Source organism: Coregonus lavaretus (assembly GCF_964263955.1).
Source record: "Coregonus lavaretus genome assembly, chromosome: 27".
Taxonomy (NCBI): domain Eukaryota; kingdom Metazoa; phylum Chordata; class Actinopteri; order Salmoniformes; family Salmonidae; genus Coregonus; species Coregonus lavaretus.
Window position 1 is genome coordinate 24,442,454 of NC_140014.1, and position 143,562 is coordinate 24,586,015.

Here is a 143,562-nt window from a genome sequence, read left to right on the forward strand (position 1 = left end):
TCTTCTTCCACTTTTTGGTAACATTATTATGACGTTGGATTGGAGTGTACTTGATCATAAACGATAGCTGCTGGAAGCATCTTATATAAACAAGTGTGTAATTTTTAAAGTGATGTATGTATTCGTTACTTTTTGGAAAAATAAAATATGCAATACGTCTATCAAGGTTGCCTTGTAGGCTACTGTAATTAAAATAAAATAGCAATATTACAAACATATGTAGAAATGTTCTTCAAAATAATGTTTAGTCTTCCGTAAAAAAGGACTGAATGTGCTGTTCATTTCTTTCCATTCTACAGGCACAATAAAAATGTGGAATTTGGAGCTTTCAGGGGCCCCACCCCGTGAGACCAACAGAACATGGGCTCCAGTTGCCAATGGGACATTGTTCAGGGCTTCAACAAAGCCTTTTTCACCCTCTTCAATATTACAGGAGGCCTTACCTGATACCTAACAATCAGCTAATCCAATGCCTGTGGCAAGGTCACCTGTGCACAGGTAACCATACACCAGTGTAACCTGGCTCTCCAGCTCCTTTTCTCCCCCCTCTCTCCCCCTCTCTCCCCCGTCTCTGTCCGGGCCTCATCACCATTCAGTGAGCGGAGACAAACACCTTCTGTTTATTTGGGTCATCTGCATAGAACCCATAAAAATGATCTACAAAGAGGATAAGGCCTATAGTCCAGTCTCAAAACCACTACAATTTCTCCATCTACCTATCCACGACCCCCCCATCTTACTTAGCCTTATTTGGGATCCAGCGGAGTGAATCAGAATTGGGTGGAAGATAATGTAAAATCCCCCAAAGCCATGTGAGCAGTTCAGGCTTTCTCTGTACAGACACACAGTGCCTGTGAGTGACAGCACTTCAGACTCATTCGTCCACTTGTGGGTTGGCTGAGTGAGCCAGGCAGGGCTTGCTCTGGGTTAGCCCAGGGAGAGGGCCCTTGGACAGGGTGTTTTGGAGCTGTAGACCCCCCACCCCTAAGAGCAGTACCTCTGGAAATCTCATTGCTGTTTATTTGAATTACGGGGGCTGAGATGAGAAAAGGAGGGCTAATGAACTCCAGGTTGCCAGGCATGTGCAAATGATCACTGCAGGTTTGCAGAGCACAGTTCTAGGCTTGTTGGATTAGGGCACGGCTGTTACACCCCCATCATCACAGAGTTTGGCTTTTTAAGTATTTTAAATATATAGAAGATATATGCTTCCTGTCTCGAGAATGTAGGTCCCCTGTAGACATAACATTAAACACAAACCCAACTCAAATGTTTAATAAAAAATTAATCTAGAAATTATTGGTAAAGGAGCCAAGGTAAAACTTTGTTAATGACAAAAAAGTGTAACAGTTTTATATTTTTATAAATATAAACTTTTAATGAAGTATGGAGATTTAGAAAAATACATTCACATCATTTCAGATTACAAACATACAGTTCAAGATCAAATAAAAAACAATCTGTTTTACCATATGCCTATGGCTAATTTTTGGTATATGACATCAGAGCAAGTAGACAAAGTTGTTCTATAATGTCTTCTTTATGTCCGTTTTCAGTCTGTTCATAGCACTACTCTGAATGGGGGTTTAGGTCATGGAACCTGACAAAGAAAAATGTACTGGCCACTCTATGTCTTACTGTCTGTCTTACTGTTATGTGTAAATGACATCTGCTGGTCATGCGGTTGAGATGGCGTATAATGGTTTTGTGTTGTGTGTCTGTGTGCTCCAGATACATTTGTTGACTGATGAGGTCCACTTACTCTCAACATTAACATAACAGGCCTTATGCCCCTATCTGACAAAACCAGGAAATGACCCAAAGTGAAATAGCTAAACTTTATCAGAAACCCATGAATGCATTGCATGTGTCACACTCTGCACCTACACATCAATCATTTAGTGTAGAGAACTTGTTAGCCACACTCAATCTTATTTACAATTAACAATTAAAAGTAAAAGGCACTAGTAACAAGACATTCTAATATTGTTAACTCAGTTTGCCATGCAAAGGGACACAATAGAAATCCCTCTCCATATAAAACACATCAGCCTGCATGTGGTTCTCCTCCATCAAACACAATGCTCCCCTCCCAGTTTCTCATACAAACACACAAACAGGCACACCAGTCAATGTGCGTGCATCTTTGTAGAAAAATATCATTGATGTATTTTTTCACAAAGACAGTTTGTGAGACATTTAGAAATGAATGATGGGACATACTGTTGCCAAACGTAACAAACAGCATATAGAGGTCTTACTATGTTCATTTAGACACAGACTGTGTAACAGCCCCTTTATGACCTCACCCTGTCTCCAATAATGGTTGAAGCTTGAAATATATGAAGCTTGAAATATGTTTTACACATTATAACAAATATCACAGTATTGATTTGCTAAGGTTTCCCCCAGAGGGAAAGGTATGTTCTTTGAAGCTACAATCGTATGTTTTGATGCAATAGTGCAAATTGGGAGAGGTCAGTGAATAATAATAATTTGGGGGATGCTTATATTTGTCCATTACATATCCCAACTCCCCCTGAGACACCCACAGGGAGTGGACTCACCATTGTCCAGTGACCCTGGAGCAATTGGGGTTAAGTGCCTTGCTCAAACGCATAGCAACAGATTTTTCACCTTGTCAGCCCCAGGATTTGAACCAGCAACCTTTCAGTTACTAGCCCAACACTCTAACCTTGAGGCTACCTGCGCCCATTTTAAGTCTGACATTTTACGAGGCAGAATGTACATGAATTTCTTATTGAAGGACTAAATTGCGTAAATCATCAACTGCTGTGCACAATGGGTTTTCCTGTTATTCCTATGTGCTTTTATGTGTGGTTTTCAGTGCAGCAGTAGTAGTGGTTTTAATTAACATTTTCACAGAGACGCTCCCCTGCCCCTACTAAATGACCTTTTTGGTTTCACCCAGATGACACACTTAGTTTGAAGGAACATCCTGGTCACATGACGAGGGCCATTCCAACACCTGTTCTGCAGATCAAGTCCACTCAACCGGAAGTAGCAGGTGTGTTCTTTAAAAAATGCACACTTAAAATGTGGTTCAAATGAATGCAAGGGACAGCCAGTTATGACTTTCTGCGAGGCATAGAGGAAAGATCGGGGGCTTTTAAAATATTTAGTTAGGACGACTTCATGGTGCCAGTCCAAGGGGTTTGTATCTGAATAGAGTTTATTGTAATGTAAAATGAACACAACATTAGCAAATAATTTAACAGTTAGAGGAAATGAATGGTAAAAAAAAACACATAGTAAAAAGATTCACCATATCTGCTTGGGCAGATATGAGTGCTTATGAAAGGTCATAGGTTACAGGTTAAAGGTCAGCCATGTCCTCCTCCATCTGCACTGTCTGTAATTTGGCCAGCTCCTTCTCCTCCCCCGGCTCCATTTCCCCACACATGACCCGCACCATCTCATTCACCCCACCACCACTAGCGTCCACCTTGTTCTCCGAAACAGACATGTAGTTGTTGTTCATGCCAGGGCCCAGCAGGTGTGAGGAGGGGACAGGCTGTGGGTTGTGGCCCCTGAGGTACTCCCCAGGCTGGAGTTGGTGGCCGTTAGGGTCTGTTTGGACCATCAGAGGGGTGCTGACGGTGAGGGTGGTGTAGACCTCAGGCTCTGGACTGGAGGAGCTGACCGTTGTCACGTCAGAGGAGGAGCCCTGGCTGGAGGGGACCTCCTCTGAGGTTAGGGGGGCTGAGAAGTAGCTGAGCTGCCCACTGGGGTCCATGTGAAGGCCATGGTGATAGGAGTACACCCCACCGCCCCCACCTCCCTCCAGGGGCTCCTTTTTGATGGAGGTCTGTCCAGCATCGCCCATGTTGTAGAGCACCGTGCTGGGGTGCATGGGGGCCATGCCCAGCTTGTCCTGATGGTGCTGGTGGTGGTAGGAGTCCTCACTGGAAGAACTGACTGCTACATTGTTCATTTGGATTGTACCTGAGATATTCAAATGACAGATCATTAGCCTAAACACTTCATACTTCATTCGTCTAACAGTACTTTATACTCTTATCTCTGAACCACTATAACCTCCTCTCTTTCTTGACTATAACATAGTTCTGTAAATCTTTGGCTTCACTCTTACTGTTACTCACTCCTACTCTAACTTGCAGCAGAATTCCATCTGAAATCTCTGCTGTGTCTCTCTCACAACTCCATGTTTTTTTAAGATGGCCCTGTGGGACCCAGGATAGTTGTATTGATGTAAAAGCCTGCTATGGGCCAGCAAGAAGGCTTTCTTCTTTCCATTTTACTTTGCTGTTGTCCTGGTATGGGTTCTCTGCTTTGTGTCAAATTAAGTGCTGTAATGACTCTCTCCTCGTTAGTATGTTTTTTTCAGTCCTGTGATTGTCTTAAACAGATTCTCCTCCTCTCTCCCCCTGAGGTCAGGAGTGTGCAGTGATGATGACTGATGATGACTTCAGAACCTGTGTTCCATTCATCTCTATAATTTTCCAGGACCACCTTATATCACCACACAAGAAAATATGGATGTGTGTGTGTGTGTGTGTCTGTGTGTGTCTGTGTGTGGCCTTTGCGTCCAGCCCCAACTCATTGCAGTGTAGTAAAAAGCCTCTGGGCTCAGACCCAAAGTCAAGAAGGCCAAATGCTAAGGCAGCTCAGTCATATTGAATGCATAACAGAGCTGGTGACTACACCCATTTCCATTTCAACCTAGGACTCATACATTTTATTGAAGGGGAGAGGGGTTTAGTTGCTCTAATATTTTAGATGTTTGAAAGGTTAGGGTCATCCACCACCATTTTAATGTAATGCACACTTCTCTTTCTCTATTAGCAGTTGGAAGAGCACCTAAAATGCTATAATACTATATATAGAACAGTCTAGTTGTCACCAATACCTCGGAAACTGCTATCAGCACAACTTAAATGTGGATTTTTTGTTTTCAATGTAGAATAGAATAGAATACAACATTATTGTTCATTGGTTAGAATGGAAATGTATCTTCTGCCTTGCCCAACACCCCCAGATACACACACACACAACCACGTAGATGAGGTAAAGTCAACCCACCTTGTGAGAGTGATGAGGAGCCAGAGGGGAGCTGCAGAGGAGGAAGACCCAAGTTGCTGTTGAGCAGTGACGTCCCTTCGCCGTCGGATACGCCGCTGGGCACGTGGACCAGACTGTAACCGCCCAGCTGGAGCGCCCCTGAGGACGAGCTGAACGTGAGGATGGACGAGTCGCCATTTTGAGCTGCCATGCTGTGAACCCCCTCCAGCTTCACCTCTGCCCCGTTTACACAGCCGGAGTAGGAGGCGTAGTCCACACTGGAGCCGCCCAGCCCCTTCTCCTGGCCTGCCTGCATCTGCATGTCCACGCCAGAGCCCCCCATCAGGACCCCCCCAGAGGGCCGCAGGGGGTTGAAGGCCAGGGGCTGGACACCCAGGTTGAGCCCATTGAACAGGATGTTGCTGGGGGCCTGGAGGTAAGACGAGCCACCGTTATGGAAGACAGTGGAGGGGTTACTTGTCACTAGGTTTCCATTGAAGAGCACCCCGCTGCTGGATCCAGGGGGCATCTTGATGTCCCCAATCTGTTGGATGATTACCCCACAGTCCAGAGACCCTGTCTGCAGGGGGAGGACCCCATGGGTCATCGTCCCGTCAGATGAATTGGAGAGGGGGCGTGGAGAGAGCTCCTCCTGCCCTTTACTAGACTCATCCTCTGTGCTGTGGTTGCCATCAGATTCACTGTGGGAAAAAATGCCGGGGGGAGAAGAGAGTGAGATATTGAAAGCAGCTCAGGGACTCTGAAGAAAATATGTCCTCTTCTTAACTCATGGTAGACTTTATTGATGGAATTGTATGAGGAAGAATTGAGCTCAGCAAAGTAAGTTGTCCTACTGGTTTGACTTATGTTGCTGTCACTGATGAGTGCAGAGGTGGAGTCTTACTACCAACAGATTTAGTGAGACAGACAGATTTTGAAACTGAAATAATCATAGAAATACATTATTTGCATACAAAGAAATATGGCTGATATGTCAAAGCAACTTTATCCATACCTCAACTCTCTTAGCCTATTGAAATAGTGATACAACCACATTACATAGGCTATATAATTTTATAGGATATTTGTGGGCACAACAACAGAGGTGATCCATGGAGATCTCACAAACATGGCTTTAATGAGGAAAGTCTACTACCAAACGTTTTACCACATGGAGAGTAAATTGTATTATAGCCCTCATTTAGTTATACTCCTTCAGGCCTACCATTTGGCGCAATAAATTACGGGGTCACAAATGCAAGTGGTCGCAGCATGACAACACAAATGGTCAAATACCTTTATTTGTAATTTCTTAAGTGGTCATTGGCATATAACGTTTTTTTATTTTTCTGTTGGCGTAGCTTCACTTTTTATGTTAATAATGTTAGTAAAATATTAGGAAATCGAACAATGCCATCTGAATCGTATTTTTCACCATGAGTGAGTGACTGAAACACCTGCATTTCCCTAAAATAAAGAGCCTCATTGACTCTGAGAAACTTCTTCTTCATCGTCCTGAGGCCTGTATGCCAATTATTGAAGAAGCGTAAAACCTATTCCTCTTCTCCATAAATTAACTCAATAACTCCGGCTTATAATCACTTATTTTGTCACTCAAAGCACAATAATGTTTAGTCATTGCCAATATAATTATTGGCCCACACAAACTGGAATGAAGTGGAAATGCCTTTGAGCAATTTATGACATCATCTTTTGGGAAGTTTGTGGTGAGAGCGAGCGAGACAGAGAGAGGAAGAAGAGAGAGAGAGAGAGAGAGAGAGAGAGAGAGAGAGAGAGAGAAAGAGAGCGAGAGAGAGAGAGAGAGAGAGAGAGAGAGAGTACCCACTGGGCACAGACGTCAATTCAAAGTCTATTCCACGCTGGTTCGACGTAATTTCGTTGAAATGACGTGGAAAACAACGTTGATTCAACCAGCGTGTGCCGGGTGGGTAAGAGGTCACCTCCACCAGGTGCGCGCGAGCTTTGCTCACAGAGAAGAAAACATAAAAAGAAGGGAATAATATCTATCTGTCTGGGGGTGGGGGATTTTCTAATGAGGGGGAGGTGTTCCGATTCCCCCCGGCTTAAGAGGAAAAGTAAATTGCCAAAGTGATTTATGTGGTGAGAATTGGATTCAGTTGGTTTTGAACACACACACACAAACACACACAAGAACGGAGACTATTCATATTTATAGGCTACATCTATAAAAACAACTTATTTATAACACCATTATAACACAATTTAGACTATGAAAGTTATATTTGGAATAGAGTAGGCTTATGTTGGACTAGTGTCCATGCTCTTAGTGCCCGAACACGCAAATGAAACCTGATCTGGATGGCAACAGCCTCATATTTCAAAACATTAGCGGCGTGTATGCTACCTGGCACACTATTTTTTGTGCCAATATTATAATGTGAATGATTTACGCTGTCAATTCACACACCAAGCTCTATGAGCGATTACAACGCAATAGTTAGAGGCTACAGTCAGGTGTGCATGTATGATACAAGGCAAGCCTGCTCGACCTTGCCAGCAATAATCTCTCAAAATGACTCCTGGTAATGCATTTATGAGTTTATTGAATTTAGTACGCCATTACGCACACTGTGCCATTTGCGTAAAATCAAGCAATCAACGGATTATTTTCTCACCTTTTTGATTGTGCTTCGGACGGGTTTCTGTCCCTCTGTCTCCTGTTTTTGAACCAGTTGCTGACCTGCGTCAAGGACAGTCCCGTGATTTTAGCGAGGTTTCTTTTCTCGGCTGGAGAGGGGTATCTATTCTGCTTGTATAGATCTTTCAGCGCGTTGCGGGACCGCTCTTTGAAGCAGTATACTGTCTCTTCCCCGTCCCAGATAGTCCGGGGTAGTGGGTACTTTCTCCGCAGGCGATATTTATCCACGGCGCCCAGGGGTCTCCCCCGCGCTTTCTCTGCCTCGGTGTACCGTGCCTTATACCATAGCTCTTGCAGCGAAGAGTGATTGAATGGACTGAAGTTGTGGTTCTCCAAAACACTGTAGAGCTCCTGGTACCGAGCCTGATGAAAAGCGACAAGAGCTTGGGCTTTCAGGATGCTTTCGTTGCCACGTAGCAGGTCACTCTGTGGTAAGGACCATAAAAACCTGGCCAGCCGGTCCACATTGCCTCCCTGCTGCAGAGCCTCGCAGACGCACGCCACTTGCTCGGGGGAGAATGCCAGCGAGGAAGCCGCGCTCACCAGAAGTTCACTGTGGACTGCATCAGTGTTCGAAGTTGCGCGCTCCATAGACAACTCCGCCGTATCCAGCGCTAGAAGCTTGATGCACTCTCGCTTGTCCGTCTTTACATTTTCCTTCTTGATGTTATTTGAAATTGTGACTTCTCCTGAAGAAGAATACATTTTTCAAGCCTTCCTGGTAAGTCACTCCTCCCTGGTTTCGGCAAGCCTTCAGCCGATCAGGTTACCCCCTCGCCATGCGAACGCGATCGAATATCTGGCAGCAGCTGTAAATGGATAGCTCTCCCCTTTAGTTCCAACGTGACTTTTACTCTGCGGGAACTGTAGCAAGAAGGGGGCATTGGGGTCTGTCTGCAGGAGAGCCACCCAATTGGTTACGACGGACTACGCCAGGGAGGAGCGACCGCGATCCAGAGACGAGTGTTTGGTTTGCAGCTGTCACTCAAACATGACGTAACGTATTTCAGAGGCTTACCTGTACAAGGTAAATGTGTTTGGGATTTTGTTATGGGAGCGGAAAATACTATCCATAAAGTCTGCATTATGGCATATTATTTTTTTACTGCACCAACTGAGCTATGTGACAATGGACTGCCCCTTTTAGAGAAATAAATAAATACTCGGTGAGATGAAAGCCTACCCTTGCCATTATGCCTTCAATTCCAACTTCGATTAATGTAAAAAAGCAAACTGATGAAAGTTAGGCTAATGAGTTAGCTTGGCTAATGGAAATGAAATTATAGGCTATTTGATTATCATAATGCAAAAATAATATATAGATGATGCATAAACCTATTATCATTAGGTATTATTTTTAGCCTATTATTATTATTATTAACAATGTTTTTTGCTGATTATTCTAGTGAGTGTCTCATGTTTTCAAATGAATATGCATCATTTCAGTTTACATTTTTGAAATACCGGTAGGACTAAGCATTGTGGAATTCTGAAATGGTCGTGTGTGAGTTTATTCTTGTAATCATTGGACAATAACAATATTTATCACTATAGTGCATTTGTCCTCTTTGTGAGGTGCGCTTTGAGGAAGCATTAACTAGGAACAGTTCTTACCAGCGACGTTCTCATCGGGACTATTTTAAGGTGACACATTTGACCGCTTGAGTGAACTGTCAAGAAAGATTGCTAACTTACTAGCTAGTTCGTTATTGACATCTGTTTTCTCTCATATCTGTGCTTTGTAGAGATGGACGACCAAGGGTGTCCGAGATGCAAGACAACAAAATACAGGAATCCGTCCCTGAAACTGATGGTGAACGTTTGTGGCCACACGCTGTGAGTATCCATTCATGTTAACTAGCTAGCAAGCGCAGCAGTGACCAAACGAGCTAGCCTACCTAGCTAGCTTCATAGATATAGCTGCAGGGTTTCAACCCGTTATATATGTTATTTAGCCAGACAACTACAACAAGGAATAGAAAATAAACTGTAATGTTAGCTAGTGGTACTTCTGCTATGGAGCTAGCCGACTAAACTCAACTCGTGGAGTTGAGTTTAATCTGCTATGTAGCTATCAAAGCTGAAAGTGAAGAACTATGTAGGTGCATGATGTCAACATGTTTGCCGTTTTTCATCTTCCCTTTCTAGCTGTAACATAAACACTTCTGCTTGTCTCAGTGTGTCTCAGTGTGTCTTGTTTACAAGCTGTACAGTATGCACAGGTTTATTTTTCGTCGCGGGCTTAACAACACCCGTGCCAAATATATCCTCCAAACACCGGCTTCTCGGGCATTATCACTTAAATAGACAACGTTGGCTTGTTGTTTATTTTTATTATAAGAACATGTGATACTGAACTGTAACCATATAGATATCAACTCTGGTTGATGTAGTGCCTCAGTCTCTTTGGAAGTAACAGAAAAAGATTGCAAGAAAGCTGTCCCCAATTACTTCCCCTGTTTGTAAGCCCAGACGTCCTCCCAGTCTCCACGATTTTATGGGTGTTGTTATGCAGTGACAGTGGAGCGTGAGGAAAATGCTGGTGTCTGCTGGAGCATATGTAAGACCCTGTATGTTTATTATCCGTACCATCAGGAAGTGGCCGTGCTTCGTCATCAGGTCAGCACACTCATAACTTCTGTTCTATCTGGACGCAGGGTCACCCTTGGAGAATATTTAAATAACTTTGCAATAAAGCAATTTAGAGGATCGCCCTTCCTAGCTCCAGTCACCTTGATGGTGCTCTTAAGAACTGTTTACCAGATTATTTGGGTGCTGCTAGGAAACTGCAACCACACACATTGGTAATTGTTTTTGACTGTCCCGGCTGCTGGTCATTTGATAACTCATGATTTCAAGGTTTGGTGTGCTATTGTTGATGCACAATATTTACACTCAGAACCCAGAACCAAATCTCATCTGTCACAAAAATTAGATTTTTTCATAGACAATGTGTTGATTATGATTTACTATGTTTGAATGAAATTGAAGAAACAAAAATATCCTGTTTTATGCTTGTACAGTGTAATTTATAACATTCCTCTTCCCATTAGTTTTAAGAGCCAATCAAGTGTCCCAGTGTTTTTTGGCTGTGGCTCTGCAGGTGCTTGCCTACGGAGCTGTGAGGGGAACGGCACCTCCGTACCTTCAGGCTCTGATCAGTCCCTACACCCAAACGAGGGCATTGCGTTCATCCACCTCTGGCCTGCTGGCCCCCCTACCTCTGCGGAAGTACAGGTCCCACTCAGCCCAGTCAAAACTGTTCGCTGCTCTGGCACCCCAATGGTGGAACAAGCTCCCTCACGACGCCAGGACAGCGGAGTCACTCACCACCTTCCGGAGACACTTGAAACCCCACCTCTTTAAGGAATACCTGGGATAGGATAAAGTAATCCTTCTACCCCCCCTTACCCCCCCCCCCCAAAAAAAAAAAGAATAAACATATTGTAAAGCGGTTATCCCACTGGCTATAAGGTGAATGCACCAATTTGTAAGTCGCTCTGGATAAGAGCGTCTGCTAAATGACGTAAATGTAAATGTGTTGGGTGTCACAGGCAGGAAAAGGGCGTCACAGCAGGTTAGCAGTGTTTGATGATTACTACAGTTGATTGCTACACAAAGGGATCTCCTGTCTGGGCCTAGGCCCAGTCCAGAGCATAGAGAGGGCTTCATGGGAGAAACGGGTGAACCAGCCCCTATGTGGCTGTGTTGTTCCTACCTTCTCTACCGTAGAGGAGGGAGGCAGGCAGGCAGGCAATGTCACTGGCCCTTGGGTTGTGGTGGAGGGGTGGGTGTGTCTTTGCTGTGCCAGGCCCCTGTTTACCTCCCCCTGACCTGCTGACAGCTGCAGATGGGAGAGATATGAGCCAGGAGCTCTGAACAGGACAGGTGAGGGAGAGCGAGGGCTGGGGGGTGCAGGGCTCACTCACCACTCTGCTGCAGTGAGAGCAGCCTTGGGAGAGAAGGAAACAGAGACAGAAAGAGGGAGAGCGAGCGTATGCTGGAGAAACTGTGTGTATGATGCTAGACATATGGTCTCTCCCAAGCCCTTATGCCCAGCAGCAGGAGAAAGGCACAATCAGAGAGAGGGTCCTATACAGATGGCTCGCTTGAGAGGACCTAGCCTAAAGATGGCAAGTTCACTTTGAAAGTCTCCTCCCTCCAATCTTCTCATAGCTTCACCTCTTCGCTCTAGAATTACACAGGATTTCCCCTGTGGAGGGTCCGTTGTGTGGTCCATTTACGGGGCAGGGGGCAAGCTACGCCCCACTCCTGTCCCTGCTTGATGAATGGGCTCTTTGTGGGCCCGTGGAAACAAGCAGAAACCCCCCTTCTACCTCCATATGGCCAGGCCTATACATCTCCTGTAGCCTGGGGCCACAGTGAACATCTGCCCCTTCTGGGCTGCACTTGATCAGGGGGCTCTCTCATGGTCCTGGGGACCAACCACGTATAGGATAACTTTTGTTTCATCTATGTTTTTGTGGCAAATCCAGCAGTTGTTGAACACTAGGCCTATTTGCAATGTTTTGTGAGCTCTGTTCTATACTAGAGGGTGTTTTGGTGTTAATTATCTTTTGGCAAGTTTGCTTTGATTGACCCATATCTGATATGTAAACAGGTAAAGCCCATAGTGCTGCAGTTTCTCCCATAACTGCTTTTTCATTGAGAATCCTGCTGATGAGGTGAAAAGGCTTTACTGCATCTAGGCCTAAAGGACCCACATTCTAAAGAAGTTTTGAAAGCAATGCGACTTTGGAAACAAACACTTAAAAAAAAAAAAAATGGAGGCCCAAGATGATTTCCCCCAGAATTTCATCACATTGAAAAAGCAACAACAATTTGGGGTTAAAACGGCAGTAGTCACCCCAGATGAGGCCATTTGGAAACCAGATGTTGGGGCTTGCTTCTGAAGGTGGGCAGCTAGGAGCAGGAAGCCTACAGAAGGTGAATTCCAGTGGAATAAAGCTTCTCAGAGACTTAAGAGTGGACTGTGAAAACGTTTATCCAGCCCCCCTGCTCGCCCCTTCAGCCGCCTACTTAGGGAAGACTTAAGGCCTTCTCCATTGTCTTCAGGGTCCACCCCTCACTTGAGTGTGATTGATGGGTAAACGCCTACCTGCTTAAAGATGTGATTGATGAGTAAATGTTGCTCGGCCCAAAGTTGGCTCAGGTCGTTGCTACGGCCGTGTTGTCCTGATTGGTTGTGGAGGAAAGAAGCCCCTGCATTGGAATGCTTTCCTATTGGTGGACATTGACTTACGATGAGATGGGATTTGTGTGTCATGCAACAATAGTAGTCCTGTGGTTAGACTTACTTTATCAATGCAGTTTATAATGCCTTATGACGTATTAATCTCTAGCCTAAATCTACTGTAACTGTTTTGTCATTGTTTTGATCTCATCTCTGCTAAAATGTAAAATGTAATTAATATTAGGCCAATTGCTAGAGCACTTTCAAGGTCATTTAAAAATGATTATGATCCTGATAATGTTGAAAGAACCTAGAGCCTTTCAGGGAACTTCAGGATCAGTGGAATTTGAAATAGTTTAGTGATGAGAGAAGCTGTGGGTGCATTGCTGAACTACATTTTGTTTTCTATGCAACGTGGCACACTGACTATGAGTTCCTTTGAAATGATATTTTAAAAAAAAACAGTTTTTCCAGTGCAGACACACTCAATGGCAGGGGTGTCAGATTAATTTCTGTGAGAGAGAAGGGGGGGAATCAACATTCCATTCATGATTCATACTGTAAAAATATAAGATGGCTATTATCACCTGCTGTGAGGCTGATAACTCACAGACATATTATATCAAATGGAAATATACCACCAGGCCATTGCTAAGGAAAAGTGCATTAGACATGCACATACAGTAGGGAAGAGATTTTGACATGCCTGCTCCATATAATATAGTTTCCTCTACAGCTGTGTGTATGTGTTTACCACAGGGTTTCCCAAACTCGGGACCACAAGGGGTGCACGTTTGTTTTTTGACCTAGCACTACACAAGTGATTCAAATAATCAATGAATCATTAAGCTTTTATCATTTTAATCAGCTGTGTAGTGTTAGGGCAAAAAACAAAACATGCACCACTTGGTGTCCCGAGGACCAAGTTTGGTGAAACACTGGTTTACCATATCTGTGTTACTGTCTCCTCTTCTCAGATGTGAGAGCTGTGTGGACATGCTGTTTGTGCGCGGCTCGGGGAACTGTGTGCAGTGCGACACGCCCCTGAGGAAGAGTAACTTCCGCGTGCAGCTCTTTGAAGACCCCGCTATCGACAAGGAGGTGGAGATCCGCAAGAAGGTGCTCAAGATGTGAGTGAGGGGTACGGGGGAGAAGGGTGTGTCTCTGTGTGTTCAGCCCACTCCTCCCTCTCCTTAAGCTGCCTTTGTCTTTGTCATGATGCTGTTTGTTTTGTAGACAATGGGCCCCCCAGGGTTTGCTCAAATAGGAAAGCTCTTTCCCTGCCATACTTTTGCCTCTCAGCCCCTCCTATTCTATCCATCCCTCATCTTTCTTTATTTAGCTCTGCTGTTTCAATGTAATGTCTTCAAACAAGCATTAGGCTTAATACATATATAAACTCTTAGCTTTTTTCTCCCTCACAGTTACAACAAGAGAGACTTTGACTTCTCCAGCTTGAGAGAATACAATGACTACTTGGAGCGAGTGGAGGAGATCGGTGAGAGGAGGCTGTGGACCCAGTGGTGATAGGGGGGGTTCAGCCTGGTCTTAGTGCATTGATCTGGCCTTGGCTCTGGTTGTTGATGTTTTACAGGCATCAGTGCCAGCCAGGGTCAGAGACCCACTAGTCTCTCTGTGCCAATTCTCAGAGATCCCTGTCAGATGGTGTTTGCACTGTGACAATGTGTTAGACCTCTCCTACGGCCTCCTATGCTTACATCGTCAGAAACATGGCTCAATACTTGTATAGAAATGCACTGGCAAACCCTATATGTTTCAATTGTTTATTTGAATAGGGATAGATACAATTTAAACATTCAACCTTACTTATACAATTAAAATGCATTGAATTATCGAGTCAGATGCTTTGCAACATCATACTTTAGCTTGTGCCGAATCCGATTTCCAGTATCAGTCCTAGATCATTTGAAGTGAAGTCCATGCTAGTGTGTTGATGGAGGGCTGCCCTGCTCTCTCCTTTCCAGTCTATAACCTGACCAACAACCTAGAGGTGGAGGGGACTAAACAGATCATGGAGGCTTACCAGAGAGAGAATAGAGACACCATCCAGAAGAACAAGGCCAAGCTGGTGGGTACCTGTAACCCCACACTGACTCACTCTGCTTTGCCTGATGAAGCGCATCGCTTATGCATTATTCTGTTGTACTAAATGGTCTAGCACCCTCTGTCTCCTCCTCTGCAATACTCTGTCTACTATGATATTGATTATTTTCTCTCCGACTCCTCTCCCTCTCTTCTTTTCTCTCTCTTTATCTCTCATTTTTCACTCACCCCACCCTCTCTCCCTCCGTCAGACTCGAGAGCAGGAGGAGTTGGAGGAGCTGCTGTTGTTGGAGCAGCAGGGGAACGAGCAGCGCAGGCTGGAGACTCTGCAGGAGGAACAGAGACAGTTACAGGCCAAGAGGAAGAGCAAGCAGGCTCTACTGGACGAACTGGTGAGACACATACACACACCACATACAGTCACACTAATAAACACAGATTGCCACATAGCACCACACAGGCAAACTGCAGCAAACAGAGAGTTCTAAAACAATCAGGTGACATACATACTGTCACAATCCAAGAGGAAGAACAACCAGGATATAGATAATTAGACAATGACACATACACACACACACACACACACTCCTGCGGTGGGGCTGCTGAAGCTTTGCTTTCCCCTCAGCATTGTTAGCATTCTGTGTTGCCAAAGCCTCCTGGCTCCATTTTGTTTAGCGGCAGGCTATGGAAGTGATTGGCCCTGTAGAGCTGCCTGGTAAAGAGTTATCACAGATAGCAGTTTGAGCTGTTTGTTTAAACCCTGGGCCTCTGTTGTCTGTTGGGAGATGAGCATTCAGCCCCCGGGGACACGCTCCTGTGTGCCAGCATTTACAGTAGAAATCTCTGAGGCCCGGGGTCACACACACACACACACACACACACGAACACGAGCGATCATTATAGACTGATAGTGTTTGCAATAGATCCTGATAAGGAGCCATCAGTTGATCATTATTCTGCTCCACACTTTCCTTCCTGCCTAGTGATGAAAACACTCACAGTTCTGTCCCCACCGCCTGTCTACCTCGACAATAATGCCCTGCTCCCTCTGTGAACGACATGCCTTGCCTTTTTGTTCTTAGACCTCTACGCTTGGCAACACTCCACCTGTGAAATTACAATGTCCGACCTTCGCTTAATGGAGATGAAGAAGGAGCAGAGTACTTGAAAAGGCAACATAATACCACCACGGTTTTTAACCTGGCCTGCATCAATAATCTAATGACTAGCCTCAGAGCACCTTAGTTTGTTAGTTGTGCAGTTATAGGGAGGTGTGTGTGATTGATGTTGTGAACTCTGAGGTTCACAAGTTACACATCTCATTTACAGGTGCCAGTCTTTGAAGCTCCTCCCATCATTTACTTGGATTAAATACGGGTTTTGCTTGAGGCTAGATCATGATTCAGTGGTTTTTGAAAATGCATACACACACATAAATATGATGACATACCTCATACCTGTATTTGTATGTTCCCCTCCAGGAGCGCTCTCATGTCCCCGCCACTATCCTGCTGGCCCAACACAAGGACCGGGCCGCCCAGCTGGAGACCCAGATTGAGAAGCAGAAACAGGTGGTCAAAACCACCATCTTCTCCACCGGCATCCCTATGGTGAGTACCGCACGCCACATGTAAACACGCTGACTGTCCTGACTGTGCAGGATGCCTTAAGCCTACCGCATAGTAAGCATACAAACAGCACCCACACAGGCTAGCTCACACAGCAATGCTAGTGATTGTCCAGCATGCACCTTGGGTCGGCCTAGTCTAGCTAGTTTTAAAGCACGATGAGCTCATACGAACACTCGGCCTGCATGATTTCACTCAATAGTAAACAGAGCCCAATGCAGGCTGGCTTAATGGGGCACACACTGCCATTTAGGTCAATGCTAATTAATTGTTAGCATATTACATTGGTGTTCAGTTTAGATTTAGCTTCATGCTAATGGTTGGGGAGTCCCTGAAGGAGAGTGTTGCTTCAGTGTACTGTGTCCAAACCCTTAGCGTGGTTCTCTGCCTGGTGTGGGAACAAGACCTCATCTCCTCCATAGTGTCATCACATTCCTACCTGCAGCCCTCAGAGACAGAATGAAGGCTCTGGCTAGGCGTTTTGTTGAGCTGTCAGCTTTGTGTTGTTCAGGGTGGCTGTTAAGGCCTTCTTCCATTTGGCAACGGCTATGTTTTCCTCCACACTAGTTTATTTTCATTATACTGTGATGAGAGAAAGCGATATCACCCCATTCCCCCCACCCCCCCCCACCTCCCTCTCCACAAGCCCCTATGGGAGGTGTGGTTGACTTCCCAGGGTGCAATGGTGCGTGGGAGAAATCTTGTCTTAGTGCTCACCTAGTCCCAACTCAGTGACAGAATGGAGAAGTCTCTCTCTGTCCTACTGTCTTTCTCCACACACACTCACATACAGTGAGTGAAAAAAGTATTTGATCCCCTGCTGATTTTGTACGTTTGCCCACTGACAAAGACATGATCAGTCTATAATTTTAATGGTAGGTTTATTTGAACAGTGAGAGACAGAATAACAACAAAGGAATCCAGATAAACGCATGTCAAAAATGTTATAAATTGATTTGCATTTTAATGAGGGAAATAAGTATTTGACCCCTGCAAAACATGACTTAGTACTTGGTGACAAAACCCTTGTTGGCAATCACAGAGGTCAGATGTTTCTTGTAGTTTGCCACCAGGTTTGCACACATCTCAGGAGGGATTTTGTCCCACTCCTCTTTGCAGATCTTCTCCAAGTCATTAAGGTTTCGAGGCTGACGTTTGGCAACTCAAACCTTCAGCTCCCTCCACAGATTTTCTATGGGATTAAGGTCTGGAGACTGGCTAGGCCACTCCAGGACCTTAATGTGCTTCTTCTTGAGCCACTCCTTTGTTGCCTTGGCCGTGTGTTTTGGGTCATTGTCATGCTGGAATACCCATCCACGACCCATTTTCAATGCCCTGGCTGAGGGAAGGAGGTTCTCACCCAAGATTTGACGGTACATGGCGCCGTCCATCGTCCCTTTGATGCGGTGAAGTTGTCCTGTCCCCTTAACAGAAAAACACCCCCAAAGCATAATGTTTCCACCTCCATGTTTGACGGTGGGGATGGTGTTCTTGGGGTCATAGACAGCATTCCTCCTCCTCCTCCAAACACGGCGAGTTGAGTTGATGCCAAAGAGCTTGATTTTGGTCTCATCTGACCACAACACTTTCACCCAGTTCTCCTCTGAATCATTCAGATGTTCATTGGCAAACTTCAGACGGACCTGTATATGTGTGCTTTCTTGAGCAGGGGGACCTTGCGGGCACTGCAGGATTTCAGTCCTTCACGGCGTAGTGTGTTACCAATTGTTTTCTTGGTGACTATGGTCCCAGCTGCCTTGAGATCATTGACAAGATCCTACCGTGTAGTTCTGGGCTGATTCCTCACCGTTCTCATGATCATTGCAACTCCACGAGGTGCGATCTTGCATGGAGCCCCAGGTCGAGGGAGATTGACAGTTATTTTGTTTTTCTTCCAATTGCGAATAATCGCACCAACTGTTGTCACCTTCTCACCAAGCTGCTTGGCGATGGTCTTGTAGCCCATTCCAGCCTTGTGTAGGTCTACAATCTTGTCCCTGACATCCTTGGAGAGCTCTTTGATCTTGGTCATGGTGGAGAGTTTGGAATCTGATTGATTGATTGCTTCTGTGGACAGGTGTCTTTTATACAGGTAACAAGCTGAGATTAGGAGCACTCCCTTTAAGAGTGTGCTCCTAATCTCAGCTCGTTACCTGTATAAAAGACACCTCGGAGCCCGAAATCTTACTGATTGAGAGGGGGTCAAATACTTATTTCCCTCATTAAAATGCAAATCAATTTATAACATTTTTGACATGTGTTTTTCTGGATATTTTTGTTGTTATTCTGTCTCTCACTGTTCAAATAAACCTACCAATAAAATTATAGACTGATAATTTCTTTGTCAGTGGGCAAACGTACAAAATCAGCAGGGGATCAAATACCGTTTTCCCTCACTACCTATACACTATATTTGCTTGCAAAATCTAGAAACCTTTTATTCTGTCTCATCAGCCCAGCTAGCATGGGTGATCCTCTGGGCAATATAGTTGTACCATGAGTGTATCTGATATCCATTTAAACCCAAATACATGACCACCGCCCATTCTTCCTACACCATTGGAAAAAGTGCTGCTCCAGTATGGCTGGCTTCAGGAGGATGTGGTTCTCTCTAACTGACTGGATATGCAGCATTAAGTGCTACTTACTGATGGAGAGAGGGTTGTAGTATGCTGTTGCTCTTGGCTCGGACTCTGGCTTTTTCCTGTCACTATTACCCCTCTTTCTCCCTCTTTTCTCTTCCTCCCTCTGGCTCGGGGAGTGGTAGAGCAGGCACGTCTGGACGCCGCGAGGCTTCAGCTTGGCTTCAGTTTGATTTTGGTTTCCCCTCACCTCAAACTGCTGTTTGACTTGGTGGCCTTTCAAGATGGCGCGGTTGATTCCTGGAGAACGTCAGCTTATTTATTTATTTATTTATTTATCTCTTAGTTTGTTGAAGTAGGATTCAAATGAGAGAAGATGCAGAGTCGTGTTGCTGTCATTTCAGAGGGAGGGGGGGAGGGAGGGAGGGAGAGAAATTATTAACTGAAGACCAAATATTTTTCTTGCCATTAATCAATTATAGGCACCACATGGTTGTATGAAGGGTGCTTCTCTCTCCTCTTAACTATCATATCCTGGAGATGGAAGCAGACAGAGCGAGAGGAGAGAATGAAGGAGGTGAAAGGTGAAACGACTGCAGCGCCTCCATGGTCAGGTCTTGTCTCCTTTGTGGGTGTGGAAGCAGGGGGTTTGGCCCCACATAGAAGAGTCTCCCCAGGTAGGCAGGCCAAGGTGAGCTGTCAGTGGGGGATGCCACCTCCACCTCCTGGCACTTTGTCTTTATTTAGATAGGAGAGGAACCAGTGTGGTCTTCTCTTGCAATAGCCCATCCGTGACAAGGATCGACGAGTTGTGCATTCCGAGATGCCGTTCTGCACACCACTGTTGTACAGCGCCGTTATTTGTCTGTCTGTGGCCCGCCTGTTAGCTTGCACGATTCTTGACATTCTCCTTCGACCTCTCTCATCAAAGAGCTGTTTTCGCGCACATGACTGCTGCTGACTGGATGTTTTTTGTTTGTTGCACCATTCTCGGTAAACCCTAGACACTGTCGTACGTGAAAAGCCCAGGAGGGCGGCCATTTCTGAGATACTGGATCCGGCGCGCCTGGCACCGACGATCATACCACGCTCAAAGTCGCTTAGGTCACTCGTTTTGCCCATTCTAACGTTAAATCAAACAGTAACTGAATGCCTCGGCCACGTGACTCACTCTGTAGGAGCGATATATTTTCGTGAATGGGGTGGTGTACCTAACAAACTGTCCGGTGAGTGTAGTTCCTCAGAGTAAGCTATTTAATCACCAATCCTCGGTGTGAAAGAGCAATGGTAGTTATAGGCCTACTTCTGCATTGGCCTATAGGCTATGAGTTCCATGCGCTAATTTCTTTAGCTGCCAATGGATCACGGTGTATCAATGTGTCCAAATGGCAGAGGCTGGTGATCTCGCATAGTTTACTTTTAACTTTTAGATTTAGCCTATAGTCTACTTTGAAGCAAGTTAAGACACGCCTCATAATATAAAATAAAACATTAAGGTTTTAAACAATGAAGTATGTTTTCAAAATGCATACTGCCTCCAGTTCACGTTGTAAAGTGCTGATAGCCTGTTGCGTGCACTTGAATGGTGAATCGGAGGCGCGCTTCAATTACCAGTTGAGAAATCGTGCACTAAAACTGTTTTTAACAAGCGATTGCATTTAAAATATTTGCGCAATGAATGGGCTTATAAAATAACCTGTTTTTCTCCAGCAGCAACCAGCTGAGGAGCTGCAGGAGAAATCTTGCACAAAATAGTCTGTGTGTATCTGCTGTGCATGTGTGATAGATAAGGCCAATTTAATTCCACAAAATTATGCAAATGAACCTATAGACCAATAGTCATGACGGTCAAATGTATTTCCATCAATTAATAAAATGCATTATTTTTGCAACAAACCCAAAAGCTTATCCTGGTCGTTTTGGCGGGCAAAAGTTAAAAACATTTTTTTGTCAGCTTACGGAAACCCTGCTCTACACACGCGCACACACATAATCATCAAATACGCTGCTGCTACTCTGTTTATCATACAGTGCATTTGGAAAGTGTTCAGACCCCTTGACTTTTCCCACATTTTGTTACGTTAAAGCCTTATTCTAAAATTGATTTAAAAAATATTTTATCATCAATCTACACACTATACCCCATAATGACAAAGCAAAAACATTTGTGTTAATTTATTAACAATACTAAACTGAAATATCACATTTACATAAGTATTCAGACCATTTACTTGTTGGGTATAAAGCTACAAACTTGGCACACCTGTATTTGGGGAGTTTCTCCCATTCTTCACTGCAGATCTTCTGAAGCTCTGTTAGTTTGGATGGGGAGCATCGCTGCACAGCTATTTTCAGGTCTCTCCAGAGATGTTCGATTGGGTTCAAGTCCGGGCTCTGGCAGGGCCACTCAAGGACATTCAGAGATTTGTCCCGAAGCCACTCCTGCATTATTTTGGCTGTGTGCTTAGGGTCGTTGTCCTGTTGGAAGATTAACCTTTTCCCCAGTCTGAGGTCCTGAGAGCTCTGGAGCAGGTTTTCATCAATGATCTCTCTGTACTTTGCTCCGTTCATCTTTCCCTTGATCCTGACTAGTCTCCCAGTCCCTGCCGCTGAAAAACATCCCCACAGCATGATGCTGTCACCACCATGCTTCACCGTAGGGATAGTGCCAGGTTTCATTCAGACGTGACGCTTGGCATTCAGGCCAAAGAGTTCAATCTTGGTTTCATCAGACCAGAGAATCTTGTTTCTCATGGTCTGAGAGTCCTTTAGGTGCCTTTTGGCAAACTCCAAGCGGGCTGTCATGTGCCTTTTACTGAGGAGTGGCTTCTGTCTGGCCACTCTACCATAAAGGCCTAATTGGTGGAGTGCTACAGAGATGGTTGTCCTTCTGGAAGGTTCTCCCCTCTCCACAGAGGAACTCTGGAGCTCTGTCAGAGTGACCATCGGGTTCTTGGTCACCTCCCTGATCAAGGCCCTTCTCCCCCGATTACTCAGTTTGGCCGGGCAGCCAGCTCTAGGAAGAGTCTTGGTGGTTCCAAACTTCTTCCATTTAAGAATGATGGAGGCCACTGTGTTCTTGGGGACCTTTTAATGCTGCAGAATTGTTTTGGTACCCTTCCCCAGATCTGTTCCTCGACACAATTCCTTCGACCTCATGGCTTGCTTTTTGCTCTGACATGCACTGTCAACTGTGGGACCTTATATACAGTTGAAGTCGAAAGTTTACATACACCTTAGCCAAATACATTTAAACTCAGTTTTTCACAATTCCTGACATTTAATCCTAGTAAAATTCCCTGTCTTAGGTCAGTTAGGATCACCACTTTATTTTAAGAATGTGAAATTTCAGAATAATAGTAGAGAGAATGATTTATTTCAGCTTTTATTTCTTTCATCACATTCCCAGTGGGTCAGAAGTTTACATACACTCAATTAGTATTTGGTAGCATTGCCTTTAAATTGTTTAACTTGGGTCAAACGTTTCGGGTAGCCTTCTACAAGCTTCCCACAATAAGTTGGGTAAATTTTGGCCCATTCCTCCTGACAGAGCTGGTGTAACTGAGTCAGGTTTGTAGGCCTCCTTGCTCGCACACGCCTTTTCAGTTCTGCCCACACATTTTCTATAGGATTGAGGTCAGGGCTTTGTGATGGCAACTCCAATACCTTGACTTTGTTGTCCTTAAGCCATTTTGCCACAACTTTGGAAGAATGCTTTGGGTTACTGACCTGCGTCCGTAACGGGTCCGCGGTCAAACGACCACCCCTCATCACTGTCAAACGCTCCCAAAAACACTTCAGCGAGCAGGCCTTCCTAATTGACCTGGCCCAGGTATCCTGGATGGATATAGATCTCATTCCGTCAGTATAGGATGCCTGGTTGAGAGGAAATTACTTTTAAAGAACAATCTTAAATAAACATGCCCCATTCAAAAAATACAGAACTAAGAACAGATATAGCCCCTGGTTCTCCTCAGACTTGACTGCCCTTGACCAGCACAAAAACATCCTGTGGCGTACTGCATTAGCATCAAATAGCCCCCGCGATATGCAACTTTTCAGGGAAGTTAGGAACCAATATACACAAGCAGTTAGGAAAGCAAAGGCTAACTTTTTCAAACAGAAATTTGCATCCTGTAGTACTAACTCCAAAAAGTTTTGGGACACTGTAAAGTCCATGGAAAATAAGAGCACTTCCTCCCAGCTGCCCACTGCACTGAGGCTAGGAAACACTATCACCACCGATAAATCTACAATAATCGAGAATTTCAACAAGCATTTTGCTACGGCTGGCCATGCTTTCCACCTGGCTACCACTACCCCGGCCACCAGCTCTGCACCCTCCGCTGCAACTTGCCCATGCCCCCCCCGCTTCTCCTTCACACAAATCCAGACAGCTGATGTTCTGAAAGAGCTGCAAAATCTGGACCCCTACAAATCATCTGGGCTAGACAATCTGGACCCTTTCTTTCTAAAACTAGCCGCCGAAATTGTCGCAACCCCTATTACTAGCCTGTTCAACCTCTCTTTCGTAACGTCTGAGATCCCCAGAGATTGGAAAGCTGCCGCGGTCATCCCCCTCTTCAAAGGGGGTGACACTCTAGATCCAAACTGTTACAGACCCATATCCATCCTGCCCTGCCTTTCAAAAGTTTTTGAAAGCCAAGTTAACAAACAGATCACCGACCATTTCGAATCCCACCGTACCTTCTCCGCTATGCAATCCGGTTTCCGAGCTGGTCATGGGTGCACTTCAGCCACGCTCAAGGTCCTAAACGATATTATAACCGCAATCGATAATAGACAGTACTGTGCAGCTGTTTTCATTGACCTGGCCAAGGCTTTCGACTCTGTCAACCACCGCATTCTTATTGGCAGACTAAATAGCCTTGGTTTCTCAAATGACTGCCTCGCCTGGTTCACCAACTACTTCTCTGATAGAGTTCAATGTGTCAAATCGGAGGGCCTGTTGTCTGGCCCTATGGCAGTCTCTATGGGGGTGCCACATGGTTCAATTCTTGGGCCGACTCTTTTCTCTGTGTATATCAATGACGTCGCTCTTGCTGCTGGTGACTCTCAGATCCACCTCTACGCAGACGACACCATTTTGTATACATCTGGCCCTTCGTTGGACACTGTGTTAACAAACCTCCAAACGAGCTTCAATTCCATACAACACTCCTTCAGTATCCTCCAACTGCTCTTAAACACTAGTAAAACTAAATGCATGCTCTTCAACCGAACGCTGCTTGCACCCGCCCACCCGACTAGAATCACTACTCTCGACGGGTCTGACCTAGAGTATGTGGACAACTACAAATATCTAGGTGTCTGGTTAGACTGTAAACTCTCCTTCCAGACTCACATTAAGAATCTCCAATCCAAAGTTAAATCTAGAATCGGTTTCCTATTTCGCAACAAAGCCTCCTTCACTCATGCTGCCAAACATGCCCTCGTAAAACTGACTATCCTACCGATCCTTGACTTCGGCGATGTCATTTACAAAATAGCCTCCAACACTCTACTCAGCAAATTGGATGTAGTCTATCACAGTGCCATCCATTTTGTCTCCAAAGCCCCATATACTACCCACCACTGTGACCTGTATGCTCTTGTTGGCTGGTCCTCACTACATATTCGTCGCCAAACCCACTGGCTCCAGGCCATCTATAAATCACTGCTAGGCAAATCCCCGCCTTATCTTAGCTCATTGGTCACCATAGCAACACCCACCCGTAGTATGCGCTCCAGCAGGTATATCTCACTGGTCATCCCCAAAGCCAACACCTCTTTGGCCGCCATTCCTTCCAGTTCTCTGCTGCCAATGACTGGAACAAATTGCAAAAATCTCTGAAGCTGGAGACACTTATCTCCCTCACTAACTTTAAGCATCAGTTGTCAGAGCACCTTACCGATCACTGCACCTGTACACAGCCCATCTGAAATTAGCCCGCCCAACTACCTCATCCCTATATTGTTATTTATTTTGCTCATTTGTACCCCAGTATCTCTATTTGCACATCATCTCTTGCACATCTATCATTCCAGTGTTAATACTAATTGTAATTATTTTGCACTATAGCCTATTTATTGCCTTACCTCCATAACTTGCTACATTTGCACACACTGTATATATATGTATTTCTGTTGTATTTTTGACTTTGTTTTGTTTTACCCCATATGTAACTCTGTGTTGTTTTTATCGCACTGCTTTGCTTTATCTTGGCCAGGTCGCCGTTGTAAATGAGAACTTGTTCTCAACTGGCTTACCTGGTTAAATAAAGGTGAAATAAATAAATAAAAAAATTGACCATTTGCGACCAAGCGTTAACTTCCTGACTGATGTCTTGAGATGTTGCTTCAATATATCCACATAATTTTCCTTCCTCATGATGCCATCTATTTTGTTAAGTGCACAAGTCCCTCCTGCAGCAAAGCACCCCACAGCATGATGCTTCCACCCCGTGCTTCACGGTTGGGATGGTGTTCTTCGGCTTGCAAGCAACCCCCTTTTTCCTCCAAACATAACGATGGTCATTATGGCCAAACAGTTCTATTTTTGTTTCATCAGACCAGAGGACATTTCTCTAAAAAGTACGATCTTTGTCCCCATGTGCAGTTGCAAACCATAGTCTGGCTTTTTCATGGCGGTTTTGGAGCAGTGGCTTCTTCCTTGCTGAGCGGCCTTTCAGGTTATGTCGATATAGCACTCGTTTTACTGTGGATATAGATATTTTTGTACCTGTTTCCTCCAGCATCTTCACAAGGTCCTTTGCTGTTGTTTTGGGATTGATTTGCAATTTTCGCACCAAAGCACGTTCATCTCTAGGAGACAGAACGCGTCTCCTTCCTGAGCGGGATGACGGCTGCGTGGTCCCATGGTGTTTATACTTGCGTACTATTGTTTGTACAGATGAACGTGGTACCTTCAGGCGTTTGGAAATTGCTCCCAAGGATGAACCAGACTTGTGGAGGTCTACACATTTTTTTCTGAGGTCTTGGCTGATTTCTTTTGATTTTCCCATGATGTGAAGCAAAGAGGCACTGAGTTTGAAGTTAGGCCTTGAAATACATCCACAGGTACACCTCCAATTGACTCAAATGACGTCAATTAGCCTATCAGAAGCTTCTAATGCCATGACATCATTTTCTGGAAATTTCCAAGCTGTTTAAAGGCACAGTCAACTTAGTGTATGTAAACTTCTGACCTACTGGAATTGTGATACAGCGAATTATAAGTGAAATAATCTGTCTGTAAACAATTGTTGGAAAAATTACTTGTGTCATGCACAAAGTAGATGTCCTAATCGACTTGCCAAAACTATAGTTTGTTAACAAGAAATGTGTGGAGTGTTTGAAAAAAACGAGTTTTAATGACTCCAACCTAAGTGTATGTAAACTTCCGACTTCAACTGTAGACAGGCGTGTGCCTTTCCAAATCATGTCCAATCAATTGAATTTATCAGAGGTGGACTCCAATCAAGTTGTAGAAACATCTCAAGGATGGACAATGGAAACAGGATGCATCTGAGATCATTTTCAAATCTCATAGCAAAGGGTCTGAATACTTATGTAAATAAGGTATTTCTGTTTTTTATCTTTTTTAAATTTGCTAAAATATCTGGACTAAGGTTGTAACGTAACAAAATGTGGAAAAATTCAAGCGTTCTAAATACTTTCCGAATGCACTGTATATCCTGATGCCTAGTCACCTTACCCCTATACATATCTACCTCTATCACTCCAGTATCCTTGCACATTGTAAACATGGTATTGGAACTGACCCTGTATATAGCTTACTTCCTCATATATTTTTATTTCTCTTGTGTTTTTGATCTACCATATGTTATTTTTTGTACTATATGGCTATTTCTTACTGCATTGTTGGGGTAAGAGCTTGCAAGAAAAGCATTTCACTGTTCTTGTGAACTTGAATGGTCCAAAGTCAGTCTGGGTAATCCCTGACTTTGTAGCACTCCACTGAACAAAGAGACACTCTCCCTCCCTGCTTTGATATGTCTCAAACACACATCCGTGTACACTGCGCGCACACACACACACACACACACACACACACACACACACACACACACACACACACACACACACACACACACACACATTACCCAGCCTGGGCAAACATCCTTTGAAGACCAAAGTGAAGCGTGTTCTCTTTTTAATGTAGACATCTGCTGAAATCAAAAGAAATTGGATGTGTGGGAGGTAACCCTTCCATGCTGAAACTAGCTATTGGTGATAGACTACAACAAAAAGAGGAAGAGAGCTAACTGATAGCTATAGTCTAACACAGCATTATATCATAGCAAAGCTTCTTTGCAAAACTGAACATTGGTTAAGTTGAATTACTTCCACAGTCTTCCATGCCTGCTTGCTGTTGACCTGTAGAGAATCTCTCCACCTTGGTCCAGCTTTCAGCGCCATCTTAAATAAAACGTCCCACCGCCACAGGGGTGAGATATACCCCTCATGGCCAGCAGAGCAGCTGACATACCTGACGAGGCTGACGTGTGCTCTTAATGAGAGCATGAGAGCGCGAGAGCAAATGAATACATACACTCAGTCAAATGCATTTATAAAGTTTATGCCTAAACACAGATGTGTACCTTGCTGAAATACCCAGGGTCCTCTTTGGCTTGACTCCATAGAATAGATTCTAAGGGCCTTAGTGTCCACGTGAACACACATTCGGTGTGTGTTTGCGCTGGCCTGTTTTCCTTGGTAGTGTGCTGTCCTCTGCAGTGACCTTTGTTAGGTAGTCATGCTCCTAATTCAAGGCCAAGCTCTGTCTGGCAGACTGGCTCAACCTGTTCTACTGTGGAGGCAGTAGACTACAGCTACACCACACAGCTACTTTCCCCTCACTCTTGAGTCTTAATCACTCACTCACTCCATTTCTTCTCTCATTGCTGTGATCTTTTCTTCCTCTTGCTGCTCCACTTAGCCGTTGTTCAGATATCTTATTTCGCTTTTAAACACTTGTCTATTTCTTTGCTTCCAAGTATGTGCAGCAACACAGGTCTCTAAAAGTGTGGTTGTATATGTTAGTAGTATGTTTCCATTTATACCCCACCAACGTGATTGACATTCATTTTGACTGGTGTGTCATTCACAGCTCAAAGCCCGGCCTGTTTTATGTGGGAGAGGGCTCGACCCTTCACCTTTGCTCTTATATTCCATTGTTGGCACGCAGACCCATGGCTGCGGGGCGGGGATATGTGGGCTGGGGGGGTTGGGGAGATGACTCTGGGGGTAAAGGAGAGTCCCTGTCCCCCCCAGTCCCTGATTGGCACCATCTGTGGGCATTCATTCACACTTGTGCCCCTGCCTCTGGTTTGGCCTTGTTGTGCTTGGCCCCAACACCCCACGGGCAGGCCGGCCCAGCCCAGCGGAAAAAGGAGTTGTCAGCTTTAAGGGCTTTGCGCTGGGGCAGCTGCTGCCTGCAGGACAGTTATATTTAACCCTCAGAGGGAAGGGAAGGGGAGGAACTGCGAGGGCACGAGCGTTTACACTTGCTACTTGTGCTCAGTGGGCCAGAGGGGGCCACAAAGCTTTTTATCCACACAGAAGCACCATCCGTAACCGGGTAGAGGTGGCAGAGAGGATGAGGGAGGCAGGAAGATCACACAAGGGAGGATTTGACCCTCTCGCTCGCTGGTGCAGGTGGTCCTAACTCTGGTCATTAGACTTATCCCCAATACAATTCCACACAGTGGCTGTCTTCCTCCCGCTGCCTCACTCTGTTGTGATTGTAGCAATTATCACTGGGCCATTAGTGAATGGAGCCCCCTGTGGCTCTGCCTGGGTTACATAGAGCTCAGCTGAAGTTAGGCTACCCATGGGGGTGGGGGGTTGTCTCCAGCGATCTTGGGACGTCCTACAGAGCTCCAGAGTTGGGGAGATGGAGAGGGGCTGCTAATGGGAGCAAGTGGACTGTGTGTGTGGTAGGTAGTTGCTCCCTGGGGGTAGAGTGTGTGTGATCAGATCTCGTGCCCGGCTGTTAATTAGGCTTGGCCTTGAACACTGACTAAGTAGCTTCCATGTTTGAATTTGGTCTACTTTTCTACGACCATATGCCGGCTACAGTGGATAGTTATTTCTATATTTTGAGAGTTGAATAAAATGTTGTGATCTTAAACCTGATGTAGGCCTGATGTGGATTGTACTGAAGTAGGGAGAACTAGAAGGGAGTAGTGAGGTACACAATGCTTTCCTCAAGTTATCCTCCCCTGCGGTTTTATTAAGATGGATGGTCCCAAGAGTTTTACTTTAGTGTCACAGGGGTCTTTTTGGGAATCTTAAACACACACGCAATTACACCCACACACACACATCTACACACTTTTTCCTTGGGTTTTAAGATTTTTAATGTTGTAAGCAGATGTTTGTCTTGGCCCTGTGGTAGTGGTCCTCGCTCTCTCTCACCCTCTCGCTCGCTGTCTCTCTCTCTCTGGCTCGCTGTCTCTCTCTCGCTCGCTCGCTGTCTCTCTGGCTCGCTGTCTCTCTCTCACTCGCTGTCTCTCTCGCTCTCGGACAGTCACGTGGGCCACAGGAGCCTAGATCTCCGGGTTGTTCTGCTGTGCTGACAGTGAGCGCTCTGAAAACAACCGTATCCACTGATCCACACAGCTTTTAATAGAACGTGATGAGTTCCTTTCACACGTGCGGGAGAGACACAATCATTGAGACTTATTAACTGTTGATGTTTCTTTGTTTACTCATTTGAATATTTGAATGCAGATATGATGCTACATGTCATGTATGTGGTAATCATTCTCCAATGTCTGGCAGTTGTAAACCAGTCAACACTCTCCGTTGTTAGGTATTGTTTTTCAATCCCATTGTACAGTCTGCAGGCTGCTGCAGGCAGCTAGTGAATGAACTGGATGCTGACAGTACTGATACACTGCTCTAAACTAGACTAGAGATGAGTGGTGCTTTGGGTGTCTACATGCATAGGGGGGATGGTATGCTTCCATAAGTTGAGTTTCAGCTGGACCTGCTCCTGTCTTGTCCAGGCTCCTTTTTATGGGGATAACTCAACTTCCTGGTCCTGTCTCAAAGGGGACTGTGTCTGACTCATTAGTCATACTGTATAGTTGCTTTTGGCCCAGATGACAACCAAGACTCAGACTAACATTGTTGGTATGTTACAGTGATGCACAGGGGAGCTCTGTGTGTGGTGTAGGGGTGTGAGATGCAGTACGTGTGTGTGTGTGTGTCCCTGCCAGTTTTCAAGGTGCCCTTGGACAGGAATGCAACAGAAACTTCTCTGGACTGGGGGTTGGCTCTAGTTTGTCTGTCTGTTAAATGAGATTTACTGCCTTTTCACCGTCTGTAACTCACTCTCTCCTCTCGCTCTCTATCTCTCTCACCCGCCATCACTCTAGTCTGTCTGGGTGATTGGTGCAGTGGAGAGTAGGAGTAATACAGTGCTGAAAGAAATACTGAAAGAAGATTGATGGAGAGAGGGGAAACAGAGTGGCTGGTCTGGGTTTGATTAGCTTGTGGTGGGGCTGAAGTGTTGTAGGGATGAATGGGAGGGAAGAGGCTGCCTGGGACACTGGTACCACAGGGTTAAAGGTTGAGTGGCAGCAGCAGAGAAACGTGTGTGTGCGTGGGAGAAGGAGAGTTTTTGTTTCGTTTTTTTGTGTAGTGAATGTTTGACTGTCAATAACCAGGTTTCCATCCAACCATTTCATGTGGATGAATAACCTGACGCATAAAGTCATGACCCGGCTGATGGAAACAGGAAATGATGGTACAATTTCATAAATGTCGATAGACAATTTGTTCGTTCGACATGGTGGGAACTTCGTGTCAGAAAAATATATTATGAGGTGAAAACGCCTTTATGCGCCAATATTGATAGAATCACATCGAAGTAAACGTGGAGTTGCGCGATCATATCTTACGTTGTAGGCATACCACCATGACGAGGAAACGCATTACGTTATTAGGCAGATTTAAATAAGTTCTGAACTTCACATGGTGGTTAAGTGCACGGTGATCATGCACATTTCCAATAAGCTAAATATGGAGGGTATGCTATTATTTGAATGCTGGTGACATGATGATCGGTGCTTGGCTGCCAATTTATAAAATAAAATTACCTTGCTCTTTTCCGTATCTCATCATATAACCCCCTGTGCACTTTATCAGCTAACTAGTTTTGTGACAAACCATCGGTAGAATTGGAAATGCAATGAAAACCCATTTAGGTTTTTTTAGTCGGTACATGGGAACTTGACCGCAAAATTGCTTTTTTTTAATGTACACTACGTCATCACGCACAGGCCGTTTATCCGCAAAACAAGTCTGTTTGATGGAAACACACCTGGTCGGGAAAATGCGCATATTGTTTTTATGCAGATTTGAGAATATTCTCATGAAAACTGTTGCCAATTTGATGGAAACCTTGTTTGTTTGTTAGTGGCAATATCTTGATTTTATTATCACATAATATTCAGATATTTTAGATGGCCCCACACCACTGAATCATTGTTTTGAGCTATGTGTCACCCTCGACTGTATGTTGCTTGTTTCAGACCCAGCTTTGTTCATTCTATTTAATTGTGTGTGTTTGCCTGGCCAGCAGCATGCGTTAGAGCAGCAGTCGGAGGCCAGGGGCCTCAGGTTACTAGTTTAGTTGGTTTTCATCAGCTCCCCTCTCACTGTAATGTTTATACTCTTTGTCTCTCTGTTTCTCTCTCTCTCTCTCTGTCCCCCCCCCCCCCCCTCTGTTTTTGTTTAAACCTGATCTCTGTTCCTTTAATTCTCTTTGTTTCATTGTCATCCAAACTCAACCATTACCCTTCTTCCAGTCTAACTGCTTTAAAGCCAGACTGAGACTCAGTAGAGAACATGGCCGACCGGAAAGTCCCTCTGACAGCTAATGGCACAGGCTGAGATCGAACAATGCTGCAACGTCCTGAAGAAGGATCGTGTTTCTTGCTCAATGGCCACGGTCAAGGGCATGAGAAACTGAAGTCGGTCTTTTGACTGCGAGGCAAGGCAGACAAATTTGAAACCCCTTTCAACCTTCATGGATTGGAAGAGAATATGCAGATATCAAATCTGTTTCACAGCATATTTTCTGATTGGAGGATACTCTGCAGATTAATGTGGGTCGTTTGGCGTGCTGGAGAGCTTACCAAATGGCAGTGATGTCATTCAGGTAATTTGGTTGGCCACCCACTATGCCATGCTGGTGTTTCTGGATAAATCCACTTAAAGCGCCCGTTGATTGGAAACTGATTGGAGTCACACACACGGACGGACACTCACTGCTCTCCTCCATGGCTTTGCCTCCCTCCTGTAAAGTGAATCTATATCATGAATCATTGGGGCCTTCTGGGCAGTCTGTTCTGTATTTTGCATCATTACTTACCTTGTCCTCCACATGATGTATACTGGGTATTTATAGTATTTACTGTGGTTCAGAACAATTTTTGAGTAGCTCTCTCTTGCTTTGTACATTTTGAGCTCTTGCAAAAGCGCAGGGTTTCCCTATCCCAATCGCCTCTAGAGGGTATAACTTAGGGTAGGCTACTTTCAGTATTGAGAAAAATACCTTTGTTCACTGCTTAGCTCTTGCTGTCTGCATAAAATGTCCACTTTGGGGGCAGTTTTGGACTTGGTCAATGCTGTTCGATCTAGCATTCCTTCTTACGACGACACAGGTTGACGACGACAGGTTGTTTCCTCAAGGATTTGAGTAGCATATTTGTTCTACAACTGCTAAATCTCTTAGTGGTGATTATTAGTGATGTTCACACCAGCAAACATGTTTGACTGTAAAGACTGTAATGTGTCCCTTCTCCTGTGCTGCAGGGTCAGACTGTGTCGCTGCTGTCGGTGGCCCGGTTAGAGGAGGATCTGTACCTCTACCAGCCCATCCACATCCACACCTACGGACCCCCCGTGCCTGAGCTGGAGCAGCTGGGACGACTCGGGTAAGAACCCATCCTGTAACACACACACAGCTCTGCACAACTGGCAAGGCTAGCTGCTGCACAATAGAATCTGGAGATGCCAGTGGTTTGATAAATAAGTACAGGGGAAAGCACCACACTATAAGCTATAGCTTATATTGTTCAGTGAACAGTAGTGTAATCAGCACCTCCAAAGGTTGACCAGCCTAGTATAAGGCCTGGCCTAGTTGGCACAGCATATCTGATGGGGTACAGTGAGGTATATAACAGGTAGGAGACTGGGAGTGAAGGGATGGTACGGGCTGCTTTGGAAGTCTGTTTTTTTTCTCTTGAGTTGCCCTTGATTAGCTGTGAGAGGAGAAGTGGGTAGAGTGGGGGGGACGGCAGTGTTTTTAAAGGGGAACAGTCAACCAGTTCCCCTGCCCCAGCCCTCTCACTGCCTCTCCTGGACCTCGCTGTCCGTCAGCACACACAGGAAGTGCTATCTCAACACCAGGCCCACTGGGCCAAACACTCCTCGACGCCATTGGCCCTCTCCTCTCATCACCCAACACAGCCCATCCATCAGACAGTGCCCAGCCCAGCTGTCTGTCTCCACGGGGACAGGCTGGCACTAGTAAGCATTTCACTGTTATTCTACACCTGTTGTTTACGAAGCATGTGACAAAAACAATTTGATTTGAGTTGACAAAGGCCCTCCCATCAGCCAAGAGCCCTGATCTGACTGTCATCATCATACATCATCCCCTACGTATTTATTTGGACTAAGATAAAGATGAAACTTAATTTGGCTCTACTCCAGCATTTTGTATTTGCGATCATATTTGTCATATGAGGCGACAGTACAGAATGTCACCTTTTTTTGATGGTACTTTCGTACATATATTTTAGAAATGAAAGCACGTTGTGTCTAGTCCCCCCATTTCATTGTCATAAGTATTTGGACAAATTCACGTGTCTTAAAGTAGTCAAAAGTTTCGTATTTGGTCCCATATTCCTAGCACGCAGTGACTACAAACTTTTGGATTCATATGCTGTTTGTTTTGGTTGTGTTTCAGATTATGTTGTGTCCAATAGACAAGAATGGTAAATAATGTGTTGTCATTTTCCAGTCACTTTTTTTATTGTAAGTAAGAATAGAATATGTTTCTGAACACGTCTTCTACATTAATTTGGATGCTACCATGATTACAGATAATCATGAACAGTGTTTCCCCATATGTATTTAGCAGCAGCGCCACTGTAATGTTCTGTAAATGATGTGGACATTACTTCAAATTAGTGGATTTGGCTATTTCAGCCACACTCGTTGCTGTCAGGTGTATAAAATTGAGCACACAGCCATGCAATCTCCATAGACAAACATTGGCAGTAGAATGGCCTTACTGAAGAGCTCAGTGACATTCAACGTGGCACCGTCATAGGCTACCTTCCCAACAAGTCAGTTCTTCAGATTTCTGCCCTTCTAGAGCTGCACCGGTCAACTGGAAGTGCTGTTATTGTGAAATGGAAACGTCTAGGAGCAACAACGAGTCAGCCGCAAGGTGGTAGGCCACACAAGCTTACAGAACGTGACCGCTGAGTGCTGAAGCGCGTAGTGTGTAAAAATCGTCTGTCCTCGGTTGCAACACTCACTACCGAGTTCCAAACTGCCTCTGGAAGCAACGTCAGCACAAGAACTGTTCGTCGTGAGCTTCATGAAATGGGTTTCCATGACCGAGCAGCTGCACACAAGCCTAAGATCACCATGCGCAATGCCAAGCGTCGGCTGTAGTGGTGTAAAGCTCGCCACCATTGGACTCTGGAGCAGTGGAAACATGTTGTCGTGGAAATACTACACAGGGACACTCGAAGTCAATATTAAATGAATCATTTATTTTCAGCATGCTGGAGAGTTTCCAACCAACTCAATGCACCACGTACACATGTCGATCAGGAGCTCTTTCGGGGCAGTCCCGTTAGATCACTTTATAATATACAGACAAGTTATATATTTGCATGATTTAGCTTATTCATTCATAATTAATTTATAATTAACATTTGCTTCATGCATGTGACAGACCAGTACCTCACGAGGAGGCTCCTTCTCTCCAAGCTGAGACCTTGAAACTGAGCTATTGTTCTCAAAACCAGGGTCTGGGCATACTGCCAAATTGCAGATACTACAGTGAGGACTTCTCGCAGGCGTTCAATCAGTCACTTGCATGAACACAGAAACTGGTTATTAGAAAAGCACAAACATAAAAATGTCAATCACCGCGTTCTCTGGAGTGATGAATAATGCTTCACCATCTGGCAGTCCGACGGACGAATCTTGGTTTGGCAGATACCTCCCCTGTAATTGGTAATGGTGAGAGGTTAGCATGTCTCGGGGGTAGGATTTTGTGCCTCTTAACTTTTTCGCTCATCATTATTCACAATTAATTCATTATTATCTGTAATCATGGTAGCATCCACATTTAATGTAGAAGTGTTAAGAAACATTTTACATAAATAACAAAAACATAAATGCAACAATTTCAATGGTTTTACTGAGTTACAGTTCATATAAGGAAATCAGTCAATTTAAATAGATTCATTAGACCCTAATCTATGGATTTCACATGACTGGTTTGGGGCGCAGCCATGGGTGGGCCTGGGAGGGCATAGCCCCATCCACTTGGGAGCCAGGCCCAGACGATCAGAATGGCTTTATTACATACAGAAATACTCCTCAGTTTCATCAGCTGTCCGGGGGGCTGGTCTCAGATGATCCCGCAGGTGAAGAAGCCGGATGTGGAGGTCCTGGGCTGGCGTGGATACACGTGGTCTGCGGTTGTGAGGCCGGTTGGACATACTGCCAAATTCTCTAAAACAACGTTGGAGGCGGCTTATGGTAGAGAAATGAACATTAAATGATCTGGCAAAAAGTCTGGTGAACATTAATGCAGTCAGCATGCCAATTGCAAGCTTCCTCAAAACTTCAGACATCTGTGACATTGTGTTGTGTGACACAACTGCAAATTATATTATTTACCATTACATTTTTATTGGGCACAACATAATCTATAATGCAACCAAAAAAACTGTAAATGCATCCAACAAGTTTGTAGAGTCACAAGCTTGATGTAGTCATTGCGTGCTAGGAATATGGGACCAAATACTAAACATTTGACTACTTGAATACACATATACACTGAGTGTAGAAAACATTAAGTACACCTTCCTAATATTGAGTTGCACCCCCTTTTTCCCTTAGAACAGTCTCAATTCGTCAGGTGTCGAAAGCGTTCCACAGGGATGCTGGCCCTTGTTGACTCCAATGCTTCCCACAGTTGTGTTAAGTTGGCTGGATGTCCTTTGGGTGGTGGACCATTCTTGATACACACGGGAAACTGAAAAACCCAGCAGCGTTGCAGTTCTTGACACAAACCGGTGTGCCTGGCACCTACTACCATACCCCGTTCAAAGGTACTTACATTTTTAGCATTTCCCATTCACCCTCTGAATGGCACACATACACAATCCATGTCTCAATTACCTCAAGACTTAAAAATCCTTATTTAACCTGTCTCCTCCCCTTCATATACACTGATTGAAGTGGATTTAACAAGCGACATCAATAAGGGATCATAGCTTTCACATGGATTCACCTGGTCAGTCTGTCATGGAAAGAGCATCTGTTCCTAATGTTTTGTATACTCAGAGTAAGTGAATTTGTCCAAATACTTATGACACCTTCATATGGGTGGACTAGATACATAAAGTGCTTTAATTTATAAATGGTAAAACAGATATGTATGAAAATACCCTCAAATAAAAGGTGACATGTTGTACTGTCGCCTCATATTTAACATTTGATCTCAAATTCAAAATGCTGGAGTATAGAGCCAAATTAAAAGCTTTAGCTTCACTGTCCAAATAAATACATAGCCAAGTGTATCTACCTCATATTACCATAATTCAGCAGAGATTACATTTCGTGTGGCGTCCGGATGATAATCTTGCAAGGAAGAATTTCAGACCCTTGATGATGATGATTTTGCAGTTTCCATTGAGTAATTTTTTTTATATGTAATAAAGAATGCCCTATTGATTTTAGGTTCCTCAAACACATTTCCCTAATGAACTCCTGAGCCACCTAATTGAAGTGAAACCTTCATTAAAGGATTGCAGGAAGCTTTAGTAGAATAACTGGGACTTATTTTACATTATGTATGCAGTGTAATGCTGAGGTTTTGGTTCTTTTGGCCAGGCTGATCAATATGCAGATGAAACACATCTCAAAATGTTTTGCCGCATGCTGGAACTGACCGATGGGAGGGGGACGGAGGAGGAAGTGGAGGGGAGGTCTGGTGTCAGCAGTTCAGGGGTCCTGCAGGACCAGGGCTGGAGGGGAAGGGCTCTGCCACTGAGATAAATGAGGCTCCTCTCAATGAGGAACACCAGTCCCTCTGGCGCAGGCAGCAACACAGACTACTGTAGCCCAGTTTGACAAATAAACCACAACTCCCATGATGCAGTGGGCTCTGTTAGCGCGAGCTGAAATACTGCTGACACTTCTGCGTTGTTGGCAGTTTTGTGATTCAGCTAAGTTCAGAGTTTATGCATACGTGCTAGTGTGTGCACACGCAAGCACACGCACACACGCAAAGTCTCAGAAAGACACACACCAAAAACTTGCATAGTGTCACACACACACACACACGTCCTAGTCTGCATTTCTGGCCACAACAGAAGTGCTGTGATGTGGTGAGAGTTGAAAGGCGTGTGGAGAACAGAGGGAGGTTGTGAAGGGGTTGGAAGGGAGTTCTCCAGTGCAGCGTTGGGCCAGAGCGCCAGTCTTCTGACCTACGGTATGAAGGGGATATGATAAGGAAGGAGGGGCTGTCGGTGGGCTAGGTCTTATTTTAAACAGGGCTGTTCCTCTTGGTCAGGGCCCATGGTAACAGCAGCACTGCTGCTAATTTGTCTTGGAAAGGGGAATCTAGGGGGGACGAGAGAGTTGGGCGAACAGCCACACTCACCCGGCTCTGAACAGGATGTTCTGCACCCACTGGAGGACTGAGTGGTGCCTTGGTTTTTATGCAAGGTACTCCCTCTCACTGTGTGTGTGTGTCTGTGTCTCTCTGTCTCTTTCGCCTTGTCCCTTTGCCCCCCAAAAAACCGCAGGAGCGCTGCGATGCTGCCAGGAAAAAGAAGGGCCACGTCTCTCTCTCTTCGCTGTCTCTGAATCTCTTGCTTGCTGTCTCCCTCTTTCTCTCTCTCTCTCTCGCTCTCTCTCCCTGTCTTGCTCTCGCTCGCTGTCTCGCTCTCTCTCTCTCGCTGTCTCGCTCTCTCTCGCTGTCTCACGCTCTCTCGCTCGCTGTCTCGCTCTCTCTCGCTGTCTCTCTCTCGCTGTCTCTCTCTCACTGTCTCTCTCTCGCTGTCTCTCTCTCTCGCTCTCTCACTCGCTCTCTCACTCTCTCTCTCGCTGTCTCACTCTCTCTCTCTCGCTGTCTCTCTCTCGCTGTCTCTCTCTCGCTGTCTCTCTCTCACTGTCTCTCTCTCGCTGTCTCTCTCTCTCGCTCTCTCACTCGCTCTCTCTCTCTCTCTCTCGCTGTCTCACGCTCTCTCGCTCGCTGTCACGCTCTTGCTTGCTCTCTCTCTCTCGCTGTCTCTCTGTCTCTCTCTCCCTGTCTTGCTCTCGCTCGCTTTCTCACTCGCTCTCACTCTCTCTCTCGCTGTCTCGCTGTCTCACGCTCTCTCGCTCGCTGTCACGCTCTTGCTTGCTCTCTCTCTCTCTCTCTGTCTTGTTCTCTCTCGCTCTCTCTCCCTGTCTCGCTGTCTCTCTCTCTCTCTCGCTCGCTGTCTCGCTGTCTCGCTCTCTCTCGCTCGCTGTCTCGCTCTCTCTCGCTCGCTCTCTGTCTCTCGCTCTGTCTCTCTCACTGTCTCGCTCTCTCTCGCTGTCTCGCTCTCTCTCGCTATCTCACTCTCTCTCGCTGTCTCGCTCTCTCTCGCTGTCTCTCTCGCTGTCTCGCTCTCTCTCGCTGTCTCGCTCTCTCGCTCGCTGTCTCGCTCTCTCTCGCTGTCTCGCTCTCTCTCGCTGTCTCGCTCTCTCTCGCTGTCTCGCTCTCTCTCACTGTCTCGCTCTCTCGCTGGCTCTCTCTCGCTGTCTCGCTCTCTCTCGCTGTCTCGCTCTCTCTCGCTGTCTCGCTCTCTCTCGCTGTCTCGCTCTCTCTCGCTGTCTCGCTCTCTCTCACTGTCTCGCTCTCTCGCTCGCGCTCTCGCTGTCTCGGTCTCGCTGTCTCGCTGTCTCGCAGTCTCGCTCTCTCTCTCGCAGTCTCGCTCTCTCTCGCAGTCTCGCTCTCTCGCTGTCTCTCGCTCTCTCTCGCTCGCTGTCTCGCTCTCTCTCGCTCGCTGTCTCGCTCTCTCTCGCTCGCTGTCTCGCTCTCTCTCGCTCGCTGTCTCGCTCTCTCTCGCTCGCTGTCTCGATCTCGCTGTCTCGCTCTCTCTCTCGCTGTCTCGCTCTCTCTCTCTCTCTCTTTCGCAGTCTCGCTCTCTCTCTCTCGCAGTCTCGCTCTCTCTCTCTCGCAGTCTCGCTCTCTCTCTCTCGCAGTCTCGCTCTCTCTCTCGCTCTCTCTCTCGCAGTCTCGCAGTCTCGCTCTCTCTCTCACTGTCTCTCTTTCGCTGTCTCTCTCTCTCTCTCTCTCGCTGTCTCTCTCTCTCTCTCGCTGTCTCTCTCTCTCTCTCGCTGTCTCTCTCTCTCTCTCGCTGTCGCTGTCGCTGTCTCGCTCTCTCGCCCTCTCTCGCTGTCTCGCTCGCTGTCTCGCTCTCTCTCACTCGCTTGCTGTCTCGCTCGCTGTCTCGCTCCTCTCTCGCTGTCTCGCTCTCTCACTCGCTCTCTCGCTCGCTGTCTCTCGCTCTGTCTCGCTCTCTCTCTTTCTCGCTGTCTTGCTCTCTCTCTCGCTGTCTCTCTCTCTCTCTCTCTCTCGCTGTCTCTCTCTCTCTCTCTCGCTGTCTCTCTCTCTCTCTCTCGCTGCCTATCTCTCTCGCTGTCGCTGTCTCGCTCTCTCGCCCTCTCTCGCTGTCTCTCGCTGTCTTGCTCGCTGTCTCGCTCTCTCTCACTCGCTTGCTGTCTCGCTTGCTGTCTCGCTCGCTGTCTCGCTCCTCTCTCGCTGTCTCGCTCTCTCACTCGCTCTCTCACTCGCTCTCTCCCTCGCTGTCTCTCGCTCTGTCTCGCTCTCTCTCTTTCTCGCTGTCTCGCTCTCTGTTTCTCGCTGTCTCGCTCTCTCTCGCTAGATGTCTCGCTCGCTGTCTCTCGCTCTCTCGCTGTCTCTCTCGCTCTCTTGCTCACTCTGTCGCTCACTCTCTCTCTCTCTTGCTGTCTCTCTCTCACTCGCTCTCTTGCTCGCTCTCTCTCGCTCTCTCTCTCTCGCTGTCTTGCGCTCTCTCGCTGTCTCGCTCTCTCTCTCTCGCTGTCTCGCTGTTTCGCTCTCTCTCTCTCTCGCTGTCTCGCTCTCTCTCTCTCGCTGTCTTGCGCTCTCTCTCTCGCTGTCTCGCTCTCTCTCTCTCTCGCTCTCTCTCTCTCGCTGTCTCGCTCTCTCTCTCTCGCTGTCTCGCTCTCTCTCTCTCGCTGTCTCGCTCGCTCTCTCTCGCTGTCTCGCTCTCTCTCGCGCTATCTCGCTCTCTCTCGCTATCTCGCTCTCTCTCTCTCGCTGTCTCGCTCTCTCTCTCTCGCTGTCTCGCTCTCTCTCGTTGTCTCTCTCTCACTCGCTCTCTCTCACTCTCTCTCTCTCGCTGTCTTGCTCTCTCTCGCTGTCTCGCTCTCTCTCTCTCTCGCTGTCTCGCTCTCTCTCTCTCGCTGTCTCGCTCTCTCTCTCTCGCTGTCTCGCTCTCTCTCTCGCTGTCTCGCTGTCTCGCTCTCTCTCTCTTGCTGTCTCGCTCTCTATCTCTTGCTGTCTCGCTCTCTCTCTCTCGCTGTCTCGCTCTCTCTCTCTCGTTGTCTCTCTCTCTCGCTGTCTTGCTCTCTCGCTGTCTCGCTCTCTCTCTCGCTGTCTCGCTCTCTCTCTCTCTCTCTGTCTCGCGCTCTCTCTCGTTGTCTCGCTCTCTCTCTGTCTCGTTCTCTCTCGCTGTCTCGCTCTCTCTCTCTCGCTCTCTCGCTGTCTCGCTCTCTCTCACTCGCTGTCTGTCTCGCTCTCGCTGTCTCGCACTCTCTCAATGTCTCTCTCTCGCTGTCTCGCTCTCGCACTCTCGCTCTCACTCTCTCTCTCGTTGTCTGTCTCGCTCACGCTGTATCTCTCTCGCTCTCTCTGTCTCTCCTTGTCTCGCTGTCTCCCCCTCTAGCTGTCGCTCTCCCTCACTCCGGCTATCTCTCCTGCTGTGTCTCTCTTTATCTTGCTGTCTTTGTGTGTCTCTCTCTCTCTGCTGTACCTGAATAAATATGGGCTGAGCTCTTATTAAAGACAGCTGCTTCAATAATGGGGGAGAGAGAAGGCTGCATGCTCAGGCAACAGGGGCCTCCGAAAGTGTCCATTCAGCTTCCACCCCACCCACCCCTCCACACATGTACGATCTCAGGAACACACATCCCCTGTTGTGTGCATGTTTTTGTGCGTGTGTCTCTGTGTGCGAGAAACAACAGAAGAGAGGAGGCACCCTATAGTTAGAGACATTTTATGAAAAGGAAGCGTCACGCATTCTGTCTCACTGATTGGCACATGTCAATGCATTAATATAATCCGCACAGAAAATACCTGTTGCTGTGCATTACCATAACAGATTAGAATGTGAATTCTCATAGGCCAGAGGATGAGGCCTTTTCCTCCACTGTGATCTTGACCACTGAAGGTGTAGTTTGACCAGGTGGTTTACTGTAGTCTGAGGGGGTGTTCAGGACAGGTGTGGCTGGGTCAATACTGTCCCCTCCTGGCACGCCACGCCACCTCAGCCCAGCCCAGCTTGACTCCCAGTGACATGGCTGGGAACTGATTACTGAGGTTTCACCACTTGACTCCACACAGCAGCCACACACTACAGAGGGACACCATTTTACTATCTGTGCTTCTGCTGCCTGTGGATGAAAAGAGAACCTGAATGATGGTACATTTGTATATTATGAACATATGTTACTGTTTTGGAAGTCATGTAAGTTTTGTGTGTTTGTTAGAGAAGGTTTGTTTTGGTCTTCAGTGTGTGTATCTTTGAGAAATGAAAAGAGGGAGCATGTTTATGTGCTTGTCTTTGATCTCTCTCTGTTTTCTGGTGCACTTCCTAAGCTCTGACTGTGTAGGCGATGAAAGACCCAAGTTCTCTGCCGCTCCAGAGAGAAGGGGAGTAAATCTTGGACAATGACTAATCGCGTGGGGGTAAAAGAGGGAGAAGGAGGAATTGGCAGCACCACACTCAAAAATTATACTAAAACCTCAAGTGCTGACAATGAAAGCTAGAGAGAGCAGTTGTTTGTGTTGGCACAGGTTGCCCTGAAATTAGTCCATCTCTGTGACAGGCGTTGCTCAACGCGCCACTCTAAATGCCAATGTAGATAATATTTTGAAGGTTTACCCTCCTCCTCTTCCTCTCTTCCCTCCCAGCTCTACTTAATTGGTGGAAAAAGTGAGGTTTCTGTCGTGGAGTGGTTGGTTGTCATGCGGCCGTCTCTCCTCGTCTGGTCGTGGTGAAGGGGAGCAGATGAGCGAGGGGGCAGGGAGGGAGGGCGGGGTGTTTAGTCTGGAGCTCCTATCCAGGGGACCCAGAGCTGAGCTGCAGACCAGGAAGTAGTGCTCCTGAGCCATGGTGGCTCCTGAGACTCACTGGAGTCTGGCTGAAGGGTTCAAGCTCTCTCTGAGGGATGGATGGATAGAGGGGATTGATTGGTACATATAGAGAAAAGGAAGCTTTGTTGTCAAGCTACCATAAGCTATGTTTCCATTCACTTTTTTGTTTTTGTTCTACATTTAGAAAGTATAGAAAATAGATTTGACAATTGCCTGCTATGGTGCGTTTCCATTTGACATTTTTGTGTCGATAAAAACAGCTGGACGTAATGACCTCACACCTAAAAAACACATTTTCGCAAAAACCTACACTGTCAAATAAAAATGTACATGGTTTTCCATTACCCATTCAGGAAAATGTCTCATTAATAAATTGGCAACAGCCTGTATGCCGTCCCACTATCTGTTTCATGTCTCAGGTAGGCCGCAAAAGCCAGCATGGATAGAATGCAAGAATTGACAAATATTTGACATTCTAATAATTCTCATGTGCCAATGTATCGCCATGGTGAAACTTGCACTTAGGGCTGGGCCAAATGGCCTAAAAATCATATCTCTATATTTTTTCAAACGTATTCATTATATGTATCTCAAAATTATCATTTATTTCTTTGTAAATAAGCTTTGTTGCATAATTAAAGGTCAATACACTGCATTTCAAACAGTCAGGAATAATTTGATGAATTCAGGGCTTGTTAAATTATACCTAGGCTTAAATATAAGCCTTCCACAACCATTAGACCCACTAATTCATTTATCAAAAATACTTTAACCTGCTTTTTTGCAATTATCACTGGTCTGGCTTTTAGGTGTGTCTATGAAAATGCCATTTTTTGTTACAAATTTAACCAGAACCATGTACATCCACTAATAATGACCAACTTCTTGTAGCAGGCATTAAATACAATTAACACAGGTCTCATCAACAGTCTCTCAAGCACAAGCCCACGTGCTAGTGAGAAGCCAGCTAATCTATTTGCTTGTGAACAAGGTAGAACAGTTGAACTGTTATGAATACACCCTCCTGTCTGTCTCCAAGTGTTTGAACAACATAGCCTGTTCACTTTTAGATGTTGTACACGGGGCCCCGTGTAGCTCAGTTGGTAGAGCATGGCGCTTGCAACGCCAGGTTTGTGGGTTCGATTCCCACGGGGGGCCAGTATGAAAAAATGTATGCACTCACTAACTGTAAGTCGCTCTGGATAAGAGCGTCTGCTAAATGACAAAAAAAATTAAAAATGTAATCAAGTGGCCTACCTGGATAAGTAGATGCTTATTTCTCAGAATGAGAACGAGTTGCCAATTCCTTATACAAATGCATCTTTTAATGCTCATTGCACATTTTATAAAACACAGACTAGACAGCTAGCACAAGTCTGTGGCTAAAATGCTGCTAGCGGTACTCCGCACCCGACAAACTGAGCATTAATTTTCCACAATCATGTTCATTGATACTCCTGTTTTAGTAGGGTCTGCTCTGTTCTAATTTCTATTTTGGGAGTTGAGTCTCTATTACAGTAAAAATTGTAGAACTTGCATCCAGCCAACCAGAAGAGCAAGGCTAAGCAATTCAGCCATTCTTGAAAGTCAGGACAAGGATCCTGCAAAGAAACATTATTTTTATAGTTGAAAAATGTATTTAGCAAGCAGTAGGCATTTAGAATGAAATGTGGAGTGGAGCTTCATAGTTAGGCTACGTTTTGACATCACGTTCCCTGCGTACCTTCAAAATTATATTCAGCAATCATTTATTAGAAAAACACAGTTTCTATCATTTGTCGCAATAAAGAAAGTTAGACAAAAGAGAACTCTACCCGTCTAAAAGATACAAATGTTGTCCATCTTTAGAACATTTCTCCTATATCTGCCATTTCCATTGCACATGTCGCAATTATATTTTAAACCTGGGTCAATGGAAACCTGCCTACTGTGGCCTCCATAGTCTGTGTTCATAGTCTCTTGTCTCCTTCATAATCTTGTATCTGCGCACACATGCACACACACACACACACACACACACACACTCAGTTGAAGGTGTACTGACTTGATGCCTGCTCCCTGGTCTGGCTGGGAGCCAGGGAGTGATGGGTCTTTGAGTGATGCACTCCTGCCTGTGTTCTCCACCTAGCCGTCTAGCTTAGACAGGTGTGTGTTTATATGCGGATGGGTGTGTGTGTTTGTGAACGTGTGCATAAGTAAAGTATGTGTGTCAGAGGCAGTGTTGGCTGAGGAGCTGTGACAATCATCCTCCTAGCTGTCACTTTCAGGCTGGCCTGTCTCCAGGTCTGACTCCATCTCTCTCCCAGAGCTGGGTCTGTGGGGATCCTAGTCCTGAGTTCCAAGGTCAACCAAACCTGCCTCACTACCCACTATGACCTCTGACCTCTGGCTTCCCAACTGCTCCCCTACATTAAACAAGGTTTAAGTCACATCCAATTCACTCCTTAAAGTTCCGATGCAGCCGTTTTTATCTCAATATCGGTACTACTAAGCTATATGGAATTGTTTTAAGGAGGTCATACCAAGGATCATTTTGAATTTTTTGACCTTTTGAAGTATAAAAATGTATATATTTGGCCTTACTGCTATTAGCTCATACAAACGCTCATTGAATAACAGATTCACTACATGGAACAACAGATAGTCCCCAAAAACAAATCAAATGGAAGTTTGTTCTGAAGTGTCTATCCTATAACCCCTTATTGTTGTCACTAAACAGTCTCCATATACAGTGAGGGGGAAAAAGTATTTGATCCCCTGCTGATTTTGTACGTTTGCCCACTGACAAAGAAATGATCAGTCTATAATTTTAATGGTAGGTTTATTTGAACAGTGAGAGACAGAATAACAACAAAATAATCCAGAAAAACGCATGTCAAAAATGTTATAAATTGATTTGCATTTTAATGAGGGAAATAAGTATTTGACCCCCTCTCAATCAGAAAGATTTCTGGCTCCCAGGTGTCTTTTTATACAGGTAACGAGCTGAGATTAGGAGCACACTCCTGAAAGGGAGTGCTCATAATCTCAGTTTGTTACCTGTATAAAAGACACCTGTCCACAGAAGCAATCAATCAATCAGATTCCAAACTCTCCACCATGGCCAAGACCAAAGAGCTCTCCAAGGATATCAGGGACAAGATTGTAGACCTACACAAGGCTGGAATGGGCTACAAGACCATCGCCAAGCAGCTTGGTGAGAAGGTGACGACAGTTGGTGTGATTATTCGCAAATGGAAGAAACACAAAAGTACTGTCAATCTCCCTCGGCCTGGGGCTCCATGCAAGATCTCACCTCGTGGAGTTGCAATGATCATGAGAACATTGAGGAATCAGCCCAGAACTACACGGGAGGATCTTGTCAATGATCTCCAGACAGCTGGGACCATAGTCACCAAGAAAACAATTGGTAACACACTACGCCGTGAAGGACTGAAATCCTGCAGCGCCCGCAAGGTCCCCCTGCTCAAGAAAGCACATATACAGGCCCATCTGAAGTTTGCCAAAGAACATCTGAATGATTCAGAGGATAACTGGGTGAAAGTGTTGTGGTCAGATGAGACCAAAATCGAGCTCTTTGGCATCAACTCAACTCGCCGTGTTTGGAGGAGGAGGAATGCTGCCTATGACCCCAAGAACACCATCCCCACCGTCAAACATGAAGGTGGAAACATTATGCTTTGGGGGTGTTTTTCTGTTAAGGGGACAGGACAACTTCACCGCATCAAAGGGACGATGGACGGCGCCATGTACCGTCAAATCTTGGGTGAGAACCTCCTTCCCTCAGCCAGGGCATTGAAAATGGGTCGTGGATGGGTATTCCAGCATGACAATGACCCAAACACATGGCCAAGGCAACAAAGGAGTGGCTCAAGAAGAAGCACATTAAGGTCCTGGAGTGGCCTAGCCAGTCTCCAGACCTTAATCCCATAGAAAATCTGTGGAGGGAGCTGAAGGTTCGAGTTGCCAAACGTCAGCCTCAACCTTAATGAAGATTTGCAAAGAGGAGTGGTACAAAATCCCTCCTGAGATGTGTGCAAACCTGGTGGCCAACTACAAGAAACGTCTAACCTCAGTGATTGCCAACAAGGGTTTTGCCACCAAGTACTAAGTCATGTTTTGCAGAGGGGTCAAATACTTATTTCCCTCATTAAAAGGGGTCAAATACTTATTTCCCTCTTTTTTAATTTATATTTTTCTTTCTTTTTTATCCTTTCACTTTTTCATTCTATTTATCCTATTTTATTTATCTTTTTCTCTTTCTTTTTCTCTTTCTTTTTTTCTTTTTCTCATTTTTTATTTTTCTCTTTCTTTCTTTCTTACTTACTTACTTACTTACTTACTAGTAGGAGTCAGTAAATCTCAGTCACTGTGGCTCCCGTGCGTCTTGCTCTCTGAGTGTGTGGAGAGCAGCAGGCGTTTGCTTGGCAGAGGAGGGACTGTTTGCTCTTTCTACACAAAACTGCCTGAAATGGCTTTTCCATACGGCCACGGCTCTCTGATCCCAGCTGAGATCAAATCCACTTGATGGAGAGGGGGTCGGGAGGGGTAGAGGTCTTCACAGGGTCCTGGGGGGCTGTCCTGGGACAGAGGAGAGTGACGGACGGGAGCAGAGTGATGGCACCTCACAGTGAAGGCCTTTCACATACTGGGCCTACACACACACACACACACACACACACACAATATAGCTTTGATGGTTGAGTTATGGGGCTGGATGAAGGCGAGAAAGGCGCTGTCTAGTATGACCTCAGATGAACCCAAGTTCTTTGATCTGGTTTTACTACAATTACATAACCTGTCTTTATTTATTCGTGATTTTTTTTGGCGATTTGAAATGTAAAACGTAAAAGTAATTAATCATAAAGATGCTTTATGATATTTTTGTGTAACAAATATGGTACACTTTCTGTTTCTCAAAAGCTCAGGCTGAAAGTCTCAGAACTTGTGCTAGCAGCTAGCTGGATGAAGTATACCATTGCAAAATACTGCTTCTCTGGATGCTCTATTCACACCCTCAGAGCAGTGAGCATGAATGAAAGCTGTAGCTCACAGATTTGACATTTGCATAGCCAGAAGATACTGCAGGAAGTATACGAGAGAGTGGGAGACAGATCTTTAAAGCAGGGTTGACTTGCAAACCCACAGTATGAGCTATTTCCCAGCATCACACTCAGCTCAGTCAGTCAACTCTCATCTCTGATAATCTATTATAGCTACTCTCGCGTGGCCAGGTGCTGTATTCTCATGGGGGAAGCCTGGAAATAGGGGGGTAGGGGATCAGTGGTTGTTCTCTCCGTTACTGGAGTAGCTGTGCTAATACCAGGGTATTGTGTGAATGTTGTATAGTACAGAATCCACTCCTTATCCTGACCTGCACTCACAGAGAATATTCTCTGTCCTAGGAAACGGAAGCAAAACAAGCATAGCTCTGTATAAACCGGATCTATTGTTGTCTCTTAATGTGATCTGTGCAAATATTGATTGAGTGTGAGTCATTAGGCCAGTGGATTGGAGGAGGCTTCTCTGCTGACAGTAGAAAGCTCTTTAGCTTTATGGGTGTGTCTGAATATAAAAACAGCAGAAAGCAAGGGAGTCGCCAGCCAGTCCTCCACAGGGTTTTCCTGGGATCTGTCTGTGGGTTTGGATGGAGAGAGGGCTGTTTTTTGTTTTTCTTATGAGGGCCCCTTGCCAGCCCCTTCCCCAGGCAGGCGGGCGGTGTTCCACACACACACACACACACACACACACACACACACACACACACACACACACACACACACACACACACACACAACAGGCCAGCCCAAGTGAAGGAGACACCACCAGGGCAGGCCAGGGATAGCTAGCTAGCTGCCTGCCTGCTGCCTCCTTTGTTTATTTGTGGCGCTGGCTGGAGACTGCAGGGTCAACTCCCAGAAGAGAGAGAGAGAGAGAGAGAGGGGCGACGTCTCCTTACTATTTATACATTCCACTAATGTATGCAGAGGTGTGTAAGGCAGGCTCCTCTCACCCTAGCTATAGGCATACACACACACACACACACACACACACACACACACACACATATTGGCACAGTGGAGTCCTGTGTGTCTCCTCCTTCCCTCCCAGGGCCCAGGGCTCAGTGATGTACAAGGGGATTAGCCGGCTCATTTTCCCCTCTTAAGAGCTGGGGAAAGAAAACAAACTCCCGTCATCTGGGGCTGTGCTGTGGGGACTTGCCTCACACAGCTAATTGTAGTAGGTACCTTTCCATTATGATGTATGAATATCCCTCCCACCCTCTCTCTTTGTTTTTCTTTCACCCCATCCCCCCCCCCCCCCCCCCCCTCCCTCTAATTGAAATGATGTTGCCTCTCCCTATAGCTCGAGGGTCTGTGGAAACTGATACCAGTGTTTCAGAACCCACCTGGGAAAAGGCTTTTCTTCCACAGTGTACCAGTGTTCTATTCACAATTTGCTACATGTGATAATCAATACTCCCGTGTGGTGTGTTTTGTGGGTGTGTCCCGTGCTAACAGCCATTCGGTGAAGAGCATATGCCCCTCCATTGTTTACGGGCCCATTTGGTTAACGATGACACTGATGGCATTCTCCCTGCTCTCCAGGGGATAGATAGATGCTCAGTACCTGCCAGGCATCTCACTGCCTTAATGTGGATTCCTGTATCAAGTGGCTAGTTCGTGGTGGGTTTCCATGCCATGGCTGTAAAAGAGATTGGGCACTGTCCTGTTGCTGTCAGGCAGCCTCTACCGCCCCCATCAGGCCAGACAGGGGAAGAACATGTCTGTGATATAGAGACAGTCCTGGAGGAGCAGTGACAGGTGATGCTTTGTGAAGGAAGGATAGTTATGTTTTAGGCGTCTACTTAAGCCTCTGTTCTTTGAAATGCCTTCATGTCACACACATAAATGCCAACGTCATTCATACTCTTGCTGTGATTAATGTAAACCGGCCTTACAAGTTTTGCTTGCTGGTTGTCAATCACTGCAAATGAGTATGGATTTCTATAAGCGTTAATGTCAAGTGTCATACAATGCTTATGTTAACACCCTAAAAGTGGTACCCCCTTCACTAAGTGTTACTGATTCCCCATATGGCTCTCTGAGAGACACCCTCTCTGTCAGTGGAGTTGACCTGCTAGTGATGATAAGATACATGATAAGGAGTCAATGGCCTAGCCTGTGTGTGTGTGTGATGTCACTGAGACCAATTCTTCAGTGTACAATGGGGGGTTTTGGGCCGTGCCGTATCATCCAAATGGTTCAGGATATAATCTCACACTCCCATGTCCTGGAGGAAACTCCATCCCAGGGAAACGAGACTGGCCTCTGGCCCCCGATGATGAAAGACTGCTGTTGACAGATGTAGTATACCTGTAAGAGTGCTCTATGTTTGGCTCCACTGCAGGGGGTTTTGTTCCTGGACGGCTGGCATACCTTCTAGGAAATTCTGCAGAGAGGAAGTGTATTGTTAGGACGGTTTTGGGAAAGATATGCAGGTCACTACCCTGTAACACACAGATACACATACACACACAGCAGTGCTCTTGCTTTTAGGGCAGTTGTGGGATGGGGAGGGGTAGTGGAGCTGTGAGTGTGTAACTGGAGCTGGCTAAGGAATGCAGGAGTGTTTTTGGAGGAGCGGTTGGGGTGGGGAGGGTGATTAGGGGGTGACAGCTGAGTGCTGACCCCTCTATAATGACAAATCATCCGGCAGGTGTGTGGCTCTGCACCCCCACCCCCTCATTCCCAGGCCAGGATTCCCAACCTCTGCTGGATCGGAGCGCTAAAGGAAGACTTCCGGACATGAGGCCTGCTGTCCAAGAGACTCATGACTGGCCTTTCAGAAGTATGAAACAGGTCTCTGTGGAGAGCTCCAGCCAGGACCTCCCAACCACTGACCTTAATAACCCTTTACTCTCACCACACACTTCAGCCCTGATATCTTACAGTAGCTCCACCTTCAACCAGAAGGCCATGGAGTCTCGGATAGGTGAAAGTTAATTGATTGAGTTTTGACATTGCTAAATATTGTTTCTCTCACCATGTACAGAGTAGAATTGTCCAAGTTTTGTCCCGTAGTGCGGTAGTGACAGGAGTTAAGATGCTCCGTCTCTGCCATGGCCATGAGTTATGGGAAGTAACACTTCTCTTTGATCCTTTATGCTGCAAAAGCAACTCCATTCCCAGGATCAGAGAGTGTGGTCTGGGAGCAGACAGGTGCTGAGCTGCAGCCTGGTCTGGGGTCAGTGGCCAGACCGTTGTGAAAGTAAAGTGCAGTAGCAGAGGGAGGGAGACAGAGACGTACTGTAACAGCAGCTGGCTATCGCTACTAGACGGCATTGCTTCAGTGATTCATGGTTTTCTGATAGGAAGGAGCCTCTATTATACACTCACTCACAGTGGAGGTAATTTATACTGATACGCTATTGTATATGAGCACAACCCACTCAGACCTACATACAGGGATGTTTTATTACGGGAATGCAACAAAGCAACCTGCCATAATCCCACAGTGTCGAGCAGCAATGTTTAAAAGGCTGGTCCAAATGAATTAATACATTGTCTCTCGTGTCTGTATGTGGTTTAAGAGAGCACCACCAACTGTTGGCCATCTATAGGCAAGTGTGGGCATGGCAGCATTATATCTGGGCCTCTTTTCTTTACATCATGGCTGGGTTTCCCCACAGCCAGCACGTGGAGTCTAGACTGGGGCCTCGATCCAGCCAGCCTGCCAGTCCCTCACATAATGTAGCTGCTCCAAAGCAGGCTGTTTTCACTCTGCCTCAGTCCTGCAGTTATTTCACTGAAGAAGTCTAACACCCTCCCTGCCTTCCACACACACACTATCACAACACAAAGAGAAGCCACACATTTTCAGATGAAAACCACACAGAACCTTCCGGAACATTTCGGCACTTTTCTTTTCACTTTGAATTAGAGATGGGCCTCTGTGTAGTTTTCCAGGCAACGGGAGCAGGGAATACTTTTGGGGTCCCAACGGGAAATCCAAGATGATTATTAGCGTTAGCAGGAGACATTGCCCAGGTATTCACCGTTCCAAGCCAGAGAGGAAAAATGCTGTTAGCTCCAACAGTTTGGAGGCATTTGGCTCTCGGAAAGGGGTGGATGGTAGCATGAATACTGAGAAACGGATTCTAGAATAATATTGTTATTACTCCATCATTGTGGTAATGCACTGATCCAAGGCGCTCATGTTTTTAGATTCAACAGTAGGGTCATTACAGTTTGCTATTTCCATGCCGTGTAGGACAATGTATACTGAGCAAAAATATAAACGTAACATGCAACAATTTAATAGATTTTACTGAGTTACAGTTCATATGAGGAAATCAGTCAATTGAAATACATGCTGTTGGTCACAGATAATAAAAAGAAAATGGGCCTCAGGATCTCGTCACAGTATTTTTGTGCATTCAAATTGCCATCGATAAAAGGCAATTGGGTTTGTTGTCCGTAGCTTATGCCTGCCCATTCCATAACCCCACCGCCACCATGGGGCACTCTGTTCACACGACGCCATACACGTGGTCTGCGGTTGTGAGGCCGGTTGGACGTACTGGCAAATTCTCTAAAACGATGTTGGAGAAGGCTTATGGTAGAGAAATTAACATTAGATTCTCTAACAACAGCTCTGGTGGACATTCCTGCAGTCAGCATGCCAAATGCATGCTCCCTCAACTTGAGACATCTGTGGCATTGTGTTGTGTGACAAAACTGCACATTTTAGTGGCCTTTTATTGTCCCCAGCACAAGGTGCACCTGTGTGATGATCATGCTGTTAAATCAGCTTGTTGATATGCCACACCTGTCAGGTGGATGGATTATCTTGGCAGTGGTTGTATACAGTATGAAAAATGTATACACTCACTAACTGTAAGTCGCTCTGGATAAGATCGTCTGCTAAATGATGTAAATGTAAACAAATTTGAGAGACAAGCTTTTTGTGCATATGGAATATTTCTGGGATCTTTTATTTCAGCTCATGAAACATGGGACCAACACTTGACATGTTGTGTTTATATATTTTTTTGTGTAGTATAATGAAGAGCTGGACATTCTATAGGATCCATAGGGCCTACACGTTATCATGGGTTTTTGTATGGACTAAAATCACGCTGACAAATGTCATTCAGTCATCTCTCTCGCCTGCATTAGTCTATTCCCGCCCCCCTAAGCGACATAATGGACCAGTCCAAAGTGACCCATATTTACCCAATAACAGGAGGCTTTGAAAAGGCCCAGATCGAGTTGCAGCTAATGCTCCAGTGGGGCCCGGAGAGTGAAAGATGTTACCGGCCGAAACGGCTTGGGTTTCAGGGGCCTGTGAACAAAAGGCAGCCAGTCCTCTGGGAGAAAGAGAATGAGGGGTGAGGGAGGGAGGGGGGAGAGAGTTGTAAGCCTAACTTTGTCTTAGAAGGTACAGTACATACATAGTATAGTGAAATAGTAGCAGCAAAGCTGGCTCAGTGCACCGTGTATACTGTTAAGTGTCTCATTCAGTATGTGTAGTAGTCACTGTCTATTGCTGTGTGTACCAATTACCAAACTTCATTGTCTGTTTGCAAATGTTTTATAAAGCGTCTGTGTAAAATATTTGTCTGTCTGTTTGGAAGCGTCTATGCACGTGTGTGTATAAAGTAGAGCTTTGGGAGGACATGCACTTACAGGAGCAGAGTTAATGGAGCAGAACTGAACTAACGTGTGGCGTTAGGGGGGAGCAGAAAGCAGACCGACTTGGTTAGTTTAACGGCTGTAGACTAGAGGACTGGCTGGTGATGATGATACCCAAAGGTGATTTCACTCTACATCCTCCCGCTCTCTCTCTCCTACCACCATTATTCTCTCTCCCTCCCTCTCTCTTTCTCTCCTCTCCCTCCTTAGGGGCAGGCTGGTATAAAGTTACACAGAGCTCTCAGCTTTCTTGGAAGGAATGACCACACGAGTAGCTTGGGGATTAGATTAGCAGGAAGAACAGACTTAGCCGGGCTGGAAATAGACCACTTTTTCACTGTTAAAAGGGCCCAGTACAATATAATCAATAGTCAGCACTCATCTGCTGTGGGGAGAGGAGCAGGAAGCCATCGGAGAAGGCCTCAAGTGCTCCGTGAAGGACAGGCTACAGGAGCTCAGGCTTAATGAAGTTATTATTAATCACTGGGACGCCTGTTTTGGACTTGTGTGTTGTTTCTCTAGTGGGTGAAGAGTGGTCTTTATGTACAAAACCTGATCCGCCCTCTCTTCTTACGTCTGGAACTTAACCACTGATGGCTAGAATTCATTTTCTGTTCATGTCAATGCATAACACATGAGTAAATGCCATATTAATGACCATGCATACGTTATGCTCAGCAGTTGGTTTTTAGATATTAGTATTTTTTTCATATACTGTGTATATCATGTCAAACATTAAAGACACACTGACACACAGGTACACATGCAAACTGCCAAAAAGAAATGCTCCATAAACACATACTCCAACACAAGTATTCCACACACACACCTCCTCCTCCCTCCCACTCCTAGTCTCTCTCCGAGCCTCCCCACGTGTTGGGTTACTCTGTAAAGCAGACCGAACCGGAGCAGAAATCAGAGGGCTGTCTGTGTGCTCGCTTCCTATTTCACTTTGAAGATTCCCTGGCTCTCAGGGACAGGAGGCATGAAGCCTAACTCGTGTGGGGGCTTTAGCCCTCTGTGCTTGGGCTGTGAGTGTGGGAGAGGAGAGGGGTGAGTGTGTGCTGTCTGTTGCTTTTGGTCTCAGTGGCTTGAGGACTATGTTAGCTTAGTAGTCAGAGACTGTAGAACCCAGTGAGGGAGGCCCAGTAGTGTGGGGGTGGGAGGTCACTCCCCTGGTGCCCACTGAGCTGACTGACAGCCCAGGACTGAATGTGTGAGGAGGAAGGATTAGAGAAGAGGGGAGGTAGTCAGCCCTACACCCCTTCCCTAGTGGAAGAGCACCCATCACCACAGAGACCAGGGTCTAAGATGCAGTAGACAGCTCAGCTGTTTTTTCCATCTATAGCTCAGAGTGAAAATATACAGTGACTCGCCATCTTCTGGTGGGCTAGGGCTACATCTGTAAGCACTTAAATAAAAGACACCTATAATACTAAGGGTGGAGGGGCTCCTAGGCACAAGGTGTTTGTGAGTGTGCACTGTGTGGGGTTGACGGGCGGTTTACTCCTGCCTTCATATGGGGCTGAGGGAATTCTGGAGGGCTAGAAAAACCTTGTCTGAGGAAAAATCAACTGATGCTCAAGAAACGCTTCACATCAACTGCATCAATGCCCTTGCATCCAAGCTTTTGATGTGTAGACTGGGTGATAGTTTTTAAAGGCCTCACCACCTCTAAAGCCTGAGACTGTGTAGATTTGATCTTTACATCACATATACAGTAGTAGCTAGTAGCAGTGATGCTAATATAGGGATGATGGAGAGGGGATAGTAGACTAATATAGGTGCTGACATTATGATACTGTAACTGCTTTGTTACAAAATAATATTTTTAACTGACATCATGGTTCTTCTCTCTTTCTGTTGACAGGTATCTGAACCACGTGCGTACTGCCCAGCCCCAGGACATGGCTGGAGGATACAACTCAGGACTGGCGTGTCATCGAGCCATCCAGGATGCCTTTAGTGGGCTCTTCCCTCCACTGGGCTGACCCCTCTAAAACTGAGAGAGGAGCTCAGAAATATGAGGCTGTCAATATGAACTCTTTTCTCAGGACTCAAATCACCACCCTGCTCTACATTGTGGAGGGAGCCATAGACCGCTATGGATGGTGGACTATAGTCTGAAGTCAGACCAGAATGTATATGTTGCTATTTTTTTAATTATCTTTTCATTTTTATTAAAATAAATATAAAAACACATTAAGCCAGTTGTGGTCTGACCCTTGTCCTGTTTGTTGGATAATAAAACTATTGAAACAATGCCTTATTGTTGGACCTGGATAATGGACCAGTATTTGAAATAGTCAACAACACATACCAGTTTGGATGTTATTTTTAGGTGAAGACGTCACCATGATTTAGATCATGACCGCCTCATTGACACTTTAAAATAAAAACATGAACACAATTCAGAGATAAAAAATAAAATGTACAATTTAATGTCTCAGAATGACGACCTTTGTGAAATATATTCAATCTGTTGTCTCCCCACACTTATGTCTCTTTGGGGCTGGTTCTTCTATGGTTCCTGAGGAGAGGACAAAGGGTATTAGTATTTTATCAGTCTATAGTCTTTCAGAGAGTGAATGAATGAATCATGCATGTGTGTTGAGTACTGTGAATGAAAGCTCACCTGTCTCTGTGCTCTTACTGCTGAAGAGCACCTCTTTGGGGATGGTGAAACTCACACACATCATCTCCTTGTTTGGGGCCACATTCCTCACCAGATGCACAGAGCACCACCCCTCTAGGGATAACCCCAGGCTGGCTGAGGCCCTTTCCACCACGTCTCTCTGAGGGTCGTTCTCCTTAGAGAACCCATAGCAGTGCACCTGCGGCAGGTTCACATCGCAGGAAAGTCCCTGGTCCAGGAGGCCTCTGAAGGCATCCAGGAACTCCAGGGCCAAGGCAGGCAGGTTCATGAAGCAGGGCAGGCAGCTTCTGCTTCAGTGGCCCCTGGATGAAGGCCCTGCCGTCCAGGTTAAAGGTTGTGACCTTACGCTCCACCTTGTTCAGCTTGCAGTTGTGCTGCAGCCAGCGGTGGGACTCAGGGTTGAGGTCATTGGCCAGCACAGTGCAGCCACGCCGGGCAGCGGGGATGGCAAAGGGACCCACACCAGCGAACACATCCAGCACAGTGTCACCGCGTTTCAGAAGAGCCACCACACGCTCATGCTCCGTGCTAAGACGAGGGTTCCAATACACACACGAGAAATCTAACTCGTATGTCACGCCGTTCTCACGCACCTACAGCAGAGGTAGAGAGAAGATAAGGAATGAATGCAATGCCCATGCCTCTGATTTCATGACAAACTATGCTTAATCAAAAATCACAATTTCTAAGTACTTACTTTGGCCACCATATTTTCCTCTCCAGCCATCACCTCCATCTTGAAGAAGCGGTAGGTGGAGTCGATGGTGTTGGTCTTATTGACCACACAGGTCACCCCAGGGTTCTTATCCATTATGACTTGGCCTGGAAATGGATTCGCAACAGCAGACAGCATCATGTCAGTAAAACAAAATGAATCAGCACTATCGTTTTCCTCACACACACACATAATGTATTTCATCTGTAGCTAATTGACCACTCTGGAAACACAATATTGGGAGGGTGGTCAGGGATTGAAGAGAGCATCACATGTAAAATACACAATGACCTGTCAACAGCATCACTGATACCCATGCCTGTGTCTGTCTTCTGACAGATAGTACTACTTACATTGTGATGCAGAACAGTACAGTATGTTTGTAGCACTCTCACCTATGAGGTTTCTGTATGGCAGCTGGTGCTCCCTCAGGTTCATATGTGCAATGTGACCCACTCGACTAAACCCTGAGGTGACATCCTGTCCCTCTGGCAGTACAGCGCGCAGAACCTCCTCACTCTTCAGGTTGTCGTAGGTCAGCCTCAGCTCGTAGTGCTGGAGCTCTTGAGGTACTCCAAATGACCGCAACGCCTTGGCCTCTGCGTCGCTGAATGAGTTGGGTGAGGAGACAATGGCAGGGTCCAGCAGCAAGAGCCTGTCATCATCGCTGCCTTCGACCCCAACAACTCTTCGCATGCCTGGGCGCTGGAGGGCTACTTTTTCAGGCTCTTCACCAATTTATTCAGGACTTCTTTTGGCACACGCAGGGCTGGGACAACAACTGTCTGGGCGAAGGCTTCTTTATCCAAACAAGTCATACCTCGGACCTCTGGAGGAGCTGTGTATAGGCTGGGCTCCATCGCGCTGTATTGTTGCTGCTCAGGCATCTGCTTCAGAACACTCACAGGACAAGTTGATGCTCGGTCCGGCTGCAGGACCGCAGAACACTGGGTCCGGTATCGATTGCAAGCAGTTTTGAATTTGTAGTAGTGAGAAGATTCTTGGAATAATCCTGCAATGACTAATCGTAGAAGAGGTCTCCTTGAAATATTACCCGTCCTAAGCATCAACCTTAGGAAAATGAAAAACTAACAGATAATATATGTCAAATATAAAACGGATTATTGGCACACAACACTGAACGATTACTGTTTGTTATTATTGCATGGAAAGATCGTTACTTTATTCAGTAAAAACATAAACATTGAAACGTATTCCTCACCTCAACATCGCCTCTGCAGAGCGCACACGTTTCTATGTCATCATTAGTGGACTTGTTTGCAGCTACATGATTCGTCAGATGGAACTGTCGATCTCTGATTTGATAGAAATGTTGTGCGACGTATAAAGGCGACGAATACAAGCAGAAGCGTTTTCATGTCATATGACCACCTCAAATCAGCTGTGAGAAGTTGCAAGCACAGCTAGAACGTAGAGTTTCTCATTGTGGAGCAGGTTTGTTGGTTAAAGGAAACGTTTGCCGTCACCAGGCACCACAAACTGTACAGATGAGGTATCTATTGTATTGGTTGTTGTAAGTAACATACTACTAACGCCTTGCTCGTGGGTAAATCACCTGGAGACATGAGTATCAATGGAGAAGGCACCACCGTCCACACTGACCATTGGGCCGCTGAGGAGGACATGGGAAGCGAGACTACCCGTCTCCTGGGAAATGTAAGTAAGCACTTATCTCTAGGCCGGAATTAAGAGGCATAAGTTGAATAACTTTGTGCTCACTCAGAGAATGGCAGTCTGGGTTTCATTAACGTTACTTTTTGCAACAGGTTTAGAATCCCTTATGTATTTCAACTCTCCAATCTTGCCTACTACAACTGGTCTCTAGTAGGCAGTCTATTATATTAGAAATGTGTAATTGCCACCTAGCTATTATGATGAAAGTGAAATGGTCAAAAAGAAGGCAGGACCCAGCTAGTGACATGAATCACATGCTCAATCTGTGCAATTCTATCTCACATGACACTTTAGTTCCACTTGCATTGTCTCTCTCAGCACAAATCATGCACATTCTGATCTCAGGCTGTTTGGCATTGCAAAGTCCACATTTCACAATGATTTGTCCCCAGGGAGGTACTGCAAGCAACCATTATCATTATTTTTAAAAAGTTATTATTCTTGAGTCAGCAGATAGTGACTGGTAGGCTACATATTTCTTTGGCATTTTTTTTGTTAAGTTTGTTGTTTTCACACATCCCACTGTAAAGTGAACCTTAGAGGTCATGACAAGGAAAGATAATGGCCCCTAATAAGGTCAAGCATTGCAACACTAGTCTTTAACATGATTGATGGGCTGGTTACTCATTATGGTGATTGATTGTAGTGAAACAATCAAGGGAATTGGAGCACCTCAGACATTTTAGTACAGCACAGAGGGAGCCTCTGCAAGTTCCCATATCGCCTCTTGTGTAGCCCTCTTGATGTAATTATAGTGCACTTCCTATCCACCACTGCTGGAACCTTGGCTATATCAGATCCAATAACTCATAGGTTAATCCAGACTCTTATACTCCTGTTTGCTGTGACATTGACACCAGGGTTATGGCTGGATCACTCCAGGATATCCCCTATTAGAGAGGCCAAGCCGAGCCAGGCATCACCCTTAATATACCCAGCCCAGGCAGCTGTCCTGCAGGCTATGGCTCAAATCCACTCTCCTCATCGCTCATTCCGTTCCCACATCCTACATTTCATTCTGCTGCAGTGGTCCAAGTGTGTTCCTTTCTTGATTGACAGATTTTCCTTTTCTTGATTATGTTTTGTATATGAAATTGTGCTTTCAAGTGAAAGTAAATGTATTGGATAGTGAGCTGTTTGATTTGTGATTGACTGAGCTCTCCTTATGCAACCCTAACCCCCCCCCCGTTTCTCTCGCTCTTCCTCTATCTCTCCAGAGAGCAGAGGAGCCAAGGGCTAAAGGGGCCTCCTTTACTTCATCTGTCTTCAACCTGATGAATGCCATCATGGGCAGTGGCATCCTGGGACTGGCCTACGCTATGGCCAACACAGGCATAGTGGGCTTTTGGTGAGTAGAACACATCCAAGCATATTATAAAGAAAAAAATATAGAGCTGCCTCTTAAATCCTTTGTTTTGTGCTCAGCTTTCCCATACAAGCTCCATACCAGTCTCTCTATATGTAAAGTGGGGGAAAAAAGTATTTAGTCAGCCACCAATTGTGCAAGTTCTCCCACTTAAAAAGATGAGAGGCCTGTAATTTTCATCATAGGTACACGTCAACTATGACAGACAAATTGAGAATTTTTTTTCCAGAAAATCACATTGTAGGATTTTTTATGAATTTATTTGCAAATTATGGTGGAAAATAAGTATTTGGTCACCTACAAACAAGCAAGATTTCTGGCTCTCACAGACCTGTAACTTCTTCTTTAAGAGGCTCCTCTGTCCTCCACTCGTTACCTGTATTAATGGCACCTGCTTAAGCCAGTACATGTCCAGGCCCGTCTGAAGTTTGCTAGAGTGCATTTGGATGACCCAGAAGAGGATTGGGAGAATGTCATATGGTCAGATGAAACCAAAATAGAACTTTTTGGTAAAAACTCAACTCGTCGTGTTTGGAGGACAAAGAATGCTGAGTTGCATCCAAAGAACACCATACCTACTGTGAAGCATGGGGGTGGAAACATCATGCTTTGGGGCTGTTTTTCTACAAAGGGACCAGGACGATTGATCCGTGTAAAGGAAAGAATGAATGGGGCCATGTATCTTGAGATTTTGAGTGAAAGCCTCCTTCCATCAGCAAGGGCATTGAAGATGAAACGTGGCTAGGTCTTTCAGCATGACAATGATCCCAAACACACCGCCCGGGCAACGAAGGAGTGGCTTCGTAAGAAGCATTTCAAGGTCCTGGAGTGGCCTAGCCAGTCTCCAGATCTCAACCCCATAGAAAATCTTTGGAGGGAGTTGAAAGTCCGTGTTGCCCAGCGACAGCCCCAAAACATCACTGCTATAGAGGAGATCTGCATGGAGGAATGGGCCAAAATACCAGCAACAGTGTGTGAAAACCTTGTGAAGACTTACAGAAAACGTTTGACCTGTGTCATTGCCAACAAAGGGTATATAACAAAGTATTGAGAAACTTTTGTTATTGACCAAATACTTATTTTCCACCATAATTTGCAAATAAATTCATTAAAAATCCTACAATGTGATTTTCTGGATTTTTGGAAAATTAGAGGCCTCTCTCATCTTTTTAAGTGGGAGAACTTGCACAATTGGTGGCTGACTAAATACTTTTTTCCCCCACTGTATGTCACTGTGATGTGAATGTGGCTCCATGTCCACCCTGTCTGCAGTATCCTCTTGCTGCTAGTGTCCAGTCTGGCAGCTTACTCTATACACCTCCTACTGAAGCTGTGTGATCAAACAGGTGAGCTGGCCTTCAGATCTTATCTCAAACATCAGTATCACACAGCATGATTAGGTTGACATAGTGTAATAATGTCAATCTAGCTCATTCCGACATATCTCTTAGTCAAGCTAAAATAAACCCACATGATGAGTCAGGTGATAGCACACTTCTAATTCAATCATCTTGAGTAGGTTACTACCAATATTGTCTCCAGAGAGTTGGTTTAGATAAGATGTCAATGGGAATTAGAATTACAGTACACCTCCGTATAGTTCCTGCCCTCTGTCTGATGATAAAGGTTTCAGATTAGTTGTGAACTGTAGAGAATTTACAGTGTCTGTTCATGGTGGGTTGATGTGTTTATCTGTCTCCCATAGGTATCACCTCATATGAAGACCTAGGAGGCAGAGCCTTGCAGAAGCCAGGCAAGGTGAGTCCAAATAACAAATAATAAGTCATGAATAAATCATATTTGCTGTTTCCATCAAGGAGGAAGGAAGACATAAAGCTTGTGTGCCTAGTACAGTACTACAGTTATGGAACATTATGAACCCTGATGTTTCACTATTTTGTATCTGCGTAGGAAATGATCTATCATACAAGTAACCCCCTTTTCAATTTTTTGTAGGTTCTTGTTGGAGTCACTATTCTCATCCAAAACATTGGCGGTAAGGTCAGCTTTGTTTCTTTGCTCGTATGTTCCTCAATTCTGCATCCTGCTGTTGTAACATTTGAAATGAAGTAGCACCATTGAGAAGTAACATCTCACGATGAGGCGGACCTGACTCTGTTTAGTCTCAATGATGTCACAGCCTCAGAGTATCAGATGTGTCTCGGGCGGGAGTGGGGAGGGGGTAAAGCTGGATATGTTTCCTGTAACTGCTCATTTGACTCTAGTGTTTACTGCAGTCATATACTGGGCCTCCTGCTGGAAACCAAAGGGCCCTGCACCACAACCCTTCCTTGTGTGGCCATTGGCCAGAGTCCCTGATAACCTTTAACCTCAAGGCACTGTCCCCTCTGACCCCTTCCATATGGGGCTGGAACACACTAATTGATCTCAGATGATGACCCTCACAGTGATGAGAGACCTACTGGGAGCCCCCCTCCTCCCTTCCTCAGCCCTACTGATCTCTCTTGCCCAGTCATTAGCAGCAGGGCTGAGTGGATTATTATTGCCGTGCCCTGTGGAATGTTTGTGGTTGTCCCAGCATGGGGCAGTGTGTGAGAGAGGGCCTACGCACTGCCATGCCCCCCTGTGTCAGTCCACACCCCTGTTCCCCTTTTATAAGGGGTGCAATTAGCCCACTCTGGGTAAATACTTATCTACCCTGCCAAAAGCTGATGGGCCAATTAACCTTAATTACTGCATGGCCTAGGGCAGTGGTTCCCAACCAGGGGTACTTGGCCTATCCACAGGGAGTACTTGAAGACTCATGAGACCATAGGCCTACTGGTAAAATGCACATGAGGGGGTACTTCAGGGGTACTCCGGGCAGAGCAAAATTCAGTTGGTGATACAATAACTGAAAAGGGTTGGGAACCACTGGCTTAGGGCTCTCACAGACCCCCGCCCACTCTCTTAATGAAGTGAAAGTGCCTCTGTCTTGTGCTAAATACACCTTCCCACTGTGTCCACAGGGTACATACTGTACATACACAGACAATATACAGTACACCAATTATCCTTTATTATTTTTTGATAATGACCATATTTCAACAGCTTTTGATTTAAACAATATCATTTTTATGCTCAAGGCCTTATGTTTAGAGATGTAAGTATTTTCCCCACTACCAATGTGTCTGGCTTGTGGAAGACGTTGTATACTTACCGTAAATGACTGCATGACTCTAAGCGATTCTGTCATGTGCCCTATGTCAAAGTCTGTATGGACATGTGAATCTATTTTATCCATGGTCGAAAAGGAAGGTCAGGTCTCTGTGGTCCACATGACAGACTTCAGACTAAACTCCAAACTAGGTGTTGTCATGTACTGTATTTACCATAGTGTCTGTGAACTGAACTGAGCTCTGAGAGAATGTGTGAGCCAGGAAAATCACACACTGTAGCCATACCACTAGGCTATTATGTCTGAGGAAGGGAGATTACTGGCACCCCCATAGTAACGGCTCAAAATAAAGCATGCCAAAGCTGTAACTGCACCTCATCAATGCCAGGCCAGAGACAACAGTTGGCATGTGAAACTGGGGTTCCCTCACATCCTGTGAGAAAAGACACTGTTAAAGGCACATTCTTCATTTAATCTGTATGAGTCCATGATGGGGGCCTAATGAGTATCTGTGTGTGTGTGTCTGTCTGTGTGGGCAGTAGTATTGGAAGAATGGAATAATTTTCTAATGAAAACAATTAGTGGATCAGTAGGGAAAAGGGTCCAGGTTAGTTTAAAGGAGACAGGAAGACCAGCCCCAGGGCAGTCTGGTCCAGGCAGCTAGCTCTGGCCCTCCCTCTTTCCCCAACCTAATCCCCATAACACTGCCTCCCTTTACCATAGCAACTGACTCTCTCTTGCACTTACCCTGACCTAAACACTTCTCGCCTCACGTCGTTTGCTCCCTCTGTCCCTTTGCCCCTCTCTCATATTAGGGGTGGGCAGTCTGACCCACAGGAAGTGACCTAAAGCCGGGCCTCTGATTGGCTGTCAGAAGAGTTTGGGTGGGAGGGGGGGCCCACGAGACTCATACGATTTCCTGTTTCCTAGGAAGCGGGTGGGAGGAGGAGAAATACCTGGATTAGTGTCAGGGATCATTATTGTTAGCATTTCTTCCCTCTCCATTCTGGCCGCCCTGACAGGGCTTCTGCAGTGGGAACATCTGCATAGCGTCTGCAATGTAGGCTTAGCTGGGTGATCCCCAGAGTCTGCTGCCCCACCTCTGTCAGCTTGGAAGAGACAGGGACTAATATTCTAAACCTGTGTCTGACCTGTCTGTGTTTGGTTGGAACAGCATATTTGACTATTTGCTCTTGTGTGTGACAATGTGGTTCCAACTCTCTCTTTAATGACAGTCTCTGTTGATATTCCTCCCCAGCCATGTCGTCATACATGTTCATCTTGAAAACAGAGCTTCCTGCAGCTATAGCCAGCTTCCAGAGCCCTGAGACCTCTGGGTATGCATACACTTCCTGCATTTTCAATTCAAATGAGTTGACCTTTATTCAAACAAACAAGAGCCTAGTTACCAAGACATTACTCCTGTGGTTTAGCTGCCTTATCACTAACAGTTATTTCTGTCTATATGGTGCATTAATCACATGAACTGACTGACACAGGTAAAACGCCATTAGAGCAGATTTGACATAAGGCTAAGAGAATTCTACCCACAAGGCAGCAAAACCTGGAATGAACTCCTCATACATAGCCAGGCATCAGATTCAGCTAAGATCACATGAAGAATGTGGAGGACATATGTCACCAAACCACAATACACTGTCTAGCAGGGCTTGGAGGAAAGCCTCAGTGGTGTTGTATCACGTGGAGGAAATGTACCTCTGACTGACTGAGAACCATTCCTCAGACCCCATCAGTGTCCTGTCCTTCATTTGGGCCTGGCTGCCTGGTAGACATACCCCTTCCCCTCCCTACCCCCTGAGAACAGCCCACAGAAGTCCAAGAATGTAACTTCTATCACTTTATTACCAGCCACACTGAGCTGAGCGATAGCTGTGGCTGGTCTCGGCCCAATCCGTCAACATCTGACTCTTCCCCTCACATCTGCTTTGTATTAAAGGCTCTCCCTCGCCCCAAATCTCTCGCACATGTTCCCTGGAATCGGAGCGATACAACGGGATATCAGTTTTGCCATTCTAATTACGGCCCGTGCTGAGGGAAACAAAACAGTGCTGTTGATGAGTGGCTTTGGGATGTTAACACACTCATATTAAAGCCATTAAATGCTAAATAATCCAGTTGATTTATATTAAAAAGCATTACCCCTTTGCAGCCTTATTTATCTTGGTATCCCAGAGTGAAAGGCAGCCAGTTGTAGTCTATTTTGGAGCCTTCGAGCCGTGTCTGTAGTGATTTATGTACTGCCTACAGTAAGTCAATGGGCCCTTGTTAAAGGCCACTGACAGAGCCAGGCAGGGTCATGGACAGCTGGGATAGGTTTCTGCTGCATTGACCAGATTTATGCTAATCTCCAACACTTGGTGGAGATCGACTCATTGGCAGAGCTAGTCAAAACTCAGTCCCATCCTGCAGCTTGTTATACCACATTTCACGGGTATTTCAAGTGTCTTATCTTTTCCCCTCTCCATTGAGTATTCTAACCAGAGTTGATCCATATCCTCGAGATAGCCAGTCCCTTTGTCAGCAGCAGTGTGGGTAGAACCAGAGGAAAGGTTCTGAACTGAACAGTAGTGTAACCTGATTGTCCTAGGTAAGGGAAGGGTTTAGGTTTGAGCTGAGGCAGGCATTTGGGTCAGAGTGGTTGTTTACATGGCATCCTGTTAAGGAATGTGCAGACAGAGACGAGACTTTGGGCCACTATAGTAACCCTGGAGCTGTGAAACTGCCAAACGAGTCACTTGGTGTTGATGTGGTCAGAGCAGGTGCTGCTGATACTGGGAGCCCCATAAACAGCCCTGGAGCCAGACCCCCATGACTCAACACTGCGTCCCTTTCCTCCCAACACACAGCAGCCAGCGCACACTCGCCACCGCTCACCCCCATCCCGACCGACCCCAACGGAGCCCCGCCCCCCCCCCCGAATAAACTGCCAAGGCTATCCCTCAGCAAAGGAAAATATTATTCGCCCTCAGAAAAAAGCCAGCGATTGAAATCTGGCCCCATCTGACAGAGCGACAGAACGTTTGCATGTGAATTACATAATTGTTATGGTTTGTGAGAGCTAAAGCCTTTAATTTATACCACATGATGAGACTGTCTCGCTGTATTTAAGCACGAAATGGAGACACATTTCCAGGGCTAGTCAATTTTTTTAGAGGGGTCCAGGGGAGAGGGCGATTCCCCATCATTGTCTTCATCATCATCAGACTGGGGGGGAGGGTCAAGGGGATCTAAAGATATCAACTTTCATCTATGAAAACAGCAAATATTCTCTCTCTCCCTTCATCCTCTCTGACCATCTCTCTGTAGGGGGGCCTGGTATGAAGATGGAAATACGTTGCTGATTCTGGTGACTGTATGTGTGGTTCTACCTCTGGCTCTGCTGCCCAAGATTGGTGAGTGGCCCAGTTTGGTCCCATCTGGCACTCTTGCCCCTGAATCTTTGATGGATGTCTGTATCACCATCTCTCTCCTTCCACCCTCCAGGTTTCCTGGGCTACACCAGTAGCCTTGCATTCCTCTTCATTCTCTTCTTCACAGTTGTGGTAAGTTCAGTTAAAATCTTATGCTTGTAAAGGACTTGTTTCTTTTCCTCCATAGTCCACCTGACCTGTTGCCTCTTTCCCAGGTTGTGGTCAAGAAGTGGGCCATCCCTTGTCCCCTCCCAAGCAATGTGACCCTGAGCATCAACCAGGTAACAACCACATTACAAACTGCCCTGGTCACACACACTAAATACTGTTGGTCACATTGACCTGAAGGTTATGAGCTTTACTTCAGGCCTGGTTCAGGGCCATAGGATTAGGCAGGAATCCTGGAGATTGAGTTTCTGAATGGGAGGCTTTGGTGGCTGACTGAGCCAGTTATGTATGACGAAGACCAGGGAACGCTGCACTGTGATTGGTACCAGTCCTTGAGGGGAGGAAGTACCTACGACCTCACCAGTGCAAGGGAGTGACCTTTGACCTTGTTGGATATAAGTGCAGCACTATTGCTTCCTTGTACACAGTCACAGCTTTGGGTCCGTTGTTTACGTTCCTCCACAGCCAAGACTGGAATTCAGTCTACCCCAACAACGCTCACATTTTCAGCCACCTTTTACAACTTGTCTCATTTCTGAAAAATTTAAAATTAAGAATAATAATGGAATAGCTTTAACCTTACTGCATTTTCTCTGTTCATACATTTTTCCCAGATATCAAATTCCTCGGAATCGGAATGTACACCCAAACTCTTTGTCATCTCCAGTAAGGTATGTATGCATTGGTTCAAAAGTTGTCTCCATCAACCCTGGATATGTAGTCTGTAAAACAGACAGAAGCTATATAATAATATATGATTTATAATAATTGGTAAGCTGCATTAAGTAGTGCAGTACAGTGATTACAGTTGCAGAAGCAGTCTTATGGATCTTTTGACACTTTAGTAAATAGGCACTGTCTGTCTCTAGTTCTTAGTTGGTCACTGGTGACATTTCCCAATAATTAAGAGTGCAGGATTATGTGGTGTATGGAATAACACTCACGTGTGTGTGAGAGAGAGTGTGTGTGTGTGAGAGAGAGAGAGACACATCACCACACATTTCAGTTTTGCTGGTAATTACTATTATTACTCCAACTACTAGATCCGTACACACACTGCCGCTCCCCCTCCCTGGGTAACCGTATAAACTGCTAAGGCGTAAATGACGGCAGTGTGGTGAATGATTGATGTGTGTTTCAGAGCGCTTACGCCATCCCCACCCTGGCCTTCTCCTTCCTCTGCCACACTGCTGTGTTGCCCATCTACAGTGAGATGGACCGGTCAGTACCCTGCCTGACACAGCCCATACACATCATACTGTACATACCTGTGTATTCTACGTCCTTACTTCAACCCTCGGCCTGCATGGGGTCGCTCTGTCTAGTTGTTAACCAATAACCTTAGCCGCCATTTATCCTCATCCTCCCTCTCTAAATATATATATTTCTGGACCAAGACGATGTGAAAGTGACGGCCACTTCCGCTTTACTTCCGTATCTTCTCTCATGCTTTTTTGAACAGGCTTTACGATTATTCATATTCATGAAAATGCAGGCATTTTAAAATATATATGAAATTATATTTGTTTGTGGATTAATTTATTTCTACAAGATGCATTTTATGAAGTTTTTGCACTTGAAGACCATTGTGCTACATTTCTGTCTATTGAAGAGCATTTCCGAAAAACTACAAGGCTGAGGGGGCAGTCATTTCCTGTTTACTTTCACAGCATATTGCTATGGAAACTATCATGGCCTCTACAGTTATCATGTATGTATTGTGGGGCCTTTTTAAATGTATGTATCCTGAAATAATAAATCCCTCTCCTAACGTGTGTTTAGTCCCAGTAAGAAGAGGATGCAGAATGTGACCAATGTTAGCATCTCTCTGAGCTTCCTGCTCTACCTGATCTCTGCTCTGTTCGGCTACCTCACCTTCTACGGTAAGCGGGCAGTGACACACCTCTCAGAGAGAGAGCTGGTTGAAACTATTAAATCCATGGTGTCTACCCCTCCTTCCAAAATGTTACATTGGACCAGTCCTTCACTCAAATCAAATGTTATTGGTCGCATACACTTATTTAGCAGATGTTATTTCGGGTGTAGCGAAATGCTTGTGTTCCTAACTCCAACAGTGCAGTAATATCTAACAATACACACATCTAAAAAGGAAAATAATGGAATTAAGAAATATATAAATATTAGGACGAGCTCTGCTATATCTCTGACAGGCCACGTGGACTCGCAGCTCTTGCTAGGCTACGACACGTACCTGCCGCATGATGTCTTGGTGATGGCTGTGCGTCTGGCCATCCTGCTGGCTGTGCTGCTCACTGTACCCCTCATCCATTTCCCTGTAAGTACTGGACCCCTCTAAGACTACTGCTCTGTGTCTGCTTGTCTGCACACTCTCATACTTCCATATGAGTAGTTGGGGCTTTCTATCTGCTAAATGACCAAACATTGACATGTTAGTCCCATAGGAAGTTATTTGAGTTGCCTCCTATCACAGTACCATATATGAATGAGTCCAGTTGTATGACTGCTCTAAACCGGTGCTGTCTGTCCTAAAGGCCCGGAAGGCAATGTCAGTGCTGTTTTGTGGAGATAGGCCTTTCTCCTGGGTCTATCACATCTTCTCTACTCTCCTGATCCTGACTGTGGTGATGCTACTGGCCATCCTCGTCCCTGACATCAGGAATTTGTTCGGGGTTGTGGGTAGGTGTTAAGTCATTTAACTAATGGGGTTCCTTTGATCGGGGGAGGGGGGGATTATTTATTGTGCCATTTGCATTCCTACGTGAGGACCTTATCAGCTAAATGGGTTTCAAATGGTTGGTTAATGTTCTCATGTTTAGGGTGACGGGGTCATTCATCTGTAGTTTGATTTAGGTGTTAAGTATAGCATGGGATATTGTGTGTACTGTATACACTGTATGTTCTGAGCTGTTGAGATGTTTTACCGCCTGTGTCTGTGCATCCTCCAGGCTCGACCACATCGACCTGCCTGTTGTTTGTGTTCCCGGGTATCTTCTACCTCCGGCTCAGCAACCAGCCGCTCAAGTCTCTGGAGTCTGTCGGGGTACGTGCACATTTCCCAAATTCATCCTCATACTGGAGTTGTTTAGCCTCATAACTCATATGAATTTGTAATGGCTGAAAACTGAAGAAAACAACACCACTATTGAATTTCTATAGCCAACACTTCATTGTTATTCTACAGTATCATCTGTCAATGTAATGATCATGACTATCTGTGGTTGTATATACTTCAATACTAAGATGATGTCATCTCCCTGTGCCCCACCCCAGGCTGTATGTCTGCTGATCTTCGGCCTGTTTGTGGGACTGCTCAGTCTGTGTGTCATTGTGGTCACCTGGGCACAGAACCCCTGAACAGGACCACAGAACTAGACCACCCACAGCTCGCTCCATAGAGCCTAAAGGGAAAATGATGCCAAAGAAATACTATTAGGCAGCACAACAGAACTCTATGACCACAAAACAGGACTGTATGACCACAAGATCACTGCATCACTTCACACAGACTCTGAAAGCATTCGACTGCCCAATACCCCCATACAATCAATGCTGCTCTTGTGTTTTTATGTGAACTGTACCTTTTAGCTATAGTGCTTCTAAATCTTCAGTTGCCTTTCTTACTTATGGACAATGTGTACACTCATGACAATACATCTTGAATGTGGATGACATATTAGTATCGGAGTCAGTGAATAGATATATTTTTTTTATTCATACTGTTATTTTTAACTGCTTTTAAACTCCCTCATTATTGACATTGATTAAGAAATCGTTCATAATGCTTTAGAGAGCCAAGCTCTTTTATTGGTGCTGACCATGCTGAAGACTGACCAATTACCAAACCCCAACAGAGGGCATGTGCCCCCTCAGATTTGTCCTGTTTAAAAAAAAAAATTCAGATGTTAATTTAATGACAACTTCATTTTTAAGCCCATGTTTGATCATAATTATTAAAAAAAAAAAAGATCTGTCAGCAGTATTTGGCAGAGGGGGCACACTGACTGGACCAGGCAAAGAGCCCCCCCCCCCCCCAATTCTCCCTAGTAAGTGGTTCCTTCCAAGGTGCACCATGGAGCAAAGTATAGAGCGGGTGATGGGTAGGACTTGCAGGCGGTGTGTTTGTAAATTAAGTTAATCAAGCTATGTAGCCTATTGACTCCTTGGTGAATAAATAAAACAAATGTTTTGTTTCTGCTGTAATACTAGCCACCTAACAATTTTATGAAGTTAGCTTTAACTAGCCAGCTAGATAGGTTCCCAACCTCATAACTAGCTACAAAGCCATTTCAGGCTATCAATCAAGTTAGAGTAGCTTATCTAAGTATCTTAGCTGGCATGCCTGCTGGCAAGGTTGGTAGACTTTAGAAAAGCAAGCAATTACTAAATGTACTAAATAATTCACATTCCTTTCAATCTTTTACCCAGATTTTGGCAAAGATGCAGAGAAGCCTATTTAGTTTCTTTTAAAAAAAGAACCACCAGTCAGGAGGATACAGACAGCTCAAGACGTAGAAAAATACTTGGTTTAATGTAATCTGGCACCTTATGATAATATCATGATATTTGTGTATTAATTATGATGCTGTGATATGTGCCTATATGATCCTATGTACTGTGTTGTAATGTGGATGTAATATCCTAGGCATGTTAGTGCAGCATATTGAGGTGTGATTAACAAAAGTCAGAATGACAGTAATTAAAATGAGAATTGAACAGTTAAAGAGGTATACTTAGATAACCCATACAGAAAAATAGGCATATCCTCATGTACTTTGTGCCCCCTCTAAAATGATGGGTGCATGACGCCACTGGCCCTTTTTAACTCTAAATCACTAGTAGCATCACTTCAAGCTGTGGAAGACCATGAACTGCCAGATCCCTAAATTAGTTTTTGCATTCAAAGAGACAGATTCTTGTTTCTAAATGAAAGTGCTATATAAAATACATATATTTGTAGTTTACATGATCTCTCTGACAATCATGTAGTTTTCAGTTACTGAATGTTACTCTGATGTATTGAGTGAATATACTATACAGTCCTAGACCGCACCTCTGGTATCAATCGTATAAAAGTCATAGCCAAAGTTCTCCTACTGTGTCTTACATCGACCTGGTTGTAAAACATTAAAATGCTTATGGTTTATGAGCTATTGTATTACATGATACATTTATTGTACTGTAAAATATGAAATTGTCAATGTTTGAAGTTAAATAAAAGGGAAACATTGTGATTTGTATAACTGACTTTGGGATTTTAATTGAGTACTGCTGTGATCTGCTTTACTGTGGAATGGGAATCACTCTAGCATGTTGTATGTGCATGCATTGTATTGACGTTGGGACAAACTCTGCAGTGTAGAGTATGGGGTCCTGTCTGTAGATAATGAAGGCCAAATGCCCAGTACGTTTCCAATCATGATGCTGTTTTAGATTGTCTCTCGGCACCCTCTGGAACCTCTGGCCGCTGCACTGCTGCTTCTAATCTGAGGATTTAGGTAAACTGGTCCCCATTCCCCTCCCCAGGCCTAGCAGGAGACCGCCCATTCCTCACACCCCCAACCATGGGTTAGGAGGCTCCCTAATCCAGGGAGACAGTTTACTGACTATAAAAATAATAATATGGGAGATCTGCTATTGTCAGGGGAGGGAGGACGTGGTGTCATTGCTGGAGTATTCTGGTAGAGATTTGCTAGTTTAGCTCACATACTGTATGTGGTTTAGTTCTCGTCTACCTCAGCAGTGAGGAGTCCAGTGCTCTTTCCTATGACAGGCTTTAATCCCCAGAGGGAGGATCTCCTAGTTTGGCTTTATAGAACCCAAGGGGAGAATCTCAATTGCATACTCCTCAATCCTCTTTCCTTGCCTCCTTCTCAAAACTCATTGGGTGAGAAGGTCAGAGGGGAGAGATCTTCCCATAGACGCTACACCCTCTCATCTCCTCTAATCTGCCCCATAACTACACAGGTATATTTCCACAGTGAACTGATCAAACAGAAAAGTAATCCTTTGTGTGATTTCCCTCTGATGACTTTGGTTGCAAAGAGAGGCTTTTCTGTAACGCATTGCAGCAGAAACACAGGCTTGTTAAACAGTAACAGATATCATGAGTTGTACAGATCATAGCTATCTGTCACCACTGTTGTCTGTTGGTCAGCACACAGGTTTCCACTGAAATGGTGATAATCAGGAACATCACTACACTGATGGCCATGTCTTATGTTCCCAAAGGAACCCGTATAGAGTAAATTGCCAATATTTCTCAATCACTGAACAAAAGCACCATCTAGTGTTTGACCAAGCTCACAGCAGCCTCAACTCCACTACCTCTCTACCACCACTTGTTGACATGGCGTGCTTCGTTTACGTAAACTTTGGTAGAGAGATGTAACCAAATGCAGCAGTTTTCTCCAAGCTTTTCCCTGAGTTTGAGCTGTATGTTAATGCAGACCAGAGATGTTTTAATGGAGGGTTGGGGCATGTGTCCTTAGAGTGTTTTTGTTTTGCTTAACTGGCTCCCTCCCTGGGCTTGTGTCTAGCAGAATGACAACACCGTCTCCCAGGGAGGAGAGATGGAGTGGGGAGGAGAGGACACTGTTGGCAGCCGCAGCTTGCCCCATAATTCTTAAAGCTGTCAGTTGTATTCTTTAAAAATAGTTTTCTGTTATTGGAGATCAGGACGCGGGGTACCACCACCAGTTCTTATTCCATGTGCCTACTCTAACCCTTCTGTTTGTGTGTACGTGTGTGTGTGCATGTGTGCGTGCACATTTTATAAAAATATGTTCTAAAGTCTAAGAATTCCAGTTCAATGTATTCCTATTCTCAGAACTGAGTAACGATACAGAGTAAACCCACAGGGACACAGTATAATGGCCTGTAGTCCTCCCAGTAGAAAGAGACAGGTCCTGGCCAGACAAATGAATGGTCAGACAGTCCAGGTTTCCTTAGGTGGTCCTGGTGTAACTGGGTGTGTGGTAGTAGCCAGGATGATCAGTGGTTGGCTCTGAGAGCATGGCCATGAGGGAGAGCAGAACCTCTGCTTGAGTGCCACACTTCCTGGTCCTGTCTCAGTGCAACAGATGAGTAGCGGTCACTATAGGCTCACTACAGGCGCCATCTGGCACTGTAAGACATCTGCTTACTGTTTACCTTTGCAACCTATTCAAAGTCAGCACTGAGAAGAAGCTTGTAATATTTTCTGATATTATACTTTCTCCTAGTGGCGGTGTGAGTTTTAATTATTCTAACATTATGGTTGTGGAATGTCACGCAGACATGAGAACAGTCTGAATCTACTTGTAAATACTATAATAGACCTCTACATAATGTAATTTGACAGTGTCACCACAGATAAAGTGTTTTTGTAACCACTGTGTCAGCCTGCTCCCTCTAACCCCTCCTCCTTGCTTCTCTCCATCCCCCAGACCACCTTCAACCCCAATCGATTTACATGGTCTATCACTAACCATGCTTTTCACGTCAAACTAAGAACATTCCTCACTCTGAGGACTCTTTTAAGACCCCAGATGTCCCCTCATTCACACCACTCCAGTCATATTAGGGCATTCTTGAAAGACTGGACAATCTCAAATATTTGTCTTAATATTAACAACATTTTAAATATATATTTTGATAGACCAAAGTATCAGCTATCACACCATGTAAAGGAACAACAGTTGCATTTTATGAAAAATAAGTGGTTTTATGTCAACTCCATCAGACACCATAAAAGGCATTTCATTTGTACAATTATTGTTCATCAAGTGTTTTTAAAGGTCTTGATTGTTTAATTCTAACATTAGATTATTCAAATATGTAATACAAATCTCCAAACTTCTTTTTGTTTTGTTTTATAGCACTATTAAATGGTCCAGGTTGAATTTTGCTAACATTTTGCCATGTTTTTTTTGTTGATTTACAACATTAAACAACATTTATAAAGCAAACATGATCCCTTAGGTCTAGCACAGCATATACTTCAATTGTTTAAGCATATGTTGCAGAACAGTGATTACAATACGTTTTTCTTAAGGGTTAGCCATCAGACGTGGTGTTGACAAGCCACTGACGGAGTTGACAACATACTCAAAACAGACATATTTTTGCCTCCAAAAATCAAAGTTCAATACAAACATTTGTAAAATATGGAGAATGATTCATTTTAAAATCCCCAATAAAAACAACCATTCTGTCAGATCTTTCAGCAATTTGAATTACATTTTTCTTCACAGTAGCAATTTCATTTTTCCTCAGTTGCTTTATGACTCTAAAACCTTATTAAATGTAACATATTTTAACCAAAATTAATATTATATTTTAATCTATCAGGCAGATTGAGTTGACAGTTTAGGCTTGTGACCATGGTGATTCCAATATTGTTTGTTTATATCTATCAAAAGTAGAGAACTTTACAGACCATGATTGGTCTTGTTGCACTGCATGTAATGAGGACATGAATAAGGGGTCCTTATGGTATAGCTGACACTGCTTTTTCCTGATTAATTTAGGATTTTAGACAAAATCGAGTGGAGTTGACCAAATCTCCTGACACATCTTTCAGGAATCAAAGTTTTGAGAGAAATATTCTTGAAAGTATTTAGAAAATTCCAATATTTTCCCTTATAAAATTCCCCTCAATTTAAATTTTAAGCTCAAATAATACAAATTAAGTTTCCCTGCTGGATGAGGATTGTCCCAACTTTTCAAGAATCCCTGAGCTAATTTCCTGCTATTCTACATATATTGCCATGAGGCTGAGAGAACATTTGGCAGTTTTAAGCTAATTTCCTGTCATTCAAAAAAATATTAATTGGTTTATGAGGTGTTCATATGCTAACTGGGGGGCCCGACCTCCAGGGGGACCACAACTTTTGGGAGCGCGTGGGCTGCGGGGGTGCATGCTACGCCAGTGTGTGTCAGCCATACCTTGGTGCTCTCAGCTCTAGGAAGAGTCTTGGTGGTTCCAAACTTCTTCCATTTAAGAATGATGGAGGCCACTGTGTTCTTGGGACCTTCAATGCTGCAGAAATGTTTTGGTACCCTTCCCCAGGTCTGTGCCTCTACACAATCCTGTCTTGGAGTTCTACGGACAATTCCTTCGACCTCATGGCTTAGTTTCTAAAAATCTGTTTTTGCTTTGTCATTATGGGGTATTGTGTGTAGGTTGATAAGGATTTTTGTTTATTTAATCAATTTTAAAATAAGGCTGTAACGTAACAAAATGTGGAAAAAGTAATGGGGTCTGCATACTTTCCGAATGCACTGAAGCCTGCCAGTCAGCTCTTCGCCACCCCATGGTCCTAAAACCAGCGCTAATCCCACTAAACTGCAATTGCCTTTTAAATTGGGATTGGAATGATTTTAGTAGCCTATTTTAAATCGTTAGTGTTGAGCTAGGGTATGGCGACTGCCATACTCTGACATATCCAATTTACACTCCTGGTACTCAGTGATGTATTGTTGTGTTGGATTTACACAAAACATAACACTTTGTAGGCTAATCAGGACAAAAGTTCATTTCTTTGCCACATTTTTTGCATTATTATTTTAGTGCCTTATTGCAAACAGGTTGCATGTTTTTGAATATTTCATTCTGTACATGCTTCCTTTTTTTCACTGTCATTTAGGTTAGTTTTGTGGAGTAACTACAATATGTTGATCCATCCTCAGTTTTATCCTATAACAGCCATTAAGTTTCAAGTTTTATTAGTCATATGTACGGGATACACATGGTATACACCGAAATGCTTAATTGCAGGTTCCTTCTCAACAATGCAACAACAATAATAAATATGAAAAGATAAGAATATGACATAAAGTAAATGGCTCTGTAGAATAAACATTTGAGCATAAGTATAATACAGGAAGGAACAACTTATAGTCCAATATTTACACGTGTTTTGGGGAATAGGGAATTGGGCGACAAGTGTTTAAATTGTGCAGTATTTAGCAATCACAATAAAAGTCTGGTAGCAGCAATTGTGCATGTGTGTGTGAGTGAGTGCATGTGTGCTAAGGTGCGGAGAATCAGAACAGGTTGTCAGTCTAGTTCAAGTTTTCATTAAACTATTTAACTGTTTTCATCCATTTTAAATTCAGGGTGTAACACAACAATGTATAAATGTTTCAACCATTTTCCATCCGTTTTGTTTTTTAAATAAGCAAAGGCTTTGATTTATTTTCAAACAGATAGAAAAGGGGTCTAAGAAAACATCTACCAGTAAAAGTCTTAAAAGGTATTAAGAATACACCAAAACACAATAATATTGAAGTAAAAACCCCTACGAACGATATTTTGTTTTGAAGAAATGAATTGCCTTTTGTAAGTTAAGAAAATTGCCTAGTGTCTCGTCATTCTGTTACCAAAAACCCACATTTAAGTAGGAGAATGAAAGTTCACAGAAGTAACAATTGAAGGTAGACCTACCAATTAGTTATAGTGTTTTCCTTGATTACAATTTTGTTTATTAATTATTAAAGCTACAATATGTACGTTTTTGCGAGACCGACCAAATTCACATAGAAACGTCAGTTATAGATCTGTCATTCTCGTTAAAGCAAGTCTAAGAAGTGGTAGATATGTTCTATGTGCGCTATTTCTATGCATACCGGTCTTAAGTTTTGTTTTTGCGTCTTTTACTTTTGGTTTTGTACACCAGCTTCAAACAGCGGTTTAGATGGTACAATTATTCTCTACACTATACTTGCTTGTTTTGTCACATAAACTGAAATTAGGCGAACTATTCACATTTTTGCAACCAGGAAATGGCGGAGGGATTTCTGCATAGTGCACCTTTAAGTGATTAAAACTCATCATTCTTTTACCAAATCAGTAACAGAATGACCAAAAAATCTGGAACAGAATGACTGCAATTTAATTGGCTATGGCAATTCATAGTAGTCACAAACCACAGTTGGGTCACCTGCTACTGTCCTCCCTTCCATTGTCATACTGTTAAGTTCAGCTCATAACTTTTCTCTTTCTCGTTCTATTGTCTGGTGGTCAAAGCAAGTGTGAAAACAGTCTGGACAACCTCTCTCTCTCTCTCTCTCTGCCACTTTCTCTATCCTCTCTCCAGTTAACGTCACCTATCTGGCTCTTACTGACACCTACCTATGAGCTCCCTCTCTTTTCATTTACTGTCAACAGCCCTCTCATCCACTGAGCACTGACCGACACCGGACGCCCATGGACGTTGAAATTTGGTTGTAGACCAACCAAATTTGGTCTTGTTTGGGGGCGAAGCTCATTAGCCAGTATGTAGAAAGATACCTAAATATGCAAAGGATGATATTGCATATACAGTTGAAGTCTGAAGTTTACATACACTTACGTTGGAATCATTAAAACCCATTTTTCAACCACTCCACAAATGTCTTGTTAACAAACTATAGTTTTGGCAAGTCGGTTAGGACATCTACTTTGTGCGTCACACAAGTAATTTTTCCAACAATTGTTTACAGACAGATTATTTCACTTATAATTCACTGTATCACAATTCCAGTGGGTCAAAAGTTTACATACACTAAGTTGACTGTGCCTTTAAACAGCTTGGAAAATTCCAGAAAATGATGTCATGGCTTTAGAAGCTTCTGATAGGCTAATTGACATCTTTTGAGTCAATTGGAGGTGTACCTGTGGATTTATTTCAAGGCCTACCTTCAAGCTCCTTGCCTCTTTGCTTGACATCATGGGAAAATCAAAAGAAATCAGACAAGAATCTACAAAAGACGCGTTCTGTCTCCTAGAGATGAACGTACTTTGCTGTGAAAAGTGCAAATCAATCCCAGAACAACAGCAAAGGACCCTGTGAAGATGCTGGAGGAAACAGGCACAAAAGCATCTATATCCACAGTAAAACGAGTCCTATATCGACATAACCTGAAAAGCCGCTCAGCTAGGAAGAAGCCACTTCTCCAAAACCACCATAAAAAAGTCAGACTACGGTTTGCAACTGCACATGGGGACAAAGATCGTACTTTTTGGAGAAATGTCCTCCGGTCTGATGAAACAAAAATAGAACTGTTTGGCCATAATGACCATCGTTATGTTTGGAGGAAAAAGGGAAGGCTTGCAAGCCGAAGTACACCATCCCAACCGTGAATCACGGGGGTGGCAGCATCATGCTGTGGGGGTTCTTTGCTGCAGGAGGGACTGGTGCACTTCACAAAATAGATGCCATCATGAGGAAGGAAAATTAAGTGGATATATTGAAGGAACATCTCAAGACATCAGTCAGGAAGTTAAAGCTTGGTTGCAAATGGGTCTTCCAAATGGACAATGACCCCAAGCATACTTCTAAAGTTGTGGAAAACAAAGTCAAGGTATTGGAGTGGCCATCACGAAGCCCTGACCTCAATCCTATAGAAAATGTGTGGGCAGAACTGAAAAAGCATGTGCGAGCAAGGAGGCGTTCAAACCTGACTCAGTTACACCAGCTCTGTCAGGAGGAATTGGCCAAAATTCACCCAACTTATTGTGGGAAGCTTGTGGAAGGCTACCCGAAACGTTTGACCCAAGTTAAACCATTTAAAGGCAATGCTACCAAATACTAATTGAGTGTATGTAAACTTCTGACCCACTGGGAATGTGATGGTTGAAATAAAAGCTGAAATAAATCATTCTCTCTACTATTATTCTGACATTTCACATTCTTAAAATAAAGTGATGATCCTAACTGACCTAAGACAGGGAATTTTTACTAGGATTAAAACTGAGTTTAAATGTATTTGGCTAAGGTGTATGTAAACTTCCGACTTCAACTGTATCTACTTTTGTGTACTGTTCAGGATATATCACCATGAAGATTTTTTTTATTATTTATTTTATTTTTTATTTTATTTTATTTCACCTTTATTTAACCAGGTAAGCCAGTTGAGAACAGGTTCTCATTTACAACTGCGACCTGGCCAAGATAAAGCAAAGCAGTGCAATAAAAACAACACAGAGTTACATATGGGGTAAAAAACATAAAGTCAAAAATACAACAGAAAATATATATACAGTGTGTGCAAATGTAGCAAGTTATGGAGGTAAGGCAATAAATAGGCTATAGTGCAAAATAATTACAATAGTATTAACACTGGAATGCTAGATGTGCAAGAGATTATGTGCAAATAGAGATACTGGGGTGCAAAAGAGCAAAATAAATAACAATATAGGGATGAGGTAGTTGGGTGGGCTAATTTCAGATGGGCTGTGTACAGGTGCAGTGATCGGTAAGGTGCTCTGACAACTGATGCTTAAAGTTATTGAGGGAGATAAGAGTCTCCAGCTTCAGAGATTTTTGCAATTCGTTCCAGTCATTGGCAGCAGAGAACTGGAAGGAATGGCGGCCAAAGGAGGTGTTGGCTTTGGGAATGACCAGTGAGATATACCTGCTGGAGCGCAGACTACGGGTGGGTGCTGCTATGGTGACCAATGAGCTAAGATAAGGCGAGGATTTGCCTAGCAGTGATTTATAGATGGCCTGGAGCCAGTGGGTTTGACGACGAACATGTAGTGAGGACCAGCCAACAAGAGCGTACAGGTCACAGTGGTGGGTAGTGTATGGGGCTTTGGATACAAAACGGATGGCACTGTGATAGACTACATCCAATTTGCTGAGTAGAGTGTTGGAGGCTATTTTGTAAATGACATCGCCGAAGTCAAGGATCGGTAGGATAGTCAGTTTTACGAGGGCATGTTTGGCAGCATGAGTGAAGGAGGCTTTGTTTGCGAAAAAGGAAGCCGATTCTAGATTTAACTTTGGATTGGAGATTCTTTATGTGAGTCTGGAAGTTGAGTTTACAGTCTAACCAGACACCTAGGTATTTGTAGTTGTCCACATACTCTAGGTCAGACCCGTCGAGAGTGGTGATTCTAGTCGGGTGGGCGGGTGCCAGCAGCGTTCGATTGAAAAGCATGCATTTAGTTTTACTAGTGTTTAAGAGCAGTTGGAGGCTACTGAAGGAGTGTTGTATGGCATTGAAGCTCGTTTGGAGGTTTGTTAACACAGTGTCCAATGAAGGGCCAGATGTATACAAAATGGTGTCGTCTGCGTAGAGGTGGATCTGAGAGTCACCAGCAGCAAGAGCGACATCATTGATTTACACGGAAAAAAGTGTCGGCCCAAGAATTGAACCCTGTGGCACCCCCATAGAGACTGCCATAGGTCCAGACAACAGGCCCTCCGATTTGACACACTGAACTCTATCTGAGAAGTAGTTGGTGAACCAGGCGAGGCAGTCATTTGAGAAACCAAGGCTATTTAGTCTGCCAATAAGAATGCGGTGGTTGACAGAGTCGAAAGCCTTGGCCAGGTCGATGAAGACGGCTGCACAGTACTGTCTATTATCAATCGCGGTTATAATATCGTTAATCATATTCATAATCATATTCATTATGCATTTCTGTGTAGTACAGATCAGGGACTCATGATGTCATTCTGTTACCATCATTTTGTTACTGGGTGTTATAATCCACTTCACTTACCATAGTTCAATAACCCAAATATATATATTTTTTACTCAGTGTCATACCTATCTTTCTGCACACATCTTTGATTTGGAGTAGAAATTTAACAGAGTTTTTGGAAAACTGAGGAAGATTTTACCATCATTCGGTTACCAACCTTCGCATCTACAGTACACTGTACTTCAAGCAAACGTGTTTTAGTAAAATGTTCAGTGGAAATTGCAAAAAGTAGTCCTTGTGCATATAGTTGTATGGTTTATTTAACCTAGCAATCAATGATTTTTGTTGGGTATACAATTTAAAATGAAAAAGAGTCTCAGCATCATTCTGTTACCGTGGAATCGCCCTTTAACCACCACACACACACACACACACACACACACACACACACACACACACACACACACACACACACACACACACACACACACACACACACACACACACACACACCCACACACACACACACACACACACACACACACACACACACACACACACACACACACACACACACACACACACACACACACACACACACAAACAATATGTCTTACTATACTTGTGAGAACTTTTTGGGGACCATCAATTAATTCCCATTCAAAATCCTATTTTCCCTAACCCTAACCTTAACCCCTAACCCTAAACCTAACCCCTAACCCTAACCACTAACCTTAATTCTAACCCTAAACCTAACCCCTAAGCCTAAAATAGCCTTTTTACAAATGAGGATCTGCAAAATGTCCTCAATTCTCTGAATTTGTGTTGTTTTACTATTCTTGTGAGGACTTCTGGTACTCACAAGTATAGTAAAATGTGTACACACACACACTCTCTCTCTCTCTCTCTGGGTTGAAGAGTTGACACTCAGTTAAATATATGTAAAGCTGGCAGCAGGCTCCCGCAGTGTAATTGACGGAAGATTCAGGACCACAGAGCTTTTCAAAACAGCCTCTTTGTCAAGTGGGTGACATACACTGATCACAAAAGCATTCGTGGAAGGTTAAGCTAAAAGAAGCTAACATTACTTTTTCAAATTGCAACAGGCAGTTTCTTGTAAAGATTGTGTAAAGATCTTGAAAACACACCATTGTATTGTCTTTGTATTTGTGGCTGAAGGGCTGTGTGTAGTGGTCTTCACCCTTATTATACAGACAATATTGTAGCAGGGCCTTCCAGTTCCACTTCCCCTAGTTGTCCTCTCAGGTGCTTTATCAATCCCTGCAACAGATAGACAATGTCGAGTTCACTGCTCAACACCAACCAAATGTCAACAGAATATATTTGTGAAGCCTTGGCAGTAGAATTGGCGCCTCACTGGCAGAAGCCATGCTGCCCCACATCTGGAGCCAATTACTCAGGAGGGGCTGTGACATAGCCCCCCACCCTCCCACACTGGATGGTCCAGTCTCACACACACATTCCTCTGCTTTTCACAACCTTATTCTCTCACTCGCTCTCTTTTTTCCCTTCTTTCCCTTCCTCTAAGTCTCTCTCTGTCTCCCAGTCTATATTTCCATATGCTGTCTTCTCTCACCCCATAACTTATCTTTTTACATCTACTATAGTACCATTCACACACAATCTGCTTGTCTCTCCATATTAAACTTGAAATAGGAAAATCAGAACTCACTCTCTGTCCCTACTCCAAAAAGGGTGGAAGGAGTGGTAAATTGGGCTAGTGAGGTCTCATGCACCCTGACTGGCACAAACGTTCTCTTTCTCTCTGTCTCCATCTCTCCATGCCTTTCTCCCTTGCCCTCAACCTGTACCAATTATGGTGTCACGTTTCCCAGCGGCAGAGTGCTGGTATGAAATATGGACGTGTGAATAAAGGGACACTTAGCACCAAATCAGCTTTTACGACTGTGATTTATGGCCTGCTGGTTCTCCCCTCATTTCATCTAAAGGACTGCTGTTTTTATTTTGCTGGGGGAGAGGTAAACTGAAGGGCTCAAAAGCTATTGGAGGGCAAACATACATTGACTTAGTTCTGCAAATAATAAATAGTACGTTCTCACAATAACAAATGATCCCCAAAATAAGTGGTTACTGTCGTCCAACATTGACCTGCCCCAAATTGCATTCAACCATTTTGGCTTATCATTTTGCAATTGTTTGGCATAATGCCACTGGTAATGATGACACATATAGCCTACAGATCTCTTTTGAAGGGTTTACTCTGGTCTAACGTGTACCTTTGATATCTCTGTTTATAGCCCTGTGAGGACAGTGAGTAGGAAAGAGAGTAAGATACTGGTGGATTACACATAATCAGCTAATTTGGCCTAGTTCAGTATTCAGTGTGCAGAAGTCTCTAGTCGTACCCATCCTGACGGGGACGAGAGGTCCAATGTGGCATTAGGTAAGGGGGATAGTGTTGGGGTACTGCCCCTATGAGGGATGGAGGTAATTGGGTTTGGGCTGAGGGGGGTGATGGGGAGGGGGTTGATGTGGGAGGCATGGTGTTTGTATACTAGCCCCATCAGCCTTCCCTTACCCCGGTCAACACTCACACACAGAGGGCAGGGAATGGAGCTCACCATACCTGGCCCATATTACCCATATTCCCTGTTGTCCCATTTGGCACCAATGCTATGGTTCATTAGCTGCAGCTATAGAGTGTACCTGGGCAGGGAGCCAGAGAATAGAGCAGTCCCAGGTTACAGGAGCATAAATCGGAATGTGGACGGTGAAGGGAATGTGGAAACACTACAGGTGGCAGTTACTTTAATCGTACCAATGAATGCCCTGGACTGTGTTACAGCCTGGTGAGATAGCTGCTTCTGTGTTAATGTGTACAAGAACGTTAACATGCTGTTTTAGAGTTTACACCAGAGGTGTGTCCTTGCAAAGAAATGTGTGATTATATGTATGAGAAAGTGTGGTCATGTGTGTTTGTGGAGTACACACCAGAACACGCGTTTGAGTTCAGATGTATGTAAGTGTGTGATCATAACTCTTGATTTGGGCATGGCAACAGCTGTAGAGAGGAGAGTATAAAAAGGGATGAAAAACAGGAGAGAGTTGGAGAGATAGAGAGATGGGGCAGTTGGGAAAACAGAGACCAAACAAATCACACTCCATGATCGTATAAACGCCAGCCAGTGAAACGACTGCTGTGGATAAAAATGTGTGCAGTAGCCTAAGAAAAAAAGACCACTGTCAAGATGAGGAAGTAGGGCATGTAAAAGTAAAAAAAATGTAAAGACAGAAAAAAACAAAAGATTGATGATGAGGTATGAAAGAGGAAGATGGCTATCAAATTAACTTCCTTGAGTTCAACAGAAGTCTCAGCCTGCCCCCTGCTGGACAGTATGGTGTAATGCTCCACAAACCAGGCAACGAAAACCAATGTATTCCTTGGGAATATTCAAAGTGAGGAATGGTTACTCACAGACCATGGATGAAGGATCAACTGAATGTGTTTTTACCGGTAATGAAAGTTTTCTCAGGAGGTTGTCTTAGACCACTTTGATGTATTACTGGCACATGTTTGTCTCGGAATGCTATTGTATGAGGTCAAATCCCTGTCAGTAATGACTCCATGTCTGACTCTGAACACACTGACACATACAGTATACACATACATCTGTAGTATTCAGGTTAGTCATTCTGGTGTGATAATTGTGAAACACATATGAAACCACACTATCCTATCTATCTGTCACTTTTATCTCACCACTCTCCTCTTTTTATAAAGGTAAAAGCTGTTGTTTATAAGACAGGCTCTATCCCTGAGATGTGTAAGAGTCGTGTTAAAAGCTTAGTTTTTTAAGACCACCTCTGTTCCCTGGGATGTGGCCTCTTTATTGGAAGCAGCTGGAAGAGAGAGATGTGGGTCGCCGACGTTTGACAGAGAAGGCAGAGAGGTCAAGTCTAACACTAATAACGGCCAGACTTTGATCGTGAGAGAGAGAGAGAGAAAGATTAACCAAAGAGTGGTTAAGACTGGAGGGGAGTTAGGACTAACCCATGAGTTTCAAGGTCATCATTTGTGCATGCTGGTTACTTTTATAGGTCCTCTGAGGCTCTCTTTCAGAAAACTCTCTTGCCCTTTTGATTCTGAAGTGTCATTAGCATTCAGCATAAATCAACTCCACAGCGCTCATCCTTTCAACTCAGATTAAAAGCCCACTTGTTTCTCCCATATCTTGCAGCTCATGGCCATGTGCCTTTAATTGCATCTTCACAGCTGTGCCAGGTGAGGTAGGATATTTTTCACACAAGAACTGTACAAGAGACCTCTGGAATATGGGATGAACTACTAAGGCTAAATAGCCAACGGTTGTTTAATAACCCTCCCGTTGAAGTCTCACTGCCTCCTTCTCACAAATGATCCCAAAAATATAAAAATTAAATAAAGTTGGTTCAACACAGTGGCGGGTCATTTTGACCCTAGGACAACGGGAGGGTTAAAAGACTCAGAATGGAACCTGCAAGGTAATAGGCCAAAATAATTTGTAGCTCTAGTCACATTCTCTGTACATCACAAGGGGGTGCTATTTCCTTATTTATCTGCCGAGGACATGTGAGTCATTTCGATAGCCTACCTCCATGCTCTGTGGCACCCTAAGCACTGCGGTGCACCACGGTAGTTATAGTCTTAATGCTACTTTCTCACAGTATTATATCAATCCTTGATAGTAACCGAGGAGACCAATCTTGACACATATTGACAAGACCTTTTACAGTTGCAGGTAGCATGCCGATTAGTTGGAACAAAATGTAAACACAAGTGCATTGAGAAAGAATAAACTCTATAGAAAGCATTATCGTGCATGGTCGGTACTTCTGTTAGTTCCATTTTACGGAACTTGCCTTGTGCTTCCTCGAAGTAGACCTAGGTCGTTCTCAGAATGTGCGCGCTTTCTGTATAGCCTGGTGTTTTGGGAGACAAGGTCACACGCGCTGGTCCAGGGAACCGCTCACGACCGAGGATCAAGAGCACCGTGCGAACGCGTCACCTGAAAATGCCTATTGACAAGAGCAATGTCTTCGAATTGCTCTAGGATGCAACATTGGACTTGATTTATATTCTTTTGAAATTAGATCAGTAAGTAGGAATGATTTGCATGCCTAACGCAACAGGGTAGTTTTAACTTGATTTTAAGTCTTTTTTTTTTGTAACTTTGAATTTGTTGTAGATGTTTTTTTCTTTCTTTAGAGGATCAACATGAAGTTCAACGGGTATCTGAAGCTTAGAATTGGTGAGGCGTTGGACCTCAAACCAACTACTTTTTCCCTTCGCCACTCTGTAATGTTCAACAAAACGGTTCCCACTCTGGACCCTTACATTGTGATAAAGGTGGACGAGTACAAAATTGGACAAACACATACAAAGCAGAAAACCAACATGCCAACTTACAACGAGGAATTTTGCCTCAATGTCAACGACGGCAAGCATATAGAATTGGGTGTATTTCATGATGCACCCATAGGGTATGACGACTTTGTTGCCAACTGCATAATTCAATTTGAGGACCTGATCAAAACCTCGAACACAGAAGATACTTTTGAAGGATGGGTGAGTAGCTTTATAGGGACAATCATTAGTTAAAACAATAATAAAGCTGACTCCCTGCCCTGTTTCTGTAAAAAGCTGAGAGATGGGGCTGGAAAAATGTAACTACTAGCAAATTCAAAGACATTAACTTTTTACAACAAAATAAAAAACTCGCCATTTTCACGTTTCAGAAGTCAGTAAAAAAGAACCTGATCATATTTTCCTTTACCTCTGAGAAGTTCCCTTGGAGAACTTTTCGGGGAATTTGCATATACACATTCCATACTGTACTGTTTGGTGATAAACTAATGCCAAGGGCCAGAGGCCAGGGAATAGGGACTTCTAATACATCCCCATCAATAGTGCTACTTGTAGACCTGAGATGCATAGTTTACACTCATTTTCCCATTCCCTTTCCAGTCCTTTCTTTACAGGGCAAGTGATATCCAAGGCATGCAGATCCGATAGTGTCCTTTCCCCATATGGAGCTTCAGCAGCTCATTATAGGCTGCATCTTAGAGAATGCCTCAGTGTGTATAACTTAAGCCTAGTCTCGAAAACCCAGACCCACATTGGGACATTTTAGGAAGCAACATGTCTGTCTAGAGAGACTAGCTTGAGCCTGTCAGAAAGGCAGAAGTGGCATCAGCAAAGGGTCAAAACCACACATGCCGTTCTAATGTGCTAATTGTGCTCCCTGCTAGCAGTATGTCAAGCATTGCATTGTAAAGTGTGCTGGAAACCAAAACCAGCAGAGGACTTGCATCTAGGGCCCGTGACTTGCCTGTACAAACAAGCTGAAGCGTGATAATACCCTATCTTACTTCATCTCATACAGCCACTCTCATACAGCCACTCTCATACAGCCACTCTCATACAGCCACTCTCATACAGCCACTCTCATACAGCCACTCTCATACAGCCACTGATAGATGTTAAAGTGACGGTATCAAGAGAATGACCTGGTGTTACACTCTACATTTCTCTCTCTGGTTGATGTGCATTGCTTTGGGGGCTACATGGATACCTCTTTATACCATAGTAGGCTACTAATGGTTTGGAATATGTTTGGTGCTGGAGAGAGAACTGCCGTCTAACAGAGTTTCACTCGTCTGGTTTACTTTTGGTCCTAGATGAATAAACAAAAAAATTGTAATGATGTGTAACCTGAACCTGTGCGAACTGGGGCAGGAAGAGTTGGTATCGGCTGTGTGCCTTGAGACCCACCGTCCTCTAATGGCTGTCTGGGCTTCCTATTATCTCTTATGGTCATACAGTACAATGGTCTGACATACTCAAAACCTCCTCTGTGTCATGGTGCCAAAAAGCTATTAAGGGATACTTAATTTTGGCAATGAAGCCCAGAGTCAGATGAACTTGTGGATACCATTTTTTTGTCTCCGCGTGAAGTTTGAAGGAAGTTGTTAACTAGCGTTAGCGCAGTGACTGGAAGTCTATGGTATTATATATTACATAGACTTCCAGTCATTGCGCTAACGCTAGTTAGCATTGGCTCTAACTTCCTTCATACTGGATGCAGAGACATACAAATGGTATCCATGAGTTCATCCGACTCTGGGAAAGTAGATAAAGGGCTTCATTGCCAAAATCCCGAAGTATCCCTTTAACAGACAGCTCGCTCCTCTTGAAAAGTAGAATCTGAGATTTTTTTGCAAAGCTTCCACCAGGAGCCAAACAATGAAGACCAGAGTCAGTGCAGTGGGTGTGTCTGAGGTTTTATTGACAGAGATGTGGGCATAGCCTGTCCTCACACTTGATGAAATGCAAGCTTGACAGCACTTATCTGATAGATCTGAACTGTGAAACTTTATTTTTGCTTTGTTAGCTGTCTCAGATGAAGTGCTTGGGGCCCTATACATGTGACAAAGAGTAGAGACTAGAGAGTAGGGCACAGGCCTCTACACGCCCACAGCACTGTTATTGCTGCTTTCCCACCGTCTGCTTTACGCTCCAAGTCTCTCCCCATCCCATCCCATCTCCCTCGTTTTATAACCTCTCTTGGCTCAGAGCCAATAACAGCACTTTCTCTTTCTCACCTGTGTTCCTCTCTAACCAGTAGGGCAATTCCACGATAACAGAATGATGCTGAGACTCAGATTTCTCACTTTAAAATGTATGTCAAACAAAATACAATGATTGCAAAGTTAAACATACCATACAACTCTATGCACAAGGACTACTTTTAACAATTTCCACTGAACATTTTACAAAATCACATTTACTGGAAGAACAGCACAAACTGTCATTCTGTTCCAAAGTTTGCATCTGCACTATTCTTTAAGTAAATGTGTTTTTGGACAATGTTAAAAAAATTATTGCAAACTTTGTGTTACCGTGGAATTGCCCAGTACAATGTTGCATATTAAACACAAACACACACTTTACAGTGTCTTAAATCTGAGGGGGGCTATTGGGGCGCATACACACACACACACACACACACACACACACACACACACACACACACACACACACACACACACACACACACACACAATAACTTTACTTCTTATTTCACTGCTCACTGTTACACAGAACCTTGACCAGCACCATAACACTGTGTGCATCTCTCCCCTATGTCAAAGTACAGAGGACCAGAGAGAGAGAGAGGCTGTGTTGTGTGTCAGGACAAGCAGGCATCGTAAGCAGCAGTCTGAGGTGTTAACCTTAAAACTGCAGCTCAAAATAGAAGCATGCAGTCATATCTGTTGTGTCTCATCGGCCTGTGGCTCAGCCTCATGTGCAATCCACCCACTCCTCACACACCCCACTCACATCCTCAACACGGGGGGACAGTTTCCATTAAGACCTACAACTTATACCTGTGACGACTTCAAATAGTGGCCTGTGTTTAACCATTTTTCAGGTTCATACATATTTTGTCTCTTCTAGAAGGGGTTGGGGACTGAATACAGTAGACTCACTTTAACTGTAAATGTCTGTCAGCAGCTTCCACTCCCTGAAAAAAACACTTCCTCCATTGCTGTGTGGCTGTGGCTCAGTCAGGCAAAGTTCCTGCTTTTAAAATTTAGCATGGTCCTGTTTGCATCAGAGCTTGATTTAGTCTGAACTCTTCTGTCTTCATCTGACTCTGGAGCAGTGGCGGCTCCTGAAAAAATTCTCAGGGGGGGCAATTTTTCTGATGATTTAGGTGACCTACACACATTTAAAAAAAGATATGTCCAGCAACAACATGAAGACAGGGGCAGCATATAAGTCAATACCAGAAGCATTTATTGACTGATCTCAAAAGTGTTGGCTTACCAGGGTTGGTGGAGCCCTCAGTTTCATCTTTGCCTCGCAAAGCTAACTCAAACACTCCGCAAAACTTCACACACTGGATTAGCCGGCTGAGGATGTGGCGGTTCTTGCTAATGTCGTAGTAAATATATTTGTTATAGTGAATATGGAATATGATATGTTGAGTAAAATGTTGTGCTAAGATCTATTTAGGTCAGGAGCTGGTTATAAGTTATGTTCCTATCCAATAACAATGGACAAAAGGGTCCTATCTTGTCAGCCTTGTCAGTTTCAGTTCTCCAGTAAACTTGTGATTATCAACACTAACCTCATCGTTGTGGCGGCGGACAGCTAGCCTGTATCCCTCATCCAGTTGAGTGGGAATGTTCACTCTCCCCAAAGCAGACAATCTCAAACAGGTATCCATGTGGGTCTTTGACAGCTCATGTTTCTTAATCTTTCCTGAAAGATGGTGCATGTCCGTTACACACCAGTCGCTGTCCAAGCGGTGCTGTCTGCCGTGCCGCCTTCAGGGTGAAAGAGTAAGCAGGGGGTAGCAGAAGACTGCATTAGCTACATCGCAGCCTGCTAGCCAGGTTTTTCGTTCGTACCAATTTTTGGAAAATCCTCGGGTGTAGGACTTCCCCCCTTTAGTAGAAACCTGTTGAATTATTAAATTTGGTCTGGGAGGTCCTAATTGTTTCGTTGCCAATTTATCTTCATTTGTTCGCCGACAAAAAGGAACTTCTTTCAAAGACACAATCGAGTTGCACTGAAGCCTAGCCATTTTGACAGTAATAGTGAATTGATTGACGCTGCTACCCGCTCTTTTCTTAGTTACGTTCATGGTTATGTTACGTATGACGAAAGCGCGTAAGTGCAAGCCCTCAGAAACCCATAGAGATTGTATTGAAAGCTCTGATATTTGAAAAAAATAGATTTTACATGGGAGTCTATGACAGACTTCTGGGCGATTTTCAACCTGACTGAAATCGCCCCAAAAGGGGGGGGGGCCATTTGAAGCACGACTTTAGCCTGATTGGACATTTAGTGGCACTGTGGCAGATCAGACGTCTAGATTACAACACTGATAACTACTGTTGCCGTGATATAATTGATTAGAAAAAAAATCCCTTCCTTTTCCCGTTTGGCAGTGCGTCGCCCATATCGCCCTATTGAACACACCGCCCCTGCTCTGGAGTCCTGACTGCATCAGCTGCTTCACAGAGAACACAGACCCAGTGCTCTCAAAGAAAGAGAGAGAATGGGACCTAACAGTAATGGGTGACAGTAGGCTAATAGTTTGAGGTGTGTGTGTGCTCAGCTGAACACAAAGGAAACATGCGTGGAGGGTGATGTCAAGGTGAATAGTTAAGGAATGAGAGAGGTGGAATTATCATAATATTCTACATCTGATGACATTCTCTGCCTGGGATTTCCATTTCTAATGTTTGAGCCTCAGCATTAGATCATGTGTGATGTTGGACACAGTGCATTCGGAAAGTATTCAAACCCCTTTACTTTTCCCACATTTTGTTACGTTACCACATAATGACAAAGCAAAAACAGGTTTTGGAATTTTTTTGCAAATTTATAGAAAATAACAAACTTAAATATCACATTTACATAAGTATTCAGACCCTTTACTCAGTACTTTGTTGAAGCAGCTTTGGCAGCACTTACAGCCTCGAGTATTCTTGGGTATGACGCTACAAGCTTGGCACACCTGTGTTTGGGGAGTTTCTCCCATTCTTCTCTGCAGATCCTCTCAAGCTCTGTCAGGTTGGATGGGGAGCGTAGCTGCACAGCTATTCTCAGGTTTCTCCAGAGATGTTCGATTGTGTTCAAGTCCGGGCTCTGGCTGGGCCACTCAAGGACATTCAGAGACTTGTTTCGAAGCCACTCATGCGTTGTCTTGGCTGTGTTCTTAGGGTCGTTGTCCTGTTGGAAGGTTAACCTTCGCCCCAGTCTGAGGTCCTGAGTGATCTGGAGCAGGTTTTCATCAAGGATCTCTCTGCTTTGCTTCGTTCATCTTGTACCTGCCGCTGAAAAACATCCCCACAACATGATGCTGCCACCACCACCATGCTTCACCGTAGGGATGGTGCCAGGTTTCCTCCAGATGTGATGCTTGGCATTCAGGCCAAAGAGTTCAATCTTGGTTTCATCAGACCAGAGAATCTTGTTTCTCATGGTCTGAGAGTCTTTAGGTGCCTTTTGGCAAACTCTAAGTGGGCTGTCATGTGCCTTTTACTGAGTGGCTTTCGTCTGGCCACTCTACCATAAAGGCCTGATTGGTGGAGTGCTGCAGAGATGGTTGTCCTTCTGGAAGTTTCTCCCATCTCCACAGAGGAACTCTGGAACTCTGTCAGAGTGACCATTGGGTTATTGGTCACGTCCCTGACCAAGGCCCCTCTCCCCCGATTGCTCAGTTTGGCCGGGCGGACAGCTCTAGGAAGAGTCTTGGTGGTTCCAAACTTCTCACATTTAAGAATAATGGAGGTCACTGTGTTCTTGGGGACCTTCAATACTGCAGAAATGTTTTGGTACCCTTCCCCAAATCTGTGCCTCGACACAATCCTGTCTCAGAGCTCTACGGACAATTCCTTCGACCTCATGGCTTGGTTTTTGCTCTGAAATGCACTGTCAACTGTGTGACCTTTATATAGACAGGTGTGTTCCTTTCCAAATCATGTCCAATCAATTGAATTTACCACAGGTGGACTCAATCAAGTTCTAGAAACATTTAAAAGATGATCAATGGAAACAGGATTCACCTGACCTCAATTTTGAGTCTCATAGCAAAGGGTCTGAATACTTATGTAAATAAGGCATTTCAGTTTTTTATGTTTAATACATTTGCTAAAATTTCTAAAAACCTGTTTTCACATTGTCATTATGGGGTATTGTGTGTAGATTGATGAGGATTCTTAAAAAAAAAATCAATTTTAGAATAAGGCTGTAACGTAACAACGTGGAAAAAGTCAAGGGGTCTGAATACTTTCCGAATGCACTGTATATGCCCTCCTTACAGTGATACAGAACTATCTAACTGACCAAGTATATTGAATGGAGAGACCGGCTGGTAGAGATGACTAAATCAGGATAGAGATGACCCTGCAGTATCAGTCCAATCATGTCACTTTTGTTGTGGGTTGTCAAGGTTTTCAATTGGGGCATCGATCTGTCATGAACCCTCTCTGTAGTTTGTGCTGTAAGCAAGGGCATAACATGTTGTTGGATTTTCTTTTTTGGGGGGAGGGGGGCGGGGTCAGGGTCAATGGCTTCCGGTGTCAACACCGCTCTAGGGCAGTCCGGGGACACGCCCCCACTAGAGATTTTTTGTTTTAAGTAGCTCTGAAATTGTTGTTTCTGGTGAATTCTGTCTGATAATTTGGTCAATATACCCCAATCACAACTGAAACACAAATATTTTTTCGATATTACTTTAAACAGTCACCACAACACCCCTTCTTTAACTACATTTCAATGTCAAAACCCATTATTCAATTTGTGTACCATTCACCACGCTTGGCTAATACGTGGTCTTGAATAACTAATTTCTTATACCCAATTAACTTAAAATCTGACTCCAGAAACATCTTACTTAGTTACACAATTTAATTGCAGTATTTATTCATAAAATAATTCAGTTAAGTCAAAATATAACTCTTCAAAATGATCTAACAATAGACTTCAAAATTAAACAATCAGTATAGCATCATGCTCAAGCAATAGACTTCAAAAATAAATAGCAACAACTCATTGTCATTCACCATCAAGTAAAAACACACACACATTCAATAACCTGTTGCAATCTTATATAAAGGTGGGCATATAGTGCTACAGAGAGTGGTCAGATGTTCACTCTCAATTCACTTAAATGTACCAAATAACTGTTTACGCCTGTCACTGCCAGAAATAAAATGTGGGAATATTGTTTTCCTATTTATGGTATCCAGCTTCTCCTGGTGAATATGACAGATGGCAACATGGTTCAATCTGCTTTGTGTCATTGTTGAGCGCAGCCACGTCTTCATCCTCCATGACAACCAAATGAAATCAGAATGCAGGCAACAGCATTTGTTACAGCACTTGGGCTAGAGTCAACAAAGATGAGAAGTTGAACTGATAGTTCCAATCTGTGTGTGATGTAAAATGCTTTACCAGACTGCCTTATAACTCAAATGTCAAATTCTCACCCGATGACCTGATCGTCCTCTCCCTGTGCCTCAACATGGGCGGTGCTCTCCCTCTCTCTACTGACTGTCTCTGACCCCTGCCATGACAACTAAATGAAATCAGAATGTAGGCAACAACTGTTTTGTTATAGAATTGGGCTACAGTCAGCAAAGATGAGGAGTTGAACTTATAGTTGTTGCCTACATTGATGACCTGTTTGTCCTCTCCCTGCCTCAACATAGGCGGTACGCTCTCACTCTATTGCCTGTCTTTGAAGCCTCCCATAATCATTTGGCCAAATACCATTATCATATGACAAACATGTCTGGCCTTAACAATGATGGGGTTAGCTTAAAACATAAATTAGATTCTGCTTTTATTAGCTACATTATTTATTTACTGTTTGGCAATAGGTATAGCTAGCTAGCTGACAACATAGTACCAGTCTATTATGAATTGTACAATGTAGTTAGATAGCTAGCTATGTAGCCATTAATTCAGTTACTTAGTCTTATGTCCTGAACCTTTCTCCTCTTTGGCATTGGTACCTCCATTAAGGACACTAACTACTTTTTCACTAGGGTGAACACTGACTAACTGAGTGCTGCTCATCTTAAACTGCAGTTGAAAAGGAATAGAGGAAGATCCAGATACTGTGCTAGCTTTGGTTAAAATAGCCAACCTAGTATTGCATCACTCACTATGAAACTCTTTTTACACAATTATCTCATCACCAATAGTTCACTAGTTACACAGGAACATAGGAATACATTTATGAAATGTTCATGAACTTTTACTTGTTTTAAACTTTCAAAACATTCATACATTGGAGCGCACGTGAATATAGCTACCCAGTGCTCGAAAAAAATGTTTTTTCATCACCGTCCCAGAATCGTCCCAAAGTGCAACTTTAAACGTCCCAAACTGAAGATGAACCATCCCACATTAAAATACACGATATATACAAAAGTATGTGGACAGCCCTTCAAATGAGTGGATTCAGCTATTTCAGCCACACCTGTTGCTGACAGGTGAATAAAATCCAGCACACAGCCATCTCCATAGACAAACATTGGCAGTAGAATGGCCTTACAAATTTCTGCCCTGCTAGAGCTGCCCCGGTCAACAGTAAGTGCTGTTATTGTGAAGTGGAAACATCTAGGAGCAACAACGGCTCAGCCACGAAGTGGTATGCGACACAGGCTCACAGAATGGGACCGCCGAGTGCTGAAGCACGTAGTGCGTAAAAATCGCCTATCCTCGATTGCAACACTCACTACCGAGTTCCAAACTACCTCTGGGAAGCGACGTCAGCACAAGAACTGTTCGTTGGGTGCTTCATGAAATGGGTTTCCATAGCCAAGCAGCCGCACACAAGCCTAAGATCACCATGCGCAATGTCAAGCGTCGGCTGGAGTGGTGTAAGCACGATTCTGTGCTTCCAACTTTGTGGCAACAGTTTGGGGAAGGTCCTTTCCTGTTTCAGCATAATGCCCCTGTGCACAAAGCGAGGTCCATACAGAAATGGTTTGTCGAGATCGGTGTGGAAGAACTTGACTGGCCTGCACAGAGCCCCGACCTCAACCCCATCGAACACCTTTAGGATAAATTGGAACGCCGACTGTGAGCCAGGCCTAATCGCCCAACATCAGTGCCCGACCTCACTAATGCTCTTGTGGCTTAATGGAAGCAAGTCCCCTCAGCAATGTTCCAACATCTGGTGGAAAGCCTTCCCAAAAGAGTGGAGGCTGTTATAGCAGCAAAGGCGGGACCAACTCCATATTAATGCACATGATTTTGAAATGAGATGTTTGATGAGCAGGTGTCCACATACTTTTGCTCATGTAGTGTACTTTGTTTATTTTTATGTTTTTATATGGCAACATGGGTTTACTCTAGGACATAGGTCATTCACAGTGATTTAAAAGGCTGATAAGAGTACTACTGAAATAGATAAATGGGGCTGAGCCAGAAATGTGCCTCTAAAAAGGCCAACACTGGAATAATATTCTAATCTATTTTTCCTAAATGTACAGGTAACTGACAAAATAAAAGAAACACTTGAGTAAATGAGGGATACAAATTATATTGAAAGCAGGTTCTTCCACACAGGTGTAGTTCCTGAGTTAATTAAGCAACTAACATCCCATCATGCTTAGGGTCATGTAAGATATAAAAATGCCCAGTTGCCCGTTATTTTGGGTACCACCATGGCTAGAAGATGTAATCTCAGGGGTCTCAAAGGAGCATAGGCGGTTTAAGTGTATGTGTGTTTCAGTCACCAGATCTCAACCCAATTGAAGACTTATGGAAGATTCTGGAGCGGCGCCTGAGACCGCGTTTCCCACCACCATCAACAAAACACCAAATGATGGAATTCCTCGTTGAAGAATGGTGTTGCATCAATAATAATAATAATAATAATAATATGCCATTTAGCAGACGCTTTTATCCAAAGCGACTTACAGTCATGCGTGCATACATTTTTACGTATGGGTGGTCCCGGGGATCGAACCCACTACCTTGGCGTTACAAGCGCCGTGCTCTACCAGCTGAGCTACAGAGGACCACAAATAGAGTTCCAGACACTTGTAGAATATATGCCAAGGGGAATTGAAGCTGTTCTGGCGGCTCGTTGTGGCCCAACACCCTATTAAGACACTTTATGTTGGTGTTTCCTTTATTTTGGCAGTTACATGTACATAAATAATTAGCCAACATCTCAAAGTGTAGCCTAGTTGATATGTCCACACCGATGCTGACATGAGGGAGGCGCCAGAAAATGTAGCCAGACTTTTAATTACATAAATATATGCTAAACGCCAGTCATGTTGACAATATAATGTAGGATAATTAACATTAACGTCTAAAGGCTTGATTCTGTTGACGTACTCGAGGCACGGTTCGTTCAGATCAAATGGGTGTGTTCCCGCTAATTGTGTTCTCGCTAATTACATTTTGGAACATTCGCAGGTACCCTGTACTGCTGTGTGCGCATTCCTGTGCTTACCACGAACGTGCCCGGCTGCCTCTGGAGACCAGGCGCAACCAAAAGCGTATTTGGCAGTGGGGGGATGAGGAACTGAGTCACATAAAGCAAGTAGCTGCCTGGCGCTTTACAGCAGTGGAGGTTGCTGAGGGGAGGACGGCTCAAAATATTGTCTGGAATGGAGTAAATGGAATGGTATCAAACACGTGTTTGATACCATTCCATTCACTCCATTCCAGCCATTATTATGAGCCGTCCTCCCCTCAGCAGCCTCCACTGCTTTACAGTGGGGACATGTTTTCCAATCAATCAAACTAATCATGGTAGGATATTAACGGGGGGTCAAATTGAACTGTTTCTAATATTGGGGCGGTCATTACTCCCGCCGTCCCCCCTGCAAGTTACGCGCCTGGCTGTAAGTAACCTCAGTTTCCATTTAGTGGTTTGTGCATGGCCTCCTCAGCACAGTGGAGCTCTTTCAGGTTTCTCACTGTGGGCCTCATACCGACCTTTTGGTCTCTGTCAGTCTTATTATGTCTATTGTCTGTCTCTGTGTGTATGTCTTCTTTATACTTATGCCTGTGTGAGATGGGTGTTATTTTGACTGGAGCAGGGTGTCATTTAATGGAGCTAGGTAAACCAGCTGGACCTGCTCTCTAGTCTCTCCACCACATTGCTCAACACACACCTACATGCTACATACCGGTATGTTAAACAAAGACCTAATAATGCAGCCGTTTTTAATCTCAATATCAAATCATTTCTGGGTAACAATTAAGAACCCTCCTGTGATTGATTGTTTTGAATGAAATGGTCAAAAAGAAACAAATAGAAATTTCTCAAGCAAGATTTTTGCTAGGACTGTCTGGGAGTGGTCTGAGTGGGGAGGGGAAAACCAAAAACTAGCTGTTCTAGGCAGAGGTTTGGAACTCTCTTTCTTAGTGGTCTATTAACTGGTGATGTCACCAGGCAGGCCAAAACTTAATCCCACCAAAACAGGCAGAAATTTCAGGCTGTCTTTTCAAACGGCTCTTAAACTAAAAGGACTTAATCATCATTTTCACAATTTCACTGTAATATTCCAACCTCATAGTGTGGAAATGTATATAAAACACAGGAAAATCACATTTTTGACTGTCCTGTGCCTTTAAATAGTCTAGTCTAACGTCTCCTGTGTGTGTTTGTGTGCAGGTGGACCTGGAGCCAGAGGGCAAGGTGTACATACTCATAGTACTCAATGGCTCCTTCATTGATGGTAAGGGTTTTTCACTGTATCTCACACTAACCCTCTATCTATTTCATCCATAGATGGCAATACTATCTCTCTACCTCCCTCTCTGTTCCTATCTTTTTCTCTTACACTCAGATGGCACGCATTCTTTCAACTCCTTAAATATTCAGTAACATTTTGTTCTATTCGACATATGTACAGTAAGTCCCTCCTCCCTCTAAAGTTAAAAGTCTGTCTGTCTGTGTGTTTGTCTGTCTGTCAGCTTCAACACAGCCCCTGATGCAGCTGATAACTAACATGCTGTCAGAAACAGACATTCAGCGTCACAAAAACCTGGTTGCGTGTGTGTCTGTGCGTTTGTGCATGCCTGTGACTGACTTACTGTAAGACATGCTGTCGATGCTTTGACTGATGGGAATCCTATCTTCTTTGTATCCTTTCAGATAGAACATTGTTGCTTTAATCATTCATATTTTTTCCTTCATTCTCTGTCTGACAAACATACTCCCCTCTAGCAGTTTGTATAGTGCTCTGTCATGGTTTAATCGCCACTGAAAATCATCAAGACCTTATCTGAACTGCATCTGACCTATATACTGTTTAAATCAAAATTGCACTTAGCTCTGCACGTTTCTCTCACTTTATCATAATATCATTCATAAACCTCTCCATTCTAAAGATCACTTCCCTGATATTATTATTATAATAATAATAATAATATTTAATTTGTAGAGAGTATACGAGTACAATTGGAATAGGTCATGAATAATTTAGAGAGGTTCGATCCATTTGTTGTGGGAAGCATATCAAACATCATTCAATAGCTGACAATTGAGTGCTATTCTCAGTGTAGTACTCCACCATCTCTCTCATGGTTGTCGGGACTCTACAACATGCAAGTTTCCGCTGTTCATATGTGGTTTTAGCACCTCACAAATATAACAATAGCTCAAAGATTACTCTAGACAAACACACACAGACATACACACTCACGCATGCATGCACGCACTCGTCCATGATACCATACGTAATATGATCAGTGGCGTGTATTCATGGGTGCCAAGGGAAACCAGGTTTCCCCCAAAAATTGACAAAGAAAAAAATAATCAAAATAATTTATATTTTGTCTTTCTGTGTTTCATAAATGTCCTTCAATTCGCAAGAGGCTGAACATATCTCACCAGAGAAAGCATCCGAACGAAGGAAACAGCACCCCTCTGTCTCAGTATGTGTAGCGTATCTATCTGATGCTGTCTGGTCAGAAAGAGTATGACATTGTTGCCGTCCATAGCTAGCGAGCATTTGGCCTCCGTTGATAAAAAAAACACATAAAATAATAGCCAATCAGCATTGAGCTAAACGTAGTGAGCTCAGCTGTGAATGGTCCTGGTGCACCAAAAAGTGTCAAGGGAAGCCAGTTTGGATTTGGCTTCAGACCATTCACATCACAAGCCAATCGTCATTACTAACAGAAGAAAACTTGAATTGCTTCATCTCATTGTATTGTTCTCCGGTGGTAGAGAAATTAAAATTCAAATCTTTGGCAACAGCTCTGTTGGACATTCCTGCAGTCAGCATGTCAATTACACACTCCCTCAACTTGAGACATCGTGTTGTGTGACAAAACTGCACATTTTAGTGGCCTTTTATTGTCCCCTGTACAAGGTGCACCTGTGTATTAATCATGCTGTTTAATCAGCTTCTTGATATGCCACACCTGTAAAGTGGATGGATTATCTTGGCAAAGGATAAATGCTCACTAACAGGGAGGTAATCAAATTTGTGCACACAATTTGAGAGAAATACGTTTTTTGTGCGTATGGAACATTTCTGGGATCTTTTATTTCAGCAAATGAAACATGAGACCAACACTTTACATGTTGTGTTATATTTTTGTTCAGTGTAGTTGTCTCTCTATTAGACTAAGCATAGGTAATTAGATGATATTGAAATTGAAATGGTGCTGGAATAGTGGAGGCAGCTCCTGTTTTCTTTGCGACTTGCGGTAAGTCTCTGTGTTTCAAAATAAATAGTTGTTTAGTAGTGCGGAAATGTCGGAAACATTACCTTGCTCGACCGTGCTGTAGGTCATGTAACTGTTTGTTACATGCAATATGTTTTGTGGACTTCACAGTGGAAGAATAAATTCAACCACACATTTATTTCATTACAAAACCGGACAGCAACATCTGTCCGGTTTTGTAATGAAATAAATGTGTGGTTGAATTTATTCTTCCACTGTGTCTTCTTATTGCCTTGGGCCTTAGGCCTATATATCACAGTGGTAAGGCATATGAACTAACAGGTTATAGAGCAATCAGCGCAATTATCACAACACATACAGTGGGGAGAACAAGTATTTGATACACTGCCGATTTTGCAGGTTTTCCTACTTACAAAGCATGTAGAGGTCTGTAATTTTTATCATAGGTACACTTCAACTGTGAGAGACGGAATCTAAAACAAAAATCCAGAAAATCACATTGTATGATTTTTAAGTAATGAATTTACATTTTATTGCATGACATAAGTATTTGATACATCAGAAAAGCAGAACTTAATATTTGGTACAGAAACCTTTGTTTGCAATTACAGAGATCATACGTTTCCTGTAGGTCTTGACCAGGTTTGCACACACTGCAGCAGGGATTTTGGCCCACTCCTCCATACAGACCTTCTCCAGATCCTTCAGGTTTCGGGGCTGTCGCTGGACAATACGGACTTTCAGCTCCCTCCAAAGATTTTCTATTGGGTTCAGGTCTGGAGACTGGCTAGGCCACTCCAGGACCTTGAGATGCTTCTTACGGAGCCACTCCTTAGTTGCCCTGGCTGTGTGTTTCGGGTCGTTGTCATGCTGGAAGACCCAGCCACGACCCATCTTCAATGCTCTTACTGAGGGAAGGAGGTTGTTGGCCAAGATCTCGCGATACATGGCCCCATCCATCCTCCACTCAATACGGTGCCGTCGTCCTGTCCCCTTTGCAGAAATGCATCCCCAAAGAATGATGTTTCCACCTCCATTCTTCACGGTTGGGATGGTGTTCTTGGGGTTGTACTCATCCTTCTTCTTCCTCCAAACACGGCGAGTGGAGTTTAGACCAAAAAGCTCTATTTTTGTCTCATCAGACCACATGACCTTCTCCCATTCCTCCTCTGGATCATCCAGATGGTCATTGGCAAACTTCAGACGGGCCTGGACATGCGCTGGCTTGAGGTCCTCTGTAGCTCAGCTGGTAGAGCACGGCGCTTGTAACGCCAAGGTAGTGGGTTCGATCCCCGGGACCACCCATACACACAAAAAATGTATGCACGCATGACTGTAAGTCGCTTTGGATAAAAGCGTCTGCTAAATGGCATATTATTATTATTATTATATTATTGAGCAGGGGGACCTTGCGTGCGCTGCAGGATTTTAATCCATGATGGCGTAGTGTGTTACTAATGGTTTTCTTTGAGACTGTGGTCCCAGCTCTCTTCAGGTCATTGACCAGGTCCTGCCGTGTAGTTCTGGGCTGATCCCTCACCTTCCTCATGATCATTGATGCCCCACGAGGTGAGATCTTGCATAGACCCCCAGACCGAGGGTGATTGACCGTCATCTTGAACTTCTTCCATTTTCTAATAATTGCGCCAACAGTTGTTGCCTTCTCACCAAGCTGCTTGCCTATTGTCCTGTAGCCCATCCCAGCCTTGTGCAGGTCTACAATTTTATCCCTGATGTCCTTACACAGCTCTCTGGTCTTGGCCATTGTGGAGAGCTTGGAGTCTGTTTGATTGAGTGTGTGGACAGGTGTCTTTTATACAGTTAACGAGTTCAAACAGGTGCAGTTAATACAGGTAATGAGTGGAGAACAGGAGGGCTTCTTAAAGAAAAACGAACAGGTCTGTGAGAGCCGGAATTCTTACTGGTTGGTAGGTGATCAAATACTTATGTCATGCAATAAAATGCAAATTAATTACTTAAAAATCATACAATGTGATTTTCTGGATTTTTGTTTTAGATTCCGTCTCTCACAGTTGAAGTGTACCTATGATAAAAAATTACAGACCTCTACATGCTTTGTAAGTAGGAAAACCTGCAAAATCGGCAGTGTATCAAATACTTGTTCTCCCCACTGTAGGTTGTAATATGGTCGTTTTGTCCTGGATTGGTTTCCCTGGTGATTTTACCCACGCACCAATACTGGATATGATTGTGTTGACTCATTTGAACATGTCTGTCTGACCCCCATCCCATCCCATTCTCTTCCCCTGTTCTCAGATGACGCCACAGGGAATGCGAAGGTGTTTAAGCAGTTCAACAGGAAGAGGCAGGGGGCGGTGAAACGCAAAATTCACCAGGTCAACGGACACAAGTTCATGTCCACCTTTCTACGGCAGCCTACCTTCTGCTTCCACTGCAAAGAGTTCATCTGGTAAGGACACACACACACACACACACACAACATATGTTTTACTATCCTTGAGCGGACCTAAAATGTATTTCCCATTCAGGTACCCTTAACCCTAACCCTAATTGTAACCCTAAACCTAACCCCTAAGTTTAAAATAGTATTTAGGAGAATGTTCCTTGATTTACTATCCTTGTAGAGACTTGGGGATTTCCGGTTCCCACAAGGATAGTAATACAAGCCCACACACACTCTACTGCCCTCACCTCAGAGAGTTCATCTAACGTGTTACACATATAGTGATAGTATTGTCGATTGTTTATAATAGAAACAGCCCATTACAATATATGTATTATGTAAACAGTATGCTTTGCATGATTCCTGACTGTCAGGTCTTCTGTTACAGGGGTGTATTTGGGAAGCAGGGCTACCAATGCCAAGGTGAGTGACCCTTTTTCTCCTTTTCACTGTTCTCTTTCTTGGGTCTTTCTTTCTGCTCAAACCACCAGTCTCTCTTTTCTCTCACTCTTATTCACACCATTTCTGTGACCACCAGCCCACTCAGACAGGAAGTCAATGCTACGCCACAGAGACTGAGCTCTCTCACACGGCCTGTTTTATTATTGAGCTGCTGAACCAAAACCCAGATAATCTCACAGTGCCTGGCCTCCATCTCAAATAATTCAGCCACATGCTCTTTCTCAGAAATCACCAGTGTTTCAGCAGGAAAATGATGCCTTTGTCAAGGTTTCTTTCACACTTAACGGCTCTCTTAATGAAAGACATGGTTTGATTGTTGTTTTGATTCTATCTCTGTCTGCTTCCCAGTATGCACTTGTGTGGTTCACAAGCGATGTCATCAGTTGGTTGTCACGGTGTGTCCACGCATGAAGAAGCCTGTCAAGGAGCCGGTGAGACAACATACAGAGACTAGCCATTTGACCTTTAACACCATACCCCTATTACACTACAATATCGCTGTAACAGCTCTGTCATGTCATCACTATGACACCCATCCCTGAATACTCCAAAAATCACCTTCTCATCAATGGAATGTGTTCTGACAATGCAAAGTCAAAAAGTTGTCTTTGCAACTGAAATACACTATGACGAATATCCGGGGGATTCCAGAGTCAAAATAGGCTGTTCTACAGGTGCATTGTGCTGATAGACACAGATCCAGTCAAATGGTCCTCAGACGTAGATGTATGATAAATAGACAGCCTTAAGACGTAGACGTATGATAAACAGATCTTTATTCATCAACTGTGTCGGCCAGGGACCCTGCCCCGGATGCTGTTTGTGTTGAGTTGTTCAGTGAGGCAGAAAGGTGTGGGCCAACAACATCAAGCTACTGAATACAGATGTAGGATCTTAATTTGATCACCCTGTTGCAGGATAACTTTCCAGCAATGCAGGTTTAAAAAGGCTTCTGAAGTTTGTAATTTCCACTTTGAAATGTCAGACTTGATTTTCCGTTACATTTATCAACCCCTACAAAAATGTCCATTAATTATAATCCACATAATAATTCACATTTCCTGTTGCTGCAGGATTATTTTTCTGCTGTAGCAAACTGGCTCAAATTAAGATCCTTCGTCTGTATTATCACACATATTCTACAAGTACATTAAAGGCATTATAGGGAACATAAAACTTCAATGCAGGCTGAAAATCTGGTTTTCATGTCACGGTCTATTACACATATGGACAAACCATACTACTGATGAAAAATAAGAACTAAACAGATTGACACATGTCTGAGTATGTGCAGAAATGTTTTTCTGTTGTGAGAAGTGGCATAATAACATGATGCCATATGATGGTTTGCTTGAGCACACACTGCTACCTGTTGGCTGTGTGGTTTATAACATGCAGTATTTACATTCAGTCCCTCATTCAAACCTAGGTCAATGCAGTGGTGGAAAAAGTACTCAATTGTCATACTTGAGTAAAAGTAAAGATACTTTGATAGAAAATGATTAAAGTAAAAGTGAAAGTCGCTCAGTAAAATACTACTTGAGTAAAAGTACAAGTATTTGGTTTTAAATATACTTAAGTATCAAAAGTAAATGGAATTGCTCAAATGTACTTAAGGATCAAAAGTAAAAGTATAAATAATTTCAACTTCCTTATATTAAGCAAACCAGACGGCACAATTTTCTTGTATATTTTTTTCTAAATTTACAGATAGCCAGGGGCACACTCCAACACTCAGACATAATTTACAAACAAAGCATTTGTGTTTAGTGAGTCCGCCAGATCAGAGGCAGTAGGGATGACCAGGGATGTTGTCTTGATAAGTGTGGGAATTGGACCATTTTCCTGTCAAAATGTAACGAGTACCTTTGGGTGTCAGGGAAAATATATGAAGGAAAAAGTACATTATTTTCTTTAGGAATGTAGTGATGTAAAAGTTGCCATAAATGTAAATAGTAAAGTAAAGTACAGATACCCCCCAAAAACGACATAAGTAGTACTTTAAAGTATTTTTACTTAAGTACTTTACAGCACTGAGTCAATGTGATGACATTCTGATGAATTCTCATTCACAGACCACCAACCAAGGCTTCAGTATCAACGTCCCCCATAAGTTTAACATCCACAACTTTAAGGCTCCCACCTTCTGTGACCACTGTGGTTCTCTACTGTGGGGCCTTGTCAGACAGGGTCTACACTGCAAGAGTAAGATTATTTCTCTCATTTCTTATATTCTCTCTCTCTCTCTCTCTCTCTCTCTCTCTCTCTCTCTCTCTCTCTCTCTCTCTCTCTCTCTCTCTCTCTCTCTCTCTCTCTCTCTCTCTCTCTCTCTCTCTCTCTCTCTCTCTCTCTCTCTGATGTTTATAGGCAGGTATTCCATTTTCATGGCTTATTAACCTTTACTTCCTGTCTGTCCTCTGCAGTCTGTAAAATGAATGTACACATCCGCTGTAAGGGCAACGTAGCACCCAGCTGTGGGGTCAACAGTGTGGAGCTGGCCAACAGGCTGGCAGAGATGGGCCTGCAGGCCGGGGGGCTCTCCAAACGCAACTCACTGGTACGCTAACTAGAGGATGAGAGAGGGGGCAAGCGAGAGAGAGGGGGAGAGCGAGAGAGAGGGGGAAGGGGAGAGGGAGAGGAAGCGATAAAGAGAGCGAGCCAAATTAATCCACACATACACACCACAGGAGGTTGGTGGCACCTTAATTAGGGAGGACAGGCTTGTGATAATGCTGGACCGGAATTAGTGGAATGGTATCAAATACATCAAACAAATGGTTTCCATGTGTTTCATGCCATTCCATTTGCTCTGTTCCAGACATTATTATGAGCCGTTCTCCCCTCAGCAGCCTCCACTGATACACACACATACACTACCAGTCCAAAGAAGAACACCTACTCATTCAAGGGTTTTTCTTTATTTTTACTATTTTCTACATTGTAGAATAATAGTGAAGACATCAAACTATGAAATAACACATATGGAATCATGTAGTAACCAAAAAAGCGTTAAACAAATCAAAATATATTATTCAAATAGCCACCCTTTGCCTTGATGACAGCTTTGCACAATCTTGGCATACATTACATACATACTCTGTAGTTAAATGCTCATCCTGTTGTCCCCCAGTCCTCTGGAGGGCAGGGCCAGGAGCGGGCCCTCAGTGTGAGGAGGGAGAGTGGAAACCCTCAGCAGCAGACCAGACTGCTGGGTATCTCTGACTTCACCTTCCTTCAGGTGTTGGGCAAGGGCAGCTTCGGCAAGGTGAGACAACCACTATAGAGCGATACCACCATGGACTGTGTGAGGGTTTAGAGTTGGATAATTTTACGTGTGTGTGGTTTATTCTTATTTCAGGTGATGCTGGCTCGGTTGAACAGCAGTGAGCGGGTGTTTGCAGTTAAGGTGCTGAAGAAGGACATAATTCTGCAGGATGATGATGTTGAGTGCACTATGACAGAGAAGAGAGTGCTGTCACTGGCTGGCTGCCACCCCTACCTCACTCAGCTCTACTGCTGCTTTCAGACACCGGTGAGACACACACACACATTCTTACATTACTGTTGACTGCAGTCCCACAATAAATATTTTGCTGTAATGCCTAGATTGTCCTGTTGAGGGCAGCAGTGCCCTAACGTTATCTGAGTGTGAGAGGTTAAGTTGAGAGTGTGATGTAGGAAGCACAGTGTGAATGACCCTCTGGATACCAGAGCTATTCTCCCACCCAGAGCCTGCTCTGCTTTAGTTGTTTGAACCCTCGCTTGTCTACTTCAATGTGGATCAAAATCGAGCAGCGTTGAGTGAGGTTGAGTGATGTGTTTATTCTGGCTCCTAGACACAGCTTACTATGTATATATCGGCTGCCCCTAGACCACACACTATCTTCACTCCATAGTTCTGTCTTCTTTGAGGGGGTTACAGTACTTCAGATCTTAACAATGCACATTGTAGCTGTACCTCATCTCTCTCAGAGCCTCTCTACACGATTCATATCCATGACTAATATAGTTGGGTTACTTGTCAATATCTTACCAATGACATCAAGTTAATCTAAGACATGCTCAGTAGATAAACACAGTAAGGGCACTATAGTCTCTACCTACCTAGTGTGCTGTAGTTGAACAGAACACAGGGTCTTTTCAACCTTCTGCTGGCTAGTCATGTCTGGTGCATTTATGACCCAGACAGTACTGCACTACGTGTTCCACAGGGAAGGGTTTTTTCCTGCTCCCATATTCTGGAACATGCGGGTGCCTAACCTGTAATGAGAAAAAGGATTTATGTATTTACACAGTGTATTTTCCCATTGGTATCATGGAGTTGTGGCTCTGCAGTGTCAGCCACATGAATCTGCTATATGGGCTCGTGGAATGTACGAGTAATAGACAAGAGTTTGACGCCACTTCCTCCTTGACGTAAGAAACTTGGTATGTCATCGAACATGTAGAGCTGTTGCAGAGAAAGTTGGGATTAATTGTTGTGTATGTAAGAAAGGAACCATTGTCTCTATGTTGCAGGACCGCCTGTTCTTTGTGATGGAGTTTGTCAACGGGGGCGACCTCATGTTCCACATCCAGAAGTCCAGGAAGTTTGAGGAGGGCCGTGCTCGCTTCTACACCGCCGAGATCACCTCTGCACTCATGTTCCTGCACAGCAAGGGCATCATCTACAGGTACATCACACACACACGCACGCACACGCACACACACACACACACACACACACACACACACACACACACACACACACAATCGCATGCTCTTATATAGAGACTGCTAACCTTTTCATTGAAGTGATGCCAAAGTGGCAGGTGACTGGTTTTAATCCATCTAGATTTGTGTGTGTGTGGTCTTTTAATAGTCTTTTTACAGGGTTGTTGTCCACTTACCGTGATGGCCAACACAACCGTCTCTCTGCCAAACCTCATGTTAATAAAGGTGTTGAGTTTATATTTAGGTAGCCCTCCATGTCTGCGCCACATAGTATGACCGCTAGATTGATGTGATGAGCTAACGTCTTTTCCTGGAAATAGCCTAAACCTAGTACTCCAGGTCTTGCTTTATAACAGTACTAAAGAACTTGTGCTGACTTCTCAACATATGGCCCCAGATGTAGCCCAAGTGTATTATGTAAACTAATCACTATCTCGTGTCTTAACTACTGTATCTCTTCCTCATGCTCTTTCACCTCGAGGTAAAGGGCTCATATTATCAGCCTATCAGGGGCAATAAAATGGAGCAACAGAATTGTCTTAAATCAAAGACTAGAGCTAGTAGTACCTGATGTCAACATGTTACAGACCACAAGGTCCCCTCCTTGGAGAAAACATGCATTTTAGTGTTTTTCTTGAATGCGTCTTGACTAGTTCTTAATCTCTTTAGGTTTGCTGACTGTGCTGTTAGTCATTCTTACATGGTTGAAGTCCAGAACCACACAGAAACTAACAAACCACTAATATGTAAATAGTTTGGGTGTCAGTACGTCACCAACTTCTCCCTCTACTAGTACTTCCCGCTCCTGTATTATAGGGAAGCACTTGGTTCCTCTCTCTACGGCTGCAGCTGTTACCCAATCACCAGTTGGAGATGTGATTCACAGCAGATCAGCAAGTCAGCATGCGGCAGACATTGAGTGCACTGAGATGTTTCCAGCATGGCAGTTTGACCCCAAGGTCATGACCACACTGTGATAATGACCTACATCTCATAGACCAAGGTCTAATGTCTCTAATATCTACGCTAGATTCACTGCCCGGCCGTGCCTCTCACTGGAAGTGATGAAGAGGAAGTAAGTGGAGGAGGTAGAGACTGAGGTTGGAGTAGAGAGCAAAACAAAAACTGAAATAAACCAGAGGACAGGAAGCAGTTAATCAAATCAAATCAAATTGTATTGGTCACATGCGCCGAATACAACAGGTGCAGACATTACAGTGAAATGCTTACTTACAGCCCTTAACCAACAGTGCATTTATTAGGGTTTGTGATTAAGTGGAGGGTAACTCTCAGAGTAAAACGGTGTGTCATTGGACTCAAGCCTGAAAACCCCACCACCCACTGGTCACAAACTGTTTGAATCAACGTTGTGTGAACGTATTGTGACGTGGAATCTACGTGGTAAATACATTGGATTTGAAAAAAGTCATCAACGTAAACTGTTGTTTTGAGGGTGAAATTTCAACCACAGGATTATGTCATCATTGTAACCAATTTCCAACATAGACAAACCTGGTGTAACATATATGTTGAATTTGAAACAACATCAGATCTTCAACTTTATATATTTTTTTTACATTTCTGGGCAGCACTGGAGAGTTGATCTACAGCTATTCATTTGGTCTCCAGGGTTTTAACCAAGCCCAGCATAGCGTTTATATTTGTCACTGACTACTACCAATGTGCTATTGTGAGAACTATTATTGAGAGCTCTTAATAAGTAAATATATTCACTGCTATTGAAGTCATTCCAAAGGATAGGTTTAACAGAGCAAATGTAAATGTAGCCACACTTTTATAAGTCATCTCATCAATGATACTATTTAGGCCTATATAGCATTTGCAAAGTCATCAACAGCTATTGTTTCCATTCAACCCAGGGTTCAACAAAAAATAGACATTACATTACGTTTTAGTCGTTTAGCAGACGCTCTTATCCAGAGCGACTTACAGTTAGTGAATGCATACTTATTATTTTATTTTTTTATACTGGCCCCCCGTGGGAAACGAACCCACATCCCTGCCGGCCAAACCGTCCCCTACCTTGGACGACGCTGGACCAATTGTGCGCCGCCCATGGGTCTCCTGGTTGCGGCCGGCTGCGACAGAGCCTGGACTCGAACCAGGATCTCCAGTGGCACAGCTTTAGACCACTGCGCCACGTGGGAGACAATACATATAGGCCTAGGGTTTCAAGCTTTGGTTGATTTCAAATGTAATCTTCAAGTTAATGATTAATATGTTTGATTCACATCTCCATCTCAACCAAAAATAGGACTAAATCAAATCATACTTTTATTTAAACTGCATGTAAAGTTTGATTCGATTTAGTTCTATTCATTGACTTGTTTGAGATGGCGACGTAAATCCAACATATCAATTATTAATTTGTAGACAAACTCGATATTGAATTGTTTGGTTGTCAACGCAACCAAATATCAACATTTTGAAGGAGATAGTTTCATCTGTACCATTGACTTAGTCTGGCATTAATTCCAGTTTGTCTACAAATTAATAATTGATATGTTGGATTCACGTCTCCATCTCAACCAAGAATCAAAGTTAAAGAATAGGATTAAATCACACTTTATTTAAAGTGCATTTGAAGTTTAATTTGATTTAGTCCTATTCTTTAACTTTGATTTTGGGTTGAGATGGAGACATGAATTCAACATAACAATTATTTAAAAAATATATAATTTTACCCCCCTTTTTTGTGATATCCAATTGGTAGTTAGTCTTGTCCCATCGCTGCAACTCCCATACGGACTCGGGAGAGGCGAAGGTCGAGAGCCATGCGTCCTCCGAAACACGACCCTGCTTCTTGACACACTGCCCACTTAACCCGGAAACTAGCCGCACCAATGTGTCGGAGGAAACACCATACAACTGGCGACCGTGTCAGCATGCATGCGCCCGGCCCGCCACAGCGCGATGGGACAAGGACATTCAGGCCGGCCAAACCCTCCCCTAACCCGGACGACGCTGGGCCAATTGTGTGTCGCCTCATGGGTCTCCCAGGCGTGGCCGGCTGCGACACAGTCCGGGATCAAACCCAGATCTGTAGTGACGCCTCAAGCACTGCAGTGCCTTAGACCGCTGCGCCACTCGGGAGGCCCCTAACAATTATTAATTTGTAGACAAACTGGAATTAAAGCCAGACTGTTAGTGGCACAGATGGAACTATCAAAGCAGAAGATGCATCTCCTTCAAATGTTAATATTTGGTTGCGTTGACAACCAAACATAATTCAATATCCAGTTTGTCTACAAATTAATAATTGATATGTTTCCAACTCAACCAAAAATGTAAGTTAAAGAATCGTACTAAATCAAATCATATCAAAGTTTGATTTGATTTAGTCCTATTCTTTAACTTAGATTTTTGGTTGAGATGGAGACGTGAATCCAACATATCAATTATTATCTTGAAGATTACATTTCAAATCAACCAAAGCTTGAAACCCTAGGTCTACAGTACCAGTCAAAAGTTTGGGCACACCTACTCATTCAAGTGTTTTTCTTTACTTTTACTATTTTCTACATTGTAGAATAATAGTGAAAACATCAGAACTATGAAATAACACATATTGAATCATGTAGTAACCAAAAAAGGGTTAAACAAATCAAAATATATTTTATATTTGAGATTCTTCAAATAGCCAGCCTTGATGACAGCTTTGCACACTCTTGGCATTCTCTCAACCAGCTTCATGAGGTACTCACCTGGAATGCATTTCAATTAACAGGTGTGCCTTCTTAAAAGTTAATTTGTGATTTGTTTAAAACTTTTTTGGCTACTACATGATTCCATATGTGTTATTTCATAATTTTGATGTCTTCACTATTTTTCTACAATGTAAAAATAAAGAAAAACCCTTGAATGAGTAGGTGTGTCTAAACTTTTGACTGGTAGTGTATATGTATTGTCAATTTCTTTATTAAACCCTGGGTTGAATTGAAACAAAAGCCGTTGATGACTTTGCAAATGCTGTATAGGCCTAAATAGTATCATTGACGATATACTGTATGAGTTATAAAGTATGCTTACATTTAATTTGTTTTGTTAAACCTACCCTTTGGAATGACTTTGATAGCAACAGTGAATCTATTTAGTTATTAAGAGGTCTCTCAATAATCATTCTCACGATAGCACATTGGTAGTAGTCAGTGACAAATATTAATGCTAAGCAGGGCTGGGTTTGGTTAAAGCCTTGGATGGGAGACCAAATGGATAGCTGTAGATACACAGTTGAAGTCGGAAGTTTACATACACCTTAGCCAAATACATTTAAACTCAGTTTTTCACAATTCCTGACATTTTAATCCTAGTAAAAATTCCCTGTCTTAGGTCAGTTAGGATCACCACTTTATTTTAAGAATGTGAAATTTCAGAATAATAGTAGAGAGAATGATTTATTTCAGCTTTTATTTCTTTCATCACATTCCCAGTGGGTCAGAAGTTTACATACACTCAATTAGTATTTGGTAGCATTGCCTTTAAATTGTTTAACTTGGGTCAAACGTTTCGGGTAGCCTTCCACAAGCTTCCCACAATAAGTTGGGTGAATTTTGGCCCATTTCTCCTGACAGAGCTGGTGTAACTGAGTCAGGTTTGTAGGCCTCCTTGCTCGCACACGCTTTTTCAGTTCTGCCCACACATTTTCTATAGGCTTGAGGTCAGGGCTTTGTGATGGCCACTCCAATACCTTGACACCTTGACTTTGTTGTCCTTAAGCCATTTTGCCACAACTTTGGAAGTATGCTTGGGGTCATTGTCCATTTGGAAGACCCATTTGCGACCAAGCTTTAACTTCCTGATTGATGTCTTGAGATGTTGCTTCAATATATCCACATAATTTTCCTTCCTCATGTTGCCATCTATTTTGTGAAGTGCACCAGTCCCTCCTGCAGCAATGCACCACCACAGCATGATGCTGCCACCCCTGTTCTTCACAGTTGGGATGGTGTTGAAAAAAATGAAATGTATGCACTCACTAACTGTAAGTCGCTCTGGATAAGAGCGTCTGCTAAATGACTAACAATGTTAAAAATGTGTTCTTCGGCTTGCAAGCCACCCCCTTTTCCTCCAAACATAATGATGGTCATTATGGCCAAACAGTTCTATTTTTGTTTCATCAGACCAGAGGACATTTCTCCAAAAAGTAAGATATTTGTCCCCATGTGCAGTTGCAAACCGTAGTCTGGCTTTTTTATGGTGGTTTTGGAGCAGTGGCTTCTTCCTTGCTGAGCGGCCTTTCAGGTTATGTCGATATAGGACTCGTTTTACTGTGGATATACAGTGAGGGAAAAAAGTATTTGATCCCCTGCTGATTTTGTACGTTTGCCCACTGACAAAGAAATGATCAGTCTATAATTTTAATGGTAGGTTTATTTGAACAGTGAGAGACAGAATAACAACAACAAAATCCAGAAAAACGCATGTCAAAAATGTTATGAATTGATTTGCATTTTAAGGAGGGAAATACGTATTTGACCCCTCTGCAAAACATGACTTAGTACTTGGTAGCAAAACCCTTGTTGGCAATCACACATCTCAGGAGGGATTTTGTCCCACTCCTCTTTGCAGATCTTCTCCAAGTCATTAAGGTTTCGAGGCTGATGTTTGGCAACTCGAATCCTTCAGCTCCCTCCACAGATTTTCTATTGGATTAAGATCTGGAGACTGGCTAGGCCACTCCAGGACCTTAATGTGCTTCTTCTTGAGCCACTCCTTTGTTGCCTTGGCCGTGTGTTTTGGGTCATTGTCATGCTGGAATACCCATCCACGACCCATTTTCAACACCCTGGCTGAGGGAAGGAGGTTCACACCCAAGATTTGACGGTACATGGCCCCGTCCATCGTCCCTTTGATGCGGTGAAGTTGTCCTGTCCCCTTAGCAGAAAAACACCCCCAAAGCATAATGTTTCCACCTCCATGTTTGACGGTGGGGATGGTGTTCTTGGGGTTCAAACACGGCGAGTTGAGTTGATGCCAAAGAGCTCCATTTTGGTCTCATCTGACCACAACACTTTCACCCAGTTCTCCTCTGAATCATTCAGATGTTCATTGGCAAACTTCAGACGGGCCTGTATATGTGCTTTCTTGAGCAGGGGGACCTTGCGGGCGCTGCAGGATTTCATTTCTTCACGGCGTAGTGTGTTACCAATTGTTTTCTTGGTGACTATGGTCCCAGCTGCCTTGAGATCAATGACAAGATCCTCCCGTGTAGTTCTGGGCTGATTCCTCACCGTTTACAGGATCATTGCAGCTCCACGAGGTGAGATCTTGCATGGAGCCCCAGGCCGAGGGAGATTGACAGTTATTTTGTGTTTATTCCATTTGCGAATAATCGCACCAACTGTTGTCACCTTCTCACCAAGCTGCTCGGCGGTGGTCTTGTAGCCCATTCCAGCCTTGTGTAGGTCTACAATCTTGTCCCTGACATCCTTGGAGAGCTCTTTGGTCTTGGCCATGGTGGAGAGTTTGGAATCTGATTGATTGATTGCTTCTGTGGACAGGTGTCTTTTATACAGGTAACAAACTGAGATTAGGAGCACTCCCTTTAAGAGTGTGCTCCTAATCTCAGCTCGTTACCTGTATAAAAGACACCTGGGAGCCAGTAATCTTTCTGATTGAGAGGGGGTCAAATACTTATTTCCCTCATTAAAATGCAAATCAATTTATAACATTCTTGACATGCGTTTTTCTGGATTATTTTATTGTTATTCTGTCTCTCACTGTTCAAATAAACCTACCATTAAAATTATAGACTGATAATTTCTTTGTCAGTGGGCAAACGTACAAAATCAGAAGGGGATTAAATATTTTTTTCCCTCACTGTAGATACTTTTGTACCGGTTTCCTCCAGGATCTTCACAAGGTCCTTTGCTGTTGTTCTTGTACATTCATCTCTAGGAGACAGAACGCGTCTCCTTCCTGAGTGGTATGACGGCTGCGTGGTCCCACGGTGTTTATACTTGCGTACTATTGTTTGTACAGATGAGCGTGGTACCTTCAGGCATTTGGAAATTGCTCCCAAGGATGAACCAGACTTGTGGAGGTCTAGGCTGATTTCTTTTGATTTTCCCATGATGTCAAGCAAAGAGGCACTGAGTTTGAAGGTAGGCCTTGAAATACATCCACAGGTACACCTCCAATTGACTCAAATGATGTCAATTAGCCTATCAGAAGCTTCTAAAGCCATGACATCATTTTCTGGAATTTTCCAAGCTGTTTAAAGGCACAGTTAATTTAGTGTATGTAAACTTCTGACCCACTGGAATTGTGATACAGTGAAATAATCTGTCTGTAAACAATTGTTGGAAAAATTACTTGTCATGCACAAAGTAGATGTCCTAACCGACTTGCCAAAACTATATTTTGTTAACAAGAAATTTGTGCAGTGGTTGAAAAACGAGTTTTAATGACTCCAACCTTAAGTGTATGTAAACTTCCGACTTCAACTGTATCAACTCTCCTATAGTTTTTTCTTTCTGATGGTGGATATAACGTTGTTTCAAAAGGTACAAATTCAACGTATTTTATATAAGGTTTATCTATGTTAAGAATTGGTTACCATGATGACATAATCCTGTGGTTCAGATTTCACCCTTAAAACAACAATTTCAAATTCAATGTATTTTCCACGTACATTCCACGTCACAAAACATTGAAAAATGACATTGAAAAAACGTTGATTCAACCAATTTGTGCCCAGTGGGATATTAAATTATTAATTTGAAGACAAACTGAAATTTGATTACCAAACACAATTCAATATCACTTTTGCAATACAGTAAATAGCCTATTAACTTGTTAACAAATTATGTGTTGGATTCACGTCTCCAACCACAACAACAAAGAAGTTATAGAATGAGATTAAGCCAGTGGCCCAGATGAAACTATCCAAGCATTATATATCCTTTAAATGTTGATATTTGGTTGCGTTGTCAACCAAACACAATTCAATAATATTTGTGTAATAAGGTAATGTAACAGTATTTATTCAACCTTAAAATGAGTAACACATCTATGGCCACATTTTGAGGTTAGCCTACTGTAACTGTAAATATCTTATGTAACCAAGCGTGCATGTTCAAGATAGCATGCAAAGGTCGCAGGTCTGTGAAGATCTTCACAGTTGCTTTAATAATCTGCACAGAATCTTGAACAGCATTGATCACTTGCACCATGTACTTTTAATGTAATCTCAACTGCAACCCAGGTCATTTGGTTGTGCTATTAGATGAAGCACATAACACATTAAATATCTGACATGGTATTCAAATTTGAACTTTGTTGTGCTTTTAAATGGTTGATAGCGCAGTGATAACACATTTAGATGACAACTAAACCAAAAATCAGACATATTGTTTTTCTATTGGAATTTGGTTGTGCTTTTATACTGAACAAAAATGCAACATGCAACAATTTCATAGATTTTACGGAGTTACAGTTCATATGAGGAACTCAGTCAATTGAAATAAATTCATTAGGACCTAATCTATGCATTTCACATGACTGGGAATAAAGATATGTATCTGTTGGTCACAGATACCTTAAACAAATAGGTCTCACAATTGGCCTCAGGATCTCGTTACGGTATTTTTGTGCATTCAAATTGCCATCGATAAAATGCAGTTGTGTTCATTATCCGTAGCTTATGCCTGCCCATACCATAACCCCACCGCCACCATGGGGCACTCTGTTCACAACGTTGAACAGAGTGCCCCAGCAAACTGCTCACCCACACAACGCCATACAAGTGGTCTGCGGTTGTGAGGCCGGTTGGACATACTGCCAAATTCTCTAAAACGACATTGGAGGTGGCTTATGGTAGAGAAATGAACATTTAATTATCTGGCAACCACTCTGGTGGATATTCCTGCAGCCAACATGCCAATTGCACGCTCCCTCAACATTTTTGATATCTCTGGCATTGTGTTGTGTGACAAAACTACACATTTTAGAGTGGCCTTTTATTGTCCCAAGCACAAGGTGCACCTGTGTAATGATCATGCTGTTTAATCAGCTTCTTGATATGCCACACCTGTCAGGTGGATGGATTATCTTGGCAAAGGAGAAATTCTCACTAACAGGAATGTAATTTATATATTTTTTCAGTATAGAATCACAAGCTTGACAGAGTCAATGCGTGCTAGGAATATGGGACCAAATACTAAACTTTTTTTGGCCTGTGTTTGTTTTGCCGTGAGCCAGAGGCACCATTAGGAACTGAGTCAGTGTTACACAACAAGTTTACAGTCAGTCAGGACAGGAAACACCAGATTAAACCAACCACACTATACTTCCATTAACGTGTGTCTGTGTGTGGCTTCACTCTCTTTCTCTTTCTCTCCCCCTGTCTTTCCCTCCATCCCTCTCACACATACACACACGACCTACACATTAAGTCATTACCTCACCTTTACCTGCTAACTCAGCCATGCCCGTCGAACACCTCGGTGGCACGACATCACTGCTGTGTCACCTGATCTCAGATTATCGCTATTGGCTGGGTTAATCTGTCTCTCAAACAGCCAAGGCTCCAAAGGCCTTAGTGGGGAGGAGGTGGGGCCTCCAATAGAGATGGAGACAGACACCAGACAATTTAGTGATTCATTATGCAGGAAATTACTAATGACTCTGCTCTGTTCCTACCTTATTGCTTCTCCTGATTTAAAAAGTATTGCTTCTCCTCGTTACAGTGCTAATTCAAAGACGCTAGACAAACTTCAAAGATACCAGAGCGACAAGAGCCCAACCCCAGCATATTTTATTAATGTCTGTTTGAAGTTGTCCACATTTTTTTGGGACTGGTCAATATTGACACTGCAGCCCAGACGTTCCCCTTCTCATCCCCCTTCCCCATTAGGCTCTGTCGTATGACTGTGACAGACTCCTCTCTGCTGCCAGTCATTGGTCAGTGTCCTGGCCAACAGTAGCTCTCTGTTCAGTTCTCCTCTGTGTCTCCTGGTCCTACAATTGGTCACTGTCCTCGTGTGGTCTAACTCACCATACTATTTCACCTCACAGACATATTTTAGCAACAACTCTCAAAGGGGTTAGAGTAGGATAGTTTAGCAGTCACAAAATTAAATATAGCAGTATTTGCTGACTCACTGGTAATGGGGAACATACTGGAAATAATAGTTGAATAGTTGGCAAAAAATGTTTTGAAGTACAGATGTATGTGTTTAGGAGTCTGCAGGTCTGTAATGAGGTGTTGTTATGTTTTCCAGGGATCTTAAATTGGACAATGTGCTCCTTGATAAGGATGGACACTGTAAGCTGGCTGATTTCGGCATGTGCAAGGAGGGCATGTTTGAAGGTGTGGCCACGGGCACCTTCTGTGGGACTCCTGACTACATCGCCCCAGAGGTCAGTTTACCCCCCTCGACTCATACACCCCTTCCTCTGCTCTAAGATTGCATTCTTTACACCAATGGGAATCATGAATCATTGGTCTCCCATCATTCTTTCGAAGGTCATTGGAGTTCACATTCTTTAGGAGCCAGCCCCACTACATCACCCCACCACTCTGAATACCAATACTGTTAACACTGGTCTTCTAGTCAAGCCTCCCTGGTGGTTAGCAGCTAGATAACACACCTATGTTGGGTTGGCCACCTGAAACCATTTCAGTTCTGTCAGGAGAGCTCCATCTGCCTCTCACAGGCTCTGTTTGCCAACAGTCTTTAAATCCCCACCTCAAAATGCACCAAGAGAGGGGTCCTTGGTTTGTATATAAATTAGTGAGTTTATGAATGTGGAGTGTGCATGTGTTTGTACGGAAAGCATTTAGTCTGATTTTGATGTATGGCTTCATTGCCATCCCCAACACTCAGTCCTTAGTATATCCCAATGAAAAGCAGCTAAACTCAAGGACTGGTCTTGGCTCTGGAGTGTGGTGTTACATTTAGTAAAACTCCAGGTGATGTATTGTAGAAGCTCTCTACTATGGTGTGTAATGTGGTTTAATGTGATGTGTTGTGGGTACCCAGATCCTTCAGGAGATGCTGTATGGGCCGTCTGTGGACTGGTGGGCTCTCGGGGTGCTGCTCTACGAGATGCTGTCTGGCCACGCCCCATTCGAGGCGGAGAACGAGGACGACCTGTTTGAGTCCATCCTGAATGAGGAGATTATCTATGCATCCTGGCTGAGTGCTGATGCAGTCAATCTCCTGAAAGCTGTAAGTACAGCCTTAATCTGGAGCTCATCTATCTGTCCTGAATGACCACTGTTAATCATGTCAATAACAGTCAAAGCTGTTCATGTTACAGAGGCCTTTATATTGTTTACATCAGAGAATGTACAGTGGGGTCCAAAATTATTGACACCCTTGATAAATATGCGCAATAATGATTGTATAAAATAAATAATTAAAATACTGAGCTATGTTGTATGCATAAAAAAATTGGGAAATTATATTAATAAAATTGCTCAGAGAAAGAGATTTTTTCTCAAAAACGTAAGGGGTCAAAATGATTGACACACCTAAAGATTGTTATAAAAAAAGTAGTCAAAAGTTTAGGATTTGGTCCCATATTCCTAGCACGCAATGGCTACATCAAGCTTGGCACTGTACAAACGTGTTGGGGAGCCAGGCCCAGCCAATCAGAATTAGTTTTTCCCCACAAAAGGGCTTTATTACAGACAGAAATACTCCTCAGTTTCATTAGCAGTCCAGGTGGCTGGTCTCAGACGATCCTCCAGGTGAAGAAGCCGGATGTGGAGGTCCTGGGCTGGCGTGGTTACACGTTGTTTGTGGTTGTGAGGCCGGTTGGACGTACTGCCAAATTCTCTTATGGTAGAGAAATGAACATTCAATTCTCTGGCTACAGCTCTGGTGGACATTCCTGCAGTCAGCATGCCAATTGCACACTCCCTCAACTTGAGACATCTGTGTTGTGTGACAAAACTGCACATTTTAAAGTGGCCTTTTATTGTCCCCAGCACAAGGTGCACCTGTGTAATGATCATGCTGTTTAATCAGCTTCTTGATATGCCACACCTGTCTGAGGATGGATTATCTTGGCAAAGGAGAAATGCTCAATAATAGGGATGTAAACAAATTTGTGCACAAAATATGAGAGAAATAAGCTTTTTTGTGCATACGGAACATTTCTGGGATCTTTTATTTCAGCTCATTAAACATGTTGCGTTTATATTTTTTGTTCAGTATAGAATCACAAGCTTGATGTAGTCAATGCCTGCTAGGAATATGGGACCAAATACTAAACTTTAGACTACTTTATTTCTACAAATCTTTTGGGGTGTCAATCATTTTGACCCCTACCTTTAAAAAAATATATATATACTACTTGTTGAACAAAATATATTTCTCTCAGCAATTGTATTAGTATAAATAAATAGAAAATGTATTGGCACCCCTAGAAATTCTTATGAGTAAAATCTAACTGAAGTATATTCCCATTCGTATTTTACATTTTTAAGTTCACCTGAGTGAAGTTCACTTAAGTGGTAAGCCATGACTTCCTGTTTCACTGGGGTATAAATATGAGGTGACACACAGGCCAAGTTCCCATAGTCATCCATCACTATGGGAAAGACCTGAGAATACAGTAATGATGTGCGACAAAAGGTTGTTGAGCGGCACAAATCAGGAAATGGCTATAAGAACATAGCTCAAAGGTTGAAAATGCCCATTTCCACTATCACGGCAATAATTAAGAAGTTTAATGCAACTGGAGATGTAAACAATCGGCCTGGAAGAGGACGTGTGTCTATATTGACCCCACGCACAGTGAAGAGGATGGTTAGAGTGGCCAAAAAATCTCCAAGGATCACAGCTGGAGAATTTCAGACGTTAGTTGGGTCTTGGGGTCAGAAAGTCTCCAAAACTACGATCAGACGCCACCTACATAACCACAAGTTGTTTAGGAGGGTTGCCATAATAAAGCCTTTGCTGTCATCAAACAACAAACTCAAGCGCCTACAGTTTGCCAAATGTTACTGGAACTTTCAATGGGACCAGGTTCTATGGTCAGATGAGATCAAAATAGAGCTTTTTGGAAACAAACACCAGAGGTGGGTTTGGCGTAGACAGAAAGATAGCCATGCAGAAAAGTACCTCATCCCCACTGTGAAGTACGGTGGTGGATCTTTGATGTGGGGCTGTTTTTCTTCCAAAGTTCCCTGGACAACTTGTTAGGATACATGGTATCATGGACTCCATCATGTACCAGCAGATATTAAATCAAAACCTGACTGCCTCTGCTAGGAAGCTTAAACTGGGCCGTGGTTGGATCTTCCAGCAGGACAATGATCACACCTCAAAATCAACACAAAAATAGTTCACTGACCATAGAATCATGGTTTTTCCATGGCCATCCCAGTCCCCTGACCTAAACCCCATAGAAAACCTGTGGGATGAGCTGAAGAGGAGAGTCTACAAGCGTGGACCTCGGAATCTGAAGGATCTAGAGAGATTCTGTATGAAGGAATGGTCTCAGATCCCTTGCCATGTGTTCTCCAACCTCATTATGCATTATAGGAGAAGACTCAGAGCTGTTGTCTTGGCAAAGGGAGGTTGCACAAAGTATTGCATGAAGGGGTGCCAATAATTGTGGCACACATATTTGAGAAAAAATATTTGTTTTATGATAATTAATTTTTTATTTCAATGATTTTTGTGAATATTTTAAACAATACATTTTTTTCACAGCCTGTTTTGCTCATATATACCAAGAATGCCAATCTATCTATGTACAGATGTATATTTAGAGCTTTGTGGGGAAAAAACATTAAGTACCATTAGCCTACCAGTCAGCGGTTTGCATAATAGAATATCAACATTATAGACCACCATGTAGAGAGAAGCAGTAGCAGCAATGTAATGTATGTATGTAACACTTCCACGCAAACAGAACTGGCACCCAGACATCTGTGGCCACCAATGATCTCAGGGCTGAAAAATAATATAAGCCCTCAGGTTGGAGGGGTTTGGGGCTGGATTTTGGTCAGCGCATCGGGGTGGATAATAAATAATTTGGGTCGGGTCCTATTGTATGACACACAGTGCTCTCTCTCGCTTACATAACTATAGTCCACTACCCCACCACTGCTCTGGCTATAAATAACGCTGCCTCCTCTCCTCTGCTCCTCCACCTCCCTCCTCTACAGTGTTGTTATCCAAACATACTTCAGGAAGCAGCAGAGCCCTGGCCTCAGCCACTGATTTTGCTCCTAGCGACACATCATGTTATGTAAAGGCTAGCTCGTGTCGTCACATCCAGAGGCTTTCAACAGTTGAGTGGTTTTAACGCGCTGCTCTATTTATACCGAAAGCTGCTCGCTCACCAGGGTTCAACTTCCTGCAAGCAACGTCCTGCATGTTTGAGCCCTGGGACTGGTTCTTCAAACAGAGAGCACATTGTTTGTTATTTGACAGTTGAGATGCTGAGGTGGACATTTTCCCACCTCATATTTGACTGGAAAATAAGAGCGGGGTAAATGTGTCTCAGTGTCCCATTTCTTTGCATGTCTCTTTATCTGATATAGTAGTCTTGTTCCCTGCATGGTGTCTGTCTGCAGAGTTTAGTTCTCAGGCCTGACAGAGTGGATGGCACAGGCCTGGTGGAGCCAGTGTAAAATATGATAGACTCAAATAGGATTTCCCAATTTCCATTTTGTGGTCAGTTGAGGAGGGAATTACATAGTGCATTTGTTTCTGTCCCATCATGAACTGACTGACCCATTTCCTCTGCTCCTCTACCCTTCTCTCCTGGCCTCATCTTGTGTCTACTCTCCCCTCTTCTCTTCTCCTCTCCTTGTGAACTATTGTGTTAGAAAAAACAAAACGGGTAGAAAAAATGTAATGGCTCTGGGGTGATTAAGAGTGTGGCTTTGATTAAGTGTCACCTTAATTGTGGTCTAGTCTCAAATCAAAGTTTATTGGTTGCGTACACAGATTTGTAGATGTTATCGCAGGTGCAGCGAAATGCTTGTGTTTCTAGCTTCAGCAGAGCAGTAGTACCTAGCAAAAAAAATTATACACAAATAAAAAATTTAAATAAAAAATTATATAGGATGAGTCGTGACTTGAATACAGTATATACACATAAAGTGGGTGAAACCGTATCTAAACATTATTAAAGTGACCAGTGTTCAATGAATCTATGTACAGTACCAGTCAAAAGTTTGGACACACCTACTCATTCCAGGGTTTTTCTTTCTTTTTACGATTTTCTACATTGTAGAATAATAATAAAGACATCAAAACTATGAAGTTACACATATGGAATCATGTAGTAACCAAAAAAGTGTTAAACAAATCAAAATATATTTTATTATTTGAGATCCTTCAAATAGCCACCCTTTGTCTTGATGACGGCTTTGCAGACTCTTGGCATTCTCTCAACCATCCTCAACCCTCGAATTAGGAGGCGCGCACACCACCCACCGCTTCCAAGTATACTACTTGCTAATGTTCAGTCTCTGGTTAACAAGCTCGACGAGCTCCGGGCAAGGATTTCTTTCCAGAGAGACATCAAGGCCTGTAATATACTTTTTTTTTCTTTTTTTTAACCTTTATTTAACCAGGTAAGCCAGTTGAGAACAAGTTCTCATTTACAACTGCGACCTGGCACCTGACTTTGTTTCACAGAAACATGGCTCTCTGGGGATATTCTGTCGAAATCGGTCCAGCCAGATGGGTTCTCAGTTCATCGCGCAGACAGGAATAAATATCTCTCCGGGAAGCAGAAGGGCGGAGGTGTGTGTTTCATGATTAACGACTCATGGTGTAATTGTAGTAACATACAGGAACTTTGTGAAGTCCTTCTGTTCACCTGACCTAGAATACCTCACAATCAAATTCTGACCGTATTATCTCCCAAGATAATTTTTTTGGTTATAGTCACGGCCGTGTATATCCCCCCTCAAGCCAATACCGCGACGGCCCTCAAAGAACTTCACTGGACTTTATGCAAACTGGAAACCACATATCCTGAGGCTGCATTTATTGTAGCCAGGGATTTTAACAAAGCAAATTTGAGGACTAGGCTGCCGAAGTTCTATCAACATATCAACTGTTGTATTCGCGCTGCTAAAATCCTTGACCATTGCTATTCGAACTTCCGGGATGGTTATAAGGCCCTCCCCCGCCCTCCTTTCGGCAAATCTGACCACGACTCCATTTTGCTCCTCCCTTCCTATGTAAGAATGCTGTTCATAGACTATAGCTCAGCATTTAACACCATAGTACCCTCCAAGCCCATCATTAAGCTTGAGGCCCTGGGTCTGAACCCCACCCTGTGCAACTGGGTCCTGGACTTCCTGACGGGCCGCCCCCAGGTGGTGAAGGTAGGAAAACAACATCTCCACTTTGCTGATCCTCAACACTGGGGCCCCACAAGGGAGCGTGCTCAGCCCCCTCCTGTACTCCCTGTTCACCCATGACTGCATGGCCAAGTACGCCTCCAACTCAATCATCAAGTTTGCAGACGACAGTGTAGGCTTGATTACCAACAATGACGAGACCGCCTACAGGGAGGAGGTGAGCGCTCTGGGAGTGTGGTGCCAGGAAAATAATCTCTCTCTCAACGTCAACAAAACAAAGGAGATGATCGTGGACTTCAGGAAACAGCAGAGGGTGCACCCCCCTATCCACATCGACGGGACCGCAGTGGAGAAGGTAGAAAGCTTCAAGTTTCTTGGCGTACACATCACTGACAAACTGAAATGGTCCACCCACGCAGACAGTGTGGTGAAGAAGGCGCAACAGAGCCTCTTCAACCTCAGGAGGCTGAAGAAATTTGGCTTGGCACCTAAAACCCTCACAATTTTTTACAGATGCACAATTGAGAGCATCCTGTCGGGCTGTATCACCGCCTGGTACGGCAACTGCACCGCCCGCAACCGCAGGGCTCTCCAGAGGGTGGTGCGGTCTGCCGAACGCATTACCGTGTGTAAACTACCCGCCCTCCAAGACCCCTACAGCACCCGATGTCACAGGAAGGCCAAAAAGATCATCAAGGACATCAACCACCCGAGCCACTGCCTGTTCACCCCGCTATCATCTAGAAGGCGAGGTCAGTACAGGTGCATCAAAGCTAGGACCAAGAGAATTAAAAACAGCTTCTATCTCAAGGCCATCAGACTGTTAAATAGCCATCACTAGCACATTAGAGGCTGCTGCTGCCTATTGAAATCACTGGCCACTTTAAGAAATGGAACACTAGTCACTTTAATAATGTTTACATATCTTGCACTACTCATCTCATATGTACATACTGTATACTATTCTATAATATTCTACTGTATCTTAGTCCATGCCGCTCTGTCATTGCTTGTCCATTTATGTATATATTCTAAAATTCCAATTTGTGTGTATTGGGTATATGTTGTGAAATTGTTAGATATTACTGCACTGTCGGAGCTAGAAGCACAAGCATTTCGCTACACCTGCAAAACACGTGTATGTGACAAATAAATGTTGATTTGATTTGATGAGGTAGTCACCTGGAATGCATTTCAATTAACAGGTGTGCCTTCTTAAAAGATAATTTGTGGAATTTCTTAATGCGTTTGAGCTAATCAGTTGTGTTGTGACAAGGTAGGGGGGGGGGGTATACAGAAGATAGCCCTATTTGGTAAAAGACCAAGTCCATATTATGGCAAGAACAGCTCAAATAATCAAAGAGAAACGACAGTCCATCATTACATTTACATTTTACATTTACTTTAAGACATGAAGGTCAGTCAATACGGAACATTTCAAGAACTTTGAAAGTTTCTTCAAGTGCAGTTGCAAAAACCATCAAGCGCTATGATAAAACTGTCTCTCATGAGGACGGCCACAAGAATGGAAGACCCAGAGTTACCTCTGCTTCAGAGGATTAAGTTCATTAGAGTTATCAGCCTCAGAAATTGCTGCCCAAATAAATGCTTCACAGAGTTCAAGTAACAGACGCATCTCAACATCAACTGTTCAGAGGGGACTGTGTGAATCAGGCCTTCATGGTCGAACTGCTGTAAAGAAACCACTACTAAAGGACACCAATAATAAGAAGAGACCTGCTTGGGCCAAGAAACACGAGCAATGGACATCAGACCGGTGGAAATTTGTCCTTTGGTCTGGAGTCAAAATTGGAGATTTTAGGTTCAAACCACTGTGTCTGTGAGACGCGGTGTGGGTGAACGGATGATCTCCACATGTGTATTTCCCACCATAAAGCATGGAGGAGGAGGTGTTATGGTGTGGGGGTGCTTTGCTGGTGACACTGTCTGTGATTTATTTAGAATTCAAGGCACACTTAACCAGCATGGCTACCACAGCATTCTACAGCGATACGCCATCCCATCTGGTTTGGGCTTAGTGGGACTATCATTTGTTTTTCAACAGGACAATGACCCAACACACCTCTAGGCTGTCTAAGGGCTATTTTACCAAGAAGGAGAGTGATGGAGTGCTGCATCAGATGACCTTGCCTCCACAATCCCCTGACCTCAACCCAATTTGAGATGGTTTGGGATGAGTCGGACCGCAGAGTGACGAAAAAGCAGCCAACAAGTGCTCAGCATATGTGGGAACTCCTTCAAGACTGTTGGACAAGCATTCCAGGTGAAGCTATTTGTGAGAATGCTAAGAGTGTGCAAAGCTGTCATCAAGGCAAAGGGTGGCTATTTGAAGAAAATCAAATATAAAATATATTTGACATTTTACATTACATTTTAGTCATTTAGCAGACGCTCTTATCCAGAGCGACTTAGTTAGTGAGTGCATACATTTTCATCATTTTGATTTGATTTGTCTAACACTTGTTTACTACATGATTCCATATGTGTTATTTCATAGTTTTGATGTCTTCACTATTATTCTACAATGTAAAAAATAGCTAAAATTAAGAAAAACCCTTGAATGAGTAGGTTTGTCCAAACTTTTGACTGGTAGTGTACATAGGGCAACAGTCTCTAAGGTTCAGGGCAGGGTACTGTGCGGAGGCCGGCTGGTGGTGACTGTTTAACAGTCTGATGGCCTGGAGATAGAAGCTGTTTCTCAGTCTCTCGGTCTCAGCTTTGATGCACCTGTACTCTCTCTGACTTCTAGATGGTAACTGTAGATGTCCTGGAGGGCAGGCAGTGTGGCCCCGGTGATGCGTTGGGCTGAATGGACCACTCTGCAATTGCCGTACCAGGCTATGATGCAGCCCAACCGGATGCTCTCAATGGTGCATCTGTGGAAGTTCGTGAGGGTCTTAGGGGCCAAGCCAAATTTCTTCAGCCTCCCGAGGTTGAAGAGGCGCAGTTGTGCCTTCTTCACCATCCTTTCTGTGTGAATGGACCATTTTTCAGGTTGTCAGTGATGTGCACACCGAGGAACTTGATGCTATTGACCCTCTCCACTGCGGCCCTGTTGATGTGGATGGGGCATGCTCTCTCTGCTGTCCCCTGTAGTCCACAATCAGCTCCTTCGTTTTGTTGATGTTGAGGGAGAGATTATTTCCCTGGCACCACTCTGCCAGGGCTCTCACTTCCTCCCTGTAGGCAGTCTCATCGTTGTTGGTAATCAGGCCTACCACTGTTGGGTCGTCAGAAAACTTTATGATTGAGTTGGAGACGTGCGTGGCCACGCAGTCATGGGTGAACAGGGAGTACAGGAGGGGGCTGAGCACACACCCCTGTGGGGCCCCCGTGTTGAGGATCAGTGTGGCAGAGGTGTTGTTGCCTACCTTCACCGCTTGGGCTCGACCCCTCAGGAAGTCCAGGACTCAGCTTAGTGATGAGCTTGGAGGGTACTATGGAGTTGAAGGCTGAGCTGTAGTCGATGAACAGCATTCTTGCATAGGTATTTCTCTTGTCCAGGTGGGATAGGGCCATGTGTAGTGCAATGGCGATTGCGTCGTCCGTGGATCTGTTGGGGCGATATGCAAATTGTAGTGGGTCTAGGGTGTCTGGTAAGGTGGAGGTAATATAGTTGTTAACTAACCTCTCAAAGCACTTCATGATGACAGAAGTGAGTGCTACGGGGCGATAGTCATTTAGTTCAGTTACCTTCGCTTTCTTGAAGCAAGTGGGGACAACAGACTGGGATATGGAGAGATTGAATATGTCCGTAAACACTCCAGCCAGCTGTTCTGCACATGCTCTGAGTACGCAGTTTGGGATGCAATGCTAAGGTTTACACAATTAAATGGCTTACTCTTATCGGCAATGGAGAACGAGAGCACACAGTTCTCGTGAGCGTCGGGGCCTGTGTCGGCTGCTCAATGTTGTTTTCCTCGCAGCAGGTGAAGAAGGTGTTTAGTTCGTCCGGGAGCAAGGCGTAGGTGTCCGCGACATGGCTGGCTTGACATTAGAGTATATTGTGTAGATCGTTTACAAAAAAGGACAATTCAATTCATTTTAATCCCACTTTGTAACACTTACAACATTTGGAAAAAGTCAATGGGTGTGAATACTTTGAGGGCACTGTACGTCTCGTGTCTGAGCCGTTAAATTGCGACTCCACTTTGTCCCTGTACTGTCATTTTGTCTCTGATTGCCTTACAGAGGTCGTAGCTGATCTGTTTGTACACGTCCATGTTCCCGCGAATGCTGCCATCTATCCACGGTTTTTGGTTTGGATAAGTTCTAATCGTCACAGTGGGAACAACATCCTCTATGTACTTCCTAATTAACCCAGTCACCGAGTTAGTGTATACGTCAATACTATTCTCAGAGGCGACCTGGAACATTTCCCAGTTCGTGTGATCAAAACAATCTTGAAGCATAGATTCCGATTGGTCAGACCAACATTGAACAGTCCTTACCACAGGAGCTTCTTATTTAAATTCCTACCTATAGGTGGGGAGGAGCAGAATAGAGGCATGATCTGATTTGCCGAAGGGAGGGCTTTTTTTTGTTTAGTTTATTAATTCAGCCATTTAAAAAAAACAAGCACACAAAAACTTGAAAAGCCAAACATGCACATTAGTAAAATCGAGGATAACACACAAAGTCTAGGACAGGGTTCTTCAATTCCGGTCCTGGAGGGCCGAAACACCTCTGTTTTTCATCATCTCCTTCTAATCAGGGGCTAATTCAGACCTGGGACACCAGGTGAGTGCAATTAACTACCAGGTAGAAATCAAAAACAGAAGTGTTTTGGCCCTCCAGGACCGGAATTGAAGAACCCTGGTCTAGGACATATTTCCACAAGATGGCTAGGCAAGATCCAACACGGTTGCACACAGTATGACAGCGAGATAATAAAACATAAAAACTAAAAATAAGAACATGTATCTTATTGCAGTTACATCGTAAGGTACATTCAAATTGGCACAGAAGACATCAGACAGGTTTTTTATTTTTAAAACTGCCCAGAGAAGATGTCGTTTTTATGGGCAGAGGCCACTCATTCCACTCTGAGGACCCAGTATACAAGAAAGTACCTTTCCCAGCGTTACTCTTGAACCTGTATAAGCACACATTAGCAACACCTGATCTAGTGCTGTTATTGTGTGCATCCCTAACATTGGGAAAGTAATCAGTTAGATATCTGGGCGCAGAACCATAAATACTCCTGTAAACCAAACCCAGTCTAATCTGGGACACCCTAGCCTCAACAGGCAGCCAGTTGAGTTCCTGAAAGCAGCTCCTGCCTATGTGAGTACGTGGACTCACCTTCAATACTACCCTGATCAGCTTATTCTGGGCTGTATGGAGTACTAGCATATTCAAAATGGCATTGAATGAGGGCAGTGGCTAGCACTCTCATGGAATCCTCATCAAGCAGCTTGGACTTTCTAGCCAAAAATGTAGTGCTGGGCGGGGGAGGGACTTGTAGCCGTCACGGAAGGGAGAGTATTAATGTTCTGTTAACTGTGTTTGGGTCTGGTGTGGCAAGGCCTATTAATCTTGGGGTGAATCTGGTCCCATTCATCATTGGAGAGGGAGGGCTGCTCATTAGTTTTGGCTGATTGGGAATGTCACTGCTAGCCCCATAGACTCCTCAGCCAACACAGCGGTCCAAAACATTAATTTGTTCCTCTGGAATCCTCAAGAAGACTGTTTTTTGTTGAATTTTGTTGTGTTTTCTTTGACTTCCCCTCGGCTGCTCTAACCCGACAACATCAGACGTTGGTGAGCAAATCTCAACAGTCAAATTATGAGCCACATTCAAATTATTATACTTCATTAACAAACATTATTATATTTTACTTTTATTTACTTCTCATATGCGATTATATTTCTGTTCTCTCCACAGTTCCTGACTAAGAACCCAGCCCGGCGTCTAGGCTGCATGGCGGAAGAGGGTGGGGAGAATGCTGTGACTAGCCATGCCTTCTTCACTGGAATCGACTGGGACAAGCTGAACCGCAGGGAGCTGGAGCCGCCCTTCAAACCCCGCATCGTGAGGCACACACACACACACACACCTGATAGACACACACACACACACACCTGATACACATGATTGATGTCATTAAAAACTGTTTACAGTAGACATTACAGTAGAATTGTAATACCTACCTCTGTCTTATCTTACCATTTATAATACACACCCAGTTTTACTCTCTTAACCATTGTATTACAGTATGGTAGGTAGTGGCCTGGGTTATGAAAGACATGGAAGGCGGTACAGTGAGGGGAAAAAAGTATTTAATCCCCTGCTGATTTTGTACGTTTGTCCACTGACAAAGAAATGATCAGTCTATAATTTTAATGGTAGGTTTATTTGAACAGTGAGAGACAGAATCACAACAAAAAAATCCAGAAAAACGCATGTCAAAAATGTTATAAATTGATTTGCATTTTAATGAGGGAAATAAGTATTTGACCCCCTCTCAATCAGAAAGATTTCTGGCTCCCAGGTGTCTTTTGTACAGGTAATGAGCTGAGATTAGGAGCACACTCTTAAAGGGAGTGCCCCTAATCTCAGTTTGTTACCTGTATAAAAGACACCTGTCCACAGAAGCAATCAATCAATCAGATTCCAAACTCTCCACCATGGCCAAGACCAAAGAGCTCTCCAAGGATGTCAGGGACAAGATTGTAGACCTACACAAGGCTGGAATGGGCTACAAGACAATCGGCAAGCAGCTTGGTGAGAAGGTGACAACAGGTGGTGCGATTATTCGCAATTGGAAGAAACACAAAATAACTGTCAATCTCCCTTGGCCTGGGGCTCCATGCAAGTCTCACCTCGTGGAGTTGCAAAGATCATGAGAACGGTGAGGAATCAGCCCAGAACTACACGGGAGGATCTTGTCAATGATCTCAAGGCAGCTGGGACCATAGTCACCAAGAAAACAATTGGTAACACACTACGCCATGAAGGACTGAAATCCTGCAGCGCCTGCAAGGTCCCCCTGCTCAAGAAAGCACATATACAGGCCCGTCTGAAGTTTGCCAATGAACATCTGAATGATTCAGAGGAGAACTGGGTGAAAGTGTTGTGGTCAGATGAGACCAAAATGGAGCTCTTTGGCATCAACTCAACTCGCCGTGTTTGGAGGAGGAGGAATGCTGCCTATGACCCCAAAAACACCATCCCCACCGTCAAACATGGAGGTGGAAACATTATGCTTTGGGGGTGTTTTTCTGCTAAGGGGACAGGACAACTTCACCTCATCAAAGGGACGATGGACGGGGCCATGTACCGTCAAATCTTGGGTGAGAACCTCCTTCCCTCAGCCAGGGCATTGAAATGGTCGTGGATGGGTATTCCAGCATGACAATGACCCAAAACACACGGCCAAGGCAACAAAGGAGTGGCTCAAGAAGAAGCACATTAAGGTCCTGGAGGGGTCTAGCCAGTCTCCAGACCTTAATCCCATAGAAAATCTGTGGAGGGAGCTGAAGGTTCGAGTTGCCAAACGTCAGGTTCGAAACCTTAATGACTTGGAGAAGATCTGCAAAGAGGAGTGGGACAAAAACCCTCCTGAGATGTGTGCAAACCTGGTGGCCAACTACAAGAAACATCTGACCTCTGTGATTGCCAACAAGGGTTTTGCCACCAAGTACTAAGTCATGTTTTGCAGAGGGGTCAAATACTTATTTCCCTCATAAAAATGCAAATCAATTTATAACATTTTTGACATGCGTTTTTCTGGATTTTTTTGTTGTTATTCTGTCTCTCACTGTTCAAATAAACCTACCATTAAAATTATAGACTGATCATGTCTTTGTCAGTGGGCAAACTTACAAAATCAGCAGGGGATCAAATACTTTTTTCCCCTCACTGTATCTGTTTGCAGTTACCCCAAAGTATTTACAGGACCTCTCACTGATATTTTGTGTTATTGTACCTCCAATCCTGTCTAACCAATACTTCACTTCCAGAAAACTGCAGAGGACGTGAACAACTTTGACCCAGACTTCACCCAGGAGGAGCCCACCCTGACGCCCATTGAGGACCTCCTTCCCTCCGTCAACCAAGACGAGTTCCACAACTTCTCCTTCACTGCTCCTGAGCTGCTGGATGACTAGGAGGCCCTGTGTGACACCCCAGCACCCACAGACTTTTCATGGTGCTCTCTGTCATACCTCCCCCTTTCTGCCTTGGCCCCTTTGACTCTTGACCCCTTCTCTCTGACCCTACTGACTTCTACTTTTGCCCAATGGGGAGGCAGTTTGAGTGGAAGAGGCTGACTTCCAGATACATGAGGACTCATGAGGATTCACTGTGCTGCTGTGAAAGAGGCAGATGGTGACTTACTGATTGGGGCTGTATTGGATCATATGGACTCTTACTGTATCACTGTAAAACATCTCCAGCTTCTGACATTCTCAATTAAATTCTTGCAGCAGGATTGTTGCGTAACTTCGTCTTGGCACTGTGGGATATGACATCACTGTCTCGTCACTGTGGGATATGACTAACTGGTTCTGTGTTGAGACAGAGAGAGGTTGCTCAATGAGGTCTGATTTTAATCAGAGATTCTCTATTTTTCCATGCTCCTTCCTGTCACCTTTGGAAAACATGGGACAGTTCTGACTTGTAATCTTGCTCAAAGTGTATTACTGATCTTACAAACTTTGGTTGACTGAAATGCAAAGCAATGTTAATGGAAATGTGTCCCCTGATACAGAAAGATGAATTTTCCTACGGTTCCTTCAAGATAAATACAAGCAATTTTTGAACTAATGGGAATTTTCTGTTTGTGTCTTTATTAACTTGACATACATCTTGTTCAATGCTGTGACCAGTGGGACAATATATATATATATTTTTTAATGCATGCCAGCAAAACCACTACACAACACTAAACAATACATTCATTGCACTATAACGGTGACAAACGGTGCCCACAAACTGTTAGGGCCTACATAAAGCTGTCCCAACAGCAGAGCTTTCTTTTCAGCACCATGGAGTGAATCCTTACCACTGCTACACCTGGCTATCAGCGGAGCCTTGTCTGGCAGTGAAACAGTTCATTCATCCTCATTTACTGCCTTTAAAAAAACATAGCTGATTTGGCTGACTTGCTTAAACAAATGTGGTTTCTACTGACAATTGAGATGTACAAACTATGGCATAAGGGAACGACGAGCGGATAAGAGGCAATCCGTCATTTCGATTAAGACATTAATGAACGAGCTAGGACGGACAAAGTCAATATAACTATTTGTTCAGCACTTTTGAAATGTACAGCGACAGAATTCAGAACATGGACCGTTCTTACAGTATTCTCCCTGTACACCAAGTCAGAACCATAGGATAAATAAAGTGGACATATAAGCAGACAATGAAAGCTCTTACAATTTTCTATGATTACATTTCTCTAAAACAGGCTATAGGCTAAATATGCACCACCAAGTCAGAACAGTAGGCTAAGTTATGAGGGGGGAAAGGGACCAAATTATTAGGGTGAGGCACATCGCCTACTAACAGCTTACTACACAACATACAGTGGCTTGCGAAAGTATCCACCCCCCTTGGCATTTTTCCTATTTTGTTGCCTTACAACCTGGAATTAAAATTGATTTTTTGGGGGTTTGTATCATTTGATTTACACAACATGCCTACCACTTTGAAGATGCAAAATATTTGTGATTGTGAAACAAACAAGACATAAGACAAAAAAACAGAACTTGAGCGTACATAACTATTTTTTCTGGCCACTCTTCCGTAAAGCCTAGCTCTGTGGAGTATACGGCTTAAAGTGGTCCTATGGACAGATACTCCAATCTCCGCTGTGGAGCTTTGCAGCTCCTTCATGGTTATCTTTGGTCTCTTTGTTGCCTCTCTGATTAATGCCCTCCTTGCCTAGTCTGTGAGTTTTGGTGGGCGGCCCTCTCTTGGCAGGTTTGTTGTGGTGCCATATTCTTTCAATTTTTTAATAATGGATTTAATGGTGCTCCGTGGGATGTTCAAAGTTTCTGATATTTTTTTATAACACAACCCTGATCTGTACTTCTCCACAACTTTGTCCCTGACCTGTTTGGAGAGCTCCTTGGTCTTCATGGTGCCGCTTGCTTGGTGGTGCCCCTTGCTTAATGGTGTTGCAGACTCTGGGGCCTTTCAGAACAGGTGTATATATACTGAGAAAATGTGACACTTAGATTGCACACAGGTGGACTTTATTTAACTAATTATGTGACTTCTGACGGTAATTGGTTGCACCAGATCTTATTTAGGGGCTTCATAGCAAAGGGGGTGAATACATGCACCACTTTTCCGTTATTTATTTTGTAGAATTTTTTGAAACAAGTTATTTTTTTCATTTCACCTCACCAATTTTGACTATTTTGTGTATGTCCATTACATGAAAAATCTATTTAAATTACAGGTTGTAATGCAACAAAATAGGAACAACGTCAAGGGGGATGAATACTTTTGCAAGGCACTGTAGCAGATGTCCGACAAGGACAAAAACCAATAAAGAACATCCTAATGGTCAAAAGCATATGTTTTTTAAATGAGTGTTGATATGGATTAAAAGGTGTGCTTTAACTGCCAATACCTAAATTCTCTAGTTTTGTTTTATCCAGTTCTTTGTGATCCCTGTCCTTCAACAATTAATGAATGCCATTTTTTTTAGTCCCCCCAGACACACTCTCTCACACACACTCAGAATCTTTCTGAAATTAAACATTCCTCATTTGTGGGCAGACAGGCTGATAGACAGGCTTGAGGCTGCCAGCACGATGAATGTTTTTTTCAATGCTGTAAAGGTAATGAAGGTAATGGGGAAATTCTCTCCAATGACCATTGTCTGAAATGATGGAACACCAGCCTAGAGCTAACACCAAATATTACCCCTTCAAATAAATAAGAGACTGCATCAGATTATTATTCATATGTTGCTTTATGGATCTCCTGAGAGAGATAGTGAGAGAGAGAAGGAAAATGCAGTTGCAACCCTAACCATAAAGATCCATCCTCTGTTTGAGCCATCATTTACTATATATCTTACATTCTTACTGTCGTCACAGACAAGAAATAGCTAATGTCATGTCTGTCGCCTCTGATAGCTACAGGAAGGTGAAGTTACTGTTCGTTGAAAGAGAGACTCAGACGTTGGCCAAGCATTGTGCTAATAAGCAGCTGGTCTAGGAGATGGAAGATGGGTTTGAAAACAACACTTCTCTGACGTTGAAGGAAATCCTAGCAGGCAGTAGAAACAATTTGCTGCCCTGTGTTGAACCTGCTGGATGCTCTTGACCCGGAGATGTGCACTGACATGTTCCGATAGGATGGGAACTTCCTGCCATTTAGCACTGAAAGTCTTCAGACTCATTACTAGAGTCACTGGAAGAAATTCCTAAGATATAAAAGTAGCATTGTCTGAAAACAAGTAATGTCCCACTAGCCTGTGCTACAAAGACACATATGCCTTATGTCAACTTTTTTCAATTGAAAGAGGATGCCTCACACGGCTCAAAATTTAACCTCTTAAGGAACGGACCCTTTTTTTCCATTTTCGCCTAAAATGACATACCCAAATCTAACTGCCTGTAGCACAGGACCTGAAGCAAGGATATGCATATTCTTGATACCATTTGAAAGGAAACACTTTGAAGTTTGTGGAAATGTGAAATTAATGTAGGAGAATATAAAACATTAGATCTGGTAAAAGATAATACAACCAAAAAAACATGCGTTTTCTATTATTATTATTTTTTCAATCATCTTTGAAATTTAAGAGAAAGGTCACAATATAATATTGCAGTTTAGGCGCAATTTAGATTTTGGCCACTTTCAGTTTCTGATTGATCTAGTGAAGCATTGCAACACTAGACTATTTTGTATCTGCCCAAATGTGCCGAATTGGTCAATTGATACATTTTCAAGTACATAACTATAGAGAACATACAAAAATGATATGGTAATACAACATGTAAGTTTACACATTCCCAGGAATGTCATACATGATGGATCATTAGCTTATACACTAACTTTCACACATCTAGATGGCCAGGCCGGGCGGGGTGAGTGTGGAGCCAGAGACAGCAGGGGTTCAAACTGTAGAATCCAGTTCCTACATTTGAATATAAAAATTGATTTTATCAAACAAAACGATGCTACATTTTATCTCTGGGACCCTTAGGATGACAAATCAGAGCAAGATTACTGAATGTAAGTACATTATTTACCTTCAGAGGTGAATGTATCAAACCAATTGCCATGATACGTTTTTTGTTGTTGTGCACTCTCCTCAAACAATATCATGGTATTCTTTCACTGTAATAGCTACTGTAAATTGGACAGTGCAGTTAGATTAACAAGAATTTAAGCTTTCTGCCCATATAAGACATGTCTATGTCCTGGAAAGTTTGCTGTTACTTACAACAGTCATGCTAATCACATTAGCGCACGTTAGCTCAACCGTCCCATATACGGGACACCGATCCCGTAGAGGTTAAAGTCGCTGAAACATTTGGATGAATGAGAACTTTCAATCCCTTCTCGATATCCCAGTAAAACCCTGCCAGCACTAAACTCACATAATCCCACCTCTATCTTCTTTATTCTATGATTTACTGGAACATCAGTTCAGCTCAAGGCATTGATCTCGGGAGGCACCAGTGCAACATACTAATCTGGTTTAATCAGACATTGACAAACGACCCGCTGTCGTGGGCTGCTCAGTTCATCACTCCCATTCTGTTTTGCTTCAGCAGGATGGTTCAGCAGCAGCAAAATATGTGGGAAGCTTCAAAGTTGCAAAGTAAATGGGGAAGGAGTAGGGTTTTTCCCAGGTGAAAGAGGCCACATTGTTGACTAAAAAGGCCTCCAAAAAAGTAAATGAATCCATACAGCCGAATAATAATTGATAATAGACCATAATTGATTTCCATACATATACATTTATTTCATATCAATATTAATATAATCCAAGTTTTTTTCATAACAGTAGAAACAAGTGTCATTAATCACCCACAGACTATTCCACCCTGACAGAGTTCCTGTGCATTGTTTCACTCGAAATGATTGCAAACGTGACTTTCATTTAAATTAAGCTGCAGCAAAGAGGTGCTTTCAGAGAGGGGCAGAGAAAATAAACAGAAAGAAGATTTAATTTAAACAGAAAAAGTACCATAGTTAACTCATTTCTTTAGTAAAAAGACAGGTGCTGCTGATAATATTGGAATTAATGGCGCCGGAGAAGATGGCTGCCGTTTTACAGCCCTCTAACCAATTGTACTATTATGTGTGTTTTTCCGCGTTATTTGTAATTTATTTTGTACATAATGTTTCTGCCATCGTCTCTTATAACCAAAAAGAGCTTCTGGATATCAGGACAGCGATTACTCACCTCGTATTGGACTAATAATTTTTCTTCAACGAGGCGGCCGCAAAGGATATCCTACAGACACCCGACAAGGCTCAAATCCCCGTCATTCGCATGAGGAAGAGACGGAGATATCGTGGACGTAGGTCGGGGTGCCTTGTAAGAATCCGACGGCGAGTGAGTAAACTGCCGCTCCCATCAATCCTATTAGCCAATCTTCAATCATTGGAAAATAAATTGGATGACCTAAGATTACGGTTATCCTATCAACGGGACATTAAAAACTGTAATACCTTATGTTTCACCGAGTCGTGGCTGAACGACGACATGGATAACATACAGCTAGCGGGCTATACGCTACATCGGCAGGATAGAACGGCTGACTCTGGTAAGACAAGGGGTGGCGGTCTGTGTATATTTGTAAACAACAGCTGGTGCACAAAATCAAATACTAAGGAAGTCTCGAGGTTTTGCTCGCCTGAGGTAGAGTATCTTATGATAAGCTGTAGACCACACTATTTACCAAGAGAGTTTTCATCTATATTTTTCATAGCTGTCTATTTACCACCACAAACCAATGCTGGCATTAAGATTGCACTGAATGAGCTGTATTAGGCCATAAGTCAACAGGAAAACGCTCATCCAGAGGCAGCGCTCCTAGTGGCCGGGGACTTTAATGCAGGGAAACTTAAATCCGTTCTACCTAATTTCTACCAGCATGTTAAATGTGCAACCAGAGGAAAAAAAACTCTAGACCACCTTTACACACAGAGACGCATACAAAGCTCTCCCTCGCCCTCCATTTGGCAAATCTGACCATAACTCTATCCTCCTGATTCCTGCTTATAAGCAAAAACTAAAGCAGGAAGCACCTATGACTCGGTTAATAAAAAAGTGGTCAGATGACGCAGATGCTAAGCTACAGGACTGTTTTGCTAGCACAGACTGGAACATGTTCCGGGATTCTTCAGATAGCATTGAGGAGTACTCCACATCAGTCACTGGCTTCATCAATAAGTGCATCGATGATGTCGTCCCCACAGTGACCGTACGTACATACCCCAACCAGAAGCCATGGATTACAGGAAACATCCGCACTGAGCTAAAGGGTAGAGCTGCCGCTTTCAAGGAGCGGGACTCTAACCTGGACGCTTATAAGAAATCCCGCTATGCCCTCCGACGAACCATCAAACAGGCAAAGAGTCAATACAGGACTAAGATTGAATCGTACTACACCGGCTCTGACGCTCGTCGGATGTGGCAGGGCTTGAAAACTATTACAGACTACAAAGGGAAGCACAGCCGCGAGCTTCCCAGTGACACAAGCCTACCAGACGAGCAAAACCACTTCTATGCTCGCTTCGAGGCAAGCAACACTGAAGCATGCATGAGAGCACCAGCTGTTCCGGATGACTATGTGATCACGCTCTCCGTAGCCGATGTGAGTAAGACTTTTAAGCAGGTCAACATTCACAAGGCCGCAGGGCCAGACGGATTACCAGGACGTGTACTCCGAGCATGTGCTGACCAACTGGCAAGTGTCTTCACTGACATTTTCAACATGTCCCTGACTGAGTCTGTAATACCCACATGTTTCAAGCAGACCACCATAGTCCCCGTGCCCAAGGACACTAAGATAACCTGCCTAAATGACTACCGACCCGTAGCACTGACGTCTGTAGCCATGAAGTGCTTTGAAAGGCTGGTCATGGCTCACATCAACACCATTATCCCAGAAACCCTAGACCAACTCCAATTTGCATACCGCCCCAACAGATCCACAGATGATGCAATCTCTATTGCACTCCACACTGCCCTTTCCCACCTGGACAAGAGGAACACCTACGTGAGAATGCTATTCATTGACTACAGCTCAGCATTCAACACCATAGTGCCCTCAAAGCTCATCACTAAGCTAAGGATCCTGGGACTAAACACCTCCCTCTGCAACTGGATCCTGGATTTCCTGACGGGCCGCCCCCAGGTGGTAAGGGTAGGTAACAACACATCTGCCACACTGATCCTCAACACGGGGGCCCCTCAGGGGTGCGTGCTCAGTCCCCTCCTGTACTCCCTGTTCACCCATGACTGCATGGCCAGGCACGACTCCAACACCATCATTAAGTTTGCAGACAACACAACAGTGGTAGGCCTGATCACTGACAACGATGAGACAGCCTATAGGGAGGAGGTCAGAGACCTGGCCGTGTGGTGCCAGGATAACAACCTCTCCCTCAACGTGACCAAGACAAAGGAGATGATTGTGGACTACAGGAAAAAAAAGAGGACTGAGCACGCCCCCATTCTCATCGACGGGGCTGTAGTGGAACAGGTTGAGAGCTTCAAGTTCCTTGGTGTCCACATCACCAACGAACTATCATGGTCCAAACACACCAAGACAGTCGTGAAGAGGGCACGACAAAGCCTATTCCCCCTCAGGAGACTGAAAAGATTCGGCATGGGTCCTCAGATCCTCAAAAAATTCTACAGCTGCACCATCGAGAGCATCCTGACTGGTTGCATCACTGTCTGATATGGCAACTGCTTGGCCTCCGACCGCAAGGCACTACAGAGGGTAGTGCGTACGGCCCAGTACATCACTGGGGCCAAGCTTCCTGCCATCCAGGACGTCTATACCAGGCGGTGTCAGAGGAAGGCCCTCAAAATTGTCAAAGACTCCAGCCACCCTTGTCATAGACTGTTCTCTCTGCTACCGCACGGCAAGCGGTACCGGAGTGCCAAGTCTAGGTCCAAAAGACTTCTCAACAGCTTCTACCCCCAAGCCATAAGACTCCTGAACAGCTAATCATGGCTACCCGGACTATTTGCACTGCCCCCCCACCCCATCTTTTTACGCTGCTGCTACTCTGTTAATGATTTATGCATAGTCACTTTAACTCTACCCACATGTACATATTACTTCAACTACCTCAACTAGCCGGTGCCCCTGCACATTGACTCTGCACCAGTACCCCCCTGTATATATAGCCTCCCTACTGTTATTTTATTTTACTTCTGCTCTTTTTTTCTCAACACTTTTTTTGTTGTTGTTTTATTTTACTTTTTTGTAAATAATAAATGCACTGTTGGTTAAGGGCTGTAAGTAAGCATTTCACTGTAATGTCTGCACCTGTTGTATTCGGCGCATGTGGCCAATACAATTTGATTTGATTTGATTTAATACTGCCATCGTTGAGGCAGAGTCAGAGGACATGCATGTGTAACCCATGTATCTGATGTCTGGCCTGAAAAAGTATGGCATGTCATACTGCTTTTGGCCAGACAGTATCAGATACATATAGTAAGACAGAGGGGTGCTGTTTTGCCTTGCTCGGATGCTTTCTCCGTTGAGATAGTTTTAGCCACTTGCGAATTGAAGGAAAGTTGGCAGGTTCACAGTGCACTGTTCAGATACTGGAATTATTTTGGATGAACGTGCGAAGGTAACCTACTTTTTGAAGTGATTTGTTTGACAATCAGATAAAAACATCATGACTGGTTGTGTTCATGGCACATTAAAAGGTCATACGTTTTTACAGTTAAATGACATCGCTTTACTATAAAACCGCATTCGTCCACCCATAGCAATTTGAGCACTGGTGTGGACATTTGGTTAAACCACTTGACTCTTTGCCTGTATTTGTTTACCTCCCTATGCCTCTCAGTCCAGCAGCTTTTCCCAGGGCCTGTTCTGAGTGGATCAGTGGAGGCTGGTGAGAGGAGCTAGAGGAAGATGGGCTCATTGAAATGGATGGAATGGAATAAATGGAACGGAGTGAAACCTTTGGTTTCCATACGTTTGATACTGTTCCATTTACTCCATTCCAGCTATTACAATGAGCTAGTCCTCCTATAGCTCCTCCCACCAGCCACCCCTGGAGTGGATAGACATATGACCCTTGTCCAAACTGCCATTATACACTAGCTCTGATTGCTGCAGGTGGTGACTCTGCAACAGCTGATTGGATCTCAGTTTACTTCCTCTGTCCTGGCTGATTGATGATCTGGAGGGGACTATTCAAACTGGCTAAAAGCATTATGGCACAGGCCTCAATATGGCATCTACCCCACACAGCAAATGACGTGGATGAACCAGGACTACTTTCATGTTGGGGCCACTTCTTGTAGTATTTGAGCATCAGTATTCCCTAATTTCTCTAACGTCGTGTCACCTAGTTGAGCCAACATATTCCGGGAAACACATCTGCTGCTTTCCAGGCAGCAAAAATAATAATCAAACTTATGAGACATCAAATCAAATCAAATGTTATTTGTCACATACACATGTTTAGCAGATGTTATTGCGGGTGTAGAGAAATGCTTGTGCTTCTAGCTCAGACAGTGCAGAAATATCTAACAAGTAATATCTAACAATTTCACAACATATACCCAATAAACACAAATCTAGTAAGGAATGGAATTTAAGAATATATACATATATGGACAAGCAATGACAAAGCGGCATGGACTAAGATACAGTAGAATATTATAGAATAGAATACAATATATACATATGAGATGAGTAGTGCAAGATATGTAAACATTACTAAAGTGACTAGTGTTCCATTTCTTAAAGTGGCCAGTGATTTCAATAGGCAGCAGCAGCCTCTAATGTGCTAGTGATGGCTATTTAACAGTCTGATGGCCTTGAGATAGAAGCTGTTTTTCATTCTCTCGGTCCCAGCTTTGATGCACCTGCACTGACCTCACCTTCTGAATGATAGCGGGGTGAACAGGCAGTGGCTCGGGTGGTTGATGTCCTTGGGGATCTTTTTGTCCTTCCTGTGACATCGGGTGCTGTAGGTGTCTTGGAGGGTGGGTAGTTTGCCCCCGGTAATGCATTCGGCAGACCGCACCACCCTCTGGAGAGCCCTGCGGTTGCGGGCGGTGCAGTACCAGGCGGTGATACAGCCCAACAAGATGCTCTCAATTGTGCATCTGTAAAAGTTTGTGAGGGTTTTAGGTGCCAAGCTATCTTTCTTCAGCCTCCTGAGGTTGAAGAGGCTCTGTTGCGCCTTCTTCACCACACTGTCTGCGTGGGTGGACCATTTCAGTTTGTCAGTGAGGTGTACGTCAAGGAACTTGAAGCTTTCCACCTTCTCCACTGCGGTCCCGTCGATGTGGATAGGGAGGTGCACCCTCTGCTGTTTCCTGAAGTCCACGATCATCTCCTTTGTTTTGTTGACGTTGAGTGAGAGGTTATTTTCCTGGCACCACACTCCCAGAGCCCTCACCTCCTCCCTGTAGGCGGTCTCGTCATTGTTGGTAATCAAGCCTACTACTGTTGTGTCGTCTGCAATCTTGATGATTGAGTTGGAGGCGTGCTTGGCCACGCAGTCATGGGTGAACAGGGAGTACAGGAGGGGGCTGAGCACGCACCCTTGTGGGGCCCCAGTGTTGAGGATCAGCGAAGTGGAGATGTTGTTTCCTACCTTCACCACCTGGGGGCGGCCCGTCAGGAAGTCCAGGACCCAGTTGCACAGGGCGGGGTTCAGACCCAGGGCCTCGAGCTTAATGATGAGCTTGGAGGGTACTATGGTGTTGAATGCTGAGCTATAGTCAATGAACAGCATTCTTACATAGGTATTCCTCTTGTCCAGATGGGATAGGGTAGTGTGCAGTGTGATGGCGATTGCATCGTCTGTGGATCTATTGGGGCGGTAAGCAAATTGAAGTGGGTCTAGGGTGACAGGTAAGGTAGAGGTGATATGATCCTTGACTAGTCTCTCAAAGCACTTAATGATGACAGAGGTGAGTGCTACAGGGCGATAGTCATGAATTACAACACATCCTCAGCGGTGCAAAGAAAGCCTTCAACTGTATTTGGTAATATTTACTTGGAAAGAGTTTGAGTTTGGAGTGGTAATACTGCCATAACCCACCACTCTTGAACCATAGGCCTAAAAACTTTTTGGTAAAAAATGCTTAACTTCTCATTGTAAAATTGATGGAAATGCTCAT

The 143,562-nt window shown here is 43.9% G+C and overlaps 4 protein-coding genes and 1 pseudogene across 7 annotated transcripts; 3 read left to right on the forward strand and 2 right to left on the reverse strand.

The window, feature by feature from the left end:
• Positions 1-3,178: 3,178 nt before the first annotated feature.
• On the reverse strand, positions 3,179-8,464 carry LOC311102408 (homeobox protein SIX4-like). The gene is made up of 3 exons (XM_084143742.1): positions 7,701-8,464; positions 5,065-5,744; positions 3,179-3,966 (listed from the first exon to the last, which is right to left on the reverse strand). Exons 1-3 carry the CDS (start codon positions 8,426-8,428, stop codon positions 3,338-3,340), a joined length of 2,037 nt encoding a protein of 678 aa, XP_083999868.1. The 5' UTR covers positions 8,429-8,464; the 3' UTR covers positions 3,179-3,337.
• Positions 8,465-9,365: 901 nt separating this feature from the next.
• On the forward strand, positions 9,366-56,024 carry mnat1 (MNAT1 component of CDK activating kinase). The gene is made up of 8 exons (XM_084143777.1): positions 9,366-9,559; positions 13,895-14,047; positions 14,342-14,415; positions 14,903-15,006; positions 15,233-15,373; positions 16,463-16,591; positions 33,043-33,164; positions 55,445-56,024. Exons 1-8 carry the CDS (start codon positions 9,471-9,473, stop codon positions 55,563-55,565), a joined length of 933 nt encoding a protein of 310 aa, XP_083999903.1. The 5' UTR covers positions 9,366-9,470; the 3' UTR covers positions 55,566-56,024.
• An 8-nt stretch (positions 56,025-56,032) lies between these two features.
• Positions 56,033-58,174, reverse strand: LOC311102409 (tRNA (guanine(37)-N(1))-methyltransferase-like; annotated as a pseudogene). The gene is made up of 5 exons (XR_014615779.1): positions 58,168-58,174; positions 57,341-58,016; positions 56,928-57,052; positions 56,210-56,823; positions 56,033-56,104 (listed from the first exon to the last, which is right to left on the reverse strand). The product of XR_014615779.1 is annotated as a tRNA (guanine(37)-N(1))-methyltransferase-like (transcript).
• Positions 58,175-58,287: 113 nt separating this feature from the next.
• Positions 58,288-71,848, forward strand: slc38a6 (solute carrier family 38 member 6). Its single transcript, XM_084143745.1, has 16 exons — positions 58,288-58,622; positions 59,858-59,988; positions 61,279-61,352; positions 61,712-61,764; positions 61,963-62,002; positions 64,383-64,461; positions 66,452-66,537; positions 66,629-66,687; positions 66,771-66,836; positions 67,338-67,394; positions 67,865-67,944; positions 68,506-68,606; positions 68,895-69,019; positions 69,237-69,381; positions 69,651-69,745; positions 69,976-71,848. The coding sequence occupies exons 1-16, from the start codon at positions 58,530-58,532 to the stop codon at positions 70,057-70,059; spliced, it is 1,368 nt and encodes a 455-aa protein (XP_083999871.1). The 5' UTR covers positions 58,288-58,529; the 3' UTR covers positions 70,060-71,848.
• Positions 71,849-85,795: 13,947 nt separating this feature from the next.
• Positions 85,796-133,010, forward strand: prkcha (protein kinase C, eta, a). 3 transcript variants are annotated; one of them, XM_084143739.1, is made up of 15 exons: positions 85,796-86,216; positions 86,328-86,687; positions 98,290-98,353; positions 102,591-102,744; positions 103,127-103,161; positions 103,549-103,631; positions 105,276-105,405; positions 105,624-105,757; positions 106,331-106,465; positions 106,559-106,732; positions 107,719-107,873; positions 118,158-118,296; positions 118,920-119,108; positions 130,128-130,274; positions 132,206-133,010. In XM_084143739.1, the coding sequence occupies exons 2-15, from the start codon at positions 86,337-86,339 to the stop codon at positions 132,350-132,352; spliced, it is 2,037 nt and encodes a 678-aa protein (XP_083999865.1). In that variant the 5' UTR covers positions 85,796-86,216; positions 86,328-86,336; the 3' UTR covers positions 132,353-133,010. The 3 variants fall into 3 exon arrangements, with proteins under 3 accessions (XP_083999865.1, XP_083999864.1, XP_083999866.1); XM_084143738.1 differs by having other exon boundaries at positions 85,815-86,216; positions 86,308-86,687; XM_084143740.1 differs by lacking the exons at positions 130,128-130,274; positions 132,206-133,010 and adding an exon at positions 126,285-127,506 and having other exon boundaries at positions 86,070-86,687.
• Positions 133,011-143,562: the final 10,552 nt, after the last annotated feature.

Excerpts from the sequence above, each read along its gene's own strand:
- prkcha (XM_084143739.1), top strand. The coding sequence starts at position 86,337 with ATGAAGTTCAACGGGTATCTGAAGCTTAGAATTGGTGAGGCGTTGGAC. Across the intron at positions 86,688-98,289 it reads AAGATACTTTTGAAGGATGG|GTGGACCTGGAGCCAGAGGG; the intron begins GTGAGTAGCTTT and ends GTTTGTGTGCAG. Across the intron at positions 102,745-103,126 it reads CACTGCAAAGAGTTCATCTG|GGGTGTATTTGGGAAGCAGG; the intron begins GTAAGGACACAC and ends CTTCTGTTACAG.
- LOC311102408 (XM_084143742.1), bottom strand. The coding sequence starts at position 8,428 with ATGTATTCTTCTTCAGGAGAAGTCACAATTTCAAATAACATCAAGAAG. Across the intron at positions 5,745-7,700 it reads TCCGAAGCACAATCAAAAAG|TGAATCTGATGGCAACCACA; the intron begins GTGAGAAAATAA and ends TTTTTCCCACAG. Across the intron at positions 3,967-5,064 it reads CTCCTCATCACTCTCACAAG|GTACAATCCAAATGAACAAT; the intron begins GTGGGTTGACTT and ends TGAATATCTCAG.
- slc38a6 (XM_084143745.1), top strand. The coding sequence starts at position 58,530 with ATGAGTATCAATGGAGAAGGCACCACCGTCCACACTGACCATTGGGCC. Across the intron at positions 58,623-59,857 it reads CTACCCGTCTCCTGGGAAAT|AGAGCAGAGGAGCCAAGGGC; the intron begins GTAAGTAAGCAC and ends CTATCTCTCCAG. Across the intron at positions 61,765-61,962 it reads CCTTGCAGAAGCCAGGCAAG|GTTCTTGTTGGAGTCACTAT; the intron begins GTGAGTCCAAAT and ends AATTTTTTGTAG.
- mnat1 (XM_084143777.1), top strand. The coding sequence starts at position 9,471 with ATGGACGACCAAGGGTGTCCGAGATGCAAGACAACAAAATACAGGAAT. Across the intron at positions 16,592-33,042 it reads TCTCCACCGGCATCCCTATG|GGTCAGACTGTGTCGCTGCT; the intron begins GTGAGTACCGCA and ends CCTGTGCTGCAG. Across the intron at positions 33,165-55,444 it reads GAGCAGCTGGGACGACTCGG|GTATCTGAACCACGTGCGTA; the intron begins GTAAGAACCCAT and ends TTCTGTTGACAG.